At 40.1% G+C, this 144,179-nt stretch overlaps 4 protein-coding genes across 5 annotated transcripts; 3 read left to right on the forward strand and 1 right to left on the reverse strand.

Moving 5' to 3' along the window:
• The first annotated feature begins 506 nt into the window (after positions 1-506).
• Positions 507-22,875, forward strand: LOC104383499 (desmoglein-2). 2 transcript variants are annotated; one of them, XM_086609248.1, is made up of 15 exons: positions 507-551; positions 7,300-7,335; positions 8,272-8,406; positions 9,542-9,700; positions 9,974-10,118; positions 11,357-11,517; positions 12,328-12,462; positions 12,605-12,790; positions 13,784-14,043; positions 14,887-15,029; positions 15,710-15,937; positions 17,248-17,478; positions 18,489-18,617; positions 19,771-20,108; positions 21,880-22,875. In XM_086609248.1, the coding sequence occupies exons 1-15, from the start codon at positions 507-509 to the stop codon at positions 22,873-22,875; spliced, it is 3,327 nt and encodes a 1,108-aa protein (XP_086465374.1). The 2 variants fall into 2 exon arrangements, with proteins under 2 accessions (XP_086465374.1, XP_086465375.1); XM_086609249.1 differs by having other exon boundaries at positions 18,489-18,613; positions 19,767-20,108.
• A 23,456-nt stretch (positions 22,876-46,331) lies between these two features.
• Positions 46,332-54,052, forward strand: LOC104383496 (transthyretin). Its single transcript, XM_009991678.2, has 4 exons — positions 46,332-46,400; positions 47,186-47,325; positions 51,829-51,964; positions 53,945-54,052. The coding sequence occupies exons 1-4, from the start codon at positions 46,332-46,334 to the stop codon at positions 54,050-54,052; spliced, it is 453 nt and encodes a 150-aa protein (XP_009989980.1).
• Positions 54,053-56,257: 2,205 nt separating this feature from the next.
• LOC104383497 (transthyretin-like) lies at positions 56,258-62,778 on the forward strand. Its single transcript, XM_009991679.2, is given in 6 exon segments — positions 56,258-56,326; positions 58,084-58,214; positions 60,820-60,884; positions 60,887-60,954; positions 62,672-62,732; positions 62,735-62,778. Coding segments are annotated over 6 exon segments (438 nt in total).
• A 4,698-nt stretch (positions 62,779-67,476) lies between these two features.
• Positions 67,477-101,064, reverse strand: B4GALT6 (beta-1,4-galactosyltransferase 6). Its single transcript, XM_086609250.1, is given in 11 exon segments — positions 67,477-67,624; positions 69,679-69,780; positions 70,765-70,804; positions 70,807-70,886; positions 72,693-72,880; positions 73,978-74,094; positions 74,611-74,735; positions 81,569-81,617; positions 81,619-81,683; positions 82,067-82,183; positions 100,950-101,064. Coding segments are annotated over 11 exon segments (1,146 nt in total).
• Positions 101,065-144,179: the final 43,115 nt, after the last annotated feature.

A 144,179-nucleotide genomic window follows, 5' to 3' on the forward strand; every position in this document is an offset into this window, starting at 1 on the left:
ATTACAGGGAAGAATATGCTAAAACAACTCGGAATTTTATTTTCCCACGAGACTGCACTCCCCCCTACCAATTACTCGTTAATTTATCGTTTTGTTGTCACAGTTGCTTTGCATGCCTCCTACACGCTCCAGCCCGCTCTCCTTGGCGGGGAGGGAACAAAAATCAAACTTTGGAAGCCCTCGGGAAATGGCGGCCGCCCGCCCGACGGGCTGCACCGGCAGCACCGCCGCGGCCCTCGCCAGCCTCCGCGGGCGGAGCTCGGCGGGGCGGCGGACGGCGCTCCCCGGGCGCTCCCCGCCGCGGGCCGGGCCGGGCCGGGCCGGGCGGGGCCGGGCGCCACCTGCCCCCTCCCAGCACGGCGCGGCGCGGCGGGGCTCCCCGCTCGGCACACTCCACCCACCCGCGGCTACTTGTGCGCCCCTGGACGGGCCGCCTCCATTTCCCCTCGCGGGCGGCCCGAGGAGGTGACCCCATCCCGAGGCAGAGCGCGGAGGAGGCGGCGGCCATGTCGCGGGGCCCCGCCGCGGCGCTGCGGCTGCTGGCGCTGCTGGTGAGTCCGGGCCCCGACGGGGCGCGCCTGGCCGCGGGGGCCCCCCGGTACCGGGGCGAGGGGAAGGCGCTGCTTTGCCGCGGGCAGCCGGGGAGTGTTGCGCGGAGCTGCGCGGGAGGGAGGCGCGGGGGAGCCCCGCGGACCCTGCGCGGGGAGCGGCGGCGGCACCGCCCGGCCCCGGCCCTGCCCGGCCCCGGCGCGGCTGCGGACGACGGCGCTTCCCGTCGGGGCTTGGCAGCCTTCCCGCCGCCGGCCGCTTGTGGCTGGGAACGGGTCTTCTCCCTGCCTTTGGAAAGCAGATAAAAGCAAAGTCCCTTTGCTGTCCGAAAGCAGGTGAAGGTAGAAAAACCCGGTGAGAACAGTATCTCGGATGGATGGGGGGGTTTTGAGACGCCAGGAGGAACAGGAATGCGGTGAAGAGCGCGTATTGTTGCCATCTTCTTGTTCAACATGTTATCTGTATTAGTAAATTTTTGAAGGAATAGTGCCAGGAGGGAAAATGGATCATAAAGTGTGATTTAATGGAAGTCTTTATTGCCTTCGAGAAATGATACCAAATGCTTAACACTCCAAGACACTTCAGGCTTTCTCCTTCCCTGCCTTCTCTCTTCTTCAGCCATCAGCCTTTAGACCTTGCATCCTATGAAATACCTTTTTAGGCTAAAAGCAAGGAGTATTTCGTAACAAACTGAGACCAAAACGCCAAGTTTGTGTGATTTGGACTGATGCTTTTTAGCTGTTTCTAGATGTTTTACAGGAAGCTCTCCTTAATATCTGCAGCATTGTTCTTTAGCTCTTCACCTTTCTAGGCTGGCAAAATAACTGCAGAAGTCAGGCTGGTGCCACCGCTCAGACAAAGGTGAGGGTGGAGGCCAGGCCATGGGCTGTGCCGGGGAGTTGCCAAGAAGCTGGGCAGGGTTCGGTAACGGCTTGTTGCATGGTCAGACTGGCGGGTGCTGTAGATTGGGACCTTGCTCCCTGAGCTTGAGATCCTGCAAAATCAGGTTTGTTAGCTGGAGACCTGTTGCCGGATAACTTTAGTGTAGACTTGCGGTTGCCAGCAACAGTTAACCCTGTGCTTTGCAGCAAGCTGGGAGTTATGGTTGCATTGGAAGGTGTTTGATCCTCATTTTGCCCAAAATAGCAACGGGAAACATGCGGAGTGCTACTTGTACAAAAGTTTTCAGTGATTCTTTCTGTAATACCTGAAGCCACACCATCATCTGTTTTGGTGGGCTTGCAGTGGCTCAGGACGCTGTTGGTTTTGCCTGAAGAAAGGAGGAAAATTATTTTTCTCAATCCTCATCATACTCGGTCTCAGCTAAAGCTGGGGAAGGCTACAGTATACTAAGAGTGAACTCAGTTTGGTGCCTAAATGCCTCGTTGTCAGAAAATTAGAGCAAATGAAGCTGGTTGATGTCAGAGGAGAGAGAGGGGCGCTGCTGGGTTTTGCCTGTTTTGGTTGTTTGGTTTTTTGGTTTATTATTTTTTCTCTAATCTGGACAAAACCATTCATATGGCAGAAAAATCTAGTTGCTTGTTTGAGAGCATCACATTAGGGTCACTTATGACATGCAAAGATGGCACTGATAACTTCAAAACCTTAAGAAACTACTGAAAAAACAAAAGCAGTCTAAAAGTAGTGTCTTCCCAAAGCGTCTTCTACCTTAGAAACATCGAGAACTGTAAGTTCTTCCTCGCCCTGTTTTTCTTGGAAGTATCTCTTGGTCATCTGCACTCCCTCCCTGCCTGCAGGCTGCATCCCTGAACCTTCATCCCTGGGTACCTCACAGAGGTCACTGCAGTTTTCCCCACGTCCCTGCCTCCAATTCTTTTCCAGGAATGTCCAGGCATACCAGATGGTAGTGCACCTGTAGGGCTGGGCTTGACTTGGCGTGCATCCAGGGCACACACCTACAGCTGTTGCCCTGCTGGGCGGTTACAGCTATCGAGGATTATTAGACTGGGAGGTTTCTCAGTCATTTCTGAAAGGAGTGGACATCACGTCTTCAAGAGAGGAAATCTCATAATCTACATTTGAGTGAAAGAAGAGTTGATAGGTGCATGAATCTTACTATGCAAGTGGCAAAACTTTTTCTCTGAACGCCTTCTCAGATTGTACTTCCTTGGTGTTTGGGTGAGAAATACATAAGATCTAGTATTTTATCCATCCTATTGAACTAAAATGATGTACTATTTTGAACACCAGACTTCAGAATAAACTGAATCTGCCCAGGAGAGACTAGGGGAAAGCAAAAAATGCAATCTAAATTCAGAAAATCTTGTTTTATGATTTTTGAAGTGAGATTAAAGAACTGGGAACTGAGAAAAGAAAGTGGGTAAGATGCATAGTAAGTTTTCAGACATACAAAGGGTAATTGTGAAGAAAAGGGAATTACACTGTTCGATGAGAACATTGTCAACATGGCAAAGAGGGAGATTGGGTTTTGAGATTAAGACATCTCAATATAGGTGTTTGAGTTTCTGTTATGGTAAATGGAGATGCAGTAGATGCAGAGTGCACCTATTCAGTTGGATCAAATTGTACTTTCAAAGCAAATCTCCAGAGTGTGTGAATCTGATCCTCCTGGGTGAAACTGCGTTGGGAGATGCATCCACCTGCTCCTGGGTGTTTGGTCTGTGGAATGAGGCTAATTCTAGTCTGAAGTAACAACCACAAAATGTGGGTTGTGTAGTGTTGAGTTATCAGCAGCAACTGCTTTGCCCTACAAATCCTCTCGTATTGTGCTTACAAAGTAGACATAGCTACAGTCAGTGGAGCCCAGAGACAAGTAGCAGATGTGGGCTGGCTTTGAGGGGAATTGAACTGCTCTCTGGTGTCCCTGTCTGTATTGGCTATATTTCTGTTGAGTGTAACAGAATTTTAGGCACTTGGCGTTCATTTAGACATGTAAATTTGTGTGCCTTAATCTGAAACTGAATCTCATCCAAACAGCAATATGATCAACGTGAAAGAGCTAAAAATTGAAATAATAATATTAGGATAAAAATTAAAAAAGACTTTTCCATCGGTAAGGTTAGCTAGGCACCGCCTTAGGTTAGCTAGTGAGGCTGTCGGACCTCCATCACTCCAAGCACTTGGTGTAGTTCATCTTGCCCTAGGGCCAGGAGATGGGCTAGTAGATAACCTTGGATGGTCTCTTCAGCCTACTTCTCTAAGCGTGGAAGAACTCCACTTGCCCATCATCTTCAACACCAAACTTACTTACAGGAGATGCAAAATCCAAATCTGCCAACACGCAGCGTACATGAAAGACCACGTTTCTTGGACTTACTGTTTCATAGTGTAGCAAATAACCTTCTTCCTTGCTCAGTCTGCATCTTTACGTTATAAAACTAAGCTGTGTGTTCAAAATCTGTCCTTTAGTCACTTCCTGACTGCACATGAACATGGATTTGGGCAAGAGCAGTCTTGTAGTCCCTATAGGGACTCCAGTCACACCCTTCTTTCCCCTGCCCTCTCGCCTACTCCTGCTGCTTTCCTGTAGTATTTCATTCCATTTCTATTACTTCAGGCCTCAGGTTTTCCACCTCATTTTCTGTAACCATTGAGTTTTCTTCTGACAATGCCTTCTCAGCTCTGAGTCATCAACAGATGTCATCAGTAGATGTCTGTTTTTTGTGCCAAGGCTATGGTCCACATCAGATGACAGACCAGGCTTTCCTACCCTTACTGAGCCATTTAATAGAAAACAGCTATAGTATATTAAAAAAAAAAAAGAGAGAAATCCAGAGTTCAGCAACTATTGGATATATAACTTTTCATTTTTCCTTGAAGAAAATTGGTGGATAAGGAATTGACTAGATGGTCACACTCAAAGAGTTTTGGTCAACGGCTTGATGTCCAACTGGAGGCCAGCAATGACTGGCATTCCTCAGGGATCAGTATTGGGGCCGGTGCTGTTTAACATCTTTGTCGGTGACATGGACAGTGGGATCCAGTGCACCCTCAGCAAGTTTGCTGACGACACCAAGCTGTGTGGTGTTGTGGACATGCTAGAGGGAAGGGATGCCATCCAGAGGGATCTTGACAGGCTTGAGAGGTGGGCCTGTGCAAACCTCATGAAGTTCAACAAGGCCAAATGCAAGGTCCTGCACATGGGTTGGGGCAATCCCAAGCACAGAGTTACAATCCCAGATTGAGAGGAGCCCTGAGGAGAAGGACTTGGGAATGTTGGCTGGTGAGAAGCTCAATATGAGCCAGCAATGTGCACTGGCAGCCCAGAAAGCCAACCGTATCCTGGGCTGCATCCAAAGAAGTGTGGCTAGCAGGTCAAGGGAGGTGATTCTGCCCCTCTACTCTGCTCTCGTGAGACCCCACCTGCAGTACTACGTCCAGCTCTGGGTTCCCCAATGCAAGAATGACATGGAGCTGCTGGAGCGGGTCCAGAGGAGGGCCACGAAGATGATCTGAGGGCTGGAGCACCTCTCTGATGAAGACAAGCTGAGAGAGTTGAGGTTGTTCAGCCTGGAGAAGAGAAGGCTCCAGGGTGCCTACAAGAAAGCTGGAGGTGGACTTTTTACAAGATTGTGTAGTGATAGGACAAGGAGTAATGGTTTTAAACTGAAAAAGGTTAGATTTCAATTAGATCTAAGGAAGGAATTCTCACTCTGAGGGTGGTGAGGCACTGGAACAGGTTGCCCAGAGAAATTGTGAATGCCCCATCCCTGGAAGTGTCTCAGGCCAGGCTGGATGAGGCTTTGAGAAACTTGATCTAGTGGAAGGTGTCCCTGCCCACAGCAGAGGGATTTGAACTATATGATCTTTAAGGTCCCTTCCAACCCAAACCATTCTATGATTCTATGATTACCTAAGGACTATAGATTGAAAACTACAAGAGCAAAAATATTTTGTCTGTCTTAGCAATAAAACAGAATGTTTTGAGGCTGCTTTGCTACTAATCAAACAAATTGATTTTTACTTCTAGTTATCTTAATGAAAGACTTTCTGTTTATAATGACTAATGGGATTTTCTCCGCTTTCTTAATGTGCGTCTCAGTGAAAGACGTGCTAATTCTTGAATTCCAGACACTTTTTATACGTGGTTCTCAGGTTTCCGGTACGAGGAAACTTCTCACCTTGTGCCTCTTGTCTCCATTCAGTATTCAGACAGAAGCACTTTTCCCTTCAGTTTGCCAGTAAGAACAAACAAGGATGTTCATGATGACATCTTGACAATTATTTACCTTCCAAAGGAGTTGCAGCTTCTGTTGGAAAACCTCAACTACAAACCAAAATTCTCCTGACACTCTTCCTGACATAATCTCATTAATCATAAAAACAAATTTTAAAAATCCATATAACCAGTATAAACAAATAAAATTAAGAATATCCTTGAAAACGGTTTGATCTAAGGTGGAAGATCCTGTAGCCCTCACAATGCATATCCATTAGGGAATTTTGTGCTTGCTGATTTTTGTCTTCGGAATTTATACATTGGGAAAATTGCCGTTGGAAAAACAATTTTGTTGTGCAAGTCGAAACAGCAGCCTGCTGCATTGCTCAACACCATCCACTGCATTGCTGCATTGTGTGAGAAAGAGATAACATCTTCAAAAAAGAGAAAACCAAGCTGTCATCGATACAGCAATCAAGGCTGAGTCAGAGGGATGAATAGAGAGAGCCCAGTCAGCAGTCTAGAAACCAGTCAAAGAGAATATAAAGGAATACTCTCTGACTTATTTCAGTAAGAAATCACCTTTTCTGGGCCTGCTTTGCCTTAGGCATTATTATTAAAAAAAAAAATCACTTAAGATGCAGAATGTAGGTAGATGGAGTAGTTCTGAGAACAATAAAAGTATTCTCTTCTCTGCCTATACAAAGCTCAAAAGCTCTTTTTGTTAGTTTCACGTGTCGTAATAACCTACCTGTTGTTGTTTCCCAATGCCTACATTTTTGCACTGTTTGAGAGGTTTTGTTACTCGCGGAGTCTTTGGTGCATGGAGCGTGGACGTACACGCAGTGTCTCTGGTAATTTGGCTGATGGCTCCAGTTCCTTCTATCCAGGATGGTGTTTAAGGGCGTGCATAGCTATCCTGGTGCATGAAGAGATGGGCAGTCCCAATACTGGATGGTGGCATAGAAAGTTTTGTCAGAGCAAGCACGATTTGCTTGGTAGCATGCTAGTGTCCCTGCCTTGTTTAAGTAAAGGATGGATGTATGCCATTTATCCTCCCAGCAAGGCGCTGAGTCGGGAGCTGCTTCTGTCCTTTACGCTTCAGCAGATGTTTTGATTAGCCCTTGCTTTTAAACGTGATCTGACATGCGATGTTCTCCGAGGTGGTCGGTAACCCACCACAGCCTGTGTAATCCATGAGTTGCCCAGAAGAGGGAGCTTCTCCAGGGTGCCGCTGGCAGCCAGCGCTTATTTCAATCAATGGCAAATTCCCATTGTTTCAGAATACTGAAGCATTATTCAGCACGAAAAAATTGTTGTTTAAAAATGACTATAAAGTCTGCATTTATTAAAAAAAAAAAATTGCTTATTATCTGTTTCCTGCTGGGAGAAAAGTGCAAAACTTAATTATAGTTATGTTTTTAATGTGAATGGTTATTGGTAAATTTTTCAAAAGCTTTTACGGGTAAAGAGTTAATACTAATTGATAGAGGTCAGATGCCCTCTTCCTTATGGTGTTGCTGTTCTTACAAGGTAGGTTATGTCAGTTAAGTTTTAGTACTGCTAAAGTGACATAATACTAATGATGATTATTGTAACTTCCATTGCAGATCTGTTTGAATTACGGAAATGGGCTCTACGTGAAGGTAGGATATAATGGAAAACTGTGTTTCTTTATCAGTGTCTGAAGAAGGGCTCTCTGAGCAAAGAGCAAGTGTAAAAGGCGTGCTTTACTTCAGTTGATAGATGTCTTCATTTTTACCATTTTCTGAAACATGAAAACTGTGTAATGAATAATGAAATGAAAGTTGAAATGGAAGTGAATAGATTCCTACATCTATCAAACTGAGTGGGGTTCAACTTTGAGAAACTTCCCCTAAAATACTAGATTTGTAGATATCTTTTTTTTAGTTCTCTGTAAATTAAATCAACTATTATTTTATGGAAGATGTCATTCATTTCCAAGTTAATGTCAACATTTCCAGTTTTTAATCTGGAAGCCAGAAGATGCAGAAGGGACTAAGCTGGACTGAAGATCAAAGGGTGTCATGCAGAGTGAAAATGAGGGGTAATTGAGCAAGGATGGCAGAGACAGTGGAAGGGTTGAATAGAGGCCTGCTGTTTCATGTATTCTGTTTCAGAGAAGATTGAGTATGAGGTGGAATTGGTGGGATGGCTAAAAGGGTAAAAAGGAAGAAATGATGGTTTAAAACAGCCTTAGTGGTGGTTTAGAACAGCCTTAGTGCCAAACCTCTTCCCACACCTGATGACAAGCACTTAAAGCTTCCAGAACAGATGTATTTTCACCAACCCCTGGTCCTGGGAACTTGGTCGTGTATATAAAGCCTGTCTTACCTAATTCTGTCTTAATGAAAGGACTAGTGTAGTTTTGCTCTTCAAACAGCTCAAGGAACATATAGCTCTTAGATTGTGGTTTAGAAGGCTAGTGTTGCTCCATGATTTCGAAGTTACTAGGTATTGAAAGAGTAAAAGCTATTCAGAAGTCTGGACTATAGCAGCAGTAAAGCTTTCATCTGAAATGGCCAAATGCAGTGCTGACATTCAGCCTTGTTTTTTCGCAGGTTTATAATCGAAATGGCAGGAGCGGCTTGTTGTCTCACCCCAACAGCCTACTCAGACAGAAGCGAGAATGGACGGTCCCTCCGGCTTTTATACGGGAAGAGGAGGACAATTCCTATAAGAATCCAATTGCTAGAGTAAGGCCAGAAAAGAGATAAATACAGCATACACGTAAAAATAGAGACGAAAATGTAAAATAAGGGTGTGACTGCCCTAAACACATGCACAAATATTTATTGAATTTTAAAGGACTATTGACTGTCAATTGAAGATTGGCACATTTCCTGCTGTTTCCTTCCTTCAGCAGATGAGTCACTCTTGTGGCCTGATTTGGCTCAGTCTCTTATCTATTTCCAGCCACCAATTTTCATAAAACTTTTGGGAATGCAACATCTTTGAGTTTTTTCGCTCCACCTCTCCTACTCAGCTGTGGCCGAATTTGGCAAGTGGGTCCCAAAGCTGCTGGTGATGATTTGGCAAAAGAGTGTACATGAAGCATGGTTACATATGCCTAATTTTTTAGGAAATAGAGCTAAAAATAACCAAGGTGTCACCCTTTGTGCAAGAGTGATATGCATTTGGTTCGGAACCAGTGTTGAAACCTGAATTGACCACACCTGTCACTTCAGGTGAGGAAGGGTATAATCTCTAGTCTATACAGCCTCTTCTGCCTGTTCCTCTCCAGGTCTGACCTTTCTTCCTCCACCTTATCGCTTCCTCAGTCCTAGTCACACTCTCTAGCTTAGATCTAATCTCCCTTAAAAAGTTGTCATATTTTATTTCCAGGCTTTGCCTTAAGTAACTTCAGTTTGCCCTGCTCAACTCATTGTTCCAGACTCTTTTTTTTTTATCCTTGGTCTTTCTCCACATTTTATTTGCCCCTATCCATTTCATCAGCCAGTTTCCTTCTTCCCTCACTTCAACTTTTCACCATATCGTGGTTTTCCAGCCTTTCCTTGTGCTTGTGTTCTGTCCCACTCTCTTTGTCCAAGAAGTCCCAATTTTCTTCTCCCGCAGACCTCTCCACTCCACAGTTCCCAGCTGTTGCCCTTCCCATCATGTTCCTCATCTCCCTACACAAGATCCCCAGGCAGAACATGTTAAGACAAATGCAGGAAGAGTTACATCTCCACACTCAAAGGAGGGCAGGAAAATATGTGTTCAATATTTATTTTTGTTTGTTCATTACAAAAATAGCAAAAATGTTCTATTTGCATTTTTAAATGTGGTTTTATTTACTGAATGCTATTTAATCTGTTATATCCCTGTTAGATACATTCTGATCTTGAAGATACAGGGGTAGTGGTGACTTATACAATATCTGGTCAAGGAGTAACAGAACCCCCTTATGGATTGTTCGTTATCAATGGAAAGACTGGAGACCTGAACATAACAGGAAGGGTTGACAGAGAAAAGACTCCAATGTTGCTTGTAAGTGGAATAGTAACTTTTTCCTTATAGGTGCCCACCTATCAATTTTTTATTTATTTTGTTCAAATGCATTTGCTTCTATTAGTTTTAATGTTTCTGGATATTTGTGTGTGTGTGCCTGCTTATATTTATAAGAATATTATATATGCTTATTTAATGCTTACATTTTGTTATATATATTATGTTTTCCATATATTCCTATTTTGCATACGTATTTATATATATCACAGTCCTCATTGTATTTCTTTATTTTTTCTATCTGTATTATTTCAGCTCAGAGGTCATGCGCTAGATAAGACTGGAGCAAAACTGGAAGAGCCAATAGACCTCCCAATTAAAATTGTGGATATAAATGACAATTTTCCAGTGTTTTCACATGAAGTTTTTGTTGGTTCAATTGAAGAATTAAGTGAAACAGGTAACATTACTTTTAGAATTTTTTTTTTTTCCATTTAGCTTTTCCCAACACATGCAGGGGCACAAGTGAAGATACTCTTTGCAGCAGCATATCTGTGGTGACAAGGATGCATTCTCTTGCTTGCTTAGGCCAGGTTATCCATGTATGAATTCAAGTTTTTATTCAAGGCTAAAACGTGTGGTGTGATGATGGGACACCGTCTGCATAAAGGCAACAGAGAACGCTTCCTCTTATAGAATCTTTGGTTTGATGTCAAAGCTACCACAAATCTAGGGACCAGAATCCTTCAGCAGGAATTGTGTGGGAAATGCAGTCTACCTTCTGGCCTAGCAATCCCAGTCTGTTTGGGAGGGACTCCACTCTGCCATGCTCATGAAAAGCCCTGCTTTATCTGTGAGCTGCAGAGGTACTTCACTGTTAAGTGCATATGGCCGTGACCTAACCCTCAAAGAACAAGTTAGTGGCAGTTTTCCTATTGATGTCAGTAAAGGTAAGAGCAACGGATTATTTCCCAGAAGATAAGAAAAGCTGAAGTAAAACAACCTAATAAATACCTGACATTGTGTCCCTTTCAATGTCACAATAATCTGAAGAAACAAATTGCTGACCATCTGCTTGGGTGAGGTATAGAGTTCCCTCAGCACTCTTTCAAGTCAGTAGCAGCCATATGGTAACTGCTTCTTCGCCTGAATTCCAGCTTTTGTGCAAACTCAGGCACTGGACATTGAGGTATACCCTTTCCCAGAGGACAAAATCCTGTGCCATGAGTTATAAGGGAAATGCACTGTGGAGACTGCCGTGTATTTTGAGTGAAGCTATTGGAGGGCTTCGGTATAGAGCAATTGTTTTGGTAACGTTCAGGTAGAAGAGGTAGTAGTTCTCCCTTTAGAAGGAAATGCAACTTGTTCAAAACCTTTTTCTTTCTTCTCTCTGCGATATCTACAGTTTTCTTCTCAGAATTTTTGAGAGAATTCAGCCAGTTCTGTGATTCTGGTTCATTGAATTCTGAGTTACAGATGTGTGGATACAGTCTTTTTTTTTTGCTAGAGGATGTACTGTGAACATGTACTGTTTGCATTTTAGGAACGCTTCATCTCTATTCATTAAATGAAGGCAAGAGCATTAGAAAATAGTGCAGTGTGTCTGAAAACAGTCTCTTAATCTGTGACATTACAGTAAAAATATTTGGCAGTGCCATGGCTGTGTAAACATACTGTATTTTGTTTGCTTTTTTCCAGGTACAATTGTAATGAGGATAAATGCAACTGATGCAGATGAACCAAATAACCTAAATTCCAAAATTGCTTTCAGGATTGTTTCCCAAAGCCCTAGCGCTGCTTTCAGTATGGATAAGGATAGTGGCGAGGTTCGAGTAGCAAGAATAAACCTTGACAGAGAGGTAAAGAAAACGCTCCCATTTTTAATCTGTTAACAGTGGTCTTCTGATGGCTGTTGTATTCCCTTCAGCTTCACCAGCCCTCTTACCTTCCTTCACCTCCCTTAGGATTAAAGCCTTGTCTGGCTGATGCATGTTTTTCAGGGACTGGGGAGGGGGAAGTGTTGAGATCAAGGTCATATTCCACCTGTCACCCCTCTAGCACATCACCAGCTTGATGGCTGTTGCCTCCTGTCCCTCCCATGCAGCCAGAACAGCAGTTGCACAAAGCAAGAGGTCATTTCTCCATGCTGGAGAGCATATGGCAAAGACAACCCAGATCACCATCTGCAAAGCCGCCGAGTGCATGTAGATATTTCTAGTCTGCTATGCAAATCGTGGTGCAAAGATTTAGGATGGGTGCTGCTGTGAAAGCAGCATTGAAAGCCACATATTAGCAGCAACTTTACCTGTGCTTGCATGAATTTTCACTGGCCAGCAGATGGTGATCTGGATGCTGGCTCTGTGGCTGAGGACAACATCTCTGCCTCTAGCAGGTATTGCCGGTTCTGTCCTGATTTATGGCCAATGAAATTTTTTCCTTTGCCGCATAAGTTCAACATGGGGGAGATGTAAAAGTCCCAAATCCTTTTCAGAGCCTCAGCTCTACTCCAGCAGAGCCTGTCAAGGTAGCTGTGTGTGAGATTTTGCTACTAGCTGGAGAGAAAGGGAGTTATAATTGGCCATGAGAGGGATTATCAAAATGTAATAAGGATAATATAGCAAAGGAAAAAAATTTAGCCTGGTTCAAACACTTTTTTCTTATCATGGCAGACACAAAGTAGCTATTCTTTGATGGTGGAAGCAAAAGACCGTGGTGGTGAAATAGGTGGGAATGCTGCAACATGTTCTTTAGAAATCAAAATTTTGGACGTCAATGACAATCTGCCTGTGGTTGAAAGTCATGCAGTAAGTACATTTATCACAGTATTTCGCATGCTCCTACGCCTGCTGGCATCCCATTCCTTAATACAAGATTGTGCAAACTTTCTCGCACTGGAATGAGGTAAATCATGACATCTTTTTAAAGAAGGGTGTTTTTCGATTGCAGTTTGAAGGAAGCGTTGAAGAAAACAGGGCAAACGTGGAAATTCTGCGAATAAAAGTATTTGACAAAGATGAAGAGTTTTCTGATAACTGGCTGGCGAATTTTTCGTTTGTTTCTGGTAATGAAGGTGGCTTTTTTCGTATAGTAACAGATACCCAAACAAATGAAGGAATTTTGACTCTTGTGAAGGTTAGTATAATCTTTGGAGAGTCTTTAAATATTAGAAGAATGTATTCCCTTGAAGTTGACATACAAATTATTTATATTCAATCAGTATTTAAACTGTAAATTTACATTGTGGACACTCCTCTTTTGGCATATTCTTTGCGGTCATATTCAATGATTCCTTTCAAAATAATAATTTTGTCCAGGTTTACCATTTACATTCTGTGTGATCTCAAATATATCTAGTGGGGCAAAAGTCCCCAGACTTTCCATGTCAGGCAACAGTGCTAACACGTATGCTTTAAAATTTCCCAAGTTTTTGTTCTCCTTGCTGGTCTCAGTTTAAATTTCTTTGTTTCCCATGGCCACAGGTAATGTTGCAGGCAACACCTATTCCATGAGCCATGGGCTACAAACTATTTTATGAATTTGCATAAATCGAAATTACGAAAATATTTTCCATAAAGGGAAATTTTATTTTGTGAATTTTGCTCCCTGTTAGTCCACAGGAACTGAAGATGCATAGTGTCTTAAGTACCTTTTTTTTTTTTTTCTGATCTGATTTCCTTATCTGAAAACTGATAATTGTAAAACATTGATAAGCATTATTAAGTAAATGAATTGGTTTAAAAAAAATAAAAAATTGGAAGAGTCAAGTAATACCGAGCACTGATTCATTCAAAGGAAAGACAGAATATATGGGTAGGACTCATTGCACCTACCTTAAATTAGTTTAAATTCAACAGTATAAAGACATACCTATGGTGCCATGCATTAAAAATAAGAAGAGTAATCTCCCTTATGTACTTTTTTAAAGAGTTGAAGCATTATGTGTTGAGAGTAACATGTTAGCCAACAGTTCTTTGCAAGATAAATAATAATAATTAATATAATTAATATTAATTAATAACAAGGATGCTAAGTATTTTTTAAATATTAAATGTATGAATGTTGTCTAGATATCAAATTTTGTCAAATCCTGACTGTTTTGTTTGGTTTTTTTTTTAATTGCTCTAGGAGCTGGATTATGAAAAAATGCAAAGCCTGAACTTGGGCATTGTTGTTACAAACAAAGCAGAGTTCCATAAGTCAATTAAACACAGTTATAAAGCACAAACAATTCCAGTCAAAGTTCATGTGATTAATGTGCGGGAAGGCCCTGTATTCCCCGGTGGCACAAAAATTATTGAAGCAAGTGAGAAACTGCAGATAAAACAGGTTATTGGACAGTATCAAGCCTACGATGAAGACACTGGAAAACCAGCAGAGCGCATTACGTAAGAATCTTTTTATGACCGTCATAACTGTGTATGTCAGAAATCTTATCTTATTGTAAAAATGTATATATTGAACTGAAATAATTTCCAAGGCAATTGTTTTCTACTACACATAATTCACACCTAAAACAACATCATCATCCATATTCTGTTATGCAGAAAATAGCTGAGGTGAAAATCCTACTTGTTTGGTCATATATGGTGAGACGTGAGTGTTTGGGCTGAAGCTCTCTGTGCTTGCATGCTGTTTGTCATGCCTGTCTACTTTTGAGAGCAGATTTACTCATCTGACTTCATCATCTGCAGAAATGTTAGGAAGAAACACGCGGAAACATCTAGCAGAAAGAGTGTAAAGTAGATAAGGCTGTGTGTGCATGCGTGTGTTTAGATTTTGAATCACGGCTCTTAGCTAAATGTTGTTGAATCACCACCATGGCTTTTACAAATGGTGCAGACCAGCAGAGGTGCATACCCAGCAGCGGACCCCTCTCCCCCACACCTGTAATACAGTCTATCCTGGGTGGCTGCCGCTCAGCTTTTGCTAGGAGCGGAGGTGGAGGGGAAGAGGACCACAATCAGCAGCGTGGATCCTTCTCCAGTCTCACTCCCTCCACACCTAAATCTTGGGTCTAGAGGGAAAAGCAGGTTTCAGCATTCAGGGTAGGTTTATAATCTTAGGTTTATAGTTGAAACCAATTCCAGTGGCAGGAGCGTGAGACCTCAGACCTAGGGGTTTGGTCTCTGCTTTAAACAAAGAGCAAACATACTGTGGAGCTGCTTTTTCTGCTGATGATTGTTTTCCTACTTACACATGTGTACATCCTTGTGTGCAATTTTAATCAGGTACATGAAAGGAAGAGATACAGCAAACTGGGTCACAATAGACTCAGCCACAGGTGAAATCCAACTTGCCAAAAAACTCGATTACGAATCGTCGCATGTGGTAAATGGTACCTACACTATCACCATGTTGGGTGTGACTACTGGTGAGTTGAGAGGGTTTTGTTTTCACGCTAATTGGTTTGTTTAGGGTTTAGTTTGCCTTTCTGCAACTATGGTTGGTTTAACCTCGCTATCTTTAACTGCCTAAAAATTAGGTGCCTCATGCAGTTTCCCATAGGCTCTGTATTTGAAGGAGAGACACGAGCCACTCATTGGAATAGGATCAACCTTGGAATGGGTTCCCAAGGCACTTGTGTCTCTTTGACTAGATGGGGGTGAACTTCTTGTAAAACTTTTTCAAAGACCAAGTCTGATAGGAACTTCCCTTGTCAAGGTGGAAATTGCCAGTATCTCAATATGCTAATCAGCAGACTTCAGAGTCCTAAATTTTCTTGAATGCTAAGCAAGAAAGACTCCCTGAACTTCTTGTGTATCTAATTAGTATTCTCCTTTTATCATCTTCATGTTACTGTGTAACCATACACAGGAGATACATTTATTTTTTCTTAAGTTAAAATAGTAAAGCAGCTTGCCTTCAGAAGAACTTTGTCAAGATGTTTATTAGCATTAGGAATTAAATACTGCTCCTGTAATCTCCAGGGAGAGCTCTTTCAACTTATTTCAGCAATGTTTGTGTTTTGGAAAATATTAAGGGTTTTGTATTTTAAAATTAAATTTTTGCACTTTTCAAATAAATTTAATTTTTCAAATTTTAAAATCTTAGATTTTCCTAAGAAAACGGTCACCGGAACAGTCGTTATTCAAGTTAAAGATGAGAATGATAACTGCCCAATTATTGTGAACCCTGTGCAGACTGTCTGTTCAGATGCAAAATCAGTTGATGTTACAGCTAGTGATTTGGATGGTTACCCAAACAGTGATCCCTTCAGCTTTACTGTCATTGATGAGCCAGAGGGAACAGCAAAAAAATGGATAATTGCACCCAGAAACGGTAAGAAAATTTATTTTTAATTACTTTCAGTTCTTTGGAGTCCTAGTGTTGTAATTTGCTAATTCCGGTCAAACTGTCCGTTTGGTTGCTCCAGACCAAAAAAAAAACATATATGAAGTCAAGCATGAAGGCACATCAATTGTGTTCTACTCCCTGCTCTCTAAAGGCTATAAAAGCACAGTCATGTCTTCTGGGGCCTGTCACCTTCCCTCAGTTGGACTATCTGTGCCTAGCTTGATGACCCATCTGCAATGACCAAGATTTCATGGCTGATGCTGGGATCAAGCCATTCCCATCTTCCCACAAAAAGCATGCAGTGATAGAAGATACTTTTTGTTAAAACTGAGGTTGAAGATACGATTGTGTTACTGGCTACAGTTGCTCTAACTTACAAATAAATAGATAAATCTGTCTGCACAGTGGGCCTTGAAAAGGGAAAATACAGTGTAACTTGTCTAAGATTGTCCAGTATGGTAGGAAAAAAAAAAAAAAGTCAGAAATCATAAAGAATTTTAGTGAGTATTTCAAAATGAGATTAGCATCTTCTTACATTTCTCTTCATATGAGCCTGGGAAACGCTTGAAGGAAATGTTTCAGGTAAATTGAAGGACCAGAAAACACCTTTTTCTTCTAGACTCTTATTCTGTCCTCCATAATCCTACAGCATAACACTGCAAAGCAATCAGCAGAGTCATCCTAATGGCCAGTTTTAGGAACAAGAAGAAATCTTCTTAGCTTTCCTCACTCTGCTCGCAGCCAGACTAGCAGAAATTGTAGGGATCACAGCTTTTCCAAATAGGGTGACGTTCCCCTGCTGGGAGCATCATCGGGCATCTCTTGTCTAGTGTCCTTGACATGACGCAGCCACAGGAACAGGTGCTATGTTGGCTCCCCAGTCTCTGCCTGTGACCTACAACAGATAAATCTCCTAAAGACTGAAGGTGGTTTTTTTTTAATTTAACCTTTATCTCTCCAGATGACGTGAAGGTTAACGCTGTATAGGCAATGGGGCTGCCTTCCATGATAAGTCTCCACTAGTGTGAAACACTTTGCAATTTTCTGAGACTGCAAGTGAGCATGGCTGCTTTGTTACCAGCACGATTAGTTGTTAAAAATAAGAGCGCATACACTGTAGCAGCAGCTATTAGACTTAATTCCATTGCATTGGCTGGACTTAACTGAAGGGGGCTTGTTGGGAGGCTGTGAAAGTTTTATTTCCCTTAGTTTAGAGAAGTCAACTTTCTCCCCACTCATTTCTTGTTTATCTTGTCTTCTTTTTTTTTTTTGTAACCCTCCTCATTCTGCCTCAGGCACCAGCATACAGCTGGTACCACAAAACCTGAAGGTGGGCAGGACTGAAGTTCCCCTCCTAATAAAGGATTTCCAAGGGTTCAGCTGCGCTCAAGCACAGTCTCTGCAACTGACTGTTTGTACCTGTGTGGACAACGGCGCGTGCAAAGAGAACATTATTGGCGCAAAGTCAGTGGGTCTGGGACCAGGAGCGGTTGCGCTAATCATCTTGGCGTTTTTGCTTTTGCTGCGTAAGTAATTGTTTCATGTTATCTCAAAAGCGCGGTAAATATGGTCTGCAAGGCATCAGGAAAGAAACAGTCCAGCTCCCAGCTTTTATCATCTTGATATATTCTGTGTAAACTCCTAGTCTGTGTGAAGTCATGGCAGATCCCCAGCTCGTTTTGGTAACATCAGCATTTCACCCTCAAAGGATTTCAAGCTGTGCATTTTAAAATTAACATATACAACTTTAGTATTTGTTTATGGCTCTGTAGATAACAGGTGGAGAAACAGCAAGGAATCCTTTCGGTGTTTCCCACACCTCCCCATGTGAACCCTAGCTCTTCCCACTCAAGCCACAGCGCTCTCTCCACTCTTCTCCCTCACTGCAGACCCAGGTGTGGTGCCTTGCTCTGCACACCACATGATGTTGTTTGTTGGTAAGACAAAATAGAAGCTCGAAAAGAAGAGAATGTAGCCAGGGTATGGCCGTGTGTACCAGTGCTGCGTTTAAAACAGCAATAATTTATTGCTTGTACTAGTAACAATCTAGCTGTGGCAAAACAAAGTTCATGCCGTGTGAATACACTCTGCTTCTGTAACTGTATTGTTTTGAGTTCCCCAGGCAATGCTCTAGACGTGTCACAGGAGTGTGGAGGTAGAATTTACATGACACCATGTCGTTATCTAGTAGTAGAACAGGAGGAGTTAGAAATGCTGAGGTTGTACAGTGATATTTAGAGCTTGGTTTTGATATATGAGATCTTTGATAGAAGTATAGCTATGTACATGTGTGGTCATCTGCAGGATTGAGGCCCTGACAGCTTAATTATCAATTCACTATCTAGGAAACCATCCTGGCATATGTTTCTAGGAAATACCCTGAATGTTTGGGAACATATCTTCAGCCCTCATACTGATGACTAGCTCACTGAAGATATGTTTTGGTATGAGAGCTGACCAAACTTTGGTACCAGCTGTTAGCATGCTTTAACCCTAATCATCACATAGTTAATGGCAAACTACTATTTCCCCGTAGTTATTCCACTGCTACTGCTGCTGTGTCCCTGCGGCTCAGGAGCGAAGGGATTTGCTGCGATACCAGACTACAGCGAAGCGATGTTGCGTCAGTGGAACAGCGAAGGGGCAGCTCCCGAGGAGAAGGCATGTATCCCTAATAGCATTTCTCTTTGATTTCCAGCCAAGCATTCAGTTTGGCACTTGGCATCTCTTCCACATTATGGGCTGATGTTTCAGGCCTGTACAGTGGATTTTAACCACGTATGAACATTAATTAAAATTAATACTCTCTCAGTCAAGGATGCATGGAAGATGAATTCCATCAGCAGCTCTAGAAGCACCAGACATGGTGTTTAAATTCCAGAGTAAAGGGGAAGCAATCAAGCAAATGTTGATATCTGAGCAGGGAATAGGAGTGTGGGAAAAGCATTGATGCTGTAAAGAGGGAACCCTTTGCATTTGCAAGCCTGGAATGTTCTGTGCCCCTTTGGATTTGGGTCACAGTAAAGCAGTGAAAGAGTGGGTTGAAAAGCTTAGCTTCTAGTTTAAAGTTTCAGGTCACATTTTAAATGACTTACCTGTGTTTGTCTCTTAAACAGAGTAAATTATTTAAAAAAAAAAGCAGAGAAAAGTGTAAATTTGCAGAGAGAACAATGAATGCCAAGAGAAGTTTGCCGTTTCTTGTTATGCTACAAAACCCAGGTGTTTTTTGTTTTTTTTTTAAAAAAAAAAAAGCGTGACTCTGGCATGCTTTTGCACAGTAACAAAGAAACAGAAGTAAGATAAGAGACTTTGATTTAGGGCCAATGCTCACACCAAATTCTTGATAGAAGACAATTAACTTAACAGGGAAGCCAAGCTGCTGGAAAAGAAGAAAAGGCCAGGCAGCACCATAGAGGCAACAGGCAGTGCACACTCCCTGGCTTTGTGTCTGGGGAAAGAAAGCTCAGCAGAGTCTCTCTTAAAACAGCTGAGCTCCCTGGAGTTTTGCAGCCCTTTTTTTGATGTGTTGGTTTTTTTTTTTTCCCCTGCTTTCGCTCTGAACCCTTTGAGTTTCAAGAAAACAATGATCTGTAGAAACTTTTCCATGATCCTCCTTGGGAAAACAGTTGTGGAGGCTGCACCCTGTTTCAGGAAGCCCTTTACTCTTTGCAGCAACATGTATAAACATGAATTAAAACAAGTCATAAAAGGGCACCCTCCCAGGTCCCACCCAGCTCTGCTGCTGGTTTGGTGAGTTCCATGTGCTAGACAGCACGGCTTTCATGTCACATCCTAATTTGTGTTATTTATGTAGCCAGTGCTAAGCCTCATCCCATCCACTGCACTGGGGAACTCGAGAGGAGCAACCAGCGGAGCAGCAACGGCGGCAGCAGCAACAGGAATGAGTGGGGAGGAAACTGCAGCAGGAGGAGGCAGCTCTGCCTCTCATGTAAGAGAGCATCACACCACTATTACCAAGGAAAGATGGGAAGAGCAAAGACGACTCCTCTCTGGTGCTGAATATGGACCCATGGCAACTGGAGGGGATGAAGGCATGGCAGGTGTAGAAGGCAAGACAGTGGTCGCTGCAGGAGGAGTCGCGATGGGAGCAGCAGGAGCCATGAATGAAGAATTTTTAAGAGACTACTTCAATGACGTAAGCATATGACCCATGAATAACAGTATTTTGATATTTACATTTAGCGTTGTGAAATGCTGTTCATGTTACTACAAACACAGATGAGTAGATACGTATATATGTAAACAGTCCTGATATAAGGCCCAATGTTTTGTGCATGTGGAGCTGAGGGTGATAAGGATTTTTGGATTAGGCTCACATGTGGGACTTAGAGCATGACAGTGCTCACTCCTGTAGTGCTGGGTGCTTACAAGGTCTCTCACAACGAGACCCTTACCCTTCTCTCGAGGGAGGTACTTGGGAATGGAATCCAGATTATTCAGCAATGACCAAGGAAGAAGCCATGAGAAAGACTATGTGATATAAATCTCAGGGCCTTAAGCACATTAAACTGGCCTGTAGGGAGGTACCTGTGACTCATCATGAGTCACAGCTACAGACTTTATAATGGAGCAGGTTTTTGAAAGATAAGCTGTAGTTGTCAAACAGTGGAGGGTGGGTCTGCATTTTCAAAGTAGCTGCTGAAGTAAGTGGTTCTGGACTTGTCTCTTTGCCCAATAGCCTGGGTAAAGGGCGATTCATCAGAATTGTATGAGGCACGTGTTGCAATTCCCTTTCTGCCTTTTTTTCTTGGTGACCTAACCATTGACCAATAGGCTATTCCTACTCATTGCAGCTATTCTTCTTTGCGTAATGTACATCATTAGTCCTTAGGCTGGTGAGCTCCTTATAGTGGAAGTTTCACTTCTATATGCCAGGGAGTGTACGGATTGTCCATCACCTATGGATGGTGTACAAATAAAACATTTTCACACCCTACAGCTGGCTGATGATGGGGTTCTGCAGGGGAGTAGCTGTGCAGTTTTTTGGCCACCTCAGGCCAGGGAAGGATTTGAGCTTAAGACACTTGCATGTCTCTTTGAGTGCTCTAGCTACTGGTCTTCTGGGTGAACAAATGCAACAGTAGCAATTCTGCTTTCCTCCTGCTCTTTGCTCTTCCTAATATTAAGACACACTTTAAGCATAGCTGCCTGCTGAAGTCCTGCAGGAGGGTTTTGTAAAGGACATACTAAAGTAACCTTCACAATTTCTGGGAGGCTAGAATATCTCAGATTACAGGGGAAAAACAAAACAAAACAAAACAAAACCAAAAACAAACCACACCAGACAAGTCAAACTAAATAGTTTTAGATATATGTTGATTTTTGTAGAAGCATCTCAGGTAACGTGCCTATTTCCAAGATCAAACGCAGATAAACATACAGTCAATTTGGGTGATTTGTTTGCAGCTGGGCTCCTTGGGTGTGATCCTGCAGGTTACGCTAGTGAGAAGGGCCATGGCAGGTGATGACATGTCAACACATACACATTAAACATACGTTTAAATGTTAACGATACTCTCAGGCATGGTTTTGGTACTCTCCCACAAACACCATTACAGATGAAGTTCATTCACTGAACTAAAATAAAAGCAATCTGTTTGTGAGGATGGAGCAGTATCCCCAATGGCACAATTCCTGGTAGGAATAGCAGCAGGTAGTGATAGTACCCAAGGTTTTCAATTTAATTTCAGATTTTTCTTCTCATCAAGTGTACTGTCAAGTTCTGACTAATTTCAAAAAAGCAAAAAGCACTTTTAGGTACTGCCCTTTGTTGGTTGATGGTTTCTGTCAGTTCAGTTACATTTTCCTCTTTTAAACTTCTTGACCAAGCGTTCCTGATTTTCAGATTTACTAAGATTAAAGCTGACATTAATGAACTTTTGCTTGCTTCTGTTTTCTGTCTGTAGAAAGCTGTCTCTTTTGCGGATGAAGATGAAGCCCAAGCTGCAAACGACTGTCTCCTGGTTTATTCCCAGGGAGAGTCAGACTCCCCCCACGGCTCCATTGGCTGCTGCAGCTTTATTGAGGGTGATCTCGACGACCACTTTCTTGATGATTTAGGAGACAAATTTAAGACTCTAGCAGAAATATGCATAGGTAGAAACATCAACATGAAAGACGCTAACTCCAGGAATGAATCAGGATTCGGTCTTAATGACGCGAAGGTGCAAAATGCTTCCAGCTCCAAACAAGCCTTTGCCTCGGGCAGCCATTTCCAGCCCACTCCACCAGTGCACGCAGGAGAAGATACCGTGTCCAAGGAGGTGGTCACGGAAACAACCTTTGCCTCTCGCTCTGGGCAGCACGACATCCGGCCCCTTCCCACAGCCCACACAGAGACCAATTTCACCATGACAGAAACATCCTACTCTTCTGGAGCTCCTGCCCGCTCAGCTTCTGTCTTTGTAGACCCCCAGTTTAAGGAGAACATAGTGGTGACAGAGAGAGTGCTGGCACCTGCATCGAGCTTGCAGGGTATGGTGGAAGTCCCCGATTTGCCGCACGGAAGTAATGTGGTGGTTACAGAGAGGATGGTGAAGTCAGAGGGCTCTGGGCCAGGAGCCCTGATGGCTCAGGATCTCCCCGACTCCCAGTACGTCGTGGTGAGGGAGCGGGAGAGGGTGCTTGTGCCTGCTGCGGAGCAGGGCTCGCTCAGCTTCCCAGCTTTGGCAGAGGGGCGCAGCGTGGTGGTGAACGAAAGGGTGGTGACGGCCTCGGGGATGCAGGGCAGAGGCGAACAGGCAGCTGGTGCTGGCTTGGGAAGGCAAGAGCACATGTTGGTCACAGACTCCGTGCTTCACCAGGCGGGCTCCAACACAGAGGGGCTGCCTCCTGCCAGCGGCACGCTGAGCAAGTCTTCCAGGGTCACCAAATACAGCACAGTGCAGTACACTCGCTCGTAGCCTGGACCCTTGCAGGGGTGACGGCATCCGGCACCCTTGTGTCAGCGTATGTCTCCCTTTGGGCTTTTTCTTGAGACCCGAGTTTGCATGGACTCACTTGCTGTAGATTGTATAAATAAGGATTATGACCAAGCAGCTAGTAAGGAAATCTGTTGTTATTAGGCAATGTTGAGAGCGATGCTTTTGAAGTGGAAAGATGTGGGAAATCTATTCTTTTTTCCTTGTTTGCTATTTTTGTAATTGCTTTTTATTATTCAGTTAGTGTAATAATACCACATAACCACAGCTGCATAAATATGGGAAAGCAGAAAGTCTAAAATGTAGTAGTGATGGGTAGTAGCCTGCAAAGCCTAAGTTAGGTTTCTGAACTGCTGTTTAGTGTATCTACTGAAGTCCCCCTTAAGGGGCATCGTTTTCTCATTGCGTGTTTGCCATCTTTTACCTTGTGGGCCAGGGCAGCTTCTCCTGAGCTGCAGCTGCAGATCTCTGCGCTTTGGTGGATTGCTAAGAAATCTCTCCCTCCTTAGAAGCCCAGGCTACCACCTCAGGGCAGTGGTGTGTTGATCTCCTGGAGGGATGTCACAACTTCGGATTATCGGCCTTTGTACCTTAAGCAATCAATATTTGCATATTAGCACAGGGGTTAAAGAGAGCAAGTAGCAAAAAAGCTGAGGACTGCAATTCTTTTGGCACCTGTATATAAAAATTCATCACTTTGTGTGCGTCTAGGCTGACTTGGACAAGTAAGCGTTTGCATCATACAGATTTTTCACTGGCTCCTAATTGGTCCTTTAATAATGTATGAGAAAGAGTCAAAACTTACCTTAGCTTTAGAGCCAGAGATTCAGTCAGTGGCTTTTCTAGCAAAAGTTATGGCTCTTAGACATCTGTAGGATCTGATTTACAAGTGCAATTAGCTAAGTGATTTTAATTCTGTTTGTGAACTCACAAGCACAGAAATGCAGCCTGACCTGTGTGCGTGTGTGTACGTGAGGTTCTGCTGGCTCCAGTACCACAGCTCCGGCAGCCTATGTAATGCTGTACAATGGCAGCTTTTCTTAGCTCTGACGAGACAAGATAAAGTGGCCTATAATTCTGCAACATTTAAACTTCATGGAAAGAGAAGTAATTTTGGGTGGTAAAAGCATAAGAGTGCGGCATGCTCTTTGACACTATGTATATATGCACATGTAAATATTTATTTGTATACAGTTTGAAACATTTTAAAGTGAATTTTATAGCCATACACTCCGCATGTTTTGTCCGAGTAGAAGGAAGTATTTTAGATTAGATATTCGTACCATGTTTGTCTCATACCTGTAAAATCAGCAAAGCTGATCATATGGTCAAAGCCCATGCACCTGCAGAGCTTTCTGGTTGCCTCCATCTTTGCTGGAGTTTTTCTGCAGGTGCAGTGTTATGTTTTCCACTGATGTGTTTTGCCTTTGGCTAGAAATACTTTCAGTGTATTTGATTTTACTGATAAGGATGTAAAAGTTGATTCAAAAACATAAACATAAAATGTAGGAACTATGGCTATGCTCAACAGAGTGCATCTTGACTGATGGGCCACTACGTAAAGTGGAGTACTTCTTCCAGGCAAATGAAACTATTTGTTTGCTTGAATCTGTTGGTTATTTATCCCTTGTATGTGTATTTACTTATAAGCAAGCATGCAGTTTCTGACTTTTTAATGGAGTATTTCTGTGGTTTTATGCAATCTTAAAATAAAGAACTCTACTGCTTTTTTTTTTTTTTTTTTTTTGCTGTTCTTCATTCAGTTTTAAGACAGCTATCCTGGTGAAAACACTGACTATCCTACTGCAAATAAAAAGATTAAAGATAGAATGAGGATTGAGATTTCCCAAACAGCCTGAAGGAATATCTGAAAGATACAATTGTTAACAAAAGTTGGTGTTCTGCTAATTTACAGATCCTGAAAAAAATGTGAGTTTTGCCTGCTGGTTAAGCACATCAAATTCTCTAAGAACTTGATGCAAGACAACAGCATCCCGTCCACGGATTTACTTGGCTTTGAGTCAAACTCTTCTAATCAGTTTATACTTCCAAACAACCTGGCATAAAATATTGTTTCAGTTATATAGTTGTTAAAATAGATAGTTGTTAACGTCCAGAAAAGAATGTGAGAATCAGGGCTGTGTCACAGAAATCGTGACTTCCCTGTGTATTGTTTATATATAAACTTTTATCACGGATTTGTTAGTGCTGTAAAGAGTCTATATGAACTGATTCGTTATGAGTGAATCTCCATTATTTGGCTTAGTCTTGTACCAAGACTTCAGATGCTATCAGCATGTGCTAATGCTGGCAAAACATCCATCAAATTAAATAATCCATCACTTCTAATGGAGCTGTGTTTTGTAAATGGAGGTGGTGGTGGGAGGAATGTACAGACCCAAACTAATGGAAACGCCTGGTTAGCATCTCACCACTAGATAACCCTGAGACTGAGACTAGCCCTAGACACTTATCTTTGTGAGAGATGCCTCATTCTGACTTCAAAAGTAAAAACAAAGCCTGTAATTTTCTTATCTAAAAATAACAGCATGGTTATGCTGAAATACCAGTGTGACAGGGACTGTATCCACACTGCTCCTTTGTGATCCTCACTAACTATGTCAGACTCCACGAGCATGAACCAGCGTGCCGTAGCAAGGACATGCTGTCCCAAGTGCCCACGACAAAGTATTTCCTGCGTCATGCCTTGGTGTGTACTTGGAGCCAGGCTAGGCTTTGCAAGACGGGACAAGATGAGGCTTTGAGCAACCTGATCTGGTGCAAGGTGTCCCTGCCCATGGCAGAGAGGTTGGAACTAGATGATCTTTAAGGTCCTTTCCAACCCAAACCATTCTATGATTCTATCTCTTTCAGGCTGTGTTCTTTCCTGGGAATTTGACCATTGTCCACCATCAAAGGCTTAAAGCTTATCAGGGTTATCAGCAATAAATCACTTTTTCAGAAGTTAAATAAATCAGCTGCTCTCCTGAGGAGAGCGGTGGTGTTTATGGCCTTGAGGCATCACAAAAATGCATCCCTCTCCTCTGCTTGCGCGGTGGCAGCAGAGCCGTCGGCTCTGGCTGTCTCCTCTATGGGGCCAGTTGGGTGCAGTTTTTGAGCCCATCTTGAAGCACAAGAGCTGGGAAGGTCAGCCCCTACGTGCCCGGGGTCCTTCAGGTGCTCAGTGTATCATGAAGACATGCCGGTACCTGCCGAGTGAAGGGCAGGCTCCATACAGGACCCTCTCCTGGGCATCGTCCTGTGGTGACTGCTGATGAGGGGTTACGGGACGAGGAGGGCTCTTGGCATGACCCAGGAGTGGCTCAATGTTGAGGTGGAACAGGATAGCGGTCACCTGAAGCAAACGGACAGTACATGAAGGAGGTAACTGGATGAGGAGACACGGGGTGCTTTGCTCTCTGCAGAGAGAGCAATCACTGAATAAAAAAACTACCGCGAGGCAGGGACCTGGTTGCCAGATAAGCCCTGCCCAGTGCCCCAGCCCTCCCGCAAGACTCTTTGCCAAGGAACAGCAGCACAAACAGCCAACGCGATCCTTGACCTCGCAAAGAGGTTGCGGTCTCCAGCTCCCGGTTCCTCTGGGTGGCCTCACCGCAGGAGCGGGCACTGCAGATCGTTATGTCTCCCTGACACATCCTATTGCTCAGCAGGCAGCTGAAAATCAAACTCGGGTTCCAGCCCTCACCCCCCATCCAAGAAGGGGATAGGTGGCATTACAGTCAATGCAGAACAGATGCTGAAAGCTCGTCCCAAAATAAGCACGTGTTATTTAGGTTCGGGTGCTGTCGCAGAGAGCATGGCCGTGTCTGCAGCTCTCTGTTGCCCACCTGCCACGAAGGACACCTCCCTGGGCAGTACCGAGTGCTGGAGGGTCTTGAGCCTCGCAGTCCAAGGATACAGACAAAATAAACTGTACCAGTGGCCCATGCTGTCCTCCTCACTGCACCACGTCTTTATTTCCACAGCCAGAAAAAGCACCAAAGTCGGCAAAGCCGCAGATGTGATTCTGAGGCAGAGCAGGGCTGAGTACCTGCTACGCTGTTGTGTGCTGGGGAGGTGGTGGTATGGAGCGGTTATCCTCATTTTTACAGCTCCCCATTCGTGGAGCCACTGAGGCTGTAATGAAAGGGGGCATGAGAGTAGTGGCCACAGATGAAAATTGTATTTTTATTTAATGCTAAGTAAATTTTTTGAATAGTCAAATGCTGAGGGAAACTGCCATCGTTACCTTGTATTAGCGAGGAAGCCCAGGGAGAGAGGGATTCGTACCGTGCAGATGTTCCCTGTGGTTACCTCATTATTTTCTTTCAGTTACCAAAATATGTGTACAAAGTGATAGCACTGGTTTTAAAATTGCCCTGAAACCTCATTTCCTTTAAATATGTAACAGAAAGCGTCTTCAGCCGAACAGTGGGAATGCCTCCAGAAGGTGCTGCAGACGCCCTGGGGAAAAATCATGTGGCAAACAGTTTGTTGTGCAGGGTGCTGGGGTGGGAGGGTTTATAGCCTTCCTGCCTCAGCACCAAGCTGGTTTCTGACCTACGATTCAAGCATTTCATCAGAATATTTCTCTTAGATCTGTTATCTCTAGCAAATAAAACCCAGAGACAAGATATCACCTCCCAGTGATTAAGCAATAAACTGGATTGATTTCCTGGGTAATGATTATTCAAGATCTTTGGAGCATGGCTGAAGTTTAAACCCTTGGTGACCAAAGGAGTTTGTGAGGACAGTGCTGGTACCAACTGACTGGTGTCCTTCAGGCTTGGAATCCAGCCTCCCAAATCACCCGACTACCCTTCTTCTGCTGGGGACAGAGGATGTGGGAGCAGCTGTGGAACAGAGGATGGTTGTGGATGCTGAGCTGCTGGGAGTAGCTCGGTGGCAGCAATGTGGCACTGGGCAGCAGGAGGGCACCGGCTTTTGCAGTGCCCCAGGCTGGCTACCAAGGGCACTGGCTGCAATAGCTCCCTGGGTGACTTCCAGCCTGGCTGGTTGCCTTCACTGCCTTCTGCTACCCATGCTGGTCAAGCTGGTGCCTTCCTCGCTTCCCTTGACTTCTTCCCCTCATGAAAAGCTCCTCTCTAATGTAAGGCAGATTTTTTTTTATTTTTTTTTAATCTGCAAGCATTACCAATTACTCCTTTCATCCTTTCTTGAAAAGAAAACTAAAAGCAGAGCTTCCAAGTAGAAGGAATTATGTACTTACGGCATCAGCGTTTAGATGGAGCCAAATCACATCTCCCAGATGATTCATTGCCACCTGATGTGACTCATATCTGACAGCATAGCTAGTGCTGGCAGAGGGTGACTTCCTCTGTGTGCATGGACACGCATTTTGCCATTTCTTGATACACTTTTGTCCTGTAGCCAGCAAGCTTGACTTTTGGAACAGTAGGAAAGACAAAGCCTCTCACAATCCTTTTGAAGCATGACCCCAGAAAGTTACTGTCAAAATAATACATCTGTTAAAGAGCAGCTTCTTTGTCATCCATCCTGACTTTGTTTTGTTCCTGTAAGCAAGATGTGGGAGAGCTGAAATACAGATCCATACAAATATTTAATTTTTCATAGTCCTGATAACTTGGAAAAGGGCTATTCCTCCTACCTACACTCTGCCTCACTGGAATACAGTATTTTCCCCTAACACAAACTAACCAAACCATACCCATTCAGTTTTGTGTGAGGTTTTTCAAACAAGCAAACAAATTAAACATAGTGTTAGGTGGTTCAAAATGTGGTTGCACCCCAAATGCCCCAGTTGCCCTTTTCCAGGTTAAATACCACCCTAGTGGATGGTGCTAGTGGAATTAGGCAGTAGTTGAGTTTACTGAACTTTGGATAAATGTCTGTCAGCTGTGACAGATGAAGCCCAGACTACAGCAGGTAAACAGCTGGAGGAGATCTCAAGGACTTGTCCTGAACAAGGGCTGGAGGATCATTCTCTGTCCTTCAAATTAATGAGCATTTAAATATTTGCTACCATGTGAAACAAGTCCAAGCAGAGTGACCTTCCAGCATCCGTGAAGCTGTTAGTTAGGATGCTTTTATCAAAGACAGCAAAGATGGAATGGAACTGAGCATAGGTCTTCTCTCACATTAAAATTTCCCTTACAACTTGAGTAGAGGCAACTACCATTATAAACTCTGCTAAATTTTCTAGCTTGCTCTGCTCATGTTAGTTCATAAGATTAGTTCAAAATACTTATGAGACATTCAGAATAAATTTTTTTGAAACATACATTTAGACAAAAAAATCTTAGCTGCCTTTAAATTCTCACCCCTTCCCATTGTGTTCTCCTCCTTTCAAATCCAAGAAAATTCCTGTGAACCAGTTTGAAACTAAAAGAAAACATAAGCATCTTGCACCTGTTGAGCATAACACAATGTTAGGAGCTGGGAAAGTAATCACAGTAAAATTGGACTTCCAAATTAATCCAGGTCAGTATAGAAGTATAGTGAGCTGTTCAAAGATTAAGGAAGTATTTTAAAGGAGATATTTAAGCAAATGTTCTGCTAAAAAATCCTAAGTATTCAAGGCCCCCACTAACCCACTTGTAAGAGATATTTCAGTGCATAATTTACCAAAGATCTCACCATTTTATTGTGATCTCCTTTCTACAAATCCCACTGGTGACTTCTAGTGCAGTCTGGCATCCCACTGTACCGGTTTTGGCTGGGATAGAGTTAATTTTCTTCATAGTAGCTCCTATGGTGCTACTTTTTTGATTTATTACCAAAACAGTGTTGATAACACAGTTATGCATTACTTATTGCTGAATGGTGCTTGCACAGCGTCAAGGCCTTTTCTGCTCCTCACGTTGCCTTGCCAGCAAGTAAACTGGGAGTGGGCAAGAAGTTGGGAGGGGACACAGCCGGGACACTGCACTCACAGTGCAAAATCCAAAGGGAAGGGCAGAACATGGTGCTGTCTCAGAGTGTCTTTATTTATTTTTCAGTTATCCTATTCAGGTTTTTCACTGAGAAGGAGTATTCTGCCCTATGACAAAACAATAAGAAGAATACTTTTGAAGCACATGAATGGAACAGAAACATTCTTGGTGTGATCTGGTGTGAGAAGCAAGAAAACAATTTGAGGTAGAAAGCTCCAGAGCAGTAAACACAATTTTAGGCTCCTGGAAGCTGATTTATTGCATCAGCCGAAGTTTGGGATTAGCAGAAAAGGACAATGTGATGGCATGGAAGAAGGAGGGAAGTTGTTATTTTTCCAATTGTTCCTGGAAGAGAATGTGCTGAATGTACCACTGCTCAGTTTGAATTTAAGAAATTATCTGCTGTGTGTTAGAGAGAAATAATCTGTAAGGAATGTTTGCTGCACTGGAAGAAATTTGTACCACAAATAAATGAGCAATTAATACCACCAGGGTTCATTTCAGAGAGAGCCTCCTTCGGAAAGCCCTGCCCCTCAGATAACCCCTCTGTTTCTCTCCCACATCTACCTTCTCCTGCTGTGCTCTATAGCCAGATTAAGGGATCAAAAGGAATCGAAATACTCCACTGTGACGCCTACTAGTCCAGCAGACTCTTTTTTGTTTAGAGGAACTGGAGTTTGACAGTATCCAAGCTATCTGAGTGCATTAAGTTTGTTTGCAGAACATTAGGAAAGAAATCCAGGCTTTCAAATGGAAGGGAAATCTGCCTTCAGCATTTTTTTTTACCTTTATTTACTTCGGTGACAGAATGATTTTTAGGTTTTTTATGGCTGGCTGTATCTGCCACAACAGATAAACTTCTGCCTTACCACAACAGAGGAATGGCAGACATTTTCCCTGGTGTCACCGAAAAGAGAATTGGTTTCATGTCTTTATCACCAACAGATGACCAGCTCCTTCCCTAGAGACACCGAGGCCGTGACGCCTTTCTTGAAGCAGAACCATTAAATTTCTCCTTCTCTATGGGAAAGCACATCCCTCTGCAGCCCCGGCGCATCCTGCCCCACCGCCTCGAGGGGAAAAAAAAAAAAAGAAAAAAAAAAAAAAAAAAGAAGCAATTTCCCGGAGTAGGCGAAAATCCCCAGGGGTGCGAGATGGGAGGTGGGAGGCGGGGGCTGCGGGTGCCCGAGGCCACCAGGTGGCAGCCGGCGATCGCGCCTGTCCCCCGCCTCCCGGCGCGCAACGCAAACGGCCCCGGTGACATTCGGGGCGCTGGGAGAGGCAGAGCCAAGGCGGGGGAACGGGCCGGGTCCCACGGCGGTACCCGAAAACGCGATGTTACGGAGGCTTCTGCGAGGGACGGGCAAGCAGAGCGGCTGGCAAATCCGCCTTCCCACCCCGCAGCGCCGTGCGACAGCCAGCGAGGCTTGTCCCGCGGCGTTGAGTCTGAAAGAGTTTTGGTTTGGTTAGAAAGACACCTTCACTGGCGTGAAAATGTAATCGGTTGTGCTTAATAAAGCCCACGGGAATAAAGAACAAGGTCCCGGACTGCTATACGGCCTCTCTTTTCCAGTGTTTCCTTCTGTGTGGGTAACAAATTGCTTCCAAATAATAATGATTTTTCCAGCTCTGTCCCTGATCTCTTAAAAAAGATGTTCTCTGACAACATACCATCACTTTCCTGTTCTCTTAGGAAGCCTTTATGGCATTTTTCTTTCAGAAATTTTGACACATTTTATAACAAAAATAAAACCAATACTCAACCTGATTAAGAGAACTGCAGCTAACGAAAGGCGCCCTGGGAGAGCAGTAAGTTTCCTTATTGGTCTTTTCATCGAGAGATGCTGGAGCAAAGTCTCTTGCAGCACCTCTCCATCTCCCTTTCCTTCACTCTTCTTCCTCTCAACTTTGCATAGTTTTAACCTGAGGCAGCTCTACCAGTGTGCTGGGCTTACACAGGTTATGAGTCAAGCTACAAGGTGGGGGGGAAGACATCCCAGCATCCCGGTTAACTGTGTGGTGGTTTCTGTAAGACTGCCACTCTAAGTCAAAAGGAGCAACAAATCAGTGACACCTTTAGAAAAGAGACTTATTGTAGATGTGTTTTTGTATAACAGTAAAAATTAAGACAGGATCGAGAAAAAAAATTACACAAAACAGCATAGGAAGTCCTCTCCCTTAGAAAGCTAATGATCTTGGTATGTGCTATGCAACACAGTACGTTTTTCACCCCTTTTCTCTCTCCTTACTTCATAGGTTTTCCACAGAGAGCTGTTTTTCTTCTATCGGGAGCTTCTTTCTTTCATGATCCATCTTTTCCAACCCACTATCCTGAAAGAGTCGTAAGAGGAGACCAGACTTGACCTAGGGTCAAGACTAGACCCTATTATTTGCCACAAAGGTACTATTATGTTTGCTTCATCAGGATTCACTTGGTAGCTTCCTTGGCATCTAGGTAAGGGCATCACAAGAGGGTCCAGCAATTCCTTTTCCTTCTGGGCAGAGCTCAGATGAGAGGCAAGGGTAACTCTGACAGGAGTTGCTACATTAATCACAACAGTCGTTTAGGGAAACGTATGTAATTACAAAATCAGGGACAAATTAGTCACCCTGTCATAACTGGATATTCTGACAAATAGCAAGGCTGCCATAGTCCTAGTAATTTAGTTTTCATGGGTGCGAGGAATTTATTTCAGAACTCTGGTCAAAGATGGAGTTCAGACTGCAGATGACTAATCATGAAAACACTAGGATGTCTATAGGAGTGAAAAGACATTGCTCTCTATTTTTGAAGGGTAGTTTTCTTCCTTTCAGAATGACTTCAGATGAAGGACCCTACATGGTCTTAGACAAAATCTTTTTTTTTCCAAAAGCAGACCGCTCATGGAGGCAGCAATCAAAAGCACAGGCTGTGCGCATCACTGCTCAGAAGTACGTGGCAGTCCCTCTGCCTACTCGCTTCTCTGCTTTCTGCCATCTCCACATGGCAAGCTCTCCCAGGCCGTCACTTCTGGAGTGGTCTCTGGGCACTGCCGTGATGAAGTCAATGCTACTCGTTCAGATTGAAATCCCAAAAAACTCTTTCTCAGAGCTGAAGATCCGAATTAACTCAGATGGGAAAGAAAGAAAGAAAGGGAGCGACCTCCTGTCCTCACCCAGGGTGCTGTGTCAAAAGAAAACAACTGCAAAGGCAGCAAACACCTCCTGCAGCTTGCTGCTGAGGATGAAGAGAAATCAAAACCAATTCTCTTCTTTGAGTCTGAAGGACACCCATAACATACATGGGAAAAATCTGTTCTGGGGTAGGAACTGCAAGATGAATGTTTGCCTTGTGTTTGATCAACACAGTTAGCACATCCCAGCAAGAGGAGTTCCATTTTTGGACTCACTAGTCACTAGCGACCCCGGTGTGGCAGCTGAGCTAGAACAGTGTCCCATTTGAAAATAGTGCAGCTACCTCCAAAGAGCAATTACATGCAAAGCTAAGGCAGAGTGGAGTGACAGGAGAATTACACAAGCTCTTCAAATAAAAAGACAGTGCACTTTCATTCCTTCTAAAATTTGAAACAAAAAACCCACCACAATGTCTCCTTTATGAGGAGCTCTGCAAGGCAGGGTGTCCATCAAACACAAGGCCTTGAGTAGGCACATGGGCAGCACATGTTTAATGTTAGCTACAGTTTAAAACACAGAGACTGTCCCAGAAAATACTATTTCAGCCTTGTTTTTTCTTGTGTTACAGCTTCCCTGGGAGACTCAAGCATAAAAGACATTAAAAATACCAGTCTCCTAGAGAGCAGGTATATTGGACTGCTCACAAAATTGTTTTTCTATACATTGCCACTTTCTGTTTCTGTGTTTTATTTGTGTGACAGTCTGTGTCCATCACCTCCTGAAAGTGTATCTTTTTGTTTATCTCTCTCCCTCCACACATCCTTCCCTCCTGTTGTTTTTGCAGCTTTTGTTTCTCACCACGCCACCATGCCAATCCTCCCTTTTACGTGCATTTTAGCCGGGAAATTCTCCTCCCCTTCTGTGCTCTTAAATGCTAGGCTTACATTCCTTCCTCCCCCTCAGTCCCAGGGACGGGTCCCCACACAGCTCTGCCCTCCTTTCTAATTCCTCTTCCTTGCACAGTTCTCCTCAGTGCAGCTTGTCTACTTAAAATAATCTAAACTGCTTCCCTACACGAGGAGTCCTTTGCTCCTTATGCTTCTGTAAACACATGTGCTGTGCATGACCATCCCCTCCTCCCAGGTGACAAATTACATGTCCTTCCCCAGAGTCCCTTTCTGTCTGCACCCCTGGCACCGGCCAACTGTGCTGTTTCCCGATTTTTCCATGCCCTTTTCACTGGTTCCCTCTCAAACTCCACTCTAAGCAATTTCTGCCAGAGGTTCACCCTTAACATTTAATAATTACCTTGGCCACTCAGGTTTGTTTCTTCTTCCACTTTCTGAAACTGCTTGACCACTTTTGCTTGAAAGAGTGGAACCACGTTGGCTGGGAAGAGAGAAATAGGAACAGGAAATTTCTCAATGAAGGAAACAAATGGGCGACCTCTGAAAGATCTGAACTCTCTAAACTGTTTCACACGCTCATTCCTACTTTCTCCCAAAATAAACCATTCAGAAGGACTAGGGTAGGAGTTCAGTTTCTGAGACCCCTGGTTAAGGGCAGCAACCCTTAGGGTACCCTAATAGGAAGAGCCACCCTGGGATGCAGAAGTTGAGCATGGAAAGGACGGGCCAGTTGTTCCCCGAGGATCCCGACCAGCCCCTGACGATAAGATCTGTGGAGAGGTGACGGTGGCGTAGGAGCACTGCAGCTAAAAATCAGCTCTCAAATAAGTAACTGAAATGTATAATTACACAAGAGTGCTGAATAGAGGTTTCTGTTAATCTATGATCTGATAATCTTCTTTTATTGCCGCTTAGCAACAGAACTACAAACTGAGGATGGAAAGCCAGGGTGACTTAAAATTCCTCTCTTGGCTGAATAGAGAGGAGAAAAGGGAAAAGGTCCCTCTCTGGGCAGGCACAAGAGATTTTCCAGGTACCAGCTGTATTGTGCCTTTCAGTGCTCTTATGCAGACAGCTGAATGTCAAGTTGTCTGAAGTTCAGCTCAGCTGGGTAAATAAGGTTTTTTATAAGAATTATCAAACTTTACTCACAAAAATACAGGATTAATCCAAACAAATACGTCTACGGACTGTGTTAAGATCATGTGTCATAAGCAGGAGGAATGTGGAAGAAGGGACCAGTCAGCCAAAACTGCTGCACTGGAAATTCCTCTTAAATGGTGGATAAAACCATCAGTCATCACACCTTTTGGGGATCCACAATGTCACAAAGATGCCCAGAGAGTGATGCAAGAGGGTGTTATCTTACTGCAGTGATCCCTACCCAGAGCCACTGGCCTTCATCATCTTATCTTTGAGAGAGACTCTACACTGGACTGAGTGCCAGCCCACCTCAGCCCTCTGCTTGGTTCAGCTATTTTCATCAAAGTCACAAAAAGTGTCAGATTTAGATGCCACCATGCTCTTTTCATCTCAGCCTCTTTCTTCCTCCTCCTTCTTACCTTTTTCTCCTTCTTCTTTTTCTTATCTGTTTTGCTTCTTCTGGGCTTTTTAACCTTTTTAACTTTTTAGTCTGGAGCAGCCAGAAAAGCTGTCATCTTTTGCAATGCTGCTTAGAATCTGAGGGCAGAGAGGCAGTTAACAGACGCTCTACAAGCTGCTTGACAGCCAGACTCAGCTGCCTCAGAGAAGCTGGTAGGACTGCATGCGCTGCTTTGTCATTCAAACCATCAGTAGATTCTCCCTCATAGCCCAGATGCCTTTTTCTTTGCATTTGCTGTGATCCTCAGAGACAAGACTCCAGCAACGACAGCTTTGTCCCACCTTGAGCAATTTGTTCACCATGCTGCGGAAGGGATGGGCTCCCATCCCAGCAGTGCTGCCCAGCAGCAGAGGAGAGAGGGGAGGTATTCCAGCCAAAGGGCAACAGATCCAAGGGTGCTGTTAAAATGAAACTTTAATTTAATATTTACATTTTAAAAAGATAAACTTTGTTTTGCTAGGTTTGTTTATCTCCAGTCAAGGACGTGGCTTTTTTTCATTTTTACAGTCATATTTTGCTCTGAAACTGAGCAGCCAAGACCTGCCTATGCCAGACCCATGAACGCTGTTTAGCAGAGTCACTTTGTACCATGACACAACTCTGCTCCAGGTTGCCGGAGCCATTTATTCCCAGGCCAAACCAACTGTGGTGGCATGGGTCTGACCAAGGGGGCTGCAGAGCTCTATGACCACTGGGTGCCCTACCATGGGCCATGGGGCAGGGTCCCCTCAGGAAGGAGCTGACAGGCAGGTGAAGCAAAACAGGGCACTCCGCTGCATCTCCTCTACTTTTTCTGGTGGTTGGTGAGGGGAACAGCTGGAGGAGTTCTGACTTTCAAAAGAGCCCAGAGGGTGGTTTCTTAAAGCAATTGTGCCTGTGTTGATAGATATTACTAGTGTATTCACAGACTTCTGCAGGAAATAATAAAGCTGCCATCCCCAAGCCAGTTGCATGTATGCAGCACGCAGTTGTGCATGCCAGTTCAGGCAGAGGGGGGAAAAAAGTCTCATAAGCCATGCATAGGTTATGAGTTTTTCCCAACTACTGCATGCCAACTCTGAGTTTAAAAAAAGAAAAAAGAAAAAAAGACGAATTGCTCAACAGAAAGGAGTGTGAGTAGCAATTACATCCTTTTCCTCCTTTTCCTGCTATTTACAGCCTTCTTCACATAATGGTACAAAGAAGGAGCAAAATTAGTATGTGCTCCTCTCTTTATGTGACTCTTCATACTTTACAGAGGAACTTCAATAGGCTCATCAAGCTGATACTAATAAAAGATCTACAATTCTGTGTATAGTCAAATATTCTCCAGATAATAGTCACGGGTTGGAGTTATTTGCTGGTTTTACCCATCTCAGGCTACGCTTCTTTCATCATTTTTCAAAGACTAAAGCATCTACTTGCAGATTATCATCTTTAAAGAAAAAGCTAAAATTCATTTCTTCTCCTGTGACCAGGAGCCCAATAGCTAACGATGAAAGCTCATGGGAAATCATCAGTACAAACCAGTAGCCAATAGTGTAGAGAAGTCTAATACTGAGGACAGAGAAAATCTTTAAAATTGCGGGAGGGAAAGAAGAATAAGGAAAATAATCCAGAGTGCATAAGTCTTTCGTCCTCTGTTGGAGGAGAACGCTAATTAGCAAGAGTGGATAAGGATTTCAGTCTGATTTAGATTGGATCTAAGGAAGAAATTTTTTATAATGAGGGTGGTGAGGCACTGGAACAGGTTGCCCAGAGAAGTTGTAGATGCCCCATCCCTGGAAGTGTTCAAAGACAGATTTTGGATGAGACTCTTAAGCAACCTGGTGTAGTGGAGGGTGTCCCTGCCTGTGGCACGGGGGTTAGAACTAGATGATCTTTAAGGTCCCTTCTAACCCAAACCATTCTATGATTCTATGATTTCAAAGCATTTTGAGGGATCCAAGCACTCCTAAAGACTTGTCTATTTGACCACACTTGAGAGTTAGTTAAGGCAAGACGCTAGCTAGCCTCAGTGCCTTTTCTGGCTTACATGAAAGGGGATTAAAATTCCTTTGAAACATGCATAGAGGGGAAAATCACAGAGATGAAGGGGATTAAACAAATTTAATTTACCAGTACATATTTCCCTAAGCTGGTTTCCAGTGGCGCAAATATTTTGGGCTGTGATGCAGTTTCAGGAAGACATGGGATGTTATGCCCTGTGTCGGGTTGTAGTGAAGGGACCGTAGGTAGTGCTGCCCTACAAACAGGGAGGGCACTACCTGGCAAATGCCTTTAGGCAAAAGGCCTCATGCAGCCCCCAGCTCAGCTCTGCACAAATATTGGAGAGATGAGGAGCAGGAGTGGTCTGTGAGCTCTGGTCTGGGAATCACTTTTAGAAGGGCCAGTACAACAATCATGTTTCATACTATAAGGACTCCAGGTTTTCTTGGGATACTTTAGTCAAGCAACACTGAATTCCTCAGAGATTTGAAAAACCCAAACTCAACCTCTGGAGGAAAAAATGTCCCAAAAAGTAAAACACAACCTAGGCATGTTTTACTGCTACATTCTACACCATAATCTGCATTATAGGATTTATAGATTTTAGAGCCAAGCAAGAAGAAGGGTTTAGACTAATTGCCTGAACAGGAAAGACCTGTGGGCTTATGTTGAAATTAAGTCATTGGTATGTAGCATTCAGTGGACAAACATCCAGCAACAAGTGATCCTTTGGACAGCTCTGCTACTAGCTTGAATTGATGTGAGCAAGGAAAATGAAACTTCATAGAACGGTGCCTGAGACCTCCACATCTCATGACAGTGAGCAGTGAGAATAATTCCCCCATAGCTCCATGCTCACCCTAGCACTGTGGAGCACTCCACTTCCACGGTGTTTTTTACACAATAATTAAAATCACTATGTAGTCTCCAGGTTTGTAAAAGAAGCTGTTGGAGTCAGGAACTCAAAGTTCCTACCTCTCTCACTTGAGTGAAGGTATACATCTTTTTTCCTAACTGCAGCAGGGATCTGACTGGCTGCTGTAAGCCAGCAACTGTTTTACTCCCTGGACTCTATATACTGCACGATATATCCAGGGTCTGCTGGATAAGGCGGCTGTTGTTCTGCTTGAGTTTGTCCTAAACACACAGCAGGCCTCTGCTTCGTTGTTGTTATTGATAAAGCATCCCTGGATGAAGAACAAGTTCTGAACAGTCCTGTGACTGAACAGTTTCTCAGCAATGGTATGTGGTGGGTCCATACACTACACAGATCAAGAAAGAGTAGCTATATGCTCCCCAGGAAGAACATACATAGATACAGGGCAGGGACAAAATGCACACCCCAACTGCAAAAAGCTGATTTTATAATCGCTGTGATTGTAGATCTAGAACAGCAGCACAACAGTGATATATACAGCTAAGTTGTAGCTTCATCTGATACGTATTTTATTTTTGTGCTACAAGAGGTGTTCTGAACCTAGTTTAGAGGTAGTGAGCTAAAAACCTGCTATTTTTATCCTCAGCGAGTGCTGCACTGGACTATTCAGAAGCTCGCGCTCTACAAACCTGAGCATGTACCTGTAACATGAAAAGAACTAGTCTCCCAGCTTGGCTGGCAGTACATAAAGGGAGTTATAACCACAGAAGCTTAATCAGGGAAAAGTATTCACGTTGCCTTTGTTCATCCATTTAAGGCAGCAATCTGTGTTTGCCATCATGTAAGGCAAAGAGCACTTCATACAGAATGCATACTGGAGAGTTTGTGCACTTACATATGTGAAAACATACACAACCTAGATTTTCCCTTACAATATACCACGTCGTGCCTGCCAGTTAATCTCCTGTTGACTCATGTAACCCATAGCTTTTCAAAGTGTGCACATGATTTTTGACCCACGTAGTGCAAAACTAACTCGATTTACTGGCAATGTGGTGAGAAGCACTAGAAACCTCAGAGCTACTCATATTTTTGTAGTATGCCTTTACCACGTATTTCCTACCTTGCGCACAGTGTTAGGTTTCACATCTACTATGGGTATAACCAGCAACAGCTTCTGGCTCAGGGAAGTTAGTCTAAGAGCAGTGGCTGGTTTACAATAGCTATTAACTCTTCTGCTTTATGCATCACACTGTTCGCTGGTTCCGCATTATAGAAGAGTCTAGCCCTTCTTCAACAGTTTTTTCTCTTTGAAATGTTGTAGTTTACTTCATTCTTCTTAAAAGTTGAAGAAGAGTAAAAAGAGAAAAAAAGAAAATCTAGAAGTTATTACGTTATATATCAGTGTCCTAATCTGCTGTGTTCCTGATCTTTTGAGATTTCTTTTTCTTTCTTTCCCTCAAAAGATACAGGGTTGTTTCCTTTCAGATCCATTTTCATGCAGTGCACATTTGTTTTTGCCAGACCAGTGAATCTGGTAAATGTACTTGGAAGCTGATACAAAAGTTCAGTGAAGCCCGTGGTAAATACAGGAACAGAGTTTATGAGATAAAATGATTAGTACAGCATTTCCTCAGAGCTTTTGGCAGGAAGCAGGCACTGGTTCAATTAATAAAAAGAAAGGAATAGATGTGTGACTGTCACTAACTTGGTAGCTTCCCACTCAACAGCATGGCAAGTGGATTTTATTCCAGGGCAGATGGGGATTTTATTCCAAGGTAGGACAGATTGGCAGGAAGGATATAGGGGCTGGGCAGCCTTGGGACACATGGCAGAGAGTGAAGGCACTCACAGGTACTCCAGTGACAGCGACAGTTCACATCCAAGCTGCAGCCAGATGAGTCCCTGTGATGATCTCTGTATGCTGATCTCCACTAAAGAAAGAATTGAGTAATTTAAATGATATTATAGGATGATTAGCCATTAACCAATGGCTAATTTGGCCCTGTGCAAATTTGAAGAAGCTTTTGAAGAGACTACCCAGGTGGCCCTGCATGCTGGAAAAACAGCATTTCCACACACCTATTTGTATTCAGGTACCAGAATGAAGTGCCTTAGACTCAGCATTTTACAATCTTGAACAGCAAGATGCTGAACAAAGTACAGAGCTGCAATAGCTGACATAGGACCTTTAGGAAATATACATATAACCTAAGAAAAGGTTATAATTTAACTCTACAAATCTTTTCAATGGACATAATAGCCAGGGGAAGATTTTAATTGTGATGTCCCCAACACAAGAAGGACATGGAGCTACTGGAGAGGGTCCAGAGGAGGGCCACGAAGATGATCTGAGGGCTGGAGCACCTCTCCCATGAAGACAGGCCAAGAGAGTTGGGGCTGTTCAGCCTGGAGAAGAGAAGGCTCTGGAGTGATCTCATTGTAGCCTTCCAGTACTTAAAGGGGGCCTGCAAGAAAGCTGGAGACGGACTTTTTACAAGGGCATGTAGTGATAGGACAAGGGGCAATGGCTTTAAACTGAAAGAGGGCAGATTCAGATTGGATCTAAGGAAGAAATTCTTGACTCTGAGGGTGGTGAGGCACTGGAACAGGTTGCTCAGAGAAGTTGTAGATGCCCCATCCCTGGAAGTGTTCAAGGCCAGGCTGGATGAGGCTTTGGGCAACCTGGTGTAGTGGAGGGTTTCCCTGCCTGTGGCAGGGGGGTTGGAACTAGATCATCTTTGAGGTCCCTTCTAACCCAAAGCATTCTATGATTCTATGATTCTATTACTAATCTAATTATTCATTTGACGTCTGCAGTCCACTGAGAATAAATTGAGAATTTATGGAGATTCCTTTAAAAATTGTCATACACTCCCAAAAAAACCTAGCCGAGACCCTACAAAAGTGGTGGCTCTGTTAATGTTTTTTGCTCTCAGAAATATTTGCATCATGTTGTAGATTTACTGTGTACCTCCTATTGTAAGTAGAGAATAAACCCATAAATTTATAACCTGAACCATCTAATCATTTTGCAAACAAAGACATTGACCTTTAAAAGCATTGATCTCATGCCAAGTTGCAAGCACCTTCCAGCAATAGGAAAGGTTAAGGCATCAGGGCTGGCAAAAGGGTTATTCAGTTAGCTTTGTTTATAAATTGATTTGAGGGTTTTTTTTTTTTGCAGTCACTTGCCTAGATAGATGGATTAGTATGTAGACATGAATATATATAAAGACATGAATATATATAAAATTTGAAGAACAGAAGTTTGTTTTAGAGGGATCACAGGGACTATAGCAGGAGCTAATGAATTAGTACCTTGTAGTGATCCGTTCCCAGTGACCTTGGGGTTTAAACACTTCAGAGCGAAAGTCTGCTGAGATGACCAGATGCCAAGTGAATTCATACATTTTAAATGCCCCAAAGCAACAATCACCATTAGATGTCTCTTTTTTTTTTGACTTTAGGCTATATCCCAAGATGCTCCTTGGACATAACCTCAAAATGATGGAAACCTATGATTTTGTACCTGAAGCCCAACTCAATCCATCTGTCCTCTAAATTGTTTGTTAACAGTTTACACTTCCTCATTTTCTAACTAACGGGATTTGATGTAGTATACCAGATAAGAATTATTTTCTTGTTTTTCTGTTTAAGATCAGTAATGTTTCCTTAATTCCCATTAAAATAGCCAATATTAGTCCTATGAACAAAGAAATTTGAGAATGATCATTAAAACTCTAAATACAGGCACATTGCTCATAGAAAATCAAAATGGGCAGCAGGCTGACAAACACGCACACACCACACACACCTGAAACACCACTATTTTCGAATACAATTATTTACAAATAGAAATTCTAGCTCAAACATGAACCTCCCTGAGCACATTTTTTAACCAGAAAAGTATTATCACTGGCTTTGCAGAGAGGGAAAATGTTACATAATAAGCAAATAGTGGAATCAACAGAAAATCTCTCACTGACTTCAGCAGGTACTGTACTGAGCACTTGCTGATGTGCCAGAGCTCTGCCACAGCAACTCAGCCAGCAGACACCTAAAGTAAAACAGTTCTAGTTGAGAAAATTCAGGTAAACTTCTTTGAGAGATAAATCTCAGGTCTTTTCGTATAGGTCCTAAGGGAATGTCACTCCAGAAAAGTGAAAGAAGGTGCCACATTCAGCACTCTATACTATACGAAGGATTTTTTTAAGAGCTCAGGAATTCATTAATTCCTGGGGAAGTGCTAGGGAAATCTATCCAGATCACTGAACGGCTTACCATCTACCAGCCCCTTTCACTCCAATGTCAGAGGAGTAACTTACAGGTTTATATGGTCGAAGTCAGATGTTCCAGCCTGTCTGAGTATTTTGTCATGCAGAAGCAGTTGGCTTTCTAAATACAATCAAACAGAAGCAGAGAGTAAGGAGCTTATCTATGTAAAACAAGCATAAGCATGTGAGACTATATGGAAGAGTGAGACAAACACCGTAGTGCAGTTGGAAAAATCCCTGACATAAACAAGAGTATTAGCAGGACATGTTTGTTCCTGACCTGAACACTGTAATGCTTCCAAGCAGGGAACATGCTTTCACTAAAAATAGGCATTAATTCTAATTCTTCAGAGATGAACTTCAACTGATTTGGAATTCAGATAAGCCTTAAGGCATTTACATATTTGAGGATTATCTAAATTTTTCCATAACTGGAGGTCTCATACTTCTTGGCTTCCATGAGGCTGAGGTTACTGTGCACTCCAGAGACTCTGCCTTTCTCTTCTCTGGCCCCATAATCATCCTGTATGCTGGGTGATCATCCCTTCTTCCGGGTTGTGTGTCCCCCAGACTCCAAATAGCCTTCCCTTATCTCTGTATTAGCTATATAACCCTACTGTTTCTTCCACACCAGGATTCCTAAATATAATTTTCAGAGGGATTTTCAGTGACTCCATTTACCCTTTTCTTACATTAGGGCTTTTATGCTGTCCCTCTGTGATAAGGCTCTGTGTTCTACCACTTTCCTGCTAGCAGTGTCTGGAAGCTGCCCTGTTTCATGGCAGATTCCCTAATGCTTCAGAAGGCCTAGAGTTTCCCAGCCCTGCAGTGCTCAGCCCCTTATCATTTCATGTTCTTTTTTTTTTTTTTATCTAGGACAAGTTATTCAGTTTATAAGCTTCAAACTCCCATTGCACAGAATAGGTTTAACAACAATAGACAGATAACACGCAATCAGCACTTGCTGGATGTCCAGCAGTTACCCATCTCCTTTCTCCTTTTGCCTCCTACAACCACTTGTCTGGATTCTCCTCCAAGGAAGTAAAATTCAATTCACTGAGACTGGTAAATTCTGTAAAATTTGAGAATTCGGTAGGATGCAAATGTAAAACCTCTACCACTACCAAGCAAACACAATCAAGATGATGGTGGCTCTAGAATCACTCTGTCCTCCATTTAAAAGCCAGCCATGTAGGAGCCTTTTCCTGCTCTTTGGTTTCACCTTTTATTCTGACTCCAAAAAATGCCTTTTTATTTCAGCAAATATTCTGCTCATCATTATTCTCAGCTATTCCAAATTTCTGAGCCCTCTCATACATTTTACAGAAAGCATTAGTATATTGTGCTAAGAGGATGAGGATGACAACGGAAGGAGGAAGATCTACCTAGCATTGGTTTCACTAGGCTATAGTAATTTTAAGTTAGGTTTACACAGGATTTTAATAGAATTCTATATAAATTCTAGATGTTCCATGACCTTTCAGATCAGGGAAATACTAAAGGCTTTTTTTTCAACCTTCTCAGTAAGTCCACTCATATCTTAGAACTTACAGCAATAATCTTGTTATCTGCAAAATGTATGAATGAAGATCCACAAACCCAGAAAGTTTTATTTCCCTTCAAAATTGTGCGCCTGCTAATAGTTAAACGATCCCTATCTAGGCTGTGTATGAGATGGGGAGAGTTAAAAAAAACAGCATATGAAAGACAAGAAAAAAAATCATATTCGAGGTTAGAATTTTTCATGCTCCTTATTCACAAAAAACAGCTGCCAAAAGGTCAATGTTATAAAAGAGGAAAGTAAAATAGATAATATGGACAGCAGAAATGTACTATCCCTGCAGACTTGATTTTTCAGAAACTGTTGCCTTGCAGGAAAACTTAGGAAAAATAATTAATTTTTGAAGTTATTCTCCGATAGGAGAGCAATTTCAGGTGCGGGCAGGTGCCAATATCATTAGCTCCTTGGCATTATTTCCTTGCAGAACAGCTGATAGCAAATGAAAGGACAGACTACTTGCACTAGAATACAGATACTGTCTCTTCCTGACATACAAAACTTTACTGTGTCAGAGAAACCTTTACAAACGATGAGGGCAAAATAATGAAGTAAACTGTGGATGCACAGATCTAAGAGCAGTATCTATGATTCCAAGATCTGAACACATCCCACAAACACTAGATTGCAGCATGATTTGTTACTGCTGGCCACCTTGCATTGACCTTTACATGCATGCAAAACAAGCGCAGAATGCTACCTACGTACTGCCTGCGTGACTGTAAGTACAAAGGGCACTTCGATCTCAGTTCAGGAGGTCACTGTAATAAAGATTTTTTTCAAAAACCAGCTTTGTCTAAAGAGAACAACTGCATAAAGCAGCCTGAAGGCATGAAAGTGGCTGCAGAATACTGTCCATGACTTCTCTCCAAGACCTTCAACATAACCATATTCAAGTTAAGAGGCAAATTGCTTTTGTTAGAATACTGGAAAATTAGTAAAAACTAAGAGCGACAGCTCCCAAGAACAGAAGTGTAGACTCAGGGTTGTTTAGGACATGGGGAAAAGCAAATGCCAAAGAGGGCTGTTTCTTTCCCTCTCAACTAGCACAGGGTGCAGTACAGGCAATTTTTATGTGATGCAGCTGGAGAAACCCAGCTACACCATCCCTACTCCCCCAACTGACATCTTCTCCCTTCCAGCTTAGGTTGGAGCTTAGTTCACACCCAAAAAACCTCTTACCTAAATGTATATTTCAGAGCATAACAGTACCTTTTCCAGGGTAACAGGAGTTTGGCAACAAGAACATTAGCTAGATGTTATCTTAAGCTACCAGTCTATGCTAGATGCCTTGGCTCTTTGTGAGGTACATGGAGCAAGAGAGGACTTATTTCAATTGTCTTAGACCTTTATCTTCCTAAGAGGACAGATGTCTCCAGGTCTCTTCCCAGTGACTAAGAGGAAACCTCAATATCTACCTAAAGATGAGGCAAGATGAATTCTTAGGAACTTTTGGTGAGAGGCAGCATGTTGTCAGATCCTATCTTGATTAGGTTTCAAAAAGAAACATTGCTCCTTTTAAACAAGAAAGGGAACTGCTTGGGAACCTGTCTCCCAGCATGGACCATTAGCACTGCTTGAGCCAGACAATTTGCCCCATCCCTGGAAGTGTTCAAGGCCAGGTTGGATGAGGCTTTGGGCAACCTGGTGTAGTGGAGGGTTTCCCTGCCCATGGCAGGAGGGTTGGAACTAGATGATCTTTGAGGTCCCTTCCAACCCTAACCATTCTATGATTCTATGAACAAACTCCATCACCCATACTGAGTCTGTACCTATATGTGGTAACTCTTCTTCATAAAGCATTGAATACATTGAGAAAAAACAGGGAGCAGGTGCAGAGAAAGCATTGGAGCATTACTGTGCACAACCCGAAGGCAAAGTAAAGAAGATCTCTTAGAACTAGTTGGACTTCTGGGCAAACAAAGGTCATTTCAATTATTCTGTGGAGGGCTTTCTAAGAGTCTAATCTCCCCAGGCAAGGGTCATGTTTGTGTCCATTACTTATTCTGTTTGCTCTACTGATCCTTCCATTGACTGCAATGGCAGTGCTATTCATGGACTGACTCTAGGATTGGACTGTTTACTAAGCAAATAATCAGAATCAGCAGATTTGGAGTCATATGGGCACCCAATAAGCAGCCTGTTTTGTTGTAGGATTGGGTATAAAAATCCCAAATCCTCTCAGCTCCTAGCACCAAGGCTCACTAACAGCAAGCAGAATGGCCTTTCACTCTGTGCTCATTGTTTTCTTAGCCGGACTGGTATTTTTCTCTGAAGCTGGACCAACGGTGAGTCTCTATTTATTCAAACTCAATCATTACAAGAATGATAATCTAGATTTTCTAGATGACTAGCATCCTCCTCATCCATGAAATTCTGTAACCATTAGGCTTTGCTGGTATGTTATTTTATTACCATTGTTAAGTGGCTGCTTCAGAATTCTTAAAACTTCTTTTTTTGCCATTTACCCATTTCAGGATATTATGAAAGGTCAGAGATGTAGGAAGTGCAACCTTTTCTTTCTTTCTGTTTCTGTCAGTTCATGACTCACATCCCAAATCTTCAATATAGAGCTAGCTTTACCTTCTGCACCAAACAAGTGCTTCTCTAAAGCACTAAAAAAATATTTTTGAAGTATGACTAAGGATTCCTTAGAGTGTAATGAAGCTTAAGAAACAAGTATTCTTTCAGCCCTGGGGATGTCATAGCTATTTCTCTGTTGGTTTCCTAGGCTAACATATTCTGCCTGTGCTTATAATAATTAACAATTTTCTTATTTGTGATCTCATAAAAAAGTATACTTTATAACATTTTCCCAGGGTCATACGCAACTCAAAATATTTATCAAGCAATCTGTTTGTATGTGTGTGTATAATAAAGATATCAGTATAAAGCTCTAAGATACTCTGATTTAAGAAACAGATGTTTGCGAACTAGCTTTGAATACCATTTGGCAAAGAACTTGCTTTTAAGTTAAAGTTAATTCTGCAATATGAATCTATTATTTCTTTGAAAGAAGGTTTTTGCAGGGCTGGTGAACAGCTCCTATAAAACCTCTCCTGCTTTCCCCAAGGACTCCCATGGCTCTCTTGATTCCAAATGCCCTCTCATGGTGAAAGTGCTGGATGCAGTCAGAGGAAGGCCTGCAGTTGACGTAGCCGTTAAAGTCTTTAGAAAGGCTGCAGATGGACACTGGGAGGAGTTTGCTTCTGGGTAAGTTATGTGGTCATATGGAGCTATTTTCAAGATGCCTCAGGCAAACTGTTGAGAAATACAGGGAATGGAGCTTTGATCAAAAGTGCGATATGTTTTCTAACATGTGTCACACTATCACTGTTAAAAGCACATGAATTCTGGTCTAAAATCCATCAGATTCAAATGGAACTTACTCATGACTGAAATACCTGCTAATTGCAAAAATATGTTGAGATGCTCATCTTCTCTTTGTAAGGGAATAGGTTTAATTATTAATTTTTCTCCTAGCTTCAGTACTATCTTTCCTTTATATAAAAAGAAAAAAAAAATAAAGCCTATTTACCAGAATTTTGTAGGTTATCCAGAGTAGCCTAGTATCTTCATGTGCGATGGATATAGAGCTTTAATTGCAGCAGTCATATACAAATAAGTGCTTTAGCTGCCTTCTCCTGTGTAACAAATGTGCTGGTTAGAAGAAACTCCTTGACCAGAAAGTTTAAAAGAGTCCCATTGTAACACAACACAGAAGCACAATCTCAGCATATCTTTGTAGTCATTTATATAGATTTGCATGGCTTTTGCTAGAATAACAGCTTAATACTTACAAAGCATCCTCAGAACATCACTGAGGGGCAGGCAATACTACTATTATTTTCAGTCTGTGGGAAAAGTAGGGGTAACAAAGGAATACAGTTTACTAAAATTCGAATAGGTGAGGTATTCAGGAATTTAAGTTTCATTGTAACAAGTCATCGAATCAGATTTTTAAATAAGTCAAGAGAAATCTCTAGTAACAGCAGGTGATTCAGGCACAAAATGACAAGCACAAGCAAGGACAGGAGCCACCAGAGCATCTAACTGTCTTTTGCTAGGATATTTATAGCACAATTTACATAAAAGCTACAGGAAGAAATTGAGGAGAAGACTACAAGGAGAGAGATACCTTTCTTTCCATCTGAGGGTTTCTTTTTATAAAACTCTAAACAAAAAATATTTTTCCCCACTGAAAAAGAACACAACAGATTAGGAGACTGGAAGAGAAACAAACACCTCCACTCCCAAAGAATGAGTGTTAATCTAGGAACAAATGACTCAGAATGGATTTATATACTTTAATGAACAGAGAAACCCTATAAAAAAATAACACATTTTCAAGGGGGCTTATGCTTTTGGAGCTTAACAGTGTTTTCTTGTTCTGTTTACAATGCTGCTCTCAACAAGCCCAAGGAGACAAATCCCATAGCTCTTCTTAGCCAAGCTCTGTTGACACTTTAGGTCAGTACACACCTGAGAAAATCAAATCATTTCTTAAATATAAATTAAGATTAACCTTAGGCAAGTGAGACACATTTTGCTGGGGGAAGGCAGTGGAGTACAATTAAACCACAATTTTTATTGCAGGTAAAGATTTGACCTTTCCCTTGTCTTGCATGTTAACCAAGGCTGCTTTCAGTCATACCATTGACTTTAGCTGATGACACTTCCTTGAACTGGTTTATCACGTGTGGTGGCAATTCTTTTCATGTGGGAAAACAAGAGTTTCTCTGTGTTAAACAAGATGAAAATGTGAATGCAATCAAGGAACACCATCTGTAACTACTCTGGTCAGGTTAATAATATTTTTAAGTTTAAGGAAATATTTTGATATTTCCCTAGCAGATACATAGGGAAAAGTTACATTTTGTACAAATGTCTATAAAAGTTATTTTTGTACCTTTTTGTTTGTTTTTATTTAGCTAACACATTTTAAGGAATTCAGCAAATGCACCTAGCAACTATTGGAGTAATAGTATTTAACAGGCAGGAAGTTAGCATAGCAACAGCTGACTTTAATAAAAGGCTTATTTCAAAATTAGTCTAGCCAAAAATATGCAAGAAGAGAATAACTCAAGCTGAGACGCACTCTGAGGAAGGCTTTAAGGCACAGAGACCTGGGAAGCATGTGATTTGGGTCTATATTAGCTCCTCCCACCACTAGCTCTGACTTTCTCACTCCTCACATGTTTTTGGAAGTCCAGGTCCTACCATATAGTTCAAGAGTTGCATTTACCAAACATAGTTCTCATGTGACCTAGGTTGTAAATCATAAAAGAAAAAAAAAAAAAAAAGAAAAACCGCAACATATTTGAAGTGGTTCCCTCCACTCTCCTTTTTTTTTAAAAAACCCTTCAAAATAATAATTCATGATCTTGAGATACTTCCCCAGCAGTCTGCCTCTGAGGGCAGAGTTTATCTCAGTGCAGTATGTGTCCCAAGAGTTCATAAATGTCACTGCACCGACAGTGTAGATTTAACCTTGTCACAATATACAACTAAGGTCCGGACAGTGAAAAAGAGGATCAAGACTGCAGTCTAGGCTGGAGCTGTAGTAACTCAATCAGTAGTTTGCCAATTTTTTGCTGGAAAAGCACAGCTTTTTTAACTTAATTGTCCATCTTGCAGTAGATGCTAGCAGTCCACATCCCATTAAGAATAAGTAACTGTACTATACTTATTCCCCTACACAGACAGAAATACAAGTGCTGTTCAAAGGGAATCACTTGTAGCATTTTGCCGAATGCAGGGAATTCTCTGCCTCGTCCTAATCCCATCCAGGCTCTGAATCACACACTGTCCTGTTGGCTGTCAATGCAGCAGTAATGGTGAAGGGTTTGCTTGTGAGACCACTTGAATTGAATGGCTACCACTTAATTATTAAAATTAAGAAAGTGCCATTAACTCTTCGTAGTGGAGGAGAGTCTTCAAGTGAACTTGTTTCCAGTTTCCCAACTGTTCTGAGTGGTTAACATCTGCAACTCTGGGTCAACATAAATCAGGGAAAGCATAATTCAAGCTACATCCACACTTTTCTCAAACTATTTGTTTACCTGAACAAAGATTTTGAGGCAGACACCATTTTTCCTTTTAATTGATTTGTGTCTAGACTATTTGACTTATAAACAGATGTATGTGAATTGCTAACTTGCACTCTGAACACTTCCACAGGATCTCAGCAATTCTGTTTCACAGTTTCAAGGACACTCACCAATGAATTCTTCCTCCTTTTACTTATTGTCTTTTATTAAGACAGTATAGCTTAAGCCAGGAAGTACTAATTAAATCGAAAGAAAACAGATGTGTACACTTCACATATTGCCTGTGAGCCATGTTTCAAATAGGGCTTGGGTTCTCTGCAGATTTGGTCTATCCTGGATATAGTTGATTTCACTTGTATGGGACCAGGGAGACATTTGTCAGTCTTCAAACTAATAAACTTGAAATATAAGAAAACCTGAGAATTAGCATGGGATTTTCAATTCTGTTACTTCTTAATTTAGGCAAATGCTCTGTCATTCAGAGTTTTTTCATTCACCACCATCAACCAAAGATGATAATTAAGATGAAGGAGGAGGCAGCAGCTAAGAAAGAAAAGCTGTGACAGCACAACCGATTCCATCTCTGATAAGCAGCATGTCACAGCTTTCTTCTCTCCCTCTCTTCCTCCTCAAGATTTTCTGGTTTGTGCCTAGACAACCACTCCTTGTTGTAAGACAGGCAAGTTCCACTAGTTCTTCAAGTCAAGGCTTTTTTCATTTTTCCTTCAACTACATCATGTAGCTATGAAGTGCTATAAATATCATATAAATATTTTCAACAGGAAAAAAATGTTAAAAAAAATCAGAAATAAAATGAGGGAAAAGAGATAAATGTGGTTTAGGAGCTAAGTATGTAAATAAAGCTATCAAAGCTTGCTTCTTTTCAAACAAATAAGATGCAATGCCAGCTATATTTCTTTCCTCCTGCTGGACTTCATTTACCAACAACTTTTTTTTGTTATGAGCTGAGTACATAATCTCTCTGAGCTCGGAATTCCTATTGCTCATTGACATGACACCCAGTGGAAGAGGCCCCTGCTCCTTGACCAAGGCATTGTAATTCATAGAATCATAGAACGTTAGGGATTGGAAGGGGCCTCAAAGGATCATCTAGTGCAATTCAAATTAATATAATTTTGTGATGCCAAATTGCTGTTCCAAGATACTGCCACTCAAGGTCATATAAAAATGCATCAGTGTATAGATATAAAACTTATAGCCTCAGTGTAATAATCAGAGAATAAAATATTTTTCCGCTAAAATCTCTCTTCTCTCTTTAATTATAATTTGAGATTTAGCATCTTGCCTTTCATCATGACAATCCTTTTCCTAAGCCACTAACATTTGGTTCCGGAGAGCACTTGGTACAAGTTAAACATGATATTAAAAGAGGGGCCTTAACTATAATCCCTACCGCAGTAATCGAAATGACCAATAAAAGCCAGCCAGATTTGATTTGTGACGTATATGAGTTGGTGGCAAGGACAGGCTCAGCAATATGGAAACATACATTACATAGGAAGGAATTATTTCAGACGATTAGAAATCATTCAATGTAGAATTTGCCTGTGCAGCATCTCTGCTATTTAATATTCCACACTGACTGTTTCTGTTTAGCATCTAAATGACAGTATAAAATATTTATGTAGACATTTTACTATTACAGGAAAACCACAAAGTTTGGGGAGATCCATGAGCTCACAACAGAAGAGCAGTTTGTAGAAGGAGTATACAGGGTTGAGTTTGACACCAGCTCTTACTGGAAGGGACTTGGCCTTTCCCCATTCCATGACTACGCTGATGTAAGTATTTGCAAATATACCTAATAACCTATATACTGTGTAATGGTGTCAGCTGGAAAGAACAAATACAATCCTTTAATACCGAAGAAGCAGCATCATTCAATGAAATGGTTCACTGCCACATGAGATTGGGTAAATAAAGGCAGTATGTAGCAGGCTAAGCCAAAGGACGTAGCCAACTTCCCTGCAAATACTGGCACAGCTCTTCCAAAGTGGACTTGTGCCCATTCAGATCAGTGGGGATTTTTGTTCAAAAAGAGCTACATTATTCAAAAGTCCATAGTGTTTAAAATATAAACAAGCAAAACAAAATAAATAAAAAAAAAAAAAACGAACAACAACCACAACCAACCAACCAACCAAGAAAGAAAGAAAAAAAAAAGACTGCTTTTATTGTTGCTGAAGAAATATAGGGATTTGGAAATCCTTATATTATAGGAAATAACATATTCTTTATTCGGAGGGATTTCCCCCATATAATTCACCTGAAAATCCTTGAATTCTAGTATGACCTTTAATTACAGGAAAAGACAATTCTTTCTGATGTGCATTTTTTTTAAAAATGATGCTCAGTACTTAAATATGCATTAGGGTGAAAAAAAAAGCATAAAATGTAAAGAAGTAACCATAGTGAGAATGGAAAAGTAGGCTGTTTCATCAATACCTAAATCTCGTAAGCAAGCCAGCAATATAATTGTCTTGTGCCTTCCTTTGCGCTCAGCCCAACATGTATTTATTGAGTTCTATTCTATCAAATTTGCTTGCCACTTTCAAAAATTTTGTTTAAATTCCTCAAGCTTAACCTGTCATTAAGTTTCTCCAAATTAAAGTGGTCTGGAACAGCTACAGGTTGCATTCTAGAACATTTTAAATCACAACTCTATGAAGGTCTGTGGAAGACTAAAATCTCTGAGGTCCATAAAAGTCTGAGGTGCAGCTTGGGTCATTTAGGCCAAATAAACAATCCTAAAAAAATATTCCCTAACCATTTGGATGTCTGAAAGTTGCTGGGGTCTACAGAAGGGCTTTATCTCAAAAGGTGCTTAAAAGCACCTGGTTGAGACTGTTCCGGCTAGGTTGTTGAGGATGCTTTTCTTTGACGCAATAGCCTACGGGTCAACAAATTAGCCTGGGAAGTGGGCAGAGTTCAATGACTGTCTGTGTACAAGGTAACTGAAGCCTACAGTCCTCATGTCCCAGCAGCTTAGACTTTGGAAGAACTAGGATGTAGGAGGGAAGTCCGTAGTCCTGTTGTAGAAAGTATGTCATGGTTCAGAAAAGAGATCATATATTAGGCTAAAGAGAGTGAAAGAAAGAGGAGGCTTAACCTAGGTGACAACACTTTCCTGGGAAGCGGGTGTCCCAAGGGACTGATATAGAGAACAGCAAATTTGATATATCTTAGGATATATCCTAAGATATTAGGATATATATTTGATATATCTTAGGACATGAATCTCTCCCTGTTTTGGCAAGTCTAGCCACTCAGACCTTCATGCAAGAACTGACCCATCACCAGCTGTGTTAAAAACAGGAGAGAGGCACTGAAGTACAGAAAGCTGCTTTGGGCTCCAACTGCCTACCTTGCTTGGATACCTCACACAGACGTATTTAAGTTCACTAGATGGGATTTCACCTCTCTTGTCTGTCTTGTTGGTTGCCTGAGATACCTCCCCCTCATCCTCCCATTCCACATCACAAATCAGAAACATGCGTGCCTCACTCAGGTGATAGATATCTCCATGTAGCTTCACCACAGCTGAGGCTCTTTGTGAACCTGGGTCCAAATCTCACAAATTTCTCAGTTTTCAGCTAACACCACAAAGTAATAGGGAGTGTTACCCTTCAGAAGGGTAAAATCATTAAATGAAGAGAACCAGTAAAATAGGCTGCAGAGGAAATGGAGCACACTTCCTAATTCTTAATAAAGTAGTTTTGAATGTATGTTTTCATCGTGATCACAAGTTTTCTCTTTTCCAGGTGGTGTTCAGTACTACTGATTCTGGTCACCGCCACTATACCATTGCGGCTCTCGTCAGTCCTTACTCTTATTCAACCACTGCTGTTGTCACTGATGCCCACGAATAAACACATTCTGTTGTTACACAGATACCTTTCTCTGCTAGAACTATCATAGGCTTTTAGAAGGAAGGTTTTTCCTACTGCTAATGCATAACTTTTTGCTACATTAGGGTTTTTTTCCATTTTGTAATCTGGCAAACTTCAGACAAGTCAATAAAATGCTACTTCTTTAAAACAGTTTAGATTCTATCAGTGAAGTTTTATTGTGTTCTAAGGTGTCATGATTTGTGTTCAAGTGCAAAGGACATCTGGAAAACATGCATGGCACAGCGCTTGATTTGGTTCTGTTATCTTCCTCCATTACCTTAAAGTCTCACCAAAGGCATTGGCTCAATATAAGAAAGTTATAGAGTTGTGCTGCCTTAAAAAATCTGATCAAACACATGTACTCAAAATAAGAAAGTCATCCATGCTACTTATAATTTGCACACAGAAGAGGTGGTCTCACTATCAACTAGGTCACAGAGTAAACAAAAGACATTCTGAATAGCTAGCCGCAGAACAAACAATGTGGAAACACTGTTGGAATATATATATTCAGGGAGCAGAAAGAGTTAAAAATCTGTGTACCTTTACTTAAAACTTCAGGTAAACCTCAACACTGCTGTTTCAAGAGGAAAGTTTGCTGCTCAATCAGTCTAGGAAGCTGTGAAGCAATTTCAATTAGCACCATTTTTAACAACGTTGATGTTTAACCCAGCTGGCTACCTTATTCAGGTGCATTCCAACTAAATCTCTAAGAAGTGAAATCTCTAGCCATCATTAAAAAAAATATTCTCTTCATATTTTTAGAAACCGGAAATAGTGAGCTGTAGAGTGACTGTGATTCAAATGAGGTTGTTGATAAACAGAGCGAAGACTTAGAGGGTTTTAACAGTGATTTCTGTAGACTGATGGCCTATTGTATTTAAAATATCCTGAAGCAGAGGAATTGTTTTTCTAACAGGATTACAGAAACTACAGAGACAGTTACTGAAACCGAGCCATTCAGAAACCATGAGCACTCATCTGCCCCTGACCTTGGAGTTTATCTCTGAACCCAGAGCCTGCTGGGCTGACTGCATACCAAGCGAATTCACAAGTTACAAAAGCTTGCCTTTAACGTTTCACTAGTTGGTTACTTTTTTCCCTGATTTCTGGACACTACCATAATTACACAACTCTTGTAAGCAGCGCAAATAGTTTCAAAACAGCACCCATCTTTAAGCATGCGGATTTTGCGGGATCCTGCTATTCCTGGATCTTGAAAACCAGTAGATTTGATTTTCAGTGTGCTATGTCCAGCCCTCAAAATAAGACATGAATATGTTCATAAAGGTGTAGTAATTAAAAAAAAAAAAAACAAAAAAAAACCACAAAAAAACCCCAACAAACCAACACTCCCAAACCAAACAAAAAGCAACCAATCAAAAAACTACTTTGTACATAGTCATCCATCTGATGACAGGATAAAACTAGTAAGATATTGTACGGATATGTGTCTAACCAAAGACCAGAAAGACAAAGTTTAATTTCAAGAAGTAACATTTCCCTAAAATGAAGCAGATGCTTCTGGTGGGACCTGAAAGGACTTTCCTGCACAAGGAAAGTCCTGAACTTGTATTCAATCTAAAGGACAAGTGATGGGACAGTTTAGCTGTTCTTCAGAAATGGGCATGTAGATATTTGGTTATCATGCTGGAAACCAAAGGTAACGTATTTTTCCTCCAGGGGAACGCATAAGATTACTAGATAACCCACACATTGTTTATTTATCTTTCTCAGTGGTGGGGAGAAGGCCACCAGAGAGACAAATCTCTTAATGGATAAATAGCCATAACTACAGAGAACTTCTCACTGAAACTGAAATTGTCGAGTTGACAAGAATTTGTATTTCTCTCAACTATATGAGATCTATACAGGACTATTCCTCAACAAAAAGAGAAAAATAGAACAGACAATGTTTCCAAGAGAATAAATCACTGCAGCTGAGCTAGGCAATATTCACAATATTTCCACAGGTAATGAGAGAAAATACTTATTTTTGCAGACAAGGTTCACGTTTGTATGGGTTACTTATTTTCTCATTGTTTACCAAGTAAATAGTATGAATTGGCATGTTGAAAGTCATATGGGTTTTCTGATAAGTAGCCTCAGTTTAGAGGTCTTCATATAAAAATCACAGATCCCACAGTTTCTACTTGCTGACACTGAGACTTAGTGGTAGGCAAAATGGCTTTTCATTCCGTATTTCTTGTTTTCTTAGCTGGCCTGGCATTTTTCTCCGAAGCTGCACCACTGGTAAGTGTCTCAAGATTGAGGTCCTTCATACTGATGTAGTTCCATCTTTTTTTTTTAATACTTCGGTTACTGTAAATGAAAAATTGAATATTCAATTTTATTGCAATTACTTTGATTTTATGGTATGTATTGACTGTAGGTCTTTCCTACTGCTTTTTCTGGTCCTTCTTCCTCCTTCTGTAGTGATTTGTGAGAAGGCTTTATGGTTAGAGAAGCAGCACTTGTCATTAGACTCAGTGACTCCATGAAAAACAATGTAAGACAAGAAAGGAAAAAAGTATCACATTCACTACACAAAAGTCTAGGGCTTGTTGAAAGCCTTACAACACAATGAACAAGCTCTTGTCATGAGGGATTTCGTTTCCTGTCGTGAGATCCATGCTGGGGAACTGCCTTCTGTAGTCCTCTCCCTTACTGCTGTACCCACTACAGCTCTATCCCATGCAAGCAAGAAGAGATCTTGACACTCACTGATGCAAGCAAAGAACAGAGCCAAAACCATGATCCCACTTGCAGAGCGCTCATTTATTGCAGCAAAGCAAGCTAGAGACACAGACGCTTCAGCCTGAATTCCTCCTAGAACAGCCTTGTCTCTCTCCCTCTCCCTATTCATTCTTCCTCTCAAGCTCTGCTCTTTAGGAACATGAATACCTGACCAACCTTTGTGAGGAAGCGGACTTTCATTGAGCTCCCAGGATGTAAAAGCCAGGAAAATAGGTGGTGGCACTAGAGTCCCTCTTGCCAATGCCTCAAAAGAAACACTAGCAAGGAGCCTCTGCATTCCAGAAGGGGAGCCTGAGGAGTCAGGGCATACAGGTAGTACAGATACATGGTGATACATTGGTCTGATACAGGGCAGGGTTGAAGGCTGACAGGATGTTCAGTATGTCCCAGGTTGTAAAAGGAGATGTAAGAGCGGGCTTTTAGTTTTTACCATCTCGGTCACAATTATTTCGTAATGACTAAATGGAGATCAATGATTTCTATTTTGAGATTAACCCTGACTAGCACCTTCCACAAAGCTCTATTTTCTCACTTTTCATCTACAGAATTAGGTAACGGAAGGTCAAAGCCCTGATTCAACTCTATCTTTGAATAGGTAAAACATGAGGGCATAACCACTGCTTGTGATGAACATGTTGGGAGTGAAACTACAGCCATTCCATCTTTGAAGGAAGATTTTTCTTTCCTATCCCTGCATAGCTGCCAGGGGCTGACGAATCTGATCCAATATGGTGTTAGGAGACAGTCCATATGTGGTGCTTATCAAGTTTACAGCAGAATTAAGATAACTCTATGGCAACAAGACATCAGAGGCTCTCAAAACTAGAAAGCTGTGCTCGAATTGCCACTCCAAAACACAGAGGAAAAGTTGCCAGCTTCTTACATATTCCTACTACCTTTGATGATTTAATTATTTCCTGTTGAGGTCACAATTTAGTTAGAACTTCATGCTGGAGATGATGTGTAGCTAAGCCATGCCAAAGAGAAAACGGAAACGTGTTCTCACACACAGCCACAGTGCCTCTCCAGTGCACATGGCTATGCTCCTCCTGACAGCTCCTGACATCTGCCTCCCTGGTTCCACCATATCCAGCCCCTAGAAAGCTTCAGGAGACATTTCTGCAGTACACAGTGATCTTGTTGAGGAAAATATGGTATACTCTATAGCTCCACAGAATAATATTCCTTACTGCTTTATTATGCACCATTGCTTACCTTTCTTACAACATAAAAATTTTCTCTCCTATCTGAAGGACTCTGCTGACTCCAAACATCCTCTTTCTATAAAAATTCTGGATTCAGTATGAGGAAGTCCAGCTGCAAACATTCCAGTTAAGTTATATAAAGAAGCTGCAGATGGATCTTGGGAACTGTTAAATTCAAAGTAAGTCATATCAAAATAATGAATGAAAGACGAGAAAGGCAATGGCAAGAGGTTAAATAGTTGAAAAAACAGTTTCACATTCTCTAACATACGATGTCTTTTTTACTCAGAGGAAAGATAACATACTATTGAATGAATTTGCTGCAGAGTCTTTTAACTGTATTACAGTTTCAACTACCAAATGGTTTTATAATGCTTTATAATTATTGTGAGCACAAGAAAATATTTAAACTATCCTTTAATTCAATCATCGCTCCTCTTCAATTTCATCACACAGGATTATATTACTTTTTAGTACCCAGCAATGAACTGCTGCATTGTTACCAGAAGAATCAGGCAGACTCTTTTATTGTTTGAAAGTCAAACGCTGGTTGAGAATTCTACCTTTATTGGTTATTTTCCTTCTTTTTAAATGAATTTTCATTTCATACACCACCATGGCATTAAAAAGAAAACATGGAATCGTTCTGAAAACATACCACATCATATTTGACAGCCTTCTTTGCTTCAAGAAAAAGGAATCAACCAAAAGGAAAAAATTGGGGATAAAGCTTTCTCAACATTCTCCTCCACAGAGAAGCAACTATATCTAAAATAAGAAAAAGAATCTGCTAGATATTTAAACATTGCCATGCCTTTTAAAAAAAGTATAATTGTAAAATTTCAAATGTAGATGACTTTTTTTGAAATTGCCCTCAATTTCAGTATGTATTAACATTATAAAATCTCAAAAGCAGTTTTACTCAAAGTATACAAAATTGAAAAAATTCTTAGCGGTACACAAAATGAACGTTCTTTATTCAACAAGCAACATCCCACTTCCATGCTTACCTCCTCAAGACAGTTGCAAAGTCTCACCTGAGACCCTTCCAAGTCTGTTAACAGTCTATTCTACCTAAAAAAGTGAGATAGGGCTCCTAAGGGCTAAAGCTGACAAAGTGCAGGAATTTCAATAGTAGGATCCCAGACCCAAATGCATTTGTAGAAAGTCCATGAGAAACTGTATGTAAGTGGTCTTTGGGGTTGTGGAGGAGCGGGCTAGCAGAAGAAACAGTGCTCACACATGCATGCTTGAAAAATGTAGCTACAGTGAAGGCCACACATATTTGTACAAGGTCGAGAAGAACAATCTATTCACGTTGTCCTACTTTAATTGCTTCCTACCCCTCAAGCGAGAACATAGCTTCACACATATTCTGTCACTGGAAATGCGTGAAATTTTCCATTAAGAGGGTGTTCATACTTATCTTCAAATCTGAGCTTAGAGGCTTTACATAAAGATACTTGGCTGAACAGCTGGATGTTGACTGAAGCTGTAAAAACACACTTAGCATTTGAAAAAAAGGAACCTTAAGATGAGGTATGCAAAAGTCATGATAATACTAAATCAATCTCTCCAGTCTTGTTAATTTGTAAAAAATTGAACGTTAGCAAGAGATTCTGAAATAACTGTTCTCAGTAAAAGATATGCTTGGGTTTAGCTGAGAAAGCTTATTAGAGAATGAAGTTATTTAATAACGATCAATCTATGACAAAGGAGAAAATAAGAGACATTTGAACAGATTAAAAAAATCTGTTAACTGACTACAGAGCATCTTGTAAGATACAAAGAGTGTTCTGTGACTTCGTAGTTATAAGCGATATTAAAGCACAAATCCTAAGTAATGCATTGGACAATGACATAAAAAACATTCAATTCTTTACTTTTCTCTGTGTGCAACTTGAATAAAATGTGTTCAGAAAAAGATTTGCCAGCTAGAACTGAAAACAGTGGTGTGTGACAACTAAAACCAAGCACTAGCAGCACTGTTATTCACGGATAACCTACCCAATCAAAAACCTAGTATACATAATTAATTTCACAGAAATGGGTTTCAACTAAGAGACATGTTTGAGAGACAGCATTCCATATCGATCTGGAGCCCTGTATTGGTTGGTGTTCAAAGGTGTAGAGTTTCAAGCCGGTACTACGACCTTGGATAGCACTGATAGCATCTTCAAATCAAACAAAACTATCTGTTTGTTGAGGATGGAAAACCAACTGATCGATACAGACAACACAAAATTCCATAAGGCTACACTGTTGGCTGACCTACGGTCATTTCAAATAGCAGATCTCAAATTTCAAACAGCCAACTTTAAAAAAAATATTTATACTAATAAAACAACCCAATACATTTAAATAAGAAAGAAAACTATGGAAAAATCAAGAGAGATGACCCTACTTGCACAGTAAGTGCATCATAGAGCTTCCACATGGCTTACAGCAGTGGTGAAGTATTCCCTCTGAGTGGGTTCATTTAACTAACTCCAAGACTCTGACAAGAGCCTATGAACAATAACACCAGTTTTTGGCTCACCCCCAAACCACGCAGAGTAGTGACATGGCAGGCAGCCATCTGCTGTGGCGATCGTGGAAGTAGCAAATGCCAAGATAAGCTCTGAAGCATCCATAATACAGATGGACATAAGCCATTCCAGATCAATAGAAGTATTCATCATATTACTTAAGCTACACAACATCGCTCAAGTTCAACTGTTAAGAACTGCAATTTTTCTCAGGCTTTTAAACTATATAAAAGTGCATTGTTCTGTCATCACACAGACAAACCAATGACAATGGAGAGCTCCATGAGCTCACAACTAAAGACCAATTTGTAACAGGGATATACAGATTGAGCTTGACACAGCCTCTTATTGGAAAAGACTGGGCTTGAATCCCTTCCACCACCATGCTGATGTGAGTATTCATTTTCTCCTGTACTTCAGCTGCAAAGAATAAACATACTGTACGTGTCTAGCTTCAATTACTAATTGCACATGTTGAACTTTTCACTTTAAAATATTTTTGCATTAGCACTTTAAATCCAGTCTCAAAGCTTTGCAACAACACGCTCAAGAGAGAATACAGTTACAACTTCCCCGTAACTCTCAATAAGTTCTTAGATGCATTACTTAGGAAGAGGTTTTCCATCCTTCTGCCTCTACTTAAGCCTGCGATTCTTTCTGTGACTATTTCTAGACACCTAAGGGAGAATAACAGGTGGAGTACTCTGTTAAGTCTCCTGAGAAAAGGACTTCTCTGCCTTCAGGATCCAGTGTTTGTACGGCTGCAGACAAGGTTTATAATTTAGATTCTTAAAGATAATGGAAGTATGGACTGTGTTCTGCATGCTTGGATCCTCAGTTTACAACAAGAAGTGTAACAAGCCTTTTTAGTTAGCATGGGACAGTTAAATTGCTTAGATGAAGGCGGTCCAAACAAGGTACCAACTGAGGCCAGCTGCCCCCTGCCCCTCCACAAATCAGCCCTTTCGCATGATCTTTCAGTAGCAGCAGCAGTCCTGTACGAGTTGTTTGTAGGACTGTGACAGATCAGTGAGCACAGCTGTACAGTTTGCAACTGCTGCTCAAACAGCCATTCCTCAGCTCCTTGGAGAAAAGGTGGCAAACACCTGGGTTAAATTTTGTTTCTGCCTCCCTGAAATGGGTAAGAGATGACATTCTTATTCTAGACAATAATGAAGGGTAACGCTGGATAGTCTTGCCTTCTGTGATAACTGAAATAAAAGAAGTAAGATGAAAGATTTACAACTTGCAAGTAATTATACGTCAAGATAATGTTTACATTTATATTCCAGACTAGAAATGAATTTAATCCAGAGTGCAAGAGCCTTATTTCCTAAAAATAAGCCTCAGTAGGGATGTTTTGCTCAGTTAACTAATTGTTTCATATGAACCTTTTTAATTAATGTTGAAAAAAGCACAAGCTATGCATCACAGAATGTTACTAAACTGTGTCTATTTTAAAAGTTGACATCCATCGTCTCACAAAACAAAATAATCTACTATGTAGAGGAAGAAATCAAAGGACGGGACATGAGCTGATGGGAGAGGTGTTAAAAGGGCTGTTGTGAATCATTTATACATAAGGTCATTTCACATTGTGGCCAAAGGACTAATGCATATCTACTAGATATGTTAAGTAGGATTAAAGAAACTCATTGCTTCTTATTTTGGCCTGATGACAGTTACTGTAGCACTACATTTAACTCTGTTGCTCAAAGTTCGAGACTTCATAAGATCAACGAAAATATTAAAATACTTGAAAGAATGCTTTTTTTTTTTTAATAATCAATGAGGTTCAAAGTAGATCTTCGATAAGGAAAAAAATTTCATTGACATTTACAAGTATAAACAAGGAAACCTCAATTTGCGTAATATAGTTGATAAAATTTTAAATAAAAGTGACATGTATGCTTTTAACAAAAGGATATTTAACCAGTGGAAAACTGTGTGTGACAGGCAGTCACAGATCACAGTGATCAAATGACCACAAGAGAAGATATTTCCAAAGTTTTGTGGGAGGTTAGATAAATCATCAAAATGGTTCAATCTAGGCTCATATCCAGAGATCACTTCTCATTTGTCTTGTATTTGTTTTTCCTTTTTTCCAGGTGGTGTTCACAGCTAATGATGCTGGTTATCGACATTACTCCATTGCTGTTCTCCTCAATCCCTTTCTTACTCAACTACAGCAGTAGTTAGCGAGCCAGTGGAATAGAAGCTGACATTAAGCATGAAAATTTAGATATGTAAATTAAAATTTCCATAAACAGTAAGAACTTAAGTTTCTGACTAATCAACAGCTTTAGATTTCATAGTAAAAGTTCACTTTGTTAACCTTAGGAAGAATGTGTATTGACTTTGTTTTCCAATGCTCTTTGAAATAAAGGTGTTCTGTATTTCTGTATTCCGTTAAGTATTGCTCTTCTGAATAAAAGTTTAGGGTCTGAAAAAACATATTAATCTTAGAAAAAACACATTGAACTCCATTATTGGGATTCTGAGAATAAACCAAAGTCTTTCATGAAGTTAATAACTACATTCATTCTTGCAAAGAAAATTAAACACATCTGAAAGGTGTGTCATGAAAAGAAAGCACAGAGGAAACGCAATCCACCACCTACCATCATCTATACTTATTACTGACTCCAAAATAGATGAAGTCACATGGGACTACTACCAAGGGCTCACATAATCATCAGATAAACTCACCTCCCAAAATATAGAAGCAAAAGTAGCTTAAAAGTGCCAGCAAGGGTAGGATAGCATTTAAGCATGCTAAGGATGCTACACATACTTCAAATCCTTTCTTTCCTGCTTTCCAATATATTATAACTGGTGAGCACTTTCAAGAAGAGTCCATATCCAGCGTTACAGAAAAGTATATCCAAACACACTTGAAGTTTATCCATGTATTTTCCTATAATTCTGCAAACACCTTTGTCCTCAGCTGAAGTACTCCCAAAAATTACTTGTATGCCTAACCATTGAAGCTTTTGTAATAGCTGGAAGATACAAAGAAAAGTAAAAAGGATAATTGATGATTCCTGAGAAAACCAGCTCCCTATTTAATGCCAGGAGAAATATGACAGAATCCTTCTATTTCCTATTCTTGTAATCCATATATAAGGAAGATTACTCCTAAACAGCAATAAGTATAGAGAAGAGCCATTAGGAGATACAACAGAATAGCAACCCTATCTTGGAAAAGTACACAAAAAGTTGAATCATTTAGCTTAATAAAACCAAAAGCTGAAAGCATTTAAATACCAATAAAGGGAAAACGATTTGTAAGCCTAAGGCTTGATCCCATCATAGTCTAACCTGATGTAAGGGCCAGGTGTCCCTTCCTTTTGTTGTTACTTCGAGGAACTGAGCACTAGGAAAATGAGCACTTTTGTCTATAAACAAAACACAAAGAGATATGTTCTTCACAGAACCTCAGAAATAAACAAACCAACACAATCTTTAGAACATTATATTTCAAAAAGACAATGATAAAAAAGTACAAACATTTTAATGAACAACAAAAAACCAAAACTATGATAGTACACAGGAAATTCCCAGCATTTGTTTCAGTGCATGTTTCATTAAGCCTATCTCACATACCTCTACAAATAAAATTATCTTAAGTACACTTGCTCTTGCTGATATGCAATGGATCCTTCTAATATTTTTAAATAACTGGCTCATTAGTAACCCACTACAACATAGTCATTAGTAAACATAATGGTAGAAAAATAGACTGGCAAGATCCAAGAAAAAGAACATTTTGCACTTGCTTTTCTATATACTGCCTATTGCAAAATGGATTTTATATTTTATATTCTCCTACTCAAATTTGAAATACAGCAAATGGGCTTAAGAGTATCTTAGCATATCAACTAGATTCCTCTGCTAACATTTCTGTAACGTTTTTACTTGTCAATTTGCAAGACCTTCAGAATCTTCTAAAATACTCCCTCTTGTCCCTCCATGTTCATTCCTTGAAGAGAAGACGTCCTCAATTTGCCTGTCAGCAATGCAAAAGCTAATGTGACTGGCTTCTCTCTACATTTTACAAGAATCATGAAATATCAAAAGGAACGTGCACAACTCTTAGTTCTGCATCGCATTTATTTGTTTGAAGGCACTGTCTATGTTAAAATTCACTACAGACTAGTACTGAGTTCGAGCAGGTAGTATACAAACACTGTTTTGATGTAATTTAAGATGGCAATTTTTAAAACTTCCCAACAAAGTGATAAAAGGTATTTAGAGAATGAGTGTTGGTTAACAATTCGTAATTTAACATCTATCACTTTGGGGCACCATAATGTAAACTTTTTAAGAACTCAGCTGTATGTCGTAATCCATTCACATACTGGTTTAAATCACATTTTTCTAAGATCATACATGATTAATCACTTACAGCTGTAAAGTTATATTAGTTCAGCCACAGCATATGTGTAATATAGTATGTATACATGTATGTATACATACATATATATGCATTAGAATTTTAAAAATTGCACATTAATTTCATAGAATGCCTAACAAATGGGCACCAAAAGCATGCTTCAGAAAAAGTACAGACTACAGTACCAAAGGATGTTTCATAATTATAGGTGTTTAAATTTAGGTGAACTTGTACTGAAAACCAGAAATCACTTCAAAATTAAATCAGGGATTTAAAAATTTATTCAACAGTTCTTAAAGAATCGTTTGTTATGAAATAAGACTAATTTTATTTTGAGGATATAATTGTCCATACAGTGTATTAATTATCTCTCCTTTACCCATATGCTTCAGAATCTCTATACATTCGATTATAGAAAAATATATTAGGAGGTAATCAAACCACTTAAGCATGCTTTTGAAGAATGTTTTGTTCACTTTATGCTCACTTTTTGTCATTTGCTTGCATTACATCGTTCCTAAAGCATATTAGATTAACTGGTAAATTGTAAGGCAATTCCAATATTGTTTAAAATATCCCTTACAATTGTTCTCAAACTACTTAAATTAAATCATTACATTTCTACTAAATATTTGGGGACACCTACAACTAAGCTCATAACTTTACTGAAGAATGGCTAAGGGCAAAATTTGCTGCTGGGATGTCAAAGAAATAGGTGTTTATGGCAAACAAACTCAAATATACAAAGCACCACATACTGTGGGTAGCAACTCAGGAAACCAAACACATAGTAATGAGTTAAAGTTAGTATTCTTTTGTCAACACTCTTACAGAACACTCCGTGGATAAACAATCCTTATTATATACTGCTTTCCATTCTTCATGGGAGCAGAAGTCAGTCTTTGGTTCCTAAAGAGCTGAGTAACTGTGATAAACGAAACAGTTTAGGTGGATCTTGGTCGATATCTTTGCTTTAACATAGAAAATAAATGATCTGGTCCTTTTCCTTCATATTAACAAGGGATGTAAAAAAATATTAGGAAAAGATAATAATGCTGAGCAGTGCGATACTTTTAGGTAGCATAACATTACAAGCAAATAAAAATAAGAGGATAAGTTTTTCATTAAAAGCCAAGGAAAGAGGCTAGTTACTCATACATACAACACCACAAAAATAGAGAAACAGACAGGAACCAATCCTTAGTGGGACTGCATAACCTCAATCTCATTGAAAGTCATCGACTTGAGGATACTTAGTGCATCATAGAAGCACTCAGCACTCTACCAGAATAGTCCCTTAAATAGCTATATTGATTAATATATTATGAGTGGAATTTTAAAAAGCACTTGGGATTGGCCTGCTTTCAGTTCGGCTTATGCAATCATCACCACCAGCAGCAACAGTTGACCAACACCTTGGTTCTGAAAATTCCACACTACAAGCATTAGAACTATTAGAACTATGTTTACTATTTTCTTAAAAACCTAACTTCAATATTCTTCCAATGAAGACACATTTTTGGCTCTTCTGATTTTGGAGGAATAAAAGTGCTGTTTACTAGGATTAAAAAAAAAAAAAAATACCAAAATACTGTACGCACCCAGACACATTGTTTTAGGCATTAAAATCCCTGACATTGACACGAGTGGCACACTTGGAAAGTTAAGAGTTCCTGTAGATCATAATACGCAACAACTGCAAGATTTTTCTGTAATACACATGCAATATGCATATAAATAGGATTTAGATGGCAGGCAGGGTATCATACAATTTTGCTGGCAATAAATAAAATTAAAAGCTTTCTTTCTAGCAAGTTCATATACGAAATTGATTTTTCTATATAGATATGCAGGAGGCCTAGAGCTCAAAACTAGTATAACAGTTTACAGTCTAGCTGGCCAACAATTAATATTCCTTCATTTCACATAAGGTATAACCTTTTTTTAAGCATACTTACATTTTACACTTGTTCTTTCATGCTAATAAAAAACATTCCTATAGAATTCAAATGAGAAAACACTCAAATACATACTGAAGCATAAAATATTGAGCAATTTAAAAGCAATGTACACACATTAATTTACATCACGTATTTACAAAACACATTTTAAAAAGAAACAAAAGCATTCATTTAAATACGAGGGGGGGTGATTTAGTATAAAAAGATTCCTGGAAGAAAAGGCCTCTATCCCTACTTCCAGAGAAGCTACAAGTCTGTTTTCCACAGTTTATTTAGTTGAGCGGTTAAAATAGAGAACATGAAGAATGAAGGCTTGAACAGTAGTCTCATGCTGTAAACATCTGAGTGGTAGCTGCTGGCTTTTCTTTCAGAACAAAATGCATGGTACATACAATCACTTTGCTTCTCATCCCAAATATGCATCATCAAATGGTGAAAAATCTCTAATTCTAAGCTGCTGTTTGTTGGTTTGGTTCTGTTTTGCTTTACAGTGTCTATTAGTAGCTTCCAGTGTTAAAAGTTCGTTGTGGTAGAGTAGCTTGTCATTCCACTTCCATCAATAGTCTCTAACAGGAGCAAGTTCTGGTATGAGATTAACGGTTATATTTTTATACAATCTACTGACAAGTATTTTAGGAGTATATATTAAATTGTTCAACCCATCGATATACTGGCGTTCTCTGGAATACCTCAGAAGTTTATATCTGCAGGGGGAGTTTGAAGAAGAAAACATGAGAAAGATTTGTAAGAAACAATTCAATTGATGTTCAACATGATGTTGCAACAGTCATTTCGAAATATGCTTTAAATTCTGGAACTACCTCTCAGTCCTTTGAAATTACCAAATTACCTACCTAAGCTTTAAAAGCAAGTCGCCTTCTGTTTTTTAATACACTTAGATTTTACCTTCACATATACAAGTTAACATTAAGACTAAATAACAGACAAGGCATTTAATACGTATACTTTTTATGGTACCAAACTAAACTGATTTTTAAAGAACATTAAATTTCTTCATGTTCTTTTGCTATAAAACTCAACTATGGAGCTCAGAGAAGATTTAGGATCCTTCACTGTTCATCATTATACATTTAAATGTCTGAAGAGTTTTTAATTTCATTCTTGAGACTCCTATATTTGCAAACATTTAAATTTGAGGTGATTAAAAAAACAGTTCCTCTCCCTCAGACTACTGACATATACATTTTAGTTTCATATCATGTATTTAGAATCATAGAATGGTTAGGGTTGGAAGGGACCTCAAAGATCATCTAGTTCCAAATCCCTGCTGCAGGCAGGGAAACCCTCCACTACACCAGGTTGCTCAACACCTCATCCAACCTGGCCTTGAACACTTCCACGGATAGGGCACCCCCAACTCCTCTGGGCAATCTGGTCCAGTACCTCACCACCCTCAGAGTCAAGAATTTCTTCCTTATCTCTAATCGAAATCTACCCTCTTTCAGTTTAAAGCCATTGCCCCTTGTCCTGTCACTACACACCCTTGTAAAAAGCCTCTCTCCAGTTTTCTTGCAGGCCCCCTTTAAGCACTGGAAGGCTGCTAGACAGTCTCCCTGGAGCCTTCTCTTCTCCAGGCTGAACAACCCCAACTCTCTCAGCCTGTCTTCATAGGAGAGGTGCTTCAGCCCTCTGATGATCTTTATGGCCCTCCTCTGGACACGCTCTAGCAGCTCCATGTCCTCCTTATGTTGGGAGCCCCAGAGCTGAATGCAGTACTGTGGGTGGGTTCTCAAGATAGCAGAGAAGAGGGGCAGAATCATCTCCCTCGACCTGTTGGACACACTTCTTTTGAAGTAGCCCAGGATATGGCTGGCTTTCTGGGCTGCAAGAGCACATTGCTAGTTCATGTTGAGTTTCTCATCCATCAACACCCTCAAGTCCTTCTCCTCAGGGCTGTTCTCAATCCCTTCTCTGCTCAGCCTGTACTTGTGCTTCAGATTGCCCTGATCTGTGTGCCAGGACCTTGCACTTGGCCTTGTTGAACTTCATGATATTTACTCACATCTACTGTACATGTCTATTTAAAAATTATGAATAAGTCTGGAAACATTTATTTTCTGCAAGAGACACTCATTGTTAGCAGAATTGAGCAGTATTTCTAGTTATCTGAAAACAATACCCATAAACTCTTTATTTTGCATTTCACATTCTAATTTTTGTGTGTAGCTCATCTGCTGCATTCTGGCCGCTATTTCAATCTGGGGCAGCCATAACCTATTGATCAGTTAAAGTGTTTTGCATTTTTGTAGCAAAAGAAAGGAATCCCAAAAGAAAAATTTCATGTCAATGTACACGGGAAATGAGAAGACCAATATCTCAGAAAAGAATGAAATATGATGGGAGAAACCAATCCTTGAGGAGTTTTAAAGTCTGTTTTCACGTAGGAGTCATATCCCCTAGCTGTACTGTTTCTTTTTGCCAAATATCCAAATTAACCAACTAAGGGAGCTCTGCCAGCACCAATGCCCAAACTATGAAGGAACAACAACCTTCTGGAGCAAAAATTATGATGATAAGGTCTTTTAACACAAGAACTCAATCTCTCTCATGGTTAAATAAAAAAATATCTGAACACCAAGCATAATGTGTTTAAGAAAATACAAAGTTTAACACTAAAGAGAGAGCAACACTGATAAGCACTGACTGCTTATTTGCATACATGGAAGATTTGTATGCGTGTAAGAAAAATTTTTACATTTTTAGCTCTAGTATTTGAAGAGTTCTCGTTTTTTCTTACCGTCCTAAAAACTGGACTTCACCTCTGTGATGATGAGGAATGGATTTGTACTTCCCTAAATCTCCCTCTGGTCTTGTTACATTGTATCCAGCATAGTGAACTCTGCAGTATAATACATAAACGTTTGTATGAGGAGTATTAAAAAGATGTTTTTACAAATTATAGCAAAAGTGAAAAATACACACCAAATCTTTTAAAGCTAAGTCTTTGCATTCACTGACTCTCTCCCTAAAAAACTTAAAACGCTCCTAACCCAACAACTACAAAAGCTGGCAAAACCAATAATTATATCATAGAATCATACAATGGTTTAGGTTGGAACGGACCTTAAAGATCATCTAGTTCCAACACTCCTGCCATGGGCAGGGACACCTTCTAGTAGAAAAGGTTGCTCAAAGCCTCATCCAAGAAAGTGTGAAATAATAATCATTTCATATTTACTATTTCCTACTTTGTTCTTAAAGCACAACTGCATAAAGCTATGAAAATAGTAAGGAAAAGAATAAAAACATACAAATTCTTCCTTTAAAAATCTCTCTTTATATAGAAACTCAAGTAGACACATTGTTTCAACAGCTCAACTGGAACATTTACACTGCTTACTCTGTGCAGTAATTCAGTGAGTATTGTTGTCCATTGACTCCATTAACCTCTTTCTCAAACACTGCTCCTAAGATATGAAAGATACTTAAACTCATGCTTACTCTACATGTCTGTGGGATGGTATTCCATAATACTAGCAGCGAGAGAGATGTAAAATAAAATCAAAAAGCAACACAGAAGACTAGAAAGAACGAGACTAATATGCTTAATACTGCTATCTGTTATTATATTTGTTTTCTTGTTACAAGACTTCTCTCTTAAAGCCTGTTAACTGTCCCAGGCCAAGAAAAAAACATCAACCTACCCCTTCAAATGGTATGTTCTGATATTTCTAAAGTGAACTCTTTAGAAATGTTAGAATTTGCTCATTTGAAATTAAAAAAAAAAAAAAAAGAGATAATAACTGACAGAAAAAACACTTAATTGCTCCCAAAGGAGGGATACCACAGAACACAAGAAAGACTCAGGCACTGGAACACTCACCTGTTCCAAAGATCATCATCTTCTCCACCCCATCCCCAAAGGCATTTGGAAAACCATTGATCTTCTTGAATTGTTCCACTGTCAGGCCACTTACACCACCGAAGAACTCATTGTATGGAAGACTGAAAACAAAAGACAAATTCTGTATTATTAGCTGAACTTAGATAGGTAGCCCTCTCTTTGAACAATACCTTTCAAAAAAAAAAAGCCCCACAAAAACAAAACCAAAAAGAATCCCAAACTAACAACATGAACAGATGCTGAACGTATTCACTAGGAAAATTGTTTCACAGATTGCTGGCATTAAGTAACACATACAGAAGTTGAATGAAATTTTGCAGTAGTGTCTGATTTACATAAAAGGTACTCTTAAACCGTAACTCAAATTCGTATCACCGCATGGAACAAAATCCTATCTTGTGTCTCAGATGGCTGATTTAGACCCATAGCTGAAGCGTTACATGAAGCCCTCAAACTATTGTATTTTGACACTGTTCAACCTCTCTTTAATCAACAGAAAAAATGGTAAATCAGTAATGCATCAATTCAGTAATTTTAATTCATACTATATTCCACAGAACTGTTAAAACTTGAGAGGAACAGTTTAACATTACATATTCAACCACAGTGAAATACATACTTATTCAAAAAAACATTTTCCGTTTTAGAAGCTAATCTTCTGAATCAAAAGTATGGTATAGTTTTTTTTGCCAGTAAGTAATTACTACACATTATTAAGTAATAAGCAGATTGCCAACAAAACAACCACTATAGCGATATTACATAACATACTATGCCCAGGCAATGTGATTTCCAGTTCTCAAAACATTTTGACAATTAAAAACAAATAAAAATATTTAAGTATGTAGATTTACTTCCATCACTATGGACTTGCATCCTTACCCAGAAGCTGCTACAGTAAGTGTGTTTCTCTTTCAGAAACAGCACAAAATTTTATCAAATAAAAGTAATCAAACATATTTCTCAGGAGACGCTTCCAAATCTGGAACCTTCAAGGAGTTAGGACTATCTATGAAAAGATTTACCATTACTTAGGACACAATTACCACACTGAAGGACAAACAACTCCAGAATGCAAGGGGGAAGAAAAAGAAAGAAACAGTCACGTAATTTCTGATCTCTGTGGAAACACAGGATTCGACCAAATCTTAATAGCTTTTGGGGAAGGTTGTTACTATAGATTCCTTCCAACATTTAACTGAAATAACAGGTGTTATAAAAATAACAAAAAAAAAAACAAACACCAACCCAAACATCCCCCTACATACATGTAGCAAGCAATAAGCTACGGCTTTATGTGAAGTGAGGAAAAGTGTCATGAGACAGCAGAGCTAAAAAGCACATGAAACAGAAACAGAAATGGCAGAAGAAAAGGAGGTAACAAAACGGCAGGACCCACTGCATTCATCAAATGTCAACAGACTGAATACAGGATACAAAATGGTCTAGCAGTAGGAAAATCTTCTGTTTAAAAAGCAGTACAAAGCAGAAATAAACAGTACATTTATGGGAAAATTAAGAAAGACATTTTTCCTGTGGTATTTTGCTGCAGATTATCTGCTTATCTTAAAGGCTTACGTAGCCAGGAAAGATTTCCGATAAGCAAGGTAAACTTCCCCCCCTTGACACATATTGGTTTTTTTTTTTTAAAAAAAAAAAAGTCAACCTCACTGCAACAAGTTCAACACTGAAAATTATAAACAGTATCTTCAAATTAGCAACATATCAAATGTAGACACTAAATTTAAATCTTCCTTTTAATAACTAGATATTCAATTATGTAAATAGCATGGTAAGAGACTGTTTTATTGGTTTCACCTACTGTATATACTGTTGCAAAATTCATACGCACTTTAAGAATGTTTCTGGGTCTTTAAGAAACAACATGAATAAAGCTAGTTACTTACATGTACATGTATTTGTCCAGCTTTGCGGCAAAATGGCGTGGCATTTCTCCACAGCCATAATAATTTCGGTCATTTTCAGGTAAGTGATCCACATCGTGAAATATTATGCAGTCCCAGACAGCATCCTTCATAGCCTCTTTGAAGCCAACGTTAAAGAGCATTGCACGATTAAAAGGTTGCGTACCTGTCTTCAAACAGAAAACGAAGAAGACATTGTAAGAATCAAGAAGAAAGAGACAAAATTTCAATACTAGGAGAAACACATCCTCTACCACATCAAAAAAAAAAAAAAGCAGCATCGACAGACGCTTGTTATTCCTCTAGCTAAGCAGAGCAATAGCTCTGGCTTAGCACTAACTACATCAACTGTATTTCATGATTTAAAAGTCAAGATGTTCTCTCCTCTTACAGAAAACTTAACAGCACTAGCAACTTATAGCACTACTAACTCTGAAGTTTCAAAATATAGGTGATTTGGAGTAATACAGCATGACAATACAAGTTAAAGAAATACTGATACAAACTAAGAAAGAAACATTATGTTTTGTTTCTTGTTAAAACAGTCAAGCAGAGCAGAGGAGTATTTCAGTTGGAAGGGATCCACGACAATCATCTAGTCCAACTGCCTGACCAATTCAGGGCTGACCAAGTTAAAGCATGTTATTAAGGGCATTGTCCAAATGCCTCTTAATTAAACTAACACACTTGAGGCATCGACCAGCTCTTTAGGAAGCCTGTTCCAGTGTTTGACCACACTCTCTGTAAGGAAATGCTTCCTTCCTAATGTTCAGTTTGAAACTCCTCTGACACAGCTTTGAGTCATTCCCACGTGTCCTGTCACTGGATACCAGGGAGAAGAGATCAGCACCTTTCCTTCCAGTTACCCTCCTCAGGAAGCTGCAGAGAGCAACTTGCTAATGGTGCATTCAACTCCTACATCCTGATCATTGATAAATATACTGAACAGAGCTGGCCCTAGAATCAAGCCCTGAGGAACAGCACTGGTGACTGCTCACTAGCCAGATATATCCCCATTCTTCTGTCCTAGAAAACCTACAGAGACAATAGATCCAAAGAGGCCACGATATCACCTACAAAATATCAGTCCATGTTTGAAGAAAATCAACATGTATCTGGCCACTGCTGGGCAACAGAGCTGACCTTTCCTTTTTCATCAGCAGAGTAACAATTTTTAAATTCTGGATTCATCCAAATCTTGATAAGAATATCAAACGTCCTTTAGTAAGTAATCTTGAGGAGTCACTCTTCAAGTAAATGCTCTTACCTGTTCAACAACATAGAAGGCAAATTCCAGCCGCTGCTTCTGCAGCATAGGTATCAGATGACGGAAAAAAATTGGAAGATGCTCATGGCGATTTCGAAAAGGAATAAGGATTGCCACCTTCAAAAAATGATATATATATATATTACGCTATTATATTAGCATTTTTTAATTTTAATGTTTCAATACAGATCAAGTTTCCCATAGCTTATACAGGCTTTTCAACTTTTACATTTAAATTGGCTCAGTGTTTTACACTTTCATTTCTGCTACAAAAGCATACTCAAATTTTGCTCAAACAATTAAAAAAAGAAAAAAATTCTGAGTAAAATATAAGATTTTCTTTTTATGTTCACTTGTTTCTAATTATACATTAAGCAACATGCACGTATGACAAGTTTGCATCCATATAATAAAATGTTTAGCAACAATAGTTACTGAACCTTTAGAAGTTCTTGACAATCCATTTCAAGCTCTTCTTCAAGCCTTAGTCTCTTCTTGAGAACAGATAGCATAATACATATACTATAACATACCATATATTACATAAAATGTTTAGCAGTAAAAGACAGAGTTTGCAGCGGTAAAGTCTTCTCATACACCAAGAGGAAAAAAGACAGAAAAGCAGCATCTTACCTTCCATCGTGGCTTACAGTCTTTTGGTTTCCAGTGTCCTCCTGGATGAATGTCTAAATCTTTTGAAAACAGTTGCTGAATTTCATCAAAACTAATTTCACTCATATTGACATCGATAAGGCCTCCTAAATAGAGGAGCAAAATTTTATTTATTCATTTCAATTAAGACAACAGATCTAATACTACAAGGTATATCATAGACAAATAGCATCACAAATTTGTAGTTACACTACCTGTAGATAAAAAAGAAACAATTTATACTATCCTCTCAATATTCAGTTTTTACAGAATGAATTTCAGTATTTCCCAATATAAACATTCCTTCAACAAATCCTATAAGCAAAATACTCATTTCAGAGGACACAGAACAAGCAACGTAATTTAAATTCTGTACCTATTCCAGAAAAGTAGTGTCACCTTTCAAGTACCACTGTTAACAATTCCACACCATCTGCACTACTGAACTGATACTCAAATTCTAAGTATCTTCCTACTTGCACTTCCACGAAAAAAAAAAAGAAAATGCATCATCACTACACTCAAACTTCCTTAATTTAAATTCTAGATAATTATATGCATTTCATGTAGAGCCTTCATCCACTAATTCACCGCTGTTTGATCAAATCAATTTATAGCAAGCAACTGGATTTGAGAATTACCACTGACAGAACTAATTAGCCCAGTGGGAAAAGCATTCGCAAATGGCTACTGATGAAGAGTGGAATCCAGTAAGATACTGAATAAAGACCACAACAGGGTAGAAAAAAAAAAAACAACAGGTTAATACTTCTTATGAGAAAGTATTTACACTTAGTTGATAGCTAAAAGTTGCCAGTCACTAGCATATGCAGGTGTATAAATTTCAAAACTGGAAATAATGATTCACAGTGAATATCCTTAAAAGTAGGAGTAGGAGGAATCAAGAAAATCTGGGGAGAAAAGTAGAGTAACACTCATTAATCAGAAGCTCAAGCTGTTCTTCAGCAACTACTACACTAGATCATCAAAAATCTTGCAATAACTATCTGACAGACACCATAAAATATTTTACTTATTTTTGTCTAAAATTTAAGTCTTTTGGTGAGGGTTGGAATTTTAAAGTCAATCAAAGAAATCACTCCCGTTTTCTCCCCTTTGCTCATACCCAAAAGATTCTATCTGTGGCCAAAAGATGGCTTCACTGAATTGACTAGCTATCTTAATCTTTGTGAAAGACTGAAATTTTTAGAGCATACTAGGAATAACTATTGTTTTCAGAAGAAGGTAGAGATACTGCAAGAGCTATTTTAGTTTTGGATACGATTAAATGTATATCTACTCGTAAACTTCTACTTGTAGAAGGTAACTTAAAAAAAGGGAAACTGAAAAAAAAAGGATCAGGAAAGCACAATAAGGAGAAGATCTTTTAAGAGCAGATTTAAACAAACCCACATTTATTTATTTAAGATGAAAACCAAATCTGGCAGTTGCTGAAAAAAGACTGTATAAATATACACCAGAACAAGCTAATCCTACAGAGCTTTCAATAAAAATAAAAAATTATTTAAGAAATAGCTTAGATTATCATTATGGTTGTATCTTAAACTCTTCAATAATCTGAAAAAGAAATCTTACAAAAAGTAGAAAAAAGGACAATCAACAAGGGACCAGTATATAGAGTATAAACATGTACAAATTAAATTTTTAACAAAATAAATAAATCACTAAATCAATTTCAACTACCAAGAAACAGAGAAGCAACAAGAAGCTTTCAGTTTATTTATAGAATAATAGGAAAATAAAGATAAAGGTCAATTACTACATCAGAAAAGGAAGCAAACAACACATGATGCAACCTGGACTCAGGTGCCTTAGTCTCCTGAAAAAAGTTTAGATGAGATCAGATGCTGACAGCATTTAAATTAAAAAATAAAATTAAAAAAAAAAAAAAGAGGAATGATGAAACAGTATTTATAAGAGGCAGGTGCTTCTAACTTGATGTGACATGATGAAATTGCCTCCAGACTGTTTAAAAAGTAACTAGAGTAAACCCTGAAATATTGGTACTATCAAAAGTACATAGAAGTTGGGTGAATAGAAGTCAGCAGTATTTCCCTGTCATTGGTGGGGAACAGAAGGCGGCATCTCAGTAAACATCTGGGCTTAGTGTTCATTACTTGCATTACTGTTTAGCATGCTGCAACAAAACATATTTATATAACCCGTAAAAAAAAAGAAAGCTGAAGAAGCGGAAAGCATTTTGAAGAACAGAATGAGAAAACAAAGTAATTTCAACAAATCAGATTCAAACTGAAATCAGTAGAGTGAAATTAATTTAAAAAAAAAAAGTATGGATTGTTACTGAAGGAGAAATGAAGCATACACACACAAAAAAGGAAATAACCTGGCTATGCTGCAGTATGCAGAGATATTTTGATGGTTTATAATGGATTATCTATTAATATAAGACAATAAACTGTAATGAAATTGCATAAAACCAGCAAATCTCACTCTGGAATACATTAACCGCTGTTATATGAAGACAGAGGAGTAATTACTAGTTTGATTCATAAGCATGGTTTTGTCAGTTATGATGCTTCAAAAAGGAATCAACCAGGAAAAGTCTACAGCACAAAAAATCAGGAATGACAAAAGCGTTAGAAACTACGTAGCCTAGAAAGGCTGAAAATACTGGTTATCTACAAAGGAAGAGACTGACAAAACCATTATCTTTGCCAAGACGAATGATTTGGTACACAGATGGTAACCAACTTTTTTTACAAGCATCAAGAACAGCAAGGAGAATTCAGACTAACTTGCATGAGGAGGGGGTAAACAAAACAAAACAAAAAAAATCTTAACTATCAGTTGATGGAATACTAGAATCTAACTACTTCCGGAGACAGAAGAACTTCCTCCACTGATGACGTTTATTTTTTAAAAAATACAAAATAGATTTTTCTAGTGTCCGGTTTTAAAAAAGTTTAGGTATATTCAACGCCAGCGTACTGAGGTGATACAGCTCATTAAGAGTCAGTTCTTAAACAAACATGAAGTAACTTGAGCACACTGCTTAAAAATTCTTAACACAAGGGTTTATTTCCTATAACTGAAAAAGTCGATCTTCTTTCCATTACCCTCTCGAATCAGTATTATAGTTATGCTGAGGGAAGATTCGTTCGTACCGCTTCTATCTTGAAGTAGAGGTGTCTTGCTTACGAACTAGCACAGCAGTGCTCGACCAGTGGGTTATAACCTGAAAGACTGAGTCACATACAAAAGGCACTGGCAGGCAATGGGCAACTCGATGTAAGAAAGAGTAGTTGACTTCTATTAATAACCTTAGGCTATCGAGCAGGCCAAACATACATGATCCAAGAAGCTTTCTTCCCTGGCTATCTCAGGACCACCTACAACATTTCACTGCATTAAATAATCTTCAGAGAAGCTTTAATTCGATTATAATTAAATAACCAGATGGCAATTTAAAAGGTATACATAAAAACCAAAGAGCGGAGATATATCGCGTTGCTGAACAGTAACTTATCCAGTGAATTCTTTTCTATTAAAATTATTACTTCTGTACTAAATTAAGCAGGACAGAATAACAACAAAGAGATTATTGACAACAAAGGAAGCAGCAATAAGGAGACCTATAGACAAATTCTGGTAGAATTACATAGAGCCTATGAGGTGACAGCAAGGATGGCAGAGTAGCATGCATCCCTACTCTGGCAATTCTAAACACCTGTCAGTGCAAACTAATCTGCTTCAATGATTTAAGATAACATGACATAAGTCGGCTGACCTACTAAGGTACCTTAGTAACCTTCTGACTTGCCTCATCCCTCCACATCCTGGACAGCAGACTGATGCAGAAGTAGAACAGGTAGTTCAAAACCGTATTGGCTTCTGCTAACTAATCTGGAAGAATTCACTGTCAGATCCCTTGAAAGTTTCATTAAAAAATACTAATTTATATGAATTTTTGAAGTAGCACAATCATCATTCTTGTTTCCTCTGGTTATCCAGAGCTGACATTGTCCAAACCTTTTATTTGTTTCCCAAAGTAGCTAAAATATCTACTATTGGAATAATTTGGTTTTATTTGCTTACATGTGCAATATCATAGAAAAGAACATCTACATGATTTTGAAAGTCAAACCCTATTTCTGGAAGGGAAGTTTCTGGAAGGGAAGTTTCTGGGAAGGAATTACTGGAAGGGAAGTTCTGGAAGGGAAGTTTCTGAAGGGAAGGAGACTGAATAAGGATATAATCACAGTGTGGCTAATTGCTACTTGGCTTAGACAGTTTTCTACATGATTTATGTTCACAAGCAACGGCCACTGATTTATACTTTGGCTCTATGTCTGTATGTTTACAATGTAAGAGATGAAGTTTAGAATTTGGAGGTATTGAAAGAAACCAGATACAGCACTGTTACTGTGTACTCCCTGGATAAACTTCTCTGTTGAGATCAAAAAATGTGATATAATGGAATCTAGAATTAGTCTAATTGAAATCTACTATTTTTCTTTAAGAAAAAACGATCAGCAATTCAATTTGGCTGTCAGCAACATTGTTGGTATGATAGGGATGTGAACTGCTCTGTTAAATACTTAGTTACTCGCTTAAGCTGAATGACCATCGCACAGCTTAGTCAGGTGTTAGCCTAAAAGACAAGAGGTTAGAATTCTGGAAAGGTGTCACAAATACCTTCAGAAACTATTTCAAAAATTTTCTTTCTTACAAATCAGTAGTTTACTTGTTGATTTTAATATAGCAAGTAAATAAACACATAGCATAACAGATACTGCCAGATACTAAAGAACATTCACTTCTAGTAACATATTTAACTTATTTAGACTCATTGATTCTGCTTCTCTAGATGGTACATTCTGATACCAAATGAGACATTTCAATTAACTAATTAGCTTTGAGATCTATACTAATTCTACTATTCGTTCTTCACTCAAAAATACTAAGTCAGTCTACAAACATTACTAGAACTGAAGTAACTCCATGGATTACTGACTCAAGTTATGATTTCTTCCAAATGCAGAGCACAAAAAAAACATTTATACTTAATTAACTCTTGCTTCCTACAGCAACTCTGATAATGTAACAATTCCTACCTTACAGAAAAAAGCTGAAAACTCAATAGCAGTTTCTAAGAAGGAGATCTGTTTTAGCCAAGGGACTGCAATTTTACAAAGGTTAAATACAAGAACTATCTCTAATAGCAAACAATCAGTGGTGAAGGTCAGGTAAAGCCGTCACCACCAGGTGTGATTTGGCCTCTTTCTTTTTGATGTTCAAACTGGTCTCCTACCTAACACTTTCTGGTCTTTAAGGATTGCTTTCTCTACAAGCCCGAGGAGAGCAAACACCACCCAAATTTTGTCTGAATCTGAAAAATGGCAAGTTTGCAGCAAAGGGGAATTCACGTCAAAATTTACTGTTCTTAATAAGAATTTTTAAGAATATTCCCAAACAACCTATACTTTGTCTACAGAAAGAGATAAAGTCATGTCAACAGCCCCTCAGCCACATTATTAAATCAGGTTAAGGACACTGAATTACATCAAGGAACTCTTCTAATCTCAGTTTGTGTAACTACTTTAATTGTGCAATACCTGCTTATAAAACCTCTGCATACACTGGGTACTGCTACTTAGGAAAGCTGTGGTATTACAGGTTTTATAAAAACCCAGAAAACCAAACCAGCAATGGTATCAAAGTACTCAACTTAGTTTCTTATCGTGACACTCCTCTGCAACTAAACACTTTCAAACAAAATAATTAGAACCTTAGATACTAGGATTAAGAGCAAAAAAGTTAGGGTTACCTCATTAAGTTCTATTTAATAGCTTGGGATCTTAAACATCCGGGTTTAAAAGTTTAATTCTAAAATTTCCTGAAGATCACAATTTCCACTTGTTATGTAAGTATTATAGAATCATAGAATGGTTACAGTTGGAAGGGACCTCAAAGATCATCTAGTTCCAACCGCACTGCCATGGGCAGGGAAACCCTCCACTACACCAGTTGCCCAAAGCCTCATCCACCTGGCCTGTGAACACTGCCAAGGAGGCACCTACAACTTCTCTGGGCAACCTGTTCCAGTACCTCACCACCCTCTGAGTGAAAAATTTCTTCCTTAGATCTAATCTAAATCTGCCATCTTTCAGTTTAAACCCGTTGCCCCTTGTCCTATCACTACACACCCTTGTAAAAAGTCCCTCTCCAGCTTTCCTGTAGGCCCCTTTAAGTACTGGAAAGCTGCTATAAGATCACCCCGGAGCCTTCTCTTCTCCAGGCTGAACAGCCCAACTCTCTCAGCCTGTTTTCATAGCAGAGGTGCTCCAGACCCTCGGATCATCTTCGTGGCCCTCCTCTGGACCCACTCCAGCAGCTCCATGTCCTTCTTATGTTGGGGGACTCCAGAGCTGTCATTATGACAGGGTTTTAGCACTTCCTTACCTCCATCAATTCTCACTTCACTACACCAATTTAGTTCAGTTTCCTATATATTGAGGTAACTGTGATGAGCTGATGAAGATTTGAGAACTAGTTTCTGCCTCATGAATGTCTGTATTAGGAATACCTTTTCCAAAAAGTAAATTTTTTAACTATTCCTCAAAATATGCAACTCTGAATGGGCACTTTTTATAAAGTTACAGTATTCCCACATATTCATAAACACATTTAGTATTTCATTTGTAGAAAGTGAAATGATTTGTAAATAAAATTTAAAACACATTAGGTGATCAGTAAAGAGGCCAAAAGCTTAGCAACACAATAGTTACAAGCAAAAATTCTGCTAAGCATTATTGTCCATTCTCAGATGTATTTTATTCATTTTTTTCTGCTATATATTTGGACCCATGTCAATTATGTTTTATGTTAAAATAATTGTAATTTTTTTAAGTACAATCCAATTGTACTAGATAAACATTAAGGTCAGTTTAAAACTTACTCAGGTAAGGTAGCTTCTCTGGGCAAGCCTGGTAAGGAGAGTAAGTGAAAGTTTTCTGGAAGATACATTGTTGTTTGAGCACCACAGTCACTAGAATTGTTTCCTTCAGGATAATCTTAAAAAGAGGAATTGATTTTTGTAAAAACCTATGTTATTCACTGAGTTTGTAACATATCATGCAGGTGAGAGTATTAACTTTGTAAGAAACAAATTCCTAGCAGCATGATTAAAAAACCAACCAAACAAAAAAAACCACAAAACATTTTACTGCACTAAAGAAACAATAATTAAATTAAGATGTCTCTGTTACAGCTATGACAAATATTTCCTACTAAAGTGAACTGATAAACAGTCACTATTTGGCTTTCACTCACAGAGAAGTAGGACTTGGCTCTAGGTTTTCATTATCAAGCCATGTCATTAAAGTTTGGGTTTGGTTTTTTTTTCCCATTCCATAAAGCTCTTTTAAAAATGTAATTAAATAAGAAATATTCTTACCTGTGCCATTCAGTGTAGTATTTTTGTTAGTGTACAATCTGATCATGTGTCCTATTGTTTTTACATTTTCTCTCAACATTATACCACGAGCTTGCACCATAAATAGATACGTGTTTGCTGATAAAACAAAAAGCAATTTTGAATTTGAATTAAAATAAGGTATTTCTAAATTATTCTAACACCCATTTATAAAATGTTCAATATTTGTTACTATGTCTGAATTCATGGCTAGTGAACATTAACCCTTTGAGATGAAGATCCACAAAAAGTGAAACCTAACAGCAACAAAACAAAAGAATAAAATGGATTCATAACCACAGGTCTACATAAAACCCCCAAATTATAAAATTTCAACACACACTTTATAAGACACTTTCATTTAACTTACAGAAAGCAACTGATAGTGCCAAGAAACAATTGAAATTACCAATAAAAACATTTTCATACGTAGATACATCCCTTATATATGCATCTACATATATATCACAGAAATACAGGACAAAAACCTGTAGAAAATCTTTTAGTCCCATAGAGTAGTTCCCCTTTCTACTCATTAGTTCACACAACTTTCAGTCAAAACGTACTTCTATTCATTCACTCCCAACAGCTGTTTTGTTATACAACTGCTACAAATCACTGCCAATCTCAAAGTATTAACGTTTGACAACTATACGTGAAATATTTATTATAGGCATCAAGGATGACTAAATCAACATTCTAAGTAATTAAGTGACTCACTAATAACAACAGGATGAAATATTCCCTTGTCCCAGCCTTGCACTCAAAGCCCCAAATCTGATCTCAAGACAATTCTTTGTCCTAAATAGAAGAGAGTAAGTAGGAAAAGAAGCTGCATTTATGTCTGAGTAAGCAAATGTCTATCCAGGACTCGAAGCTCAAAAAATAATGTAAAGGGAAGGACAAATTCTCTTTGCAGAACATTTTTTACTCTGGGTAGCGGAGAGGATCAAAGGTATCATCTGTCACTTCACCTATGTTAAACCCTCGTTTGTCTGGCAGATATTTGGCTCACTGTAACTAATAAGCACCCTAGCCAAAAAATGCTCTGAGTCTTTGGAGAAGAGAACTAAACATATCAGAAAAACAACAGATCAATCTTCATCTGTCCTAAAGACATTAAAGAAAATTAGAAAAATCATCTCAGGAACTCCACTTCGTCACATGACCCAGCACCAGCGGCACGACAAAAATCTTCAGATCAGTTGATATCTTCTTATAGCTCAAGACAAAGAGACTAGAGCTACAGAGAACTGCTTATAAGGGACTGGGGAATTTCCAGAGGAAAATAGGGTGACTAATTCCACCACATTAGCAAACAATACTACTGACACCCACAGAGATACAAATACAAACATAATCTTTTAAGGAATATTATTTGCAAACCCTGTAATGTTTTTGTTTTTAAAAGAACGAATAGAGGGGTTCTCCTGGCTTTCAGAGAACTCCTTATTGAAACAAGGAATATTATCACTTAAAAGACAGGCTCTGAACATGTCAGGCGCTATGCATGGCACATAATTCTCAAAACTCTTGGCCTGCATGATTAGCTGTTTTAATTAACAAGAGTTTACATGTGTGTAAAAGGTACTCAGCTGCTAGGATCCTGAAGTTATCTCAAGACCTCTCAGCCACTAAAACAGAAAACAAAACAAAACAAAAAACCTGCAACCTTGGCCTGATAACAGAGATAGGAAATCCAACAAGAATGATTCTTACTGGGATCCAAGACAACTGGATCCAAGACAACAGGTAACGTTTACATTTCTTTGCACAAAAACTTCTCAAAATTTTAACCCAATTCACTGTAAAGTGTGCAGCAATAGCTAAAACACTGTGTTAATCAACACTGTTTTGGTTGCAAATCCAAAGCATGTGTCTCCAGGGATCTAGGCTTAGATTTCTTTCCGATAGCCCATAAATCATTTCATTAGCTGCTTGTTTCTTCTTCATCATCAACACTTCTTCTATCTTTAAACTGTCTAAGAATGATATCACCTTTCTTAATGAAAGAGATTAGTGCTTTTTCCTCTACTTACATGTTCACCAGCCTTGGTAATTTCTTTCTGGCTTCTACCAAACCACATTGACTTCAAACATCCAGCTGTTAGACAGACAGATGTCACTCACTACACACACAGTAACAAAAATCACGAACACTCTACAGCCAGCGAGCACACTCTCCAGCATTGCTCCTGATATGGTTGAGATGAAAGATTTGCTCTGGAAGTCAGCGCAAGGAATATTAGAAAAATCTACTCAAACATGTTACCTTTGCACACTTAGGAACCTGACACAGCACAGAACTGAGACTAAGGCCTTCAAACAAGTCCACAAGAAAGTCGAGAGGGCCATATAATTGTTCTCAATAACTACAGGAAACTTTATGGTAGTCCAGATGATGCAAACATAAACCTTGATAAAACAGCTTTTCTGCAAATGCATCTGCATCTCCTCTTTGCTGAAGGACAACTTCCTTCTTCTGACAAAGAAGAGGAAAAATTAGAACAAATACATCAGACCTTTGTGAGAGACAAAGCTAGAATAGAAAAGCCATCTCTCTCAAAAGCAAGCATCATGAAAAGACAGAACTGAAAAAACAATCCGCTGCCACCTTGGCCTAAGTACTCAAGAGCTGCGCTTGCTAACAGGAAGATCCAAGCCAGGCCAAGTTTTCATCAAGCTAGTCTTGTAGTCTGCCCCAATCCAACACCACCTCTTCCTGGCTGATCATCCTGTCAACTCACCATCCACTTCTACCCACATACATAAACATAATGAAACATCTTCCTTTCTGTGCACTCTTCGTCCCAGCTACCTGAGTCTCCAGCACCTTGTCTGTCTCCTGTCTCTCCTTGTCATAGTTAACAGTGATCAGTTTATTCCACTGTCATTCAACAGCTGCTTGGGTAGTCTTAGTTAGCAGATGCCTGAGTAGCCAATTAACTACTTCAGAAACTAAATATATCAGGCAAAAATCAAAAATATTAATTTAGTCCTAAAAATAAAACTCATCTACTGGCACAGGTTTGTCAGCAGAGACCTGTGAAAAAGCGCACAGTTCACATGTCACATCAACCAGCAGCAACAAAGCATTCAAGATAATCCACAAGAGCCAGAAATGTAACAGAGAAACGTATCTTTCCGGCTAGTGTGGTGAGGGAAGAAGAATGACAGCAGAATACAGAGGGCTGAAGTTTGATGACTTCCACAGAAATCCTCTTTTCAGCTGTCGTTGGTACTTTAATTCTGGACATCTTTCTGTGCATGGCACAGGCTTCCACAAACCTCACCTATGCTGTCATGAATATCACTCTTAACATGGCAGGGTGCCACTCAAGCGCCTGCATACTAACGCACAGAGTATGGGGAATAAACATAATGACTTAAGGGATCTGTGTGTAACTCCAGGTCTACAATCCTACCGGTATCACAGAGACATGGTGAGATGGTTCCCACGATTGGAGTGTTGCAACAGAGGGATACAGGCTGCTTAGGGAGGACAGGAAGGGAATATGAGGAGGGAGAATCACCCTTTATGTGAGAGAGCAGCTGGAATGCAGAAAGCTCTGCCTAGGGTTGGAAGAAGAGCCAACTGAGAGCTTACTGGTTAGGATTAAAGGCAACATTATAGTGGATGTCTGCTATAGCCCACATGACCAGGAAAAATAAGTGGATCATGCCCTCTACTGACAGATATAAACCAGCCTTATGTTCACAGGCCCTAGCCCTCATGGAGGAGGGACTGTAACTCATGGCATACTGCAAGGGTCAGTACCAACTCTAGTTCTGTTTAACAAAGAATCATAGAACAGTTTGGAAAAGACCGTTAAGATCATCAAGTCCAACCGTTAATCTAGCACTGCCAAGTCCATCACTAAACCATGTCCCTAAGCACCACATCTATATGTCTTTTTAATACCTCCAGGGATGGTGACTCAACCAGTTTCCTGGGCAGCCTGTCCCAATGCTCAACCACCCTTTTGGTGAAGAAATTTTTCATAATATCCAATCTAAACCTCCTCTGGTGCAACTTGAGGCCATTTATCTTAGTGATCTGGATGATGGGGCAGAGTGTACCCTCAGAAAGATTGCTTATGACACAAAACTGGAATAAGTAACTGACATACCAGAGGGCCATGCTGCCATCCAGAGGGACCTCAACAGGCTGGAGAAATGGGCTGACAGGAGCCGCATGAAGTGCAACAAAGAGGAGTGCAAAGTTCTGCACCTAGGGAAGAACAACTCCGTGCAACAATATATGCTGGGGGCCACCCAACAGTTTGGCAGAAAAGGCCTTGGACGTTCTGATGTGCGACTGCTGCAAAGATGGCCAATGGCATCCCAGGCTGCACTAGGAAGAATGTTGCCAGTAGGTTAAGGTCATCCTTCCCAGCCCTTACTCAGCACTGGTGAAACCAAACCTGAAGTACTGTGTCCAGTTCTGGGCTCTACAGTAGAACAGAGACATAGACATGCTGGAGAGAGTCCAAAGAGCCAAGAAGAAGACAAAGGGACTGGAGCATCTCTCCTATGAGGAAAGGCTGAGAGAGCTGGAATTGTTCAGCCTGGAGAAGAGAAGGCTCAGGGACCATATTAATGTATACAAAGGGTGGGTGTATATGTATGTAATGTATACAAAGGGTGGGTGTATATGTATGTAATGTATACGTGGGGAGGATGCAAAGAGGACAGAGCCAGGCTCTTTTCAGTGGTGCTCAGTGACAGATCTAGAGGCAACGGACACAAACTGAAATACAGGAGGATCCACCTGAACATCAGGAAACACTTCTTTACTGTGAGGGTGACCAAGCACTGGCAGAGGTTGCCCATAGAGCTAGCGGAGTCAAAGATACGCTAAAGCTATCAGGACATGATCCTGGGCAACTGGCTCCAGGTGGCCCTGCTTGACCAGGGTAGCTGGACCAGATGACCTCCAGAGATCCCATCCAATCTCAACTATTCTGCGATTTTTTTCCACTATTGTCTTTCTGTGTTTGTACCCACCATCACTCTTGCCACACTGCAAGGCAATGCACAAATCAGGAAGGCAAAATTTCATGTTTAACTAAAGAAAACATCTAACAATGTAACCACCTAGAACTAGTTTTATTCACTATACATTGTCCAAAGTAAGAAACAGCACTTATGACTCAAGAAACATATAGAATCCAGACTGTCAGACAGTTTGCAAGGTAAGCAAATGGGGAGTGTAGTGCAGGATAACAACACACCCATACAGGACACCTTGCAATGAATACCATACCCAATGTTCCATCCAAAGCAACCGCAGTGTGAGCATAAGCTCATACCTAATTCAGATGAAACTTTCACTAGCAAGTGATCTAGATCTGTATCAGCAATCATGGACACACAGCCACACGTCAGTCATCAAAAGTCCTGGGTTTAGGGCATTATTTAAAACTCATTCTGATAAAGCACATTAGGGCATTAAAGGGATGATCCTGTATTTCAGAGATGTTAAAAATATCAGATGGATCATTTTTTCTCTCCAGTTTTTATAGCTCACTAGTTATTAATAGTTTTACGTGTTAGCCTGAAAACAACACCGTTGCAGGGCAAGGAACGCATTAATTCTTAAAATATAAAGATATCTGTTAAAATGGCTCCATGTTTTACATCAGATGGCTTCCTGTTACTTAAATATTCACCTGACGACTGTTTACACCTTTTTAAAAATAAATCAATAAAGAAAGTCTCATTCACAGATCACTCTCCATTAGGGAATCAAGCTCTTTCCAAGCAGTACACCAAAAAATAAAGCATTTCTCACAACATTGCATTAGTTTATCATCCCTTAGCTTCACAGAAAAAGCACAAAACTCGTTTTATATAGAAATCTAGTAACTTATCATGCTGTACACATACACCAAAGCAAAGCCAAAACAACATGCCATGCACTTAGAAGCAATCAACATAGTAAAGTACACAGCAGAACAACTGAAGTTAAAACTGGATCAATGACAAACATTCTGAAGAACAGAAGGAAGTTAGAACTGTGATTACGTTAACAAGATAGAAAAGCATTCATTAAATTACAAATTATGATTTCTTACATGCCAAAGAAGAAAAGATGAACAGACTTGGAGATCATAGGTTTCATTTAAAAACGCAGCTTTCATCACACACACACAAAAAAAACAAACCACCAAACCAAACCCCAAAACACACAAGAAAAAAGCCTTATCTCAAAAATGCTTTCAAAGCAATTAGCAAAAAGAGTAAACACCTCCCATACTTAAAAAGTGAGAAGATCATCAGAGCAACCATAGTAATATTATATACTGATCTTGTAGGGGGAAAAAAAAAAACAACACAAAAAACACACCACCAACAAAAAACACCCACAATTGAAAAGCTCAGATAGGAAATACTTCATAGAGAATCATAGAATGGCATAGGCTGGAAGGGACCTCAAAGATATCTAATTCAACCTCCCTCTCATGGGCAGGGATGCCTCTCAACTAGACCAGGCTACTCAACGCTCCGTTCAACTTGGCCTTGAACACCTCCAGGGAGGGGGCATCCACAACTTCTCTGGGCAATTTATTCCAAAATCTTACCACCCTCATACTGAAGAATTTCTTCCTAAGATCTAATCTAAATCTGTTCTCCTTCAACTTAAACCCATTTCCCCTTGTCCTATCAGTGGACACTCTTGTAAAAAGTCCCTGCCCAGCCTTCCTGTAAGTTCCCTTCAGGTATTGGGAGGCAGCTATTATTAGGTCCCGTCGAAGTCTTCTCTTTTCAAGGCTGAACAATCCCAGCTCCCGCAACCTGTCCTTGTAGCAGAGGTGCTCCAGCCCCTGGATCATCTTTGTGGCCCTCCTTTGAACACGCTCCAACAAATCTATGTCTCTCTTATGGTGGGGACACCAGAACTGGACGCAGTATTCGAGGGGGGGGTCTCACAAGAGCAGAGTAGAGGGGGAGAATCGCCTCTCTTGACCTGCTGACCACGCTTCTCTTGATACATCCCAGGATGCGGTTGGCCTTCTGGGCCACATGAGCGCACTGCCGGTTCATGTTGAGCTTCTCATCTATAAACACTCCCAAATCCTTCTCTTCGGGGCTACTCTCAACCCACTCTGTGCCCAGCTTGTATTTGTGCCTAGGATTGGCCCAACCCAGGTGAAGGACCTTGCATTTTGACTTGTTGAAGCTCATGCAGTTTGCACTGGCCAGGAACACTGCAAAATTCAAATGCAACAAACATGACTTTACAGAAAATAGGTCTCGCCAGATGACCACTGCCCATGAAGTTACTCATCTGCTAGTCAACACCTGTTTTCACTAGACTTCTGAAAAGCACACTCAACAAATTGCATAAAAATTGACATGGGTTTGAATGGGTTAACAGATAGTTCTTCACTAGTAATTGTAAATGGGGAATCATCTCATGGGGAAATTTCTAGAACAAGTCCCATATGGATTTCTTCTCATCTCAAGGTTATATGATATTATTCTCAGCAATACTAGAGTTATAAATACACTAATCAGCAGAGTCCATGCATGGCAAATTAACACAAAAATGTTAAAAATTAAATTCTACAAACTAATCCAAATATACAGAGCTTAGCTGAAGATTGCTTCTAAAACATCAGTCACGATTCCAGGTTTCCACAACTACAGGGTAGGGACTTAAGTCTGTAAAACAGATTCATTAAACAACTTTGCAGTGAAGAACGATAATCAAAGTAATGTAAGACTGCTCTAAACTGGTTTGTATTCACAAACTGAAACTTACAGGAAAACAGATAAATCCTATAGTAAGTGTTGAACTTCGATATAATTTTATTTATTTTTACACATTTGTTGTTAATCAGAAATTGTTTTTAAAACATATGCAACAACCAGGAAAAAAGCAAAAAACTTTATGCCTTGAAATGCATTTTTTGCTTGATTTGTTGTTGAATATTTAATATCAGTTTTGCATTACTTGTGATTTAACAATAAATCCAAATTTATTTCATCGCGATGGTGAGCCTGCATTTGAGTCTGCATATGTATATCTCCTTGTAAGGAAAACATATTAGAAAGATACAGATCACCTCAATCTACTGGAAGTACCAAGACAGGCTAATAGGGATCATTCATACGGTGCAGATGGATGAATCTGTATCAGCTACAATAGAAACGCTTCAAAGTTCGGTTTAGTGGTGGTGTTTTTTCAACACTTCAGACAATATCTGTATACTCACTGCCACAAAGGACATGCTGAATGGATGAGTCCTCTGACTCCAAGTCTAAGGAACTGAATAAATATCAGTTCACTGTTTATTTGAGCCAGTAAAAGAGAAACTCTCATTGATCACTACAACTGTAGGTTCCTACAGATTGGAAAAGGGCAAACATAACCCCCATCTTTAAAAAAGGGACCAAGGACAACCCAGGAAACTACAGACCAGTCAGCCTTACCTCTGTGCCAGGTAAAATCATGGAACAGATTCTCCTGGTAGCTGTATTAAGGCACATAAAAAATAACCAAGTGGTTGGTGACAGCCAACATGGCTTCACTAGGGGCAAGTCGTGCCTGACTAATTTAGTGGCCTTCTACGACAAAGCTACAGCGCTGTTTGATGTGGGTAAAGCAACGGATGTTGTTTTCCTGGACTTGTGCAAGGTGTTTGACACTGTCCCACATGACATCCTTGTCTCTAAAATGGAGAGACATGGATTTGACAGATGGACCACTCGGTGGATAAAGAACTGGCTGGATGGTTGCATTCAACGAGTTGTGGTCAATGGTGCGATGTCTACATGGAGACCAGCGTCAAGCAGTGTCCCTCAGAGGTCTGTTCTGGGTCCAGTGCTGTTCAACATCTTTGTCAGCAACATGGATGACGGCATTGAGCGCACCCTCAGTAAGTTTGCCGATGACACCAAGTTGTGTGGTGCCGTGGACTCACTTGAGGGAAGAGATGCCATACAGAGGGACCTTGATAGGCTTGAGAATTGGGCCAGTGCAAACTGCATGAGATTCAACAAGTCAAAATGCAAGGTCCTTCACCTGGGTCGGGCCAATCCTAGGCACAAATACAAGCTGGGCACAGAGTGGGTTGAGAGTAGCCCCGAAGAGAAGGATTTGGGAGTGTTTATAGATGAGAAGCTCAACATGAACCGGCAGTGCGCTCATGCGGCCCAGAAGGCCAACCGCATCCTGGGATGTATCAAGAGAAGCGTGGTCAGCAGGTCAAGAGAGGCGATTCTCCCCCTCTACTCTGCTCTTGTGAGACCCCCCCCTCGAATACTGCGTCCAGTTCTGGTGTCCCCACCATAAGAGAGACATAGATTTGTTGGAGCGTGTTCAAAGGAGGGCCACAAAGATGATCCAGGGGCTGGAGCACCTCTGCTACAAGGACAGGTTGTGGGAGCTGGGATTGTTCAGCCTTGAAAAGAGAAGACTTCGACGGGACCTAATAGCTGCCTCCCAATACCTGAAGGGAACTTACAGGAAGGCTGGGCAGGGACTTTTTACAAGAGTGTCCACTGACAGGACAAGGGGAAATGGGTTTAAGTTGAAGGAGAACAGATTTAGACTAGATCTTAGGAAGAAATTCTTCAGTATGAGGGTGGTAAGATTTTGGAATAAATTGCCCAGAGAAGTTGTGGATGCCCCCTCCCTGGAGGTGTTCAAGGCCAGGTTGGACGGAGCGTTGAGTAGCCTGGTCTAGTTGAGAGGCATCCCTGCCCATGAGAGGGAGGTTGGATTAGATGATCTCTGAGGTCCCTTCCAGCCTATGCCATTCTATGATTCTATGATCAAGCCTCCATTTATGGATGAAAGAAAAAATAACCAAATTAAATCAACATTTCTTTCTCTAGTAGTATTTTCAAGCATGATAAATGTTACATTGTTCAACAGAATTTCTAACACTTTTGATACTATTCTATCCTCCAATCTCAGGCTATTAATTGATTATATAGCAAGTCAGAAACATAGCTAAGTCTGAAATAGTATCCTACAGAAATTTAAAATCAGCATTGTTGTATTCACCAACAATGCAACTTATGTCTTCGTTTGTTTTTTCCTTCCACTAAAGGCAGATTCAATCAGGAAAATAAGTGTTTTCCCTTGAATTTCTAATATTTTAGCTAAAATTTCAACTCCAACTTCAAAAAACATAATTAAATTTCATTAAGACATTTGTTCAAAGACAACAGTTCTAGGCAGGCCAACTTTGGACAACAACAATTAAATGGTTTTCTAGTGACATTCTAAGCCTAAGCCTTGCCAATTCTTCCAGAATTTTATTTTAGTGAGTTCTGTTACTGAGAAAAATGGAAAGAGTATCTGTAAATCAAATATTCCAAGTATCATCATAAATTATATTTAAAAAGAACACACACACAAAAAAGTGAATGCGCAGAAGGACAACAGCAAATATAAAAGTGACCATTGAGGATACCTTGCAAAAAAGCATGTTTTGTATCTGTAAGTCCTGAAACCAATCTCTGCACTGTATTCACAAGAATCTAGCACTGGAGTCCACATGATGCAGAATCACTGCATGCTCATCCCCATAATATCATTGCATAATTTGAATACAAAAGATTACCCAAAACGGACTAAGAGCCATAGAAAAGCAAGCAGAGACAGTCACTTGTAGAAACAGTCTTATCAATGAAAAGCCAGTAGATAAGCTGTCTTTCACCACAGACAGATGTGGAAATGGTTAAAGCTTTGGCCATGTCAGTAAAGCACCACAGTTCAAACAAATGTTTCCAGGGCATACAGGTTCTCCTCCTCAACAGATGAGAGCAGCACATTGAAATAACTGCCTGACTTAAGTGAAAGCTTGATTCACATGAGGTCTCATAATTACTTTGTCCTTGTGAAGTCAGCTGCACACCATAAGTGCCTGCATTTTTTTCCCTTTTCTGACTAAGAGCAACATCACAAAATGAATACTCCACGAAATCTTATGCAGGCAAGTTCTCTGACTAGTAACTAAGTATACCTAAGGGCTTCAGGAAAGCTATCAGATAAAGACACAAAACAACTGATTCAGAAAGAAATATGCATGTTTGGTCAGAGCTTATCTGTTGGTAAAAGTGACAGTCATGAATGACTGAACTGCAATAATTTATTCAGCATCAGGTGCTAGGAATGACTGTGCTGGGCCAACATCATAGAAAAAAATCTTTGCGACTCCCAGAATAAGGCAAAAAACCTACCCCTGAAACTGCCCGAGTTCATAATGAGCTCAAGCCATTAGTCAGAATGCAAGGAACTCTGATCACGGAAAATCAGTGATCAAGCAGAAGAATGTGTAAGCCTCATAATCCTTGTTGCACAAGGAAAAAAGGGAAGATCTTATTCATCAGAAAGTCAACCAAAATTTTCCTGTTAAAGGGTTTGGTTGTAATTTGTGGAACTGAAGGGAAATAGTGCAATGCAAGCAAAAGACCACTGCAGCTAATGAAATTACTCCTGTCTCCAGATGAACCCTTTAGTAACAGGTGAACCCTAACAAAGGAATATAGCTGAAAATAGCTCCCAAACAATGACCAGGTCTGTAGTACAGCCATCGCCCTGCAGAAATTATTAAACAAAGGGACAGACGAGTTTCATTCCCTCAAGAAACTTGTAATTACGAGACCCATAAGAACAATTCCCTAGAAAGGAGTAAAAGAAGGTGAAGGCAGTAAAAAAAGTAAACGTCTACCACATCCTGTAAAACCCATCAGCCTTTTATCAGACGATATTTCCAGACAGCACCAAGGGAGGAGAGTAACAAAGGATATGTTCTGTTTTAAACAGGCTAGCTGTATTATTTCTATTTCGGTGCAGCCCTTGAGCTGCATTAAACTTATTGCCTTGAAGACACAGGCTTTATTACAAAACCCTCAGACAAGGTATTACCATCCGTGTGTCACTGTGGCAAACACAGTCAATGGAATGCTGCCCTGTATTAGCAACAGTAAAACCAGCAGATCAACAGGAGCAACAATTCTCTATTCAGCAGCTTGTGAAACTATATGTGGGGTACTGTGTCCAGTTTGGGGATCCCAGTAAGAGACAGACATTAACATGGCAGTGTCATGGTTCTATAATAAAAGGACTGAGGGTCGAGACAAGAACAGAGGGAGCACCCACCAACCATGGTCCCGGGCAAAAACAGGCTCAGTTTTCTCAAAACAAAACAATTTATTAACAGTTGCTTAAAAAGGACAAAGGGAAACAAAACCAGTTACTTGAGAGGATAGAGAGAACACAAGGCCAGATCTTAAAACAACACCTCCCCACCCCCCTTTCGTTTTGTTCCCGGCTCTACCTTCCCCCCAGCGGCACAGGGGGACAGGGAATGGGGGAGTGCAGGTCAGTCCATCCATGTTGTTACTGCTGCTCCTTTCTTAAGGGAGGACGAGTCCTTACACCATTTTCCCTTGCTCCAATGGATACCCTACTCACAAGGAAAACTCCATAAACTTCTCCAGCGTGAGTACTACCCGCAGGACGCAATCCTTCCCCATCGGATCGCTCCAGTGCGGGCTTTACCACAGTGTCGGATTCTTAGGGAGTCGTGGCCACTCGCTTCAGCGTGGACCGTCCCACAGACTCTAGATGCCTCACGACCTCGTCGTGCATCTCAAGCTCCATTATTAACAGTAACTCGTCGTGCATCCCATGTTCCACGACCTCTCCAAGGCTCAGGCATCTCTTCCCCGACGTGGGTTTCTCCACGGGCCGCACGTGGGTCTCTGCTCCGCCGAGCCCATCTTGGCTGCAGGGGGGCTGCCTGCCGTCTTGCCACCGGTTGCAGGGGAAACACAGCTCCGGCACACCTCCTCCCGCTCCATCTTCACTGACCTGGTGTTGGTGTGGACGTTTCTCTCAGGTCTTAGTCCTCTCTGGGTGAACTCGGCCCAGCGGGCACCCCGGGAGCAGGGCACTCCCCGCATTCCCCAAGCGGCTCCGTCGCCACCATCTTGAGCACGTGGCGCTGGCCCGGCACCCAGCCAGGGCGAGGGAGCGAGGGCTGAGCCTTCCTCCCCTCTCCTCGCTCCTGGGCAAAAAGCACCTTTTCTGTTCCTTTGTCCCAACCTAAATAGGGCAATTTGCCTGGTAAAAACATGGAATAGATTCTCCTGGTAGCTGTATTAAGGCACGTAAAAAATAACCAAGTGGTTGGTGACAGCCAACATGGCTTCACTAGGGGCAAGTCGTGCCTGACTAATTTAGTGGCCTTCTACGACAAAGCTACAGCGCTGGTTGATGTGGGTAAAGCAACGGATGTTGTTTTCCTGGACTTGTGCAAGGTGTTTGACACTGTCCCACATGACATCCTTGTCTCTAAAATGGAGAGACATGGATTTGACAGATGAACCACTTGGTGGATAGAGAACTGGCTGGACGGTTGCATTCAACGAGTTGTGGTCCATGGTGCAATATCTACATGGAGACCAGCGTCAAACTGCATGAGCTTCAACAAGTCAAAATGCAAAGTCCTTCACCTGGGTCGGGCCAATCCTAGGCACAAATACAAGCTGGGCACAGAGTGGGTTGAGAGTAGCCCCGAAGAGAAGGATTTGGGAGTGTTTATAGATGAGAAGCTCAACATGAACCGGCAGTGCACTCATGCGGCCCAGAAGGCCAACCGCGTCCTGGGCTGCATCAAGAGGAGCGTGGCCAGTAGGTCGAGAGAGGTGATTCTTCGCCTCTACTCTGCCCTCGTGAGACCTCACCTGGAGTACTGCGTCCAGTTCTGGAGCCCCCAACATACGAAGGACATGGACCAGTTGGAGAGGGTCCAGAGGAGGGACACGAAGATGATAAGAGGGCTGGAGCACCTTTCCTATGAGGACAGGCTGAAAGAGTTGGGGCTGTTCAGCCTGGAGAAGAGAAGGCTCCAGGGTGACCTTATAGCGGTCTTCCAGTACCTCAAGGGGGCCTACAGGAAAGATGGGGAGAGGCTGTTCAGGAGGGCCTGTTGTGATAGGACAAGGGGTAATGGTTTTAAAATAGAGGGAGGTAGATTCAGGTTGGATATTAGGAAAAAATTTTTTACCATGAGAGTTGTAGAACACTGGAACAGGTTGCCCAGAGAGGTGGTGGATGCTCCATCCCTGGAGACGTTCAAGGCCAGGTTGGACGAGGCCCTGAGCAACCTGATCTAGTTGGAGATATCCCTGTTCCTTGCAGGGGGGTTGGACTAGATGACCTTTGAAGGTCCCTTCCAGCCCTAACCATTCTATGATTCTATGAATAGAAAATACATTGACATCCAATTGTGAGCTAAAATCAATGGAAATGTTTTCAAGTTCCACCTAGCCTGTGCAGCTGCCCTTTGGTAAGGATTGCCAAAGTAGTAAAGTTTTAACAAGGGAAGCAGAAGACCAGAAGAGAGAAAACAGCTGGTTTTTCTCCTCAATCTCATTCCACCGTTCAGGATTTCTTGTTACTGGTGTCAAAGATAGCCTGCATCTTCCCTGATCACTGCACTGTTCCATAACCAGTTCTTAAGACAACTACAAAGGTCATCATGTCCAAGCCGGCCAAGTTAGACCGCAATTGACTACAATATTGAGAGCTCTAAGGTACTCTTCCATCCAATCTGGTAAAGGTTCTGTGCTGGAGTCAGACAGAAAAGAATAACCCAGAGATGAGTAAGAGGTCGTTTTCTGAGATCAATTATGTTGTCCAACATGATTTCAGTTATGATGCTGACAGAAAACGAGAAAAGCAAAGAAAAAATTCTCTGAAAATACTCAGATTGGCTTGGCAGTGAAATAAGGTCAGCAAATGCTCCCTCTTGGTCACCACTGCCTTGCTACTTTATCTTATTCTCCTCCTCTTTGGATCCTTTCCATGATGTAAACTTGAACCTAAATACATGTCCTGAACAGCTGTCAGCACTAGACATCAACTATTCAAGTCCCTTTTATCACCATTGTTATCCACAACACTGAAAAAAAACATATTGGTGTCGAAGATTCCTGCTCTAACTGCAGTATAGGTGGATATTTGTAGCTTCCAGTGAAGTTTCAGAATCCCAAGCCATCTTCGTTGACTAATTCAAAACCAGAAACTTCAGTTTGTACCTTTTCATTTCATGTACCAGAGAAGGAGCACCAGATGAAGTACTGTCAGAAAAGGGGTCTTTCTTGAGAAGTAGCACCCGTTACCTGTTTCCATCATATACTTGAGACTATCACATAGAAGTATAATTTAAACATTCCAATTAGATTTTTAGATTTTAAACATTTAAAATGTTTTCTACCATTTTACCTTGCCATCGTTTCCCTCTAGGCTTTGTTTCAAAATGTCCAAACAATTAAACAGAGAAAATGAAAACCAGAAAAATAGTTGTCTTCTTTAATCAGCAGTTAGAAATCAACCTGCTTCTGTGTTTAACCTCCTCTGACTACTGAAAAGCCACCAGGGTGCTAAGGTAGAGTTGCAGCCATCTCTACCTCATCCCATCTTTTGTTCATACAGAAGAGGGGAAAGGAGGCACATGAATAACCCTAACACAGCGTATGAATTCTTCTCAACCATATAAACCCTGTATTTTTTATATTATGTGGAATATTATAGGTCTTAGTCTCCAGACACAGATCAGTGTTTGAAAACCTGAAATTTAAATGCTTTTCCTCTCCTCACGTTCTGAAATACATGGGATAAAAAACAGGTTTTACTTCCCAAAGAACTAGCATTCTGCAAGGCCTTTAGAAAAAAAAAAAAGTAATATACAAGTAATTATTGTGCAAATAAAAACACTGAAATATTAAACAGAAATAATTAGAGACCTTAAAATAAGTAATTAAAATTTTTCCCTCTAAACAAATTGTCAGCATTCCAAATTGACCCAAACTGCATTTGTCAAAAAATCTACAATTTTGCTAAAAAATGCAGTAATTCTATTTTCTAATTAGCATGAGGGACAGAGGAAATGTGATAATGACCTCTTTGAGAATTCTCCCAGTGCTAAGGGCTTACTAGTGCAGACATCTCCTCCCTTTGATAAGCCATGAACTTCTTTCTTGCTAGGAGGGAATTCCGATCTATTAGACCATAGAATTCAACTTTTCACTCAGCTTTGACATGTCAGGAAGCCATTCCGCTACATAACCCACTTGTTCTTCCACTCCCACCTTCCAGTACACTGCTGCTGCACAAAACATTGGGAGTTCAACTTCTCCCTGTCTTTTCAGTCCCTCTGACCACCAGGAAGAGAAACCAGCCAGGGAGCTCCAGTGCCCTACAACACAATTAAAACGTTTCTCCTCTCTGTCACTGTGCCTTGTAGTATGTTGAGGAAGAAAGCATTCTGATGAACCAAAATATCCTCACTGAAACATATCTGTACACATAAATTGTGACAGATCCCAACCATTTATGACTTAACTGCAGACTGTATTTAACGAAAAGCCGCTAACAGGTAAGGTGGCTGAACTTCCACAAGCAGTCTTAAGCCCTCCTCTCCACACACACATCAGCTTTGACTTAGATACACCTATCTCATCACACTCAGTGGAAGGAGCGAAACACACCAAAATACTCTATCCTATTGCAATATGAAAATGGAATGAGCATACAGCATAGGATTACTAGATAAATCACCTGCCTATAAACTCGAGGGGTGGGGTATTATTGGGTTTTTTGAAAATCTTTCATTCTTAACAACTTGTATTTCCTCAAAGAATAATGCCAGGTTGTCTGTTGGGTTTAAGACATATTTGACCTTCTTTCTCTCCATTATACACAGTAACATTTCCAGGAGCAAATTCCTGGAAATCAGCATCACATCTGCAAGATGACAGGCATAGATGACCAGTGTAAAACCTTCCTATTTTTCTTTACCATTTTCTATATTTCCTTCCTCAGTAAGACCAGCACAGTATGGTAGCATTTCAAACTGGATCCAAGAAGCGCCTCAGACAAAGGACAATTCCAATATGTAGGGTTTTGATTTGTTTAAGCTGGATGAGTTCACAGCACAACTGCATACAGAGTTAGGGCAGCACAATACTAAACAGTAGCTGGAAAGAGCTGTAACCTTACAAACTCATCTAACTACTGAAGATTTTTGTACCATTAAACCACAGCTTGAAAGGGCTAACTGCAGTGTATATGTCTGAGATAGCAAGAGAGTCCAGTTTGAGTACGATTTTCTTTTCCTTAAGGTTGATCAGACCTAAATAACCTACCCCAAGGATACTTTTGGTGCATACTGTTGATTCATTTCACTCCTGGTACAAAGGAAACTGAACAGACACGTAAACCCCAATAGCTGAGCAGCAAGATGAAGTCAGGAAAGTCTCATCACTAGAGCTTTGACTCTGAACAAGCTACTGCATAAGTCTTGTTTAGTAGAAGAGGATGCACTTCTTAGAAGATAGCCATTGAAGAAGAACATTTAAATAATGAATAAAACTCCAGCTGCATACATTATGTAAGATGTTAATAGTTTCACTTACTTATAAAGATGCGGAAAACTGCCCTTTGCTTTCTAAATCATACACGAAATGCTTGTAATTAAGTCTACTCTGATATTGCACTAGTGTCTCACAGAATTAAGATAAGAAGTCTAAGCAGACCCTGGCAGCATCATCCTCTCACTTACAAGACTAAATTGCATCACTTTCAGCAGGGAAACACTGACAGACAAGAAACTTAAGAACTCCAACCCATTATATAGTCCCTATTTTTTTCATATTTATTTGAACTGCAATAATATTAGACAGGCATGTCAATATTGTATGAAGCACTGTAAGTATAGGAGAAGTAATTGCACCTTGAAAGGGTTTACAAGCTAAATAGAAGATGGTGAACAAAAGGAAGCCAAACAGCATAAAGACACCAGTCAACATGAAACAATTCACGCAGATTCAGTGGTCAAATTAATGCGGATATTTTGTAGTAATGATTGCAGAGAGAAGTTATAAGCACTAAAGACAAAGAGTGAGATGGTTTTACAGGTATTTCAGTAGCATCTGATAAGCAGAAGAAAGTGTCAACGTTTCCTAAAGAACAGGAAAACATTACCTAGGTAATAGACACCCGACACAGTGAAACGCCACAGAGCACCATACAGGATACCACTTGCCTTAGCGCAGGGGTAAGGCTAACCAGTTCTGAAAGGATCATCCAGGGATAAAAAGCCTGATGGTCTCCCAGAAACAGCAGAAGAGCGAACTAAGGAAACAGAACACTTTTTGTCTGACCCGGACTTGCACGGTTATTTTTTGAAGCTTTTCTTACAGAAACTGTCTACGCTCTGAAGTGGTTCTTTGAGAAGTGGAAGCTAACAAAATGTAAAACCTGTGAAGAGAGATCTCACCGACAGAAAGTAAACAAGAAATAGTCAAACTAGTTAATTTCTGTTCACACCTGCTTTGTTATTAGCGCAGTTACTAATGATTTAAAAGATGAATGCATTCAAGTGCCTCCAGCAAGCAGTTTTGCAGTTCTTTCCTCGATTCTACCATTAATTTATAACATGATGAAAAGATGAGCTGCTTTTTGCATCACTTGCCGGCCTGAGAAGCAAGAACAGCATTTACCTACCTCGCGACGGCAGATGAATCTTCTAGAGCATTTGAAACCAACAGAACAAAGATGTGAGATTAACACACGTTACCGCCGCCGCGACTGCCTTTATCAGCCGCCCCGACGGGGGATCTCGCGTTCCGATCCCCGAGACGCCCCTCGCCCGGCGCCGCCCGCCCTCCCCGCCGCGGTGCCCGGGGGTGACAGGCCGGGGCAGGCAGGTGCGCATCGCCGAGGCCGCCCCGCAGCGCCCACCGCCCCCTGCCCGCTGGGCCGCGGCGCCCACCCCCGCCCTCACACACACACACATCCCCCCCCCCCCCTCAAGGGAGGGGGCTTCCGACTCACCGATCCCGGGGGCCACATAGATGAAGTAGAGGCAGGAGGAGGAGAAGGAGAAGAAGAAGATGAAGGCGAGCATGGAGCGATTGGAGACCCGCAGCACCTTCCGGAGCAGTGGCATCCTCCCTCCGCGCCGGCGGCCGGCCGCTCCGCTCAATCCCGGCGAGCCGCGGCGGCGCTTCCCAGAGGGAGGCGGCCTGCTCCTCCCATGGATCGGTGAAGGTGACCAGGGGTCTCCACTCGCCCCCTCCCTCCCTCCCTCCCCGGGAGCGGGCGGGCCGGCAGGGGCAGCGCCGGGGCTCGAGCAGGGCGGGAGGCGGCGGCGCTTCGCGGCCGCGCGGCTGCCCCCTCCTCGCGGGCGGCCGGCCGGAGGGGGCCTGCCTTCGCGCTGCGCCTCCGGGCGGGCTGAACGCGCCGCCGCGGCTCGCAGGTGGCGGCCGGAGCGGGGAGGGGTCCCTAGCGCTGCTGCAGGGCTCGACAACGCTCCCGCCGCTGCTCATGCCGCCGGACGCTGCGGCTGTCCGCTCTCCCGCCTGCTGCCCCCTCACAAGCGGCGGCGGTAGCGGCGGCAGCAGCATCCCCGCTGCCGGCGGGCAATCACCTCCGCGGCAGCCTAGCCCGGCCCGGCCCGGCCCCGCCGCTCCCACCTCCTCCCGCACCGCGGGGAGCGCGCTGCAGCCGCGCGGCGCGGGCCGGCCCCGCCCCGCACGAGGCTCGGCCACTGCGGCGGTTGGAGCGTGCGCGAGCCCCGGCGCGGCGGACTGCAGAACTGCGGCGGGGGCGCGCCCGCGCCCGCCCGCCCGCCTCGCGCTCCGGCGGAGGGGGCGCCGGCAGTGCCGCCGCTATGCTGCGGCGCGCGCGGCGCTCAGCGCCGCGGGCCAATGGCAGGCCGGGAAGAAACGAGCCCACTCGCCCGATTGGCCGGTGCGGTGCGTGCACGAGCGGTTGTCTCACCGGGGCGCGGGGACGGTGCGCGCGGCGGCCTGGCCCGGCGGGCGCGCCGCGGTCGCTGTGGGCGTCGCGCGGGGGGAGAAGCGGTGTGGTCGAGGGCGGAGCGGGGCCCGGAGCGCTGCGCCCCGCTTTCTGGGCGCTCTAGTGGTGCCCGGCCGTGAGGCGAGGGATGCCTTTTCCGTGCCGCGCCGCCTCGGCCTTTTGCGGGACGCGGCGGGGAAGGACTGGGTCCCGCAGGCGGCGGCAGCGCCGGGCCTCTCGGGAGCTCGGCCAGCCGCGCCCGTACCCGCTCTTCGGCGGTGGTGCTGTCCTCTCCCGCTCTCCCCCTTCGCAGTCGGTACTGCTCCTCTGCCAAGGGCAGCCACGGCCGGATCTCGCTGTACTTGAGCTGCTTTTAGTGCAGAACAGTTGGAAACAGAGTCAGGGCTAGCAGACCCAGCAGTTCTCCGGCGAGCAGATTAGGAAGCATTTCCTGAAGATTTGGCTACATTTGTGCTTTCAGTTTTGCTGGGTTCACATGTGATAAGTCTACACACTCCATTAGCAGTTTGCTCTCAAAGCCCATTGCATGAAAAAGGTATTTTAGAAGTCAGTAATAAAAGCTTCACATGAAGCAGCTGCTCTTGCTTTAGCAACTAACCTTGGCTACTGCAAGTTGCTAGGTGATAGGGTCGAGTCAGTGATCTCTCCATTCCTCTGCAGAATGCTGTCACCGATGGGAAGACGTATGCCAAGGGTTGGCAGCTGGCCAGATGTGCCTGAGTGCACCTGAGATAGCAGCAGGATCTGGTTGCGCAAGAATCCAGACCTGTATTGTTAACGTGTCTTGAGTTTATTCGGACATAGGGTAAAATGAATGGAGATACAGAATTGCTCCCCTCTCCTTCTCCAAATACAATTTGTCTCAGTCACTATACTTGCACTACAGTTTTTATGCAGTAGGCATTATTGATATCTTATTTTTGTTTCAGTAATAATTGAGACAAATAATTTTGTCAGCGCAGCTCATGGTCAAGTAGAGTTTATCCTTCAGGCTGAGGGAATGACCTTATCACTTCCTTCACTTCAGTCACAGGCAAACAGTTTCCAAACACTCCGTAGGCTTCCATATCAGTGTTTTTATATCATAAATGTAAAAAGCCTAAGTCAGTTGACATGTAAACATCAGAGCTAGAAATACAAAATTATCAGTTAATCAGCAAAGTAGTGATGCAAATAAGTGATAGTAATAACAAAGCCACAGGTTTACTTAAAAAACCTTTTACTTAAGCAGTCAAAAAGAAGTTACTCTATCCTCCAATCTTGCTAGATGTTGAACAGGAACATTTCTATGTACAGTAGAATACAGTACACACAGTAACGATCTATAGCCACATCGTGGATTTTCCTGATTGTTGCTCTGACATAGTAATAAGAATTTCCCAGTAAGAGTTTCCATAGGAGAGAGAGAAAATCTGCTCCTTCAGGTCTGAAGCCGAGATTTGTCAGTAATATTTTGATGGATGTTATTATGTTATTGCAATGGGTATCAGATAGATGGATAGACTGAGTGATGCGTTTTGTCACAAAATTGTTTCTGAATTGCCAGTAGTGGCTATGTAGCTTGATGTATTTTATTTGTCATTTATTTTATTGAGCAGAGTGTAAAACTAGCTATAAAAATACAATATTGAACTACTATGTACATATATGTCTTTAATTTGAAGCTTTGGCTGACTGTTATATAGAGGGTCCCTATGGACATGAACTTGGGTTTATGAAGCAAAAATGCACTGTATCTTTACGTTTTCCTTCTGTTTCACATTAAAGTAACATTTGTTTTATATTGTGATGCAGTGTTATTACTGCTTTATTTTTATGTATTAAAGCTATTGATTTACTGTATTAACTCTAATAACTGACACATGCTTCTCTGATATTCCATTTTTATTAATGTTTTTGATATTATTTTAGAATATTTTTTTCTAAGCTGTAAACAGGGGAGGACATTAGAAGATCAATACAATGACAACTTGCAGAATCTTGTCAGAGACAAGAGTGAGATCCTGTTAAAAAAATTATTTGTCCTAGACAGCAGAGTCTCAGACATCAGATTCCAGGTTGAAAAAAAAATTAATAATTTAATTGAGTGGTACAGTAATAGGAGAAGCTCAAGCTGGGTGCCCCCAGAGAGAGACCCTGAACAAAAAATTCCCTGGGCATTTATACCCTTATGGACTATGCACGTGTTCTTCATGCGCTGTTCACAAACCTTGCATGTGCCTCTTGGTCCAATGGTCACTTTTGGTCTGGGGTCTTCTTTGTTCCTTAGTGGATTCTTTCTCTGCCTCCAGGTGGGCTGTTAGCTATTTCTTATCAGGATGAGTGGCAGCTTCTGTTGGTGGTGGCATCCTTATCTTCCAGCTTGCATTGGCTTCAGGTCCTCCCTTCATGTAACTTGGCGACAGTTCAAGATAAGTTCAGCTTTCCTAGGTGATAGTTTGCAGCTTGTCATCTAAGGCTTCAGCAAATTTAGCAACTAATGCTAAACAAGGGTATTAATCCTAACAGTTCTTAATGGTGCTAAGCAAGACTATTCAGACAAAAGAACATAGTTAAAAGTATTCAGTTGTCCAAACTTACTCTGCAACAATCCGTGGTACATGAAATCTTTAAGACCAGCCCTAACTTTGTGTGGAGGAGCATTAAGTGGTGCTGTGCACATCACTGTCTTTACATAACTAAAAGCAAGTGCCATGTCTTCAGCTCAACAGTATTAGTTTTGTTTTAATTGCTTAGACTGTTAGGTGCATTTTTGTACAACTTTAAATACTACCATGATGAGCATGAGAAAACTTGCAGAATAATATCTTAACTTAATATATAGAGGCATTTGTGGAAGAATATCAAAATGGAGTTTCAGAAGATAGATGTGTCTTATTTGATTGAATCTCCAGCAAGGACCAGCAGCATGACTCACAGACAGTTGTGGTAGCTGACTAGGCCCAGGTATCTGCTCTGAAAAGAATACTTGAAACATCCTCCATCTTATTTAAATATTGTTTTCTTCAGTAAAAATATTACTGCACAATAAGTAGATCACTTCTTTGAATAAGTCACAATATTGCAATTTACTTATTATTGGAAGAAAAGGAAATTCCATTGAGTATACATTGCTCCTTGCTATATTTCATTCCGCAATGGAATTTATGCAGAAAAGTTCCCCAACAATTGTAGCTTACTCTAGAAGAAGATGATAGTTCAAAAAAACTCCCTCCTCATTCCTGTTTTCAATCTAAACATCCAATAGTGGATTTTCTATGGATCAGCAAACACATAATCAAACAAGATCTCACCAGAGCAACAACTCAAAACCATCACTGTCTCCAAAGATACAATAACACGTATGTCAATTGTTCCAAAAGGTCATATATTTCGTCCAGTCCAAAAAGTGCTGCCATAGGAAGTACATGTGTGGAACTAAACTAACATGCTTCTCATGTTGCATTGGCACGATTGTGCATGACAATGTTCTGTTAAGAAAATCAGGGCATTGATCTGTTGTAGAAAAGTAACAGCACCTCTTTGGATAGCAGAGAGGGAGAAGTTTGATGATTCATCTGGGCCACTTCTGGAATCCGTCTGAAAGAGTGACGCCTCAAACCTTCACAGCTGTATAATTGTGGGCATAAGATACTGTGAGACAACAGGCAGAAAGGAACGCCAGAAAACCTCGAGGGAAGCAGAAGTATCTTAAACTACTGTAATCTGCGAGTGTAGAACCTGAGTCTGACGCAAGCATCACTGAAGCTGTGTCAGAAATTCCACTATCCAGGAGGCAGAAGGTGTTATTCTGTTTAAATCTTTTGTTAGAATTCTGTTTAAATCTTTTGTTAGAGTTGGGGTTTAAAACAATACATGTATGAACGTGCTGTCCATATAGCATCCAGTTTTACAGTGTGCAATACTAATTTAAAATCTCACATTTTGTTCTCCAGGCCATTGACTGCTGCATGTTGTTTGTTATTGCTCATAATCAGTCTTTGAATCAGGTGTAGTAAACTGTTGTGTAACTAACTTTTCTTCTCTTCTGTGTGATGATCTGTCTTGAGTCGGTCTTTCCTCCAATTAATACTCCTGTTTAGATGGCCAAGTTTCACCTGGCTGCCTCCGTATTTGTATTGTTCAGGCAGAAAGATTGCATGACTCTTGTCACAACTTTCTTGTGATTTATCTGTTTAATACACTTTTATCAACAATAAAGTACCACATGGATCTTCCTTGTACCAAGCAACCCCCTGAGCCACAGGCAAAAGATCAACTTTCTCCTCTCCACAGGGAATTCCATTAAATCTTCCCTGTGGATTGACTTCTTAAATCTTTTGCCATTGCTGCTTTAGTTCTCTTCCTTGCCTTTTCTGTTTTCCTAAATGGTAGTAATAAAAACGGATAAATGAGCGTAACGTGGTTTCATTATTAATCCTACACGTAGCAGTTACTTTGTTGGTATTGTTCATAAGTACCTTTGGTTTTTCATTTACTTGGATTTAGAAGCTTGATTTTTATTAACAACACTTTGTTGTATAGGGCAGCAGAATTTCAGGATCCTGTACAATAATTGATATGTAATCCTGGCAAGGTCAACAAGGAGTTAAAATACCTTGCGTTGACAAGCTCAGGATAAGAAGCATGAGAACAGGCCTGACAATTCCATGAAAATGCACAGTCTGTGTAAGATTTTTAAAGATTAAGATTTTTAAAGATTAAGATTTTTAAAGATTAAGGTAAAGATTAATTATGATTAAAGATTAAATCAAATTGTGTCAGGGTGATCTAGACTGTAATTTAGAAAGGAAACTTACTTTCCTTCCATGTGGCACACAAACACATAAAACACCAATAAATACTGAGAACCAGAGTAATGTACTTAAGTTTGGGGTCATGTGACCTAACCTCATTACATCAGTTATAATCCCATTATTAAATCAAATGTCAAATTGGAAATATTTTGAGAATGTTTTGGATTTTTCTAGTAGTACAACTTTGGACCTGAAACTTATTTTTAATAACTGCAGTCTCTGAGTTCTACATTCAAAAATAAGTTTTTAAGTGTGTTGCTACCATAAAAGAGTATTATCCAACGAGAAGGGTTGTGAATCTATTGGTGGAATGAAAAAAATGAAACATGAAGCAAGGCCTTAAATTCTTTGCTTCCAGCATTCCTCCCATGTGTTTCCCAGGCTGTGATATTTTGCAAGATGATACTCTCTTATCTTCAATTAAGTTAACAGATAACAACTAGGTTCATATTTCACTCAAATTTAACTTTTCTAGCTAATACTGGTTTTTTGGCTTGAAGTTAATTCAGATGCCATTTCTTATAAAAAGCCTCGATTACTACTTTAGGAAAGATTACCTCCATGGAAATAAAGGCAAATTTTCTAATGGTAATATTGAATCTATAGATCACAAGCCGCATCCGTTCTAGAGTTAACTCATGCAACATACAGAAGAGGGAAGAGAGCTCTTAGTTTTCATGAGGAGGCTCACCCTAGGAGCTCATGTCGTTTTAACACTGCAGATAATCCAAAATAAAGTAATTTCTCTCAGTAACAGTTAAAACAAAAATCAGAAAAAAATATTTTGGAGGGGAAGGTTGCTTTTGAAATTTGAGTGTTAAATGTTAGAAACCTACTTTCATTGAAATAAATTACTAGCCATTATACGTCCATCTACCAGTAATTATAAAGATGCAAAATTTTTCAGCCAGTTGTGACACCCAGTTTTATAAAGTCAAGAGAGAAGAATACATAACTATTACATGCCATATTAATATTTTATGAAAGAAAATAGAGCATGTAGTTAGGGGGATTTTAAGTTTTAAACTCAACAAATGAAGTTAAAATATTTCCTATTTAAGAATTTATCAAGAACTTTCTGCCAGCAGAAGGCCAGTTCATTGAAGCCAAATATTGGAACATACCAGCTCAGGTGAAACTTGTCTTACAAAATGTGTCTGAAGTTCAGAATGCCATTTCAGAGGATTTCAGTCCTTATATTCCTTATTTCGGGTGAGCGTCAAACTGACACTAGGGAACAATTTGGCAATTGCAGAATTTCAGGAACAGGCATATGTCTGTGTGCGTCCATTCTACTACAGAATGAGGATGTTTGCAGACCCTTGCTTCTGCTGGGTTGGAGTGTAGTGCCCTGTAACTGATACTTTGTCATTTTTATACTTTGATGATATCTCTCATAATAAGGAAGTCTTAACTGTCTTATCTTTCCAATGATAGAACACTTGTGTTCAATCAATTTCTCAGAGTCAGTTCAGAGCAGTTAGTAGTTTTTATCACTAACAAACTTACATAGTACTGTAAGGGACAAAAAAAAGGGGAGACACAATAAAAGAATTGTCACCTTTGGATTTACAGATGAGTCTTTTACCAAAATCAGTAGGAGCAAGGGACTGAAGTTTCAGAGTGTCATATGATCAAATAAACCATTATCATACCATTACACATCAGCAAACTCTCGCCTTTTCCCCTGTAGCACAGATCAGAGCCACAGACACGTGTTCTTGTGCAGACCTTTATTGATATCAGTTAAAGAGAGTAAAGCGAGACCTATGCAACTAGATAGAGGGAATAATCCCATCACATAACTTTAGGCTTTCTCACATAATCAGCTGAGAGAAAGAAGCACCTCATCTACATTTTACAGACTCTACTGTTGGTGTAAGAAGCCTCAGTTAACTGGATTGGGTGATTATTCTCTGTGTTTTCAGAGGTACATGAGATATCCTGAATCACAAATGATCATTACTGTGGAAAGACACTCATTGGCTAAACCAGTGCTTCATGTATCTTAAAAAAAAAAAAAAAAAAGGTGAATTTAATAAGGATTATTGTCTCAAGATTAGACAGTTTATAAATTTTTCTGTGTCATGGATATAACTGTTTGCTGTGCCATAACATTGTAAGCATCTTATGTGGAAAAGAGACTATCTTGCATTAGATCATGTACAGATTCCTTTAAAATGATGAGTGCATAGTTTTTTGAAGTCTACATAGCAAGGATAATGTGCCAGTAAAAAATATTTTTATTGCTGTAAAAGTGCACCATGAAGAGAGATTGATAAAAGAGTAGAGTATCATGGGAGTTATTTCCTTGTAACTTGTACAGGTGAAAAATAAATGCAAAAGGAGACGTAATCACCACTAACATCAAATACTATTTTTACAGAATCAGAATTTGCATAGCCTGAATTACTGGCATCAGAATTAGTCTGAAACCTCTATTTGCTACATTTGGAGTAATAACTGTTCCTTAAAACATTTCTGAAAAAGGAGTGCGAGTAGCAAAACCTAAGAGCAGACTGCAGGCTAAGCTTACACTCTTGGACTGCTTCCCTAACCTCACTTTTAAAGATGTCATTCAAGTCTTGAAAATCAGAGTACAAAACTAAATCGTGCAGTTTGGCTGTTAATTCGCTTCAGTGGTGAAATAAATTAATAGAAGATTTTGTGGAAGACTTGAGGACTTTTGCTTTGCTTTGTTTTTGATGGCTAAAATCTTATCCTCAGAGATGCAGTTCCTTTGCATATATAAATAGAAACAATCTGGTTCCACTCTTTCTACTGCAATTAGGAAAAAAGCAATCAGAATTTGTTAAACAGACTTCAGAGAGAGTAGAGTCTTACATCTTAGAAGACAGATGTTTTCTGATTAAGCTTTCTATCACAGTCTCATTTAGAAATTGCACAAGTTACAGATAACTTTAGCAAAGGTTACAGTCAGTGCAATTCCACTGCTTTGTTCAGTTCTCAATACCAGCTTTATTTAGTTTGTGAGATAGTATTTAAAAAGTTTGAACCTTCTGAAGAGCTGAAGCAATGCTGCTGTCCTCAGAAAAACTGTTTGGTGTACTGCAAACCTAAATAATAGAGTCTAAAGTTTTCCTAAAGTATCATCTTGCTACTTTTCTGATTATGCTGTGCAAAAAAGGGAGTGCTAAAAATGAATAAATATATTTTCATGAATACAATCTCATTTACGCAGAGGGTCATGTATTGACAGTTGTGTAGAGATAATGATGCTGACCATAATTGTTGTTGCTTTTATTTCCCACTACAAAATCTCCATTTATTTGCTTATAATGTAACTAACCATTAATTTGTTAAGATAAAAAATTCTGTGTAAGGTGTCTTTCCTTAGTTGAACTTTTCCCAAACCCAAGAAAAAATTCTCTATGTAGAACAAACAGAACCCACCAAACTCTTCACCTCTCTTGCTCTCCAAGAGAAAAACAGCAAGACTATTTGATCATAATTTAAATTATCTATATTTTGAAAGAGAAACAGTGGCCTTGTACTCTATCCGTTGAGTCACGGGCATGAACATCTTCCCAAATGTTGCCAAATAGTAAGCAATTGAAAAAATGCAGCTGATTTCTTAGAACAAGTGAAATTCAAAAGATTCTGCACTCACCAAGCATGTGCCAGCCTCTCAGAGTTTAAAGAACTGACAACAAACATATGTTTGGCAAAAAGATTAAAGATTATAACAGTACTGCAGTTACTCCTTGGGGAAATGAGACATTCTGGAAGGAAAGGATACAATATATATTATACCTGATACAAGCACCCAGTCTTTGAAATTCTAGATATAGTTACAAATTCCAGCGAATGTTCTAGACACCACAGAAGAATACCAAATTGGAAGGGTTTTTTTAAAAGTCATATTTAGGTCTAGATTTAAAACAGATTTTGAATCACAATTCTAGCATACCTTTGTTAAGAGTTAGCTAAAATTCCTTAGTTCTGTGGGTAACTTTACTTGCAGGACATTTCTAAGTATGCCTGACTGCTTATAGATTAGTGGTGATCTGCTGTGTCATGCTATGAGACCTCTTTTCCAGTGACCAGGCCATCAGTCACAAGAAATAAGACTAAAAAAGGCTAAAATAGCCTTTGGCATAGCCTACAGCTACCTGGGACCTGATCTAGGACTGTACAACTATCTGAGGGTCTCCAAGGCTCACTACAGGTTGTTTTTTTTCTGCTAGTGGTACGCTTCCTATCCCAAAGAAAACAAGTATCCTGCACAACTTAAGGCAGTCTTAGGATAGCCATCTATTCCCATTATTATTATTATTGGTATTGCAACAGTGCCTAAAAGTCCAAGTCACAGAAGAGAACCCTAAGATTGTCCTACTGTCCGTATAAATGAAAAATGAAAATAAACCCTACATCAGGAATTTGTGTCTGTCCTACCTTCAGCATCTAGTGCTTCCATGATAGGTATTTATACACACAAACACACAAATTTCTACAACTCGGAAAAAATTCAAGTGTTTTTGTCTACTTCTCAACACCAGTAATTTATCTTGATCTGAAATATAATGACAAAAATGAAGTTCATGCAGGTCCATATGGTTAATAAGAACCATCGAAAACTGCTGTAGAAATCAGTCTGCCGAAAACTGGTTAGGTGCTGTAATTGTGTATTGTTGCTCAGAGAGTTTTTTACAAAGGAAAACTTGGTAAGATGAATTTTTCCAAGTTCCAGTGGTAAAATCGGTAAGAATCATTAAATTCTTACGAGCTGTGTTTATGAAATTATTTTTTGTGTTCTCAAATATAACCAGGAACAATCAGGTCTTAAATATATTTAGATTTATTTAGGAATAAAGATTCCAAAAAAAAACATCAAGCAAGAACAGCATCTGAGAGAAATTCTTGAATCTGAACATTTTCTGAGCAAGCGTCTACTTTTTTCCCCAGGTCTTTTGGTAGAATGACATTGCACGCATTTAAATACAAACTGAGAAGAGAAAATGAAAGGATACAAGGGAAAAACATTCTGCATTTCAGAACACTTTCGTAGAGAATCAAACAGACCAAAGAATGGATATGAAATTATATTTAAATTGAGGATTAGTGACATGGCACCAAATGCACATGCAATCAGATATAGGCAATCTGGAAAGTATATTTTGTGATAAGAACAGAAGGTCTTTTCATTCATAATACCTTCCACACCGGAATGTAAACATTCTGTCTGTCTGACTTCTCATCTAGTTTCCATGGCTAACACACCTCTTTGAAGAGAATTCTGAGTTTTAGTGATGATAGAGAATAGGACTTGACAGCATAGGAAGCAAGAGATTACCTAATTAAGTTACCGTGTACTATTTTTGAAGACTAACATCCTTCTGTTCTGCTTTTTTTCTATTATATTTAGGATAACATGGGCATTTGATTTAATTTGGAGCTAGCACTTTCTCTGTTTTTCATGAGGTTTTCTGCAGCTACCATTTTCATATCACTGAGTACCCTCCTCATAGTTTCCAGCTGGTTGCCTAAATAAAGGTTCCAATTCAAGGAACTCTCTCTCTCTCCCAAGGGAGAAAAAATGCAACTTAACTTCTGAGGAAAGCAAACAAGAAGTCACAGGAAAAACTTTATATTGGAGAAACTGTGCGCAGAGCAACCAACCAATGCGGACAGTTACCCAACATTTATGTGATCTGTTTAGTTCAAGATTCTAGTTATTTCTTTTCCTTTTTTTTTTTTTTTTTGTCCTAGTTTTGTTTCTTAGGTGTTTTTCAGTGCACTTGCTGTGATATTTGTGCTTCCACTGATTGTTTTTTAATTGCCTTACTTTCTTCCATGATCTCTGTTTTACTCATTTCCTGTTTCTTTTTCCTGTATTGACATTTCAGTAAACACAGGAGTTCACAAATAAATATGTGAACAAAAGAAGCACTTGAAAATAAGAAGTCCTGTAACACAAAATAAAATTAGTCATTTATAATATTTGTTGTTCAACAGAAAATACTTTCTAGCTTTAATTTCCTGAAAATTGTATGTTCGTTTTAGTTATTCCTGTATTTGGTATGGCTTAGTTCAAAATCCTTAGCTGATGATTTTAGAGCTCCTTATGTTCAGCTAAGTCTAGAAAGAGTTTCAATGACCCAAATGCTTTAAGAGGCAACACAAAACTATCAAATTTCCAGGGCTGTTCTCATTATCCTAGATGCATAGGGGATTTGGAGAAAGGTGGAGATGAAAATATCCAGAAAATATGCTGTTGCAATCCTGCAGGGAACTTTGTGATGTTTGTGTCCACACAGGTTTCATTGGCGGATCAGAAATTAGGTAGGAAATGTTATTTTTTTAGGTGTTGTATAAAAAACTTCTCTTTTTCAATGGATGAATTCATGGTTGCAGTTCTGATCATTGCACCTTCAAAAGTATAATTTAAAGGGGTAGAAGGAAAAGTGAAAAAGGGCAGGCAGAGCAATGAGTGGCTTCTGTACAAAGGAAACTTAATGAGTCAGGACACTTGAGTTTCGAATCAGACAGCTAGAACAAGGTAATTAGTGAATGATTATTCATTTTTTTTCCTGCAAACACAGAAACTGAGAATCTTCCAACTAAATGTTCAGGCTGCAAATTTAAAGCATACAAAAAGAAGTGTATTTTTATTCAATGCAAAATTAAATTTTAGAGCTCGCTGCCGCAGGGACTTAGAGGGGGCAAATGTTAATGTGGTTTGAGAAAAATTAGTCAACCTCAAAGGAGAATTTAATAATTACTGATGGACTCAATGGTTCTGTCTGAATTTCTGGTTCCAGTAATTCCCAACCTGCTGACCGCAGACACTGAGGAGTTTCTATGTCACGGAGAAGCAAATGTATGCACCCTCTTTCTTGACGTAGTCCTTCTGTCAGGGACAGCACGGTGAGCTAAACAAATCCCAACCATTATGGACATTTAAACATTTTGCAGTATAAACCATCACAACAGGTTAAAAAAGCAAATAAACTCTGTTAATGGCACACAGTAATATAACATTCTAGCTCTGAACCTAAATTTGTGAACTATATACTGCTTTTACTATAATAGAGAAGTTCTTTTACACATACAGGAGCCACATTACGAAGCTGTTGTGCCACACAGGTCTGCAATATGGAGAGCCAAAGTTTCAGTGGAAGGCATCAGACAACCTGCCCCTGGCGCAGAACAGTAAGGATGAAGTCTTACGTTTGAAGTAGGGCTAAATAACTTGCAAATTTATTACCCAGCATTATTTATGCTCTTGAAGTCCAGGAGCCATGCTGTGACTTCTGTGATTAGATCAGTTCCATGTTCATTTCTAAATACTTTTATATGAAAGAATCAGCAATTTATACCCAAAACTACAATTATGATAGCTTTACTGAATATAATGGAGATTAAAGATTACAGTTCAGATCAAACCATTATGTTCAGCACACATGAAACAATACAAAAGGTCATAACTTCAAACGATGAGGTTGCTTGTAAAAGGACAGCTTTAAAAGAGGAGCTATGTCTAAGGCTCAGACTTAAAATCCACACAGCTGATTTTGTAACTGGCTGGACATTAGGAGTGCTTACAGTAAAAGAATACATATGCATTCTTAGCCCCAGCAAATGCAAAACTCTAAGTAGGATTGCATAGGAAGTCTAAGCCAAGGCACATGATTGCTGTTGCCTGCTCATGCTCTATGTTCTGTGCAACTGAGAAAAAACAGAAAGGTCAGTGCATTTTATTGTTCAGAATAGGTTTGGGTGCCAAAGCTCAGATTCATGATCTACCCCTTAGTCTTGTGTTACCTTTGTGTCTGGAGACGGCTCCTTCCAAGTCTACTGGTGTGCTTGAGTATGCATGTCGAAGTCAGGATGATGCAGAGGAGAAAGGAAGGTGACATCTCGTTTTCCTAAAGAATGGAAATCAGAAGAAGAAAACCTTCCAAGTTCCTGTCACAGAGACTTGTCCCTCTCCACTTCCAATTCTCTCCTTTTGTCTCCTATGAAAAAAAGATGTTTAGGCCTGCCTGAACTTTGGGCAGTTTGACCACCCTCTGACTCTTCTCTCCTCCAGGCTTGGAGATCTGCTTGCTGAAGGCCACATACAGAAATAGGATGCAAGTATCCATAGCATCTAGGCATCCGTTCTGTTCCACCCTTACTTAGTTAAGCTGCTGAGGTTACAATCATCTTTTGGCTTAGGCTGAGGAAATGCAATAACTTTTCACATATAATTGTTGTTGGTTTTCCACCACCAAAATAACACAGGAAATTCCCATACATGAATACAGAAATGCTAGCTACACAATATAGATTAATAGCTTTTAAATGCCTACTCTTCTTTTCAGGATGATCTACTGATTAATTTGATGGTATGTTTTTGTTTGTGCTTAGGACCTGTGGTTAAAATAGTGTGCAGTAAGGTGGTACGCCATACCAGCATCACAAACAAACTGATTAATTTCTCACCACAGACAAGAAAGGGCCACTGGCATATTAGCACCTTCCTCCCCTTTACCTCTTCTGTCCCCCTCCTGCTTGTCCATTGGTCATGACCATGCTTCCAAACCTTTATTTAGGTATCTATTGCTATAAAAACTGCTATATACTGCTATACATATCTATAAAAACAGCCTTACACTATGTTATTGGGCAAATGAAAAGTGATGATGTTTGACACTGAAATAAAGTGTCAGTAAAGGCTTTTTTATCATTTTGGAACTGTCAGCTTTCGAGTTTCACTTGTAATGCAATCAGATTTTCTTATCAGGTTACAAACTGAGCAGGTCAGCCTTGCTGGTTATTTAAGTCTCATTTATTCTATACCAGATGGCCTGTCCAGGCAGGAGAAGGACAGATAGCGTCAGATGTTTCTGTGGTAGGAACTAGCCAGGGAGCAGATTTTTTTCTGCATGTGCTTTGCTTTTCTAATTTGTCTTTTTCCTGGAAACAATCTTTGTTGCTGCAAGACCAATTAGGTGACAGTGAGTGTTCATTCAGTCCATTGCCCTTATAATGGACAGACTTCAGGTCTCAGATAGTGGTTGACATGTCTGTAACAATTGCAATCTCTCAGATTAGGTTTTTTTTGTTCTCTGATAAGGTTATATTCCAGTCATTAGAAAGGCGTATGTGAGAGAAGAAGAAAAAAACACATTGATCTCTGATTTTTCTCTTTCTTTTTAAATCCTACTACCCAATCAACTTGTTCTTGTCAGGAATTTAGTTTTATCTGCAGCAGTGAACTGAGCAAGTTTAGGACTTCTAGAAGTTATTCCAGATGGCTGCATCAAAAGAAGCATGGCCAGCAGGTCGAGGGAGGTCATTCTGCTCCTCTACTCTGCTCTCGTGAGACCCCACCTGGAATACTGTGTTCAGCTCTGGAGTCCCCACCACAAGAAGGACATGGAGCTACTGGAGCGGATCCAGAGGAGGGACACAAAGACGATCCGAGGGCTGGAGCACCTCTGCCATGAAGACAGGCCAAGAGAGTTGGGGCTGTTCAGCCTGGAGAAGAGAAGGCTCCGGGGTGATCTTATTGCAGCCTTCCAGTACTTAAAGGGGGTCTACAGGAAAGCTGGAGAGGGACTTTTTACAAGGGCATGTAGCGATAGGACAAGGGGCAATGGATTTAAATTGAAAGAGGGCAGATTTAGATTAGATCTAAGGAAGAAATTTTTCACTCAGAGGGTGGTGAGGCACTGGAACAGGTTGCCCAGAGAAGTTGTAGATGCCCCATCCCTGGAAGTGTTCAAGGCCAGGTTGGATGAGGCTTTGGGCAGCCTGGTGTAGTGGAGGGTTTTCCTGCCCATGGCAGGGGGTTGGAACTAGATGATCTTTAAGGTCCCTTCCAACCCTGACCATTTCTATGATTTGTTATTCATAAAAAATTACAGAACTAATAAGATCTTTAGAATTTCCCTTTAATCATTTCACTACCATCTCATTATTTTCTTACAATTATGTTCTTTTATTACAATAAATCCCAGCCATAACTCAACAGTGCTTTTTTGTTTCCTGGGAAAAAAATTGAAATCTGGACTTGTGTTTATTATAAGCAAGTGTGAAGTGCTGTGAAAAAGTTACAACTGTCACATCTTCATAATCCAACAAAGCTTTAAATCTGTTCCTTAGACACTAATTGTAGGGTAATTAGTTTATCCTTGGGTGGGTAGTTCAGCCTTCATTGGCCTCTTTTACAGGCCTCTGTCTTCTGGCGTGCAAAATGGACATCATGGCATTGCTATAATGCACATGGAGATCTTCAGATGGAAAGGCATGGTATTAACTTGTATTTCTAAATGTTTTATTGGATGACGTGTAGCTGTCGTTTCCTAAATAACACAGTAAATGTTGAATTATTTTCTGTAAACGTTGCATTTTGGGACATTTTCTAGACATGTGGCATCAGCTTTTCTGACAGGAAAGCAGAAATCGGACTTGAGATTCTCTCAGTTTCTGTAAAGTGTTACAGTTCCAGTAAGCCAAAGGTCAATCAGCCTATTCAGCAGATTATAGAAGACAAATAGAAATCCACTCTTTATTAAGGGTCAATATTTGCTGTGGCCTGAGTTTATAAAACAATTAAATGTCATAGTGTCAGAAGGGAATAGTCTTTATAAATAAGAGGGAAGGAGCAAAATTGATCATCTTCATTACAGAATGCTTCCCAGTGAGAAAGAAGAAAGCCTGTGATAGAGACAGTACACATATCAGGAAGAAAAAAGGGAAAGAAAATGTATTGTGTGGCAAAAGGAGGGTGGATTCTTAAAAAGAATCATTTTGCATGTACTGCTGTAGTTTCCAGCAGAAATAAATAGAGCATTTTTCTGCAAAGCATCAGGATAAATATGATAACTGTCTTTCAATCTATGGAAATAGACTTAGTTCTTATATTAAAATATTACCTGAATAGTACATAACTAGCAAAAATATATATAAAAAAAAAGTCCTTGGTTACTGGAGAACTGAAAAGCGAGCTGAATGAGAGAAAAGCATTGCATTTCTCCAGGATGCCAAAAGCTAGAAATAATCAACGTGAAACCAGCAGCCTGACTCCATTACCTTATGCCGTGTAGGTCAACAGGAAACACAGGCAGACAAAGACAAGTATTTAAATTAAAAATTATTTTCATTCAGCTTGCATAAATGCAAATCATACCTATATTATTTGCCTCTTCCATGAACCAGGCAATGGAGTTTCACATTTCTGGCTTTAGAACTCTTATATACTTTAAATATTGAACTTAGAATGAGATAAATAGCCTTCAGGAAATGTTTGGGTTTTTTTCTCTCTCTGTCTTTCTACTCACCGTAAAGCCTAGACAATGTGTTTAAACGTTGGCAATTTAATCTCAGAGTTCAGGATTTTTATATCTGTCACTCTTAGGCTTTTCTAATAGATGGCCAAGGAACATCAGGCTCTTCAGAAAGGGTGAGGCAAGGATGAAAGAAAATTAAAATTAGCCAAAATGAATTGTATATGTAATAGTTGAGAATGGCTGTATGTTGGCTGAAGTTCATTCTAGGGTCAGTCCTAACAACAGAGTGAGGACTTTCTTTCGTAGCATCTTCTGATCCCATTGTCTCCATTGCTTGCCTTCAGTTGGCCTTTCTCACCTACCATTAGGATACTGCACTACCATTTCTAAAAGCGTGGTTTATTTGCCACATATATTTTGTTGCATTTCAATTTCATGTTGCAGAGATCCTGTGAAAGAACATTGAATTCATGGTCACAGGTCACGCTTCATAACCTCAACTCACTCTTTAAAAGACTACAAGGTGACTAAAGCATAAAAGACACTCTAAAAGCATTTTATGGGAGTTATTTGCAGTAAGCGCCAGTTGTTAATGACCCAACACAAAATATCATCTAGATTTCACATATTAATGATCCCTTGTAACCTAGGTAACTCATTTTAATTACATTTGCAGGAACAGAAATGCCAGCTCTTTAAAATGAACCAGAAAGGAGGTGTTCTTTGTAATAAGCCAGCCTAAAAATTAACTATAAACTCCAGTAACAGACAACTGACCTGAAAATTTGGAACATCTACTTTAGTTGCATGTCAAATATCCTTCTATTGTCTGTTCATATTATACTCATTTTTTCCATGAAAACAAAATTACCCAAATGAAAATTATTAACAGATCTATTAAAATTAAAAAATTGTAGGACTTAAAAAAAAGTAATAAAACAGATGCTTGATTTTTTCTTTAAAAATCTCAGACATATGGTTTGGGAGATTACAGTCCTTTGAAATATTGTAAGATATTAAGACAGTAGGAGAGAAGGCCATTTGAATTCAATTACAAAGGAATGATGTAGGTTGCCTTGTAAGCTGACCAAAATTTCTCTCTTATCAACATTTATTAGAATCATGTTGCTAATCCTAACTTTGTGGATCCTTATGAGACTTTTGGAAAACAGTTTATTTGTCATTTAGATATCATTGCATTAAAATATGCTTATACATTAGCCCATATGTATATTTGTTTTTGTGAAGATCAAGTAAGTAGCTGGAAAGACTGTGTACTCTGAGAAGTTAGTGGTTAAATTTGCTAGATTAGCCCTAAATCTACAAATCTGTTTTTTTCTACTTCTCACTGTTAAGCAGGTAAAAGACAGATTTCTCAGGCTTATCATATTTATCACATTATTATCAAACAGAAATTGAAATCGCATTGCAAGAGTAATTTTCACAAGCAATGCAGGAAATAGAATTTGCATTGAAGAATTTTTTGTTTAATCGGAAGTTTATCACTCCTTTCAAATGTAAAAAGAAAGTTAATAAAATCCCAAATATTCTAGACTTCCCTATTCTCTTAAATAAAAATGATGAAATACTATACTGTTTTCTCATGTCTGTCTTTTGATTTTTAAAAACATTTTTCTGCACCATTCAGAGAGATGAAAATCTCCCAGATTTTTTTCATCAAAGTTGTGTCACAAAGAAAACAAAATTTCAGCAGCTGAAAACCAAACAAAGGAATATTATTCCTATTTTATAGACAGAAAAATCAGAGCAGAACTAAAAAATATATGCAAATATTCCAAAATTTCCAATGAATTCCAAAGAAATTCATTCTTTGTTTTTGAAATTTTAAAAAAGTGCGATCTGTTGTCAGAGCAGATTGTTCTCAATGCTAATGTACAACCTCTTTTTTCAAATAATTGGATTGTTCTTCCTCTCCTCCCCCACAATAAATTGGAGGAAGTTCCCAAAATCTAGATAATTTATTTCTGGATTTGATTATTCCATGTTGTGTCTGAGTTATTTAAATGTAAAATCAGTAGTATTACAAATTAGTCCTGTACTTTTCACATATTTGTTCTGTTTCTCTGAAAGATGAGACCATTTTTTCTGGAAGAGTTGCTGTGTGCTTGAGTTTGACAAAAATGAGCTTATTTCAGCTGCAAAGAGGGCACAGGTAATCTATTAATTTAAAAGTGGATAAACTGTATGGTCAAACGTGGAAACCATGGCGAAAAGTTCATTGGCAGGTGAATTCCAAGAAAATATTTGAAGCGTGGCATTGGGACTAGAAACGGAGCAAAGCACTGGTTCAAGCAGCTGAAGCATTTTTTGCGGACTTTTGTTGTTAAATGAAGTTAATGAAAGGTAGTTAGGGCGCAATGCTTAACCTAAACCCCAGCACTTCTGAAAAGTATAACCACCAAATGGGTATAAGAGAAAAGACTGCAAATTGGCGTATAAACTTTGATGGCCAAGTTAATGAACAGCACAAACACTGGTCATTTTATGAAAGTGGAAGATGCAATTAATGTTCCAGTGGTACAGAACAAGTCAGGTAATTAAGAAAATCCTTCTGTGATTTTAAGGCTTAATGCCAACTGTACTAATATCTTTCTTGTCTAGAAAGTTAATTTGGGATCTTGCTTGTGTGTTGTCTGTGACTTGGCTACTGGGCACTGAAAAGCTTCTGATTTAGACTACCTGGGTTTCTCAGTTCTATAGTTTTGAGAGTTGCTTGTTCTGAAGGTGGAAAGTTTGTGCAGAGCCAACAGTCCTCCAAAACAATCTAGTACATCTTTCAGGTTCAGGCACCCCAGTATTGCCCCAAACAAGAGAGTGGGTAAATTTGTGAATAGTTCAGAAGATCACTGAGGTCATAAACTTGTTTCTCACTCAGTTAAACCAATTATCCAGATTAACTCGGGAATGAAAATATAGCACTAGCATTTCTAGAATTTCCCAAATATGAAAGGGATCAGATAACTCTGCTCTAACCATCCGTGAGAACTCTGAGAAGACCAGCAATACCATTTCTCAATCATGTGTGTTTAATTTGGTTACCCTTTCTGTAAATTCAGGCAGAACAAAAAATCATTCTGCCTGCTAAGAAGATTAAACGTTACTCATAAAAGACCTTGTCAGCTAGGACTTCAAAACATTTTTACCAAGTTATTGCACATAATAAAAGATGCCACATCGGTTACACAACTAGGATATTAGGAAAATTAGGTTCTGTTCAGTATGCTTGCTTGAGCGTATTTTCAAAACTGCTGAAATAGGTGTAAAATTAGATACTGTCAAAAGATATATTCCTACTCTTATCTCATTTCCAAGTGTAAATCAGCAAGAGGAGCTACAGAGAAGTAGTAAAAACTGCCCCCAAGTGAAGTGGATATATTTAACCTCTGTAGCAAAGTGTCTTTCAGCTGACTTTGGAAAGGGAACCAGGTTCTGTTACCCTGCTTGTGCAATACTGTGCCTCGCTTCGGTCTGTAACCAGTGAGCAATTAGGCCACAGACACAATGACATGGAAGTATTGTACAATTTGATTGCCATAAGAAGAAGCATATGCTCATATATTATGAAGAAGAAAATCAATTCACATGAAAGACTAGTCAACCGTAGCCTTGAAATAAAACAGGAAATAATGAAAGTTGTTTCTCTTACAAAGGGTATGTCACATAGTTTAAGACAGTCACACAGTGCAACATCTGTTTATACAGAACTTAAAACTTCAGTGTCTCCTGAGCATACCATTCCTGTGAACAGTCAGCTTATTTCAGAGGAACAGTATATCCCATAGGAATCAATCCACAATAGTAGCGTGTAGGACAAAAGATGAACTCTAACTACAAATACCTGACTAGAACATGAGCCATTTCTCAGTTTTTTCTTTTAGAGGATAGCAGCAGTTCATTGCAGGGAAAATTTTCAATAAAAATAAATTCCAGCTAAAGAAGCTTTCTGATTTTCCGTATTTTTCTGCACCTTGCTAGGTTTATATGACTTCTCTTACCATCTCAACACCGCTCCAGCAATTAAATTAGCACAGAGCATTTATTTTAATGCAGGCAAGAGAGACAGGCAAGAAAGAACCACTTTCTAGAAAGTGGGGTTTTTTGCAAATCCCACTTTTCTCCATTCAGCTACTTTTTTGTTCTCATCAGCCTCGTCCTTTTCAACTTTTTCTATTTTTTGTTGAGGAGGAAGGGGGTGGCTGAGGGTATTTTTAGAAGCATTGATTCACAGTCTTTTATGCTTTGCTATTCCTATCAAGCTGGTTATTAATGGAGTACAATATCTGACATACATCACAACAATACAATTACAGCATCACCTGAAATTACCTTAGGAATTTGCCAAAACAAAAAGGACTCACTTACTTAATTAGAATGTCGTGGTTTCTTTTTAGTAAGTTAGATTCATAATTCAGAGTTTATTTTAAATAAGTGTTTAGTATGCTCTTTCCTTCCAGGTTCAGGGATATTATAATTTATGTCTGAAGGAGATCTCTTAATGACTTGCACGAAAAGGAGATCATATTGGTTAGCTTTGTCAATAACCTCCACCAGTGTGAAACTAGTAGAAGAAAGAGAGACTGAAAGGTGAACTGAAGCAGAAGTTATTTCTTAGTCTGCAGTATTCATTACTATTTTGATTCATTTTTGTTCTCAGCCAGTTGAATAGAATACATTTTATTTTTATATAGCTTCTTACTGCACAAATCTCTCTCTGAATTTCACTTACACAATTTATAACCTCAGGGCCAGGCTCTTCTTTCACTTCCACCTTGTGCTGGGGAGCTCCATTAATTTCTGTGGAATTACTCCCAATTTCAAATGAAAGAAGAATGCATCTTCCCTTCATTCCCTCTCCATTGGAGCAGAGAGTGAGCAGCAGCTGCGCTTCTGCTTGTGCTCTGCAGGGAAACATCTTCTAGTTCTGTCTAACATAGCAAAGTAGATATCAACAATAGTGTTACTCAGTTTAAATAGAAATTGCAGAACTGTTAAAAACAGACAGCTGAGCAAGGTGTTGCTTGTTTTAGTAATTGTACATTCCCCTTTGCCAGGGTAAGCAGGAAAATCACATTCAGAACAGTTCATCCCGCTTACCAAAAGCAGAAGGATCTAGCTTTATCTCCATTACATCCATAGTACACAAGAGAATCAATACTTCTCAGCTGAAGTTTTTTCATTTGGTGCCTGTCACCCGTCAAAGGCAGTACAAGAGCTAATTTCATTATCAGATTTGAGGGAAGCCCGCCAGCTCTCATGATTGTCTTCAGGTGGTTGGCTCACTGATCCTTATTACATCTAAATGCTGCAGTCTTGCACAAGCATTGCTCTTAGTCATCGTGTTGGAATAAAACATATTCACTTCCCAGTGACTTTGGACGCTACTGTTTTTCCATAAAACCAATCTGACTTAAAAATCAGACATGGAGAGATGAACACTATTCACGGAGCGTGACGTGTTCTCCATCAATTTTCAATTTCAATTAAGAAATGCCACAGCATTGTATCTGGGCAGTTTGAAGGAGAAAAAAGAGAACAGGAATTAAACTTCCTCTTATGCATTTGTTGTGCACTCAGGTGTAAATACACTGAAAAACCCTGAATTAGTGTCACAGAAAACCTGTCCAAAACTATGCTTGCACCTGGCTCAAGAGCTGAAAACAAGCAGCAGCTTGGGGACCAACTCAATGTAGGTTCTGATTAGAGTATACCTATAGTTAATTGATAAATCTGCGTATGCTGGCTGAACCTAATAAAGACGTCTTCTAGGAAGATTCAATTATGATATTTTACTTGACATGGGAACTAGAAAGTCACGTATTTCTTTAAACCGTTCAAGATGCTGAACATCCTGTACAGCTTAGCATGTGATGCTTAGTACAGGATTTGCTATTGCTTACTTCTGTGGAAGTTTTCCAATGGCTCCCACCTGAGCTAAGAAAATAGGAAGTCATGATTTAAAACAACTGCAGCTAGGCAGCTTGCCTGCCTGTCAAGCAGAATAGCTTTGCAGTACTGCTGTGATATGGAACTGATCTTGTTCTCATCTTAAAAAGATGAAAAATATGTAAATGTCTTTAATATATATGATAAGCCCAGGATATTAGCAATCCTTTAGTGTAATGTTCTTGCAATAAATGTTTTCCATGGTCAGTGAATAAAAATGGTTCAGGCCATTAATTTCCTCTCAGCTTTAAAAAAAAAAAAAAAAAAAGCAATGCAGGAAGATCACAATGTACAATAAAACAATGCTTGACCTGAACTGCCAGAAAGTTTTCAGATTAGATACTAGACTTACCCCAGATTCTTTATGAAGGAAAGAAATACTCACCATGAACTACCTGGAGGTAACTCTGACAAACCCACTCACTCATTTGCTCTTTGTGGCAGCCAAACCGGCTAATTTTAGCTTTATACACCCACACAGAGTCTAGCTGATTTCAGCGGGGAACTGCAGAGAGCAGAGCTCCACCCATTATGCCAGAGCTAGACTATCAACTTAGTATTTATTAACATGAACCTTCTGGATGTATTCCATTCTCTGCAGATCTCAGTAACTCTCTGATTTGTGTGTCTGAGGAAAACAAATAACGTAAAAACAAAACTGGTAAATTTAGAATAATTAAGGAAGTAGCCTGGGAGACTCTCTCCTCTGAGTCACATTTCCACGCATGCTAGTAACTAGTATCAGAATCCTTTTTTTCAACATGTGTTAATTGCATCATTCTTTCCTAAAGAAGGGATCATGACTGAAATAAGAGTCAGTTCTCTCTGGCTGCCAAAGACTTGTCAGGCTTCATAAGCTTAAAGAGAGATTCATTGCTCTGTCTACACTCAAGTTTTTCCTTTCCCACCCCCATGTCTGCACCTCATGGCTTCGCGCTGCAGCACCGTGCAGGGTTGGAGCGTGTCTGCTGCTCTGACGTAGGGAGATGCAGCAGACCTGTCATCTCCCTGAGCAGCCCTGCCTGTTAGAGGAAAGAGGTCATTGCTCTGTAGTACGTGGGGGATATATGCAGCCAACGTATTGTAGGAAAGCTTTGCACTCAAAGGGGCCTTGGCACACTCCCTAGGATGGGTGACCTGTGTCACAGGTGTTCCCTCATCTCATTTTGATGACCTCATCACATGATTCAAATTGGGTAAAAAAAGCATGATTTACCAACCTGAGACAGCATGATGAGGTTTGCATTTTGGGAGACATACATTAAGAAATCTGCAAGTATAAGGTGGCTTGGAAGTCAGGTTTGCATGTTTATGAGAACTTCTTAATATGCTCTTGTTTATATTTCAGGAAAGGGTTAGGTAAGGAATCAGAAAACCTCAAGATATTGTTCCAGAAACAGTAACAAGACAGGACATTTTTTATCACTGCAGTTACTATAGATGGTGATTGGGCAGAGACTAATTCCTCAGAAGACATTATACCGATTGTGTGTATATACATATATATACACACACATCTATGATTATATATATTTCCAAATTTAACTTTTATTTAAAACATTTTGTACTGTAAAATGGAGTGTGATACAAACGTGGAGTTGGTTATCAGCGCAATGCTGAGCACTGTGGTGAGCTGGAGCGCCAGCCTGTCTTGCAATTAGGTAGGTAAATGAGCAAAATGGCATCCTCGGTTTCAGCTTGGTGTCGTTCTGCCTCTATGTTTTCATGGTCTAACTCTACATCATTTCTTTATGTTTTATTATCCAAATGAAACCCCTACAGGAGCATGACAGTGCATGCAAATACCCAGCTGAACACACGTTTTAGAATTTGTGTAGACAAATTGGGCTTTTGTAGAAAAAAAAAAAAGTTTGGTAATCAGTGTATAGTAAGCATTAAAAAGAGCTTTAAGAAAACTCCTGGTTCCCTGTCATTATCTGCATCATCAGATTTTAATATGCTGTGGGAAACAGTTTCCCGTCTTCTCCAGTGAAGTTCAGGTTTAGATCTGCAGAACAGAAACTTATCTCAGGATGTTTTTACTGAAAATTTAAGGCTTTTTCTGGCCTCGCTCTTAACACGGAACACTATTTTTTCTCTGAAAACCTGTCAGACCAGACCCCTACTATCTGACACCAACATTTTCTGACCTTTTTGTGACCGGTTCTCTTGTAAGCAGTGCCCACACAGAGTGAATCAAACCAAACATGAAAATACAGACAATCCAAATATATTCCTTCCATGCTTTCAGTTCACATCTCATTTTCTCTGTTCCTGCCTATTCATTTGTAAATTCTTTGTCTCTCATACATTGCAGTGTTCATTGCTGTCACTTAGGAAATGAATAAGGGCGAAAAAAACTTTTGTGTGCACTGACTATGCAGAATGCCTTTGGTCTGAAGCACATATTGGCTCTCCGGCCTTACTGTATGCAAGTGTATCATGATGTTGAACACATTTATCCACAATATCCCTGCATTTTACAAGTCCCTCTACCCTGCAAATGGGGATCTGAGGTGAAGAAAGAGTAAGGGTTAGATCCGCCAAAGGAACTTAATACCATTTTTTTCTAGCAGCCAGATCAGGGTGTAAACACTCATTTAGAGTATCCACTCATGTGTTGTCTAACACTAGAAACCACACATGAAGTCCCTAGATAACCATTAAGGTCTCCAGATACTTAACTGAGTTTTCTGGCAGATGCCCCAAACCATCCAAGCCTTTCCAGTGCCAAGTTGCTAGGATCTTGAGACAAAATGGGATTCAGAAACTGAATACTTCTCCAAGGATTTTGTACAGCTGGGTTTCACAAAGTGTTCCTAGATAAATCTAAGAGAAAGCACTAAACAGACAAGACAGCGATGGCAGTTGTAACCACCGAGCCACTCCAGACCCCAAACCACAGGAGTGCCAATACCAGCGCCACTGTAGTGATTGGTAATATCCCCACATGTTAAATAAGTAACAAGAGAGTAAGTGAGATTTATCATAGCGCACGAATAATGGTGCATTATCAAAAGGCTTGGGGGATCCAGAGCAGAAAACATACTTCACCTACTAAGAAAGATCCCAGGTGAAATCCAGATGCCACAGAGATTACCAATTTCAGGGCAAAGTCCTAAATCTAAAACTTTCATAACACTATCAGATCACTTATGTTTCAGTCTTAGCACCAGTGAAATAACCTGGTGTAGCTGTATGTTCGAGTGCTTCAGCGTTTGAGATATAGTGTAACATTGCCTGAAATTACAAGAAACTGTCTGGGGAATACGAAACCAATCCGCACAGTCTTGTAACTTCAGCATATTTTCCGCAGCCTTATAAATTGATCCCTATGACATTTTCACTATGGCACAAGTACTCCATGTATAGGTATCAACTCCCTCACCTATTCTTTTCCCCATACTTTAATGAGCACTAAAATACTTTACAGTGTAGAGTGTCATGACTGACATCTGTACCTCACCACTATTGCTTCAGTTCTCTACAAATTCAGGCAGATGCATGTGTAATGATTACATGTTCGTTATATTATCACAGTTTGCTTTCGAACACTGCAATTAGAGAGTCAGCTTTTCTTTTGAAGTGGAGTGTCAGGAGAATAATCTTTGGCTCTGTGCAGGTGTCCTGTCCTATGAAGGAAGCATTCTCCTTATTTAGGAACACTAGTCTGGTGTGTGTTCAGAGGAAGAAACATGATTGAAAAAAATCTTTAATGTAATGAATGTACTTGCAGTTTTCAGTGAGAAAAGCACAGTTCAATCTTTTTCAGCCATACATGAAATTCTATACTTAATGAAAATACTTTCAATCTTCAATAGGATTAAATATTCCTTTTGGCTCTACTTTTAGAGATTACTAGAAATTACTTTTTACCTCTCTACCATCTTATTTCTCTCTCAAACTTCCATTCTCAAGAACTTGTAGCTCTGTCTCCAGTATAAGAGATGGAAAAAAAAATTGCATCTTTTTAGGATTCACCAAATACAGACTTTATCCTGCTAATGTTAAATATGCATGAAATTCCTTACAACTCTTTCCCTATTGCACCTTGCTCTGTGAGTCAGTAGAATGATTATGTTGAATGGAAGACGACTGCTGATTATCATTCAAAAGGGAGGCTTTGAACCTCTGTCAGACTGTGTTTTCACAACATAGGTGAATTTCCATTCCTGATCAGGAACCTATTTTAAGGGACATTTAACATTTTTTTCCCTGAGTATGTTCCATATAAAAGAGAAATTCTGAGTTATTTCCTGAACAATAATTTAATATTGAAGAGCGGGATGCAATCCTAATTTTGAATTTCCAGAGTCTCAGAAACATGAAGTATTTTATTGCTTTTTCCCCTTACGCTAATGCACTGTTCGCTTTTAACCTTAATTTAATTTGATTTTCTTTCAAGTTTTATTGTCTCTGGATATCGTTTGCAGTTCTTTATATTTAAGTCTTTCATTAGGGGGCAGCAAAGAAAGAATCAGAAGATTAAAGCAGGTTTTTTATTTCTATTTTTATAACTCAGCATTAGAACCTGAACTAGTCACTAGATGTCATTCTAACACACCAAATAATTTCTTTGAAATTATGCATTTTTCTACCATAAATGCTACCTACCTGTCTTTTGAATTTCCATTTAAAGCTAAATGCTCACTCTACTGCAATCTTTGTTCATGGCAGCTGCAGGTAATTCAGTGTTCCAATGTTCTGAAAAAAAAAATCTATAAAATTGTTGGAGCCGAGTGATTAATAGCAAAACCAACACATACATTACATTGAGTTGTCTGCTGAGTCTCATTAAAAAGTCAACCACTGTGAGCTGACAAATTTTCAAAGATTTCATAAATTCTAGCATGCTTGAACATTGTCTGGAAATTCATACTGAAAATGTATTATTTTTTCATTATATCAGCCATTCCAGGAAAGCACAAGAGCAATATTATGCAACTTTGGTGACCATTATGCTACTTTAGTAGGTAGTCACAGGAAACAACAACAATTCTTTTTTGTAGAAATAATAATTCAATCTCTTTTCAAATTAGGCATATCAGAAGAATTAAACATCAGTACGTAATGCCATCATTATGCAGTGTAGGAGGACTGGGCACTGCCAGGGGCACGATAACAGGGAACTCTGGAGTTTTAACTCACTGGAAGAGGATTGTCTTCTTGCTGCCTCCATTTGCTTTTTGATCCCTAGAGTTCTTCCTCTGCTTGTTGGTATTTTGATATGAGTGTGATGGCTTAAAACACAGACCCAACATTAGTAGGTCAGCACGTACCCAGATTCAAGATTGAAGTGGATGAAGACCGAGACAAGGTCAACCCATTGTTATAATCTTTTCCCTTTATTTTTTTCTGTTTCTTCTTCCTCTTACTTTCAATCCTCATTCATTTCCCTTTGAAGCCGCCATGGTATAACATGTTTATTTTCCAGCTAGATCTGTTCAATATTGCAGTCATTAAACTCCTCAAGATTTCCTTCTATTGAAACATTACCTTAAGCTCCTGCATGTGACAGGATACTCTCTTTACGGATCAGTAGCTGATGTATTTGCTGAAGAAATTCCCACCCTTGTTTGTTCAGTGCCCTTTACTAGAAATTATCCTCTAATCTTCATTCAGTACAAGTAATTGTGTGAATCCCAATCCATGATGGTCAAAATAAGTTACTTTAAATCAACTGATCAATGAAAAAAGTCTCAATAAACCCAGCTGGTTTTGATTGAGGTAACCTAGGGAGGGCTTCTAGAAGCCTTTCAGTAGAGAAGTGGGGAGTAGCCTGGGAAAGTGGAGAACAGCTGAGGGCAGTCAAGGCTCAAGAAGAGTCAAGGATCAAGAAGAGAACAGCAGCCCACACAAAACGTGGAGGAAAAGAGATTTTGAGAGAAAACTTTAATGTAAAAAATGTTTGTAAAATTCAGTTTCATCTAGAGAAAACCCAGCTTGTTACAGGCACCAAAAGTGAACTGAACTAAGCACAGTGAGAAATTCACACACTGAGAGCTTGCTTCTCTGTTCATATTTTTTTCCTGGCCAATTTTACAACAGATTAAATCTTCCTCCTGGTAATCCATGGACTACAGTAGCAGGAAAGAGTGGCAGAAATATTACACTATGGATAGAGTCTCATAAATAATTATTACACCAACTGATGACTGAAGCAATTAAAAAGAATGCCTAATAAAGGTAATGAAGCTTATACTAGTTTATATGGAATCTCTGAATCAGTGCAATTTTTAAATCGATTATTTAGGTAGATCTATGTATATACACACAAACGTATTTTTATAAAGCATTGCAAACCTACAGTGTGACACCTGATGATTTACAGCTACCTAGAAGGTCCATGAAGTTAGTTTGCTGCAGAACAATTTCTACATTAGAAGTTACTTATTTTTTTTTTAATGGAGGACATGTTGGAAACCTAAAAGCTTTGCATTTTTATCCTGTTCTTAATTTGTGCAACCATTCCTTTCCCATGAGAATTATATTATTGACAGGATGTCATTAACACATGATAAAGGAGGGGAAGGGGCCGATACTGTTGCAGTAAGGGAAGATGAACTTCTGTTAATATTTTATGTAGAAACTCAAAACTTGTACTTTAATCATTATTTTTACATTAGAAATTAGCACAAATTTGCTGTTGACAGTAGCTCACTGGTAGATTTGTCTCAAACCAGAAAGACGCAAAGACTTTATTTATGCATGCAGCCAATTCTTCATTTCAAGAATTTCTATTTGCAAATATTGTCAGACACAGAGTTCTCCTAGACTACCTGCACAGTGTCAGAGGTTGCTTCTAGTGATTGAAAATGGGGTATGAGGTTTCCTGTCATCTTTGCTTCCATTCATTTCCTCTGGTGGACACGGGGTAGGTACTGCATTTCCTAAAACCGCATGACAGTCATGTCAAATCCTGCTGCACATCTGGAAGGTGTCTTCCAAATTTTGTCTCCTTGACGTGGGACCCAGACTTTCTGGAAGGAGGCATCTCCATACCAACTGGAACAGTCCTTTGTGTGGGTAGCAGGGATTGATCTTAAAACTCTCATTATGATTTTTGTTGTGTATGCCAGAAAACAGACTGGCCAGGAATAGCCCATACCCAGTTCTACATGAAATTGTCTTGATTGAACTACTGAACTGTAGTAGTTGTAACTGGAAGAGTTACAGAAATTAGATTCTATTACATAAAAATGTTTCTCATGCTGTTTGCAAAGGGAACAAAGGAAGAGAAAGTCTGAATGCAAAAAGCTACAAAAAAGGAAAATAAGTCCTTCAGATACAGTGAAATGTTTTTATCTGTAAATTTTTCAATGAGACAATACAGAGCCATTGTCCTAACCTGAATGACTCACACTAAAGCAGTTTGAAACCAGCAAAGTTAACTGTTTTAAATTATTCTTTCTTAAGTCATAGCTTCTCTTTGATACAACATTCATCTTATTGACAAATTCTTGGGATTAAATCATCCTCCTAACAGCAGTTATCAGAAGCTAAACAGGAATCAAAGAGATAAATTACATAATTTTCCAATGAAAGACAATAGAATTGTTGCATAGTTTTACATTTTTATTTGTCACCCTTTGTTAATTTAATGTTGGCAGCAAAATTATTATACCCAGGACACTTCAATCTCTGCAATTTATAGAAAGTATCTTAGAAATCAGTGTTCACTGGTTTATTTACATAAAGTGTATGTGAGTCCCCATGTGTGAAAGCTTTAGGACTTTTGATCTTCCTCCTGTGCATCTGAGACCCAGTCAGTCTCTTGGGCTACATGTATAATTGCCAAAATTATTGTTACTTATAATTAATCAGCACATGAAAATATGGCTAGTTCTACTAACTCACTTTGGAGTACCCTGTGCTGTTGTTAAATTACCTTGAACCCTGCTGTTGCTGATCATTATATAATTGCTGCAGCCCAAGGGATTGAGGCTCACTTGAGTATTGGATTGTCTTCATTTTGTTGATTCGCAGTGGAAAATGTACCTTTGCTGAACATGCGGAGACTGAAAAAAATGCTAAGAGGAAAATGCCAAGGATAGGAAGGAAGTTTAGCTCGTACTTGGGCTTCACCATTAAGATTGTTTTCATTGAGGGCTAGCTTCCATTAAGTTCTCACCTGAACAGCTGCACACTTTCTGTTGCTTTTATAAGAAACTAAACACTGCAGCTCTTTCCACCCCTTTGCATCCTACTGGAAGTCCCTTATCTCTCCCTTCCTCCACTCCACTGGGTCCTCAATTTATTCCTCATTCAAGGAGCTTTGAGTGTCCCCAGTCTCTCTGTATAATTATCCTCCACCTGATGGATATGCCCCCCTGCACATACATTAGACTGTCTCTATACCCTCTCTCCCACCTTTTCTTCTACAGTTCCATACTGTACGTGAGCTGGTTCTGAAAGGCAATCTAGAAGTTCAGCTACTCACTTTCAAGTGAGTATTTGTAGCAAATCAGTGAAAGAAGGCATAAAACAGCTATGCAGTGTTTTTTCATAGGACAGCAGAAAAAGCACTGTAGGTTATTCCTAATGGAGCTAAGATTACTGTTCGAGGTAATGCAACCATAAAAGTTGTCAGCTGGATCGATTACAAGTGTGAGCAGCTTTTCTAAAAATGGCAACTCTTTGGCTTAAGCCAAGGACCCAATGTGTTAGGAAGGACCTTGCCACATCACAACAGTGCAGTAGTTAGGTGGTGAGGTTCACTCTAGCAGTGTGCTGGTTCTGGGCCTCTGTCCTAGTACAGGCTATGTGACAATTGGAGGAAGAATCATAAGAAAAACACTTGTTAACCGGGCAAAGGAAGTACCTCTACAACCAAGTATCATACATTTGGCTTCTGTGTATGTAATGATGATCCCTGTCATAACAAAGAGACAGGAAGAGTCTTCATAGTGCAGCTACTTTCTTTTGCAAAGCACTTGTCTTGTATTTTCCTGGAAACTTGCTTGAGAAACTCGTTTGACCACTGGCAGAAGGAAAAGGAAGGCAGCAGTTTACTTAGTGGTAATCTTTAGCCATCTAAAGACTTCAGCTACTATTACTCGGGACTAAATTGGCTCTGACAGCAGAGTGCTGTTTATTTTAAAAGTGTAGCTTTCCACAGCTTCAGCGGGAGGAAGGCATTTTTTGTCTCTCATCACGCTGTGCTGTGCAGCTGAGCAGCCTGATCTCACCCAGCTGAAGGCAAACCCCTGCATGCACAAGGGCTCCTTCACAGCGTCTCCTTGCAGACAGAACAGGCCGTCAACACTGCAGCTACAACACATTGCTTCAGCCTGCTGGTGTCCACAGAGCACCAAATTGTTCAACTATATAAGCTGAAAGTGCTTTAAACTTACCTCTTGGATTTTGCACTGAAATTGGTTCGGGGTACTTACACAGTCAGTCACAGCTGAAAGGTCCCTCACTGCCTTTGGCAGGGAACTACTGTTTTCCAGCTAAAAGCAGTACCTGACAACCTGGGGGCAGATTTGATAGGTCTGAAAAGTTGTACCTGGTGCAGTAAGAAGCCATGCGTAAAGGAAGTCTCAACTTTCTCCCCATATCTTGTAGGGTCTCCTTACAGTCAGGCTGAAAGGCTGACCAGAGAACCAAGTCTGCAGCATCTAAAGGCAGTGCTTCAGGCAGTGAGCCATTTGTCTTCTGTTTAACTGAAAGTGGGAAAAGAGTGAAAACTTACATTTATTCTGCAAAAACTGATTTAAATTTTTAAAAATCCAGAAAGCTGAAAACTGAAGGCTTTGGTTCATGGATCTGTAGCTCAAAATTAATTGCTAAAACTGCTACCACAATAAGATCAGTTAATTAGGGCGCTCTGGTTCCTTGAGCACTAGAGGACACAATCATCTGACTTTGCTGTTTGTATACCGCGATGTACTGAAAATAGAAAATAAAAGTTACACATGACAAAGTATTGATTAATTGTCTCCAAAAAACAAAAAGACAAAACAGCATTAACCAATTATACAAATCTTTAAAAGACAAACTCATGGAAACAACATTTCCTTCTGTTGCAATTTCATTTGGAACAGCAGGCTGTGCTCCTGAATTAATTTTACAGCTGAGACACAACTAATCCACAAATAAGCCTGTTACAGTTGGTGGGCATAACAAAAGAAATGCTTGCCAATAAGTACATGTGACATCTGGAGCTTGAAGAGGTTTTCACGAGGAAGAGTATGTTTGGTAATATATTAAAACTTCAGGAGTAGGTCCCCACAGAAAAATGTATCCACAGAAAGTCCATACCTACTATAGACGCTCGTGAAAAGCACATGCTCACAGTGTGCAAATACAAGAAAAGCTATTTTTATGATTCCCACTGATATAAAATTGTATATACAAAAGTGAAAACTTATGCTTTTCTTATTCTTTAAGAGAATTTCTTCTACAGATAGACTAATTTTAATTTTAATTTTAATGGGCTACAACTGAAATCTATTTTCAGTATGTTAAATATTGAAACACACGTCTTTCACTTTGAACAGGATTGTATGTAGCATAGGTGAGATCTTGACCCTTTTAAATTCATTGGCCTATCTCCTACTATTTGTAAGGAGACCAAAATGTTGTGCTGCATATTCAAGTCTGTGTAAAACCTAAAGGTGATAGGCATAAAAGGAATTTACTCTGGAACGCTTAAAGTTTTTTAATTTTCAAGAAATTTGGAAATTTCAGGAGTTTCACATCTGAAAAAGGAAAAGTAGGTTCATTCACATCCTCTCACTGTCTGATAGAGATGATGCCAACCAACCAGGAGAGTAACCTCACTGCATGAGTGTTGGCACTTACTACACCCAGGCAATGTCAGATTCTTTAAACATCCATAGGCCAATTCAAAGCTCTGTCCTTAGTGTGGAGATGAGGAAGAAAAGAGATGCTACCAGCAAGAAAAACTACATCTGTCCCCTAGCTCCTGTAAGTGCTGCTCTCCTAATTGAAATGGCATTCAGACAAATACTTGAGCACATGCTTATTTAGGTAATGACTTTACTAGAATGATTCTCATGCTTAAACATTATATGAATAGTGAAGTGCTTTAAGAAGTAAATCTGTCACTTACACAAAGAAGTATGACGTGATTTTAAAAAGCTGGTGGTTAGTAGTTTCTCAAGCAAAAAGGATTTCTGTGTTGGTCAAACTATAGAGAGTTACACATCGGTAAAAAAGATTCATTCTCAGTATGTATGACTAAATTCAAGCCATGTGAGAATGGCTAATTATAGTCCCATTAAAGCTATGCGTTCCACATCATTTAAGGAAAAATATAAAAGGATACCAGTAACGTGAAATTTACTGACAAGAAGGAAATTCCTGGTTTATATGGGAACGAATTGCTTATAAGGGCTTTAATGTGAATAAATTGATGCTTTAATGCTAATTATTTCATTCCAATGTGTATTGTTAAACTTATCTGCATGTAAAGGAGAAACTATAACTTGAAGTGTACTGGCCTTTCCCCAGTGGTCTGGAAAAGGCACTGTGTAGTCGAAGTCATGAGCCAACTGTGTAAAACATTTTGATATTGTATCATGAGATGAGCTGTGTGATTGCTATTAAAACCAGTGTAAGTGGCAGGGCTTGGTGTAATTTTTGCACTGCTATCCCTACAACCCACAAAAATTCTAGTAAGCTCAAATTTTAAAAATCCTGTCCTGAATACTTATGGAGAAGTTTGCATTAGATATGCAACTGCTCTGCCAATAGCATTTATGCAAGAAAATATTGTTAATTATGCTAAAGCATTTGTTCTTGGCTTAAGACATTTCCAAGTTCAATTTCAACATATTTGACTGATGGTTACTTTTATGGGTTTCCAATAGAGGTGATCCAACCACTGTTTTAGCTTCTGGAGCAGCACTGGAGTAACTTGTCAGCCAGACAAGTCTCTGACATCTCCAGAAAAGGGTTTGTTTGTCAAGGATATGTAAAAAAGGAGTTCTGAAAAACAGCTGTGCCAGCTCTGGAACTTCCTTATGCAAAACCTGCTGTGAGAGCTTTGCCGAAAACTCACACATTTTGTTGTTCTTGCTTCAGGTTTGGATGTGATACAGTGGTTTTGAGTGTCAGTATTTTCTCAGAACATTAGTTGTTCTCTGGGCTGCACTAACTTGTTTGCCATAATCACGCAGCAAAAGGGCAGTAATTTTGGACAAACATATGCTATTGGAACAGCTCTTCAATCTATTTAATCTTCTGAGATTTGCTTATCTTTTCCTAAGGCAGGAATTACACGCAGCATAAAATAACCTGAATTATTGGTGGAACTGGAAGTTTGCCTAGGAAGCAGCAATTGCATTCAGCGTGGCCAAGCTGAGGTGAATCCGTGCTGATAACATGATGTGAAGCAAGCACTGGGTTGTCTCAGAAGAGTTCGTTTCTCAAAACTGATGGAAACTTTTCTTCCACACTTATCATGGGGACATATTCAGACAAAAACATGAGTGGATATATATCAGTACAGAAGCTGGTTAAGGCCTCATATGGTGTTTAAATCCTGAAGTAAGAGAAGCTTTCTAGCAAAAGAAACCTTTTGACCAGAGAAACACTCTCATCCTTTGTATGCAGCTCTTTTCATCTTCAAGTAGCTTCTAGGTTTAAAGTAGTTTTCTCCTCTGTTCTGTCATTGATGGGAAGAACAAGATGACAATCATTGTCATCTTGTTCTCACTGGGGAAGTTCCGCTGGACTGGAGGCTGGCGGATGTTACCCCCATTTACAAAAAAGGGCGGAAGGAGGATCGGGGGAACTACAGGCCTGTCAGTTTGACCTCGGTGATGGGCAAAGTCATGGAACAGGTTATCTTGAGTGCTATTAATGAGCACATACAGGTTAACCGGGTGATCAGGCCCAGTCAACATGGGTTTATGAAAGGCAGGTCTTGCCAATCAAACCTGATGACCTTCTATGACAGGGTGACCCGCCTGGTTGATGAGGGAAGGGCTGTGGATGTAGTTTTCCTTGACCTCAGTAAAGCCTTTGATACAGTTTCTCATAGTGTTCTGGTTGAGAAACTGATAACTGCTGGCCTGGATAGGCACACCCGCCTTTGGGTTAAAAACTGGCTGGATGGCCGGGCCCAAAGAGTGGTGGTAAATGGGGCTAAATCCGGCTGGAGGCCGGTCACCAGTGGGGTTCCCCAGGGCTCAGTGCTGGGTCTAGTTCTGTTTAACATCTTTATCAATGACCTGGATGAGAGGATTGAATGTACCCTCAGTAAATTTGCGGACGACACCAAGCTGGGAGGCTGTGTCGATCTGCTCGAGGGTAGGGAGGCCCTTCAGAGGGATTTGAACAGACTGGATCGTTGGGCTGAGGCCAATGGCATGAGCTTTAATAAGGCCAAGTGCAGAGTCCTTCACTTGGGGTATAAAAACCCCAAGCATCGCTATAGGCTCGGGGAAGAGTGGCTGGAGAGCTGCCTGGTGGAGAAGGACCTGGGGGTCTTGGTTGACTACCGGCTTGATATGAGCCAGCAGTGTGCCCAGGTGGCCAAAAAGGCCAATGGGATACTGGCGTGTATCAAGAATAGTGTGACCAGCAGGAGCAGGGAAGTGATCCTGCCCCTGTACTCGGCACTGGTGAGGCCGCACCTGGAATATTGTGTCCAGTTTTGGGCCCCTCACTTTAAGAGAGATATTGAGCTCCTGGAGCGAGTCCAAAGAAGGGCGACTAAACTGGTCAAGGGACTGGAAAATAAAACTTATGAGGAGCGGCTGAGGGAGTTGGGGCTGTTTAGCCTGGAGAAGAGGAGGCTGAGGGGAGACCTGATTACAGCCTACAAATACTTGAGAAAAGATGGTGGGGAGGTGGGGGAAGGGCTCTTTACATTAGTGTTGGGTGATAGAACAAGAGGAAATGGGTATAAGCTTAGTCAGGGGAGATTCAGGTTGGATGTTAGGAAGTATTTCTCTCTGAAAGGGTTGTCAGCCACTGGAATAGGCTGCCCAGGGAGGTGGTTGAGTCCCCATCCCTGGATGTGTTTAAGAATAGGGTGGATGATCTACTTGAGGATATGGTTTAATGGGGATTAGAGATGGTTGGACTCGATGATCTCTAAGGTCTTTTCCAACCTAGAAATCTATGAATCTATGAATCTATGAATCTATGAATCCGCTTTGTAAACTCTCTGAGCTGTCTTGTCAACATCAAGATGAAGAGGTTACCTGCACAATACAAGCACGTCTTTCAACCTCTAGTTGGAGAAGAATTCCCAGCATGGAAGCAGCCAAAATCATGTTCTTGGGGAGCTTTTTAAGAGAGTCTTTGTAAGTTGATTTGCAGATTCAGCCATCAGCTATGAGAAAGCACAGTGCAGTGCAGTCCAGAGTCAATCTGTACAGTCAGAAACTGTAAGGTACTTTTGTTTTGGTTAGATCTCCCAGCACTCCCATGACTAGTCCCTGAGCCTCTTGTAATATGCCCAGCAGACCATGATGCCAGCATATGTACTATAAACTGAGTTGAATTCAGTCTGTTATGGAAGCAATAGTTCAGTACAAAGAAGCTGGAAAACAGTTTAGGACTGGTATCTGTAGACTCCCATATTTAATTTAAAAAGCATATTAAGAACATCCCCACTATTTGTTGAATCTGAAGGCCTCTAGCAAAAGCTGGCTGATTTCTAAAGGCCAAACCAAAAACCAGAAAGTTGCAACATAGTCAGAATTGTGTCAATTTTTTTTTTAAGTATATAATCAGATGTTTTCTCCTTAGTATATCGCTTTTATTAGCCTTCTATTGAAAGATCTCTCACTTGGCTTTGCTGAATTGAAAAACTCAGCACTGTTGAAAAAAGAAAATATAAATCATATTATTTGATGCATCATACCAGCAGTTTTGTTTGAGATTTTTTTTCTTTCCTGCAGAAATATTTCAAGGAGAAAGTGTCAGTGATGAACATCTCGCTGATTCCCAGCTATAGTATAAATTTTTAAAAAACCTCTATGATGTAGTTGTTTGAAATCCAGTTCAAGATGTTTGAAATCCAGGCTTGTATAATAGTTTATGAAATAGCATTTTACAAATTTCAGAATTTTGGAGATAAATCTAGTCAAGTCAATTATTTTGGTAGTGGCAAACCTGGATCTGAGGAGAAAAAACAGATGTCTCTATTTTTAGGAATCCTCATGCACTAAACTAGAACAATCTTATCTGCTCACTGCAAGACAAACCCTTATCTTTGTCTTAAATAAAACTCAAGTTTCTGGTTAACTCATTGAAGGGACTCTTTAATGGAAATGTAGAGTAACAAATTTATGTATATATATATACAAATAGCCTTCTCTCTGTTCATCATCTACAAAGAACAACTCTTACAGATCATACATAATATCCAAGTGCCTCATCACAGAAATTAAAATAAAAATAAATTGTATTGCCCAAATTCATTGAAAGACTTTGATTCTTGCTCCTCTGGTTTCTCTTTTTGAGTAAGATAGAATGAGTTTGCTATTCTCGTTTGCTGTTGATCTTTTTTTTCAGACGTCTGGAGTGCTGCCTCTTTTTGCTATCTTAGCAGCCTTAAAATGTGATGCTATCATGACTATTTCCATTAATTTTTCAAATAAACTGAAAAAAAAATGATGAATGCCTTCACTGTCAGCACCTAACTAATAAAAAGTCTTGTCAATAGAGCATTATACAGTTAATTGTCAAAAGACATCGGTATGCGTCTTACAATATCTCAGATTTAAACAGCAGATTGAAGCAGCCTATAAACATACTTGATTTATGTCACCAAAAGAAGCACTAAAACCTTCTGGTCATCCAAGGCACACAAGTGTAGCAGAAGGCCTCGAATTACCCCTCAGAAAGAGTGGCTGTGAAAAATTTGGAAAATGAGTAAAACCTTGGGAGAAAAGCACAGCACGTTTGTAATATCTTACTAGATTACTAGACCCTCTGGTGGTTATCAGTTAATTCCATGCAAAGAAGCTGTAAGATATAAAAAATATAAATCATGATAAAATAAGGTGTAAGAATTATAAAATAGTGTCTGCCTCCTCTTTCCTGCAGCTGGCTTCTTCTCCAAGCAACTCTCAGTTTACATAAGCAGCTTCAGTCTCAAGGACAGCCATATGTTTTTTTACATTGTAAGTGAACTGTATGAACTGCTGCTTGTAAAGAGCAGATAATATTGCTACAGGTCACAGAGTTTCTCCCCTGAGGAAGTCAAGTGCTTCTGTTTCTCTTGCACAGGTTTCTCAAAATATCTATCTTCTACCCAGATGACTAGCTTCCTAGATGCATGAAGTGATAACATACACCAGACTCAACTCCAGAGGGCAAAAATCTGTAGGAACTCAGAAAAGCTTTCTCCTCCTTAGAGAAGGATTTAGACTTCCAGAAATATTCGCTACAGGAAAGTTTTTCAGATTTTCAGAGCACACAGCAGATACGTGCTTGTCTCCTTATCCCTATTACAAGGAAAATGCACCACAGCAACTACAGCCTCTATTTATAGTCATAAAATTCAGTAGTATTCAAAGACTGAGGGGGAAACAGAATAAAGGTTTTGCTCATCTATTGCAGCAAGAGTGGCTTTTGACATTTTTCTTTGAAGAAATGTGTAGACCGAATTTTAAATGAAGAGGATAAGTGTATAAATTGTGCTTTTCTAAGTCAAAACTAAGTAGCACGTTCTTTTCAGTAAAGTAATTGTAGGATTATGAATGTTTCCAAAAACATAGATTTAAAGACAGCATTCTGTTTGCTATTCATTATGTTAATCCTTCAGTTTTCCTCATTTAAATTCATATTCTGAATTTTATTCCTGTCCGTACAATTCAGGTGTTCATTGTATAAGCAAAAAGTCAATCCTTTAGTCATTTGCATATCAGAATAGTTGACAAATACTGAATTTTAATCTAGAGGAAAATAAAACATACCAGCAGGTACTGAGCTAAATGCAAGTTTAGTTTTGGCCACCACTGAGAAATGTTTACAGTAAACAAATGTATGATTATTTGCCTGCAAGAAATTTTGCTTCCTACTAGTCAGAGTATGGAAAGTGTTCTTGAGCGAGAGAGTTTATTTTCATTCTAGAGCCTTGTATTTTGTTTTGGTTAGGATTACTACACAGTTTATTATTTAATTATGGATCTCATCACTTGTTAAAAGTAAACTGTGTGATAAATTAAAAAAAAAGATGTAGGATCAACATTTCACCTTCTGTTCAACCGCAGTATTACTGCCTGTGTAGACACCCTCAAGAGGGATCATTCTGTGGTTTCCTTGTTTTAAATTAACTTGTGGTTGTGCATCACATTAGTTGAATTAGTACAATTGCCAGAAAATAAAAGAGCTGTAACGGGTAATTATGCAATTACACATAATTACTTCACTGAGATGAGTTATAATGCAAGCGTTCTTACTCAACTTTGAAGTCAGAAAAAAAGCATTGGCCTGGTATTAGCCAGCCATGAGGTGTCTCCACATTGATTCTTGATTCATGAACGTGTTGCAGCCACAGAAGGAGACAGAGTCAAGTAAATGAATATTAGTTCAATGATCTCAAGTACTCAAACGCACACTGGAATTTTTAAAGAGTCATGGTAGCCATTTCAGTCTGTTAGAGCAGGCATTCAACTCAATGCTTAGGGCAACTAAGAACTGCACTTCTTGCATATGTACAAGGATCTTTTCCCCATGCATTTTTTCCTACTGTAACATGAAAGTTGAAAAAAAATCTGAAATTATTTCTCCGGCATTTTTCCTGGAAGATGCTCATGCTTGACCTAGGCAGAGACAAAATGAAAAGAACAGAACGAATGCCCAGTTTCGTACCTATTTTGATGAAAGAATGGAAAGTGTAAAGGATTAATATCACCTTCTGTCAACAGAAAGTCAGTTAAGACTAATGACTATTCAGCCAAATACTGCTGAATTCAAGCATTTCTCACATGTATAAGTGATCTGGGACTGGTATAAGTGTTATACTCATCCCAGAAAACACTGTGGGCTAGTGAGAAACAGTGAAAATCTCAGCATGTGTTAAGAGAATGGATTAAGTTACATAAAACTCTGCCATGGAACGGCTGATATGAAAGAGCACTGGAAATGTCTGGTTTTGTCATTTTAATAAGAAACTTAAGGTTTGCCTTTCCAGATGAGTCCAGTAATTTATTTAAGAAAACCAAAACTTATCCCTGCATAGGAGAAAGTTATGAAATACTCTCTACATGGAACATCTTTTTGCAACCAAGTTAATTTTTTGAAACATGAGTTTACCATAGAAGCTCTTTTTATTGTGTAATGGATTTAAAACAAACCAAAGGAAATTATTTTAATCTGTAGGATTCGCTACGACAGGATGTTGCTTCTGCTGACGCAGTGTCCCAAAGGGCCTGGACAAATTCATGGCAGAAAAGTCCACCAGGAGCTGTGAAACTCTATGATATAAATCCAAACTCTGGCTTAGAAAGTGCCTTAGAGACAGACCACTGGAAGCTGATGTGGAAAAGCAGAAGTATATATTTGCTTTGCCACGTTTTTCTCAAAGTATCTGCTCCTGAGCACTGTCAAAAAATGGTACTTAGGTAAGGAGACCATTCACATGAGTTGCATTAAAAAACTTACCCGTTAGTAAGTGGGCATAGTGTCTCCCTGCAGTCTAGGTGCTGTTTGCCTCAGTAATTTCTCTAGTTTTTCTCTGGTTAATTAAACTGTTTTCTATTCTGAGCAGGTATCTGTCACATTAAATTTACAAATAATCCTGCCTGTCTTCCCTCTCTGCATCCACCTAGATGTCCAGACTGACTTTACAAGGAACACATGCAAAACAGAACAGTATCTCTACTTTGATTGCATCACCAGTCAGGATACAATCCTATTTAGGTTCCTGAAAATTTGTACCTATGTAAAGAGAAGTAAAACATTGTTCCATGTTTGTTTTGTTTGTTTGTTTGTTTCCAAGCTGCAGGCTCATCTTTTCAGTTAGCTAATTGCTCAGGTCTCAGAAACTGGGTTTCCACAGTGCGCTTGATCATTGCCAAGTATCAATAGCCAACATGAAACATTACACTGAGAAGTTAAGTTTATTTTTTGGTGTGTAGAATTAACAAGATGAACCACAAACCATTCAGGCAGTGCTTTCTGGACTATGATTGTGCTCCAATTTTCTCTTGTTTATTGAGAAAAGAATTGCTCCTGAGAAAAGGGATGCACAGTGAATTTAGATTTAACAGTTATGGTGGTGCAACGGTCTTGGCTACAATACACATCAATATTGTTTCGGCTCCACAGAGTGCAATGCAAGGAAGGAAGCCCTACTGGTCCCTGACATCCCTGATTGAAGGATTCTAACAGACAAGATTTGAGGTGATGGCTAAAGTGAAGAGAGAAGCACTGACATCTTCCTGGTCTAACTTGATACTAATGTGCATCTCAAGTGTGAAAAATTGAAGATCTCCACAGGCTTTACATAATACAAATGGAGGAATTGCAGTCTCCTTCCTCTGTGTGGAGTTGCTCCCTCTGCTTCCAAACTAGAGCAGCAGGGAAGGATGTGTACACTGATATGCTGGATGCGGGAGCCTGAGCTCTGCAGTAAATGATCTGTGCTACAGCACTACGTTGAGCTTGAGGAACCAGAGCACTGGACATGTCCCCTTCTGTCAGCTCAGGTTACAGATGGTAACCAAAAAAGACCTGCGAGTGGGGAACAGTGACTTTCTCAGTTCTCTTAAAGCATTCTGGTAAAAACTATTTTGCAAGCTTGTAGCTTGCTTGGAACAGATCCAGGACAACTCCAAGAGCCCAGCCTGAGAAAACCATGCAGTCTTTCACAAGAACTGTAACAAATTGAGTATAGGTCTTTGGTACTTCTCTGGGAATTTCAGCTTACCACTAAAGATTGTGATTCATGGTTTACGGAGGAACAGGAGCTCATACACTCACACGCTCAAATTTTATTATCCCTGGGGTCTGCTGCTACCTCTCTTAATTTTCATTTCAAAACTACTTCCCTCCACTCTCTTCTTATGTAAATGAAAGAGATTTCTTGCCAGGCAGGCCAACAGCATTTAATGCAATTTATAAAATATACATTGTAAATTGTAACCATCTTAAAATGAAAACAATTTGCATCAAAATATATAGGAAAAAGACATTACTTAGCTAGAAATTAGTGTAGCTGTGCTCCAACTGGCTTTATTGTGGCCATGTGTGACATTTTACTGGTAATGATCAGTTACGATGGCAGGAAAAAGAAGGCTATTTTGAATGAG

This window comes from Tauraco erythrolophus, chromosome 3, assembly GCF_009769465.1.
Source record: "Tauraco erythrolophus isolate bTauEry1 chromosome 3, bTauEry1.pri, whole genome shotgun sequence".
NCBI lineage: Eukaryota > Metazoa > Chordata > Aves > Musophagiformes > Musophagidae > Tauraco > Tauraco erythrolophus.

What these genes read in the sequence shown, in the direction of transcription:
- LOC104383499 (XM_086609248.1), top strand. Translation starts at nt 507, where the DNA reads ATGTCGCGGGGCCCCGCCGCGGCGCTGCGGCTGCTGGCGCTGCTG. An exon ending in TGCGGCTGCTGGCGCTGCTG is followed by an intron (nt 552 to 7,299) that starts GTGAGTCCGGGC and finishes CTTCCATTGCAG; the next exon opens with ATCTGTTTGAATTACGGAAA. An exon ending in GGCGTTTTTGCTTTTGCTGC is followed by an intron (nt 17,479 to 18,488) that starts GTAAGTAATTGT and finishes ATTTCCCCGTAG; the next exon opens with TTATTCCACTGCTACTGCTG.
- LOC104383496 (XM_009991678.2), top strand. Translation starts at nt 46,332, where the DNA reads ATGGCCTTTCACTCTGTGCTCATTGTTTTCTTAGCCGGACTGGTATTT. An exon ending in TCTCTGAAGCTGGACCAACG is followed by an intron (nt 46,401 to 47,185) that starts GTGAGTCTCTAT and finishes GCTTTCCCCAAG; the next exon opens with GACTCCCATGGCTCTCTTGA. An exon ending in TGGGAGGAGTTTGCTTCTGG is followed by an intron (nt 47,326 to 51,828) that starts GTAAGTTATGTG and finishes TTACTATTACAG; the next exon opens with GAAAACCACAAAGTTTGGGG.